At 35.6% G+C, this 109,894-nt stretch overlaps 3 protein-coding genes and 1 pseudogene across 17 annotated transcripts; 3 read left to right on the top strand and 1 right to left on the bottom strand.

Annotated features, from left to right (window-relative positions):
* The first annotated feature begins 11,713 nt into the window (after nucleotides 1–11,713).
* LOC129280570 (uncharacterized) lies at nucleotides 11,714–24,411 on the top strand. Of its 2 annotated transcripts, none has more exons than XM_064112354.1 (3): nucleotides 11,714–12,090; nucleotides 19,207–19,312; nucleotides 20,791–24,411. In XM_064112354.1, the coding sequence occupies exons 2-3, from the start codon at nucleotides 19,260–19,262 to the stop codon at nucleotides 21,785–21,787; spliced, it is 1,050 nt and encodes a 349-aa protein (XP_063968424.1). In that variant the 5' UTR covers nucleotides 11,714–12,090; nucleotides 19,207–19,259; the 3' UTR covers nucleotides 21,788–24,411. The 2 variants fall into 2 exon arrangements, with proteins under 2 accessions (XP_063968424.1, XP_054772547.2); XM_054916572.2 differs by lacking the exon at nucleotides 11,714–12,090 and adding an exon at nucleotides 15,696–16,156.
* Nucleotides 24,412–46,591: 22,180 nt separating this feature from the next.
* LOC129280455 (neurogenic locus notch homolog protein 1-like) lies at nucleotides 46,592–79,505 on the top strand (annotated as a pseudogene).
* An 8-nt stretch (nucleotides 79,506–79,513) lies between these two features.
* On the top strand, nucleotides 79,514–85,183 carry LOC135157303 (uncharacterized). Its single transcript, XM_064112434.1, has 4 exons — nucleotides 79,514–80,122; nucleotides 80,816–81,157; nucleotides 81,467–81,712; nucleotides 82,324–85,183. The coding sequence occupies exons 1-4, from the start codon at nucleotides 79,759–79,761 to the stop codon at nucleotides 82,878–82,880; spliced, it is 1,509 nt and encodes a 502-aa protein (XP_063968504.1). The 5' UTR covers nucleotides 79,514–79,758; the 3' UTR covers nucleotides 82,881–85,183.
* An 819-nt stretch (nucleotides 85,184–86,002) lies between these two features.
* Nucleotides 86,003–106,735, bottom strand: LOC129279866 (ras-related protein Rab-10-like). Of its 14 annotated transcripts, none has more exons than XM_064112441.1 (6): nucleotides 106,623–106,735; nucleotides 100,565–101,093; nucleotides 98,150–98,349; nucleotides 96,769–96,858; nucleotides 95,348–95,449; nucleotides 86,003–93,259 (listed from the first exon to the last, which is right to left on the bottom strand). In XM_064112441.1, the coding sequence occupies exons 2-6, from the start codon at nucleotides 100,758–100,760 to the stop codon at nucleotides 93,173–93,175; spliced, it is 675 nt and encodes a 224-aa protein (XP_063968511.1). In that variant the 5' UTR covers nucleotides 100,761–101,093; nucleotides 106,623–106,735; the 3' UTR covers nucleotides 86,003–93,172. The 14 variants fall into 14 exon arrangements, with proteins under 14 accessions (XP_063968511.1, XP_063968507.1, XP_063968505.1 ...); XM_064112437.1 differs by having other exon boundaries at nucleotides 100,565–101,190; nucleotides 106,623–106,706; XM_064112435.1 differs by having other exon boundaries at nucleotides 100,565–101,848; nucleotides 106,650–106,691.
* Nucleotides 106,736–109,894: the final 3,159 nt, after the last annotated feature.

Genomic DNA, 109,894 nt, shown 5'->3' with positions numbered 1-109,894 from the left:
GCATTTTTGTCAGTTTTTTATATGTAAATTTCAATGGCATAATTTTGTTTGCCAGAATTTTTGCTTAATTGCCAGAGTTTTTTTCAGGCAAAAGCTTTATGCAACAGGCCCCAGTGCAAGCAAAACTATATGGTGTTATTTCGTATGGCATACCATTGATCCGTTAGGAGATGCATTCATTGGAATGACTACTGTATTAATCAGGTAAGAACTCTACAGGCAAGAACGAGAGGAAATCCCTCAAACTCCATTTGATATCATAAACTGATTTATAAGCTTTTAGTTGAAGACTGGGATTAGGGTGTAGGAGAAGTTTGGCACCGAGTCCAGTCAAATTATTTGCTGATTCATCGTCTACATCCATTTACTGTGTTAGAACTTAGATGGTAAGAAATACCCTGCAATATCCCGATCATAACAACTTGGCTATGGAAAGAAACAACAAATATGAACTATAATTTCTTGAGGGAAGGATTATACTCACTGTTGTTAAGTCTACACAACTAATACAGCGCCCTCAACGTTGTCTTCCAATATGAGCCAAACTGAACAGCCTATGTTCCTCACCTCTTAGTCCAGAATAGACCTTGATGCACAGAAATACAATTCGTTGCCTTGGTGTATGGAAATTCTCCCTTCCCCAAAGCTAACATAGAGGGCATATGACTCCTAATCTCTAACCCAGCGTCAATCCCCTCATCTCCCCTTCTCACCAAGTGCTTTGGGAAAGAGGGATGTTCCATACACCAAGGTCTAACCTGGACTACTCGCCTCTATGTCCGTGACTTAGCTCCATCATGATGATGTACCCCAACGACCCGAACTTGATCTTTGCTTGAGCAGGTGTTTCGAGTGAAGGGTTTGCGTACAATATAGGAATCACTTTGTAATATTTTTTTTTAAACTACTTCTTGATACATCGTGCTTTTATTGTTGAACAATCGGATAGTATCGATGACTAAAATAATATCAAACAATTTGTAACATTCATTGACATTCAGGTGCATTTATATCTATGCCTTACATTTCCACGCCAGATGATTCCAAAAGATAAGTTTAGATAAATATAATTTTATGCATTCCCCATTCACTCCCTTCCCATCATGCTTATAGATGAGTATTAATCATGAAAAGGAGCTTTATTGCTCAGTCGTATTATATCCAATATCATTCGGGGTCAAACGAAAGTATGTCCTCAACATACTTGGCATCTAATAAGATGGAGTAATGACTGTCGATAATTTCATTCTAATATTGAATCATACTTTGGCATTCTTTCAAATAGGTTACTGATAACCTTAAAACACGTAGTAGAGTTCCCATTTGTCATTAACACACCAGCTTTTAAAAATAAATTTGCAAACAAATATAGCGGCGGTGGCAGGTTTGGTAGGCAGCGGAAACGGAGTGAGAAGGCTGTTGGATGTGCGGCTGTCCAGCTTTTGTTTTGATATTTTGGGGAAAACTTTGACAGATGATGATGATGTGTTTGATCACAAAAGGAGAGTAAGATCCGGTGTGTATCAAACGATGCTAGGCATATGACGTGAGGGAGGGAGGGTTAATGACGCACCTGGATGGGGTACAATCGTTTACTGGGGTTGATCAATTCTGATTTATGCTTCCCGTACATGCAGACTTCGACAATCGACAACAATTTTTTTCTCTATTTTCATACTGTGTAACCCTTTTAGTTATTTTTAAAAAATATTTGTTCATTTTTTTTACTACCCGTCGTTTCTATTTCTTGTGATTATGTCTAAATTTTTGCTTCATTTCTTAAAACCATTTTTTTTTAGGGTGGAGATGCTTGATATCAAGAGTGAATTATTATAAAGTTTGTTTCGTTTTTTGTTTTTAATACAGGAGTGACGGTTCAGGGGGACATAGGACTAAAAATAAAGATATAGGAATTTTAACGGTGTGTGTGTGTGGAGGGGGGGGGGGTAGAAATACGAGAAGAAAGGAATTAAGAGAGAAATCATCATCACCACCCCATCATCATCGGCACAAAAACCTTCATCATCCCAATAATCGTCATCAGTATCTTCATTATCAAGGGTGGAAATCTGTCCAAAGGTAGGGGGACCAGGGGCTGGAAAATATGACAAGCAAAAAAAAAAAAAAAAGGTTATCACCCAATAAGTAAGGTTCGTAATACATGTTTTATTTCAATTTCCTTCTTTCCATCATAAAAGACCGAAAATAGTAGGGGGACATTTGATATTGTGTCCCCCTACTATTTTGGGTAGGGGGACACGTCCCCCTGCCCCCCTGGGATTTCCGCCCATGATCATTATCAACATCATCTTCATTGCCATCATCATAATGAAAAATGAAAATCCATATTTTATTGTTCGAAATAGATATCAGAAAGGAAATACTCCGAAAATTTGTTTTGCCCAATTGATCGTGGGCCAGGCATCCGCTGTGCAGCGCCAGATGGACGAGGCTCTATCCCTTTAATTGTTGAACGCCAAACAGGGTAGCAGCAACTCCCTTTTTTTTAACGTCTTTTGGTCTGACGCGGCCGGGGTTTGAACCCCCGACCTTCCAGTTGTGAGACGTACGCTCTACCAACTGAGCCAACACACCGGTCATACCATGATGATAATTATCATGGCCATCATCATCATCATCATCATCATGGTCATCATCATCATCATCATCTCCATCATCATCATCCTCATTGCCATTATCAGCAGCAGCATCACCATCATCATCATAATCATAAGCATCATCATCGTCAGTGTTATCGTATTCGTTTAATTCATTTAATATTATCTTCCTCACCATCTTCTATTCTTAGTTTTCTTCATCTTTTTTTCACCACGATGACTTTGCTCACAAATCAGACAGTGTACTTTATATACATTTCGTCCCGGAATATCATTTCCTGAATCATTGTAGAAATAAAGGGAGACAGTTCGACTGTGCATTAAAAAAATATTACGCCAAAAAAGTTCATGTTTATATTGGAAGAAGGAACTTCATAAGCTGTAAACGTATGTAGGCTTTATTTTCCTTGATAGTGTATTTTTACATCTTGTGTCGACGGGATAAGTGAAGGAGAGGTTCCGTAAAGGTGTTTTGTTTAATCTCTTAATTTGTGAACGACACAAATGTAGTTCTATATAGTTCTATGAATTGCCAAATAGCATACCCTAACTTTTTCGAGACTTTTAATAAAATTTGGCTTTATTCCTAACTTATCTCAGCTCCTTTTTGACAAAAATAAACTAAGCATTAAAAATATGTTACAAAGATGAAAAGCGACTCTGCACCTGCACATTCATGTAAGGCTTAATCATGATGGAAAATCTTTTTTCACTCGCTATGACGTTATCATTAAAGTTGTTATAAGGTCGCTCTCTACCCCCCCCCCCTTCGTAAAGTCAGTGGAATGAATATATTCGGGTTTGTCGCTCAGGTAATCTAGGAATAAACCACATTTAAACAGAATGAACCATGTGCTTAATACGGTACTTCATTTCATCACCACATCATTGAAATGACAGAGCAACTGACTTATTGCTGGTTTTTATGACGCACTGTCATGCCATTCGATTATCACTAAGAATAGATAGTAATTTGATGCCATATAAGGGGATGTGAGGACAATATTGGAGTAGATAAATTACGGGGTGAAAACAAACGAAAAATAAAGCCCTCGTGCATAGTACAGTCTACCGTTGTTACATTATAATACAACTTGTACAATTTGTTATATGTTCAGTTAATTGGTCGAATTGTTCAAGCCAGGGAATATCATGCAAATTGTGATGTTGAAATATCCAATGCAGCGGTTTAACTCCAGCGTGCCTCTTTCCGATTATTATTAATATTATTATTAATACTTATTTATTTATTCATTTTTTTTTTTTTTGGGGGGGGGGGGTGAGGGGCAGGTCTCCCAAAGAGTCCTCACCAAAGCCTGTCATCTATAATTTTATTTCCCGTATATAGCTTTTGACATTGTAGATAAAGGCAACTCAGAAGCGTCCAGTGATTCTTTAAACCTGAAAAATAACACTCTGTTCAAGTTTATGATGTTTGTTTTATTATATAAAGTAATCAATAAGGTGCTATGTAAACTACCTGATTTCTTTTTTTTCTATGCAGTCTTGTAACATGAAATAAATATCTTGGAGAGTGGACTCTTCATATGATATCTAATATCTAAGAGTCAGCGAACAGATTGAAACAGTTTGTCGACCCTGATCAGTTTCAGGTAGATGCACGTGGATGGATCGAAAATGATTATATTAAAGACTTAGCATCCGAATTACCTTAAAGGGGAATCCAACCCAAATAAAAACTTGTTTTTATAAGGAAAAGTACAATCAGACAAGTTGATAGGTTAAAGTTTGAACAATATTGGACAAACAACAAGAAAGTTATGAATTTTTAAAAGTTGTAAATATTGGTAATCACTTTACCCATGGAGACTTCAAATTGGCCACATATGGGATGTCATAGTGATGTAAGGCAAGGACTACTCTTCCATATACTCCAATACATATTTTGGCTAAAATGTCATTTTTCCCAAAAGTTTTATTTCAAATTATATTTTTCTTTCATGAGGACATAAAACAATATACTACCTGGGTTATATTTAGATTACTGCCCCAGGAGAATGGGTACTTAGGAGAAAACCACAAATCCCTGATAATAAAGTACATGGCCTATGGGAAAGTTGTCCTTGCCCCTTGTCATAATTTACTTACCCAGTTGCCAATTTGAAATCTACATAGTATTAGTGATCTCAATTTTAAAGCAGCTATAACTTTCTTCTTGCTTGTCCGATTTCTTTCAAACTTCCACCATTCTGTTTAATTTATTTTTCTCCTTCCCAACACATCATTTTATGGCCAAGGCTGGATTCCCCTTTAAGGCATCCCCCATTTCACCAGGGGATTTAACAACCACCATATTCCTCCAACGGATTCTCACCTACGTCAAATATCTAGTCCCAACGGACGAATTAAAGAATTTCACCAATCTGTTAAGTTGTATTTGAAAATAAGTTAGGTGGTAAGGGGTCGGATCACATGACGTCACGTGTCATCTTTGTAATAAATGGTGGAAATGAAAATCGGATCTGGGCCAGCCCAATTAATCCATCAAATATCATTTTAATGGGGTTTTTTTCACCAAAAAGTACAGGTCAGGACCCCGTCTTATAAAGAGTTACGATTGATCCGATCAATCACAACCATGGACGGCCAGCAATGTCAACATGTATTATGCATGTTTGTTCAAAATATTTTCTAGCTATGATGTATATTCATGCATTAATTGTTTTCTTTAAAAAAATCACTGTGCTTCTCTTTGTTTACAAAGGACATTGTGCAAATTTGTGCAAATTATGACACTGATGGATTTCCATAGAGTTACGATTAATTGAATCAATCGTAACTCTTTGTAAGACGGGGGCCTGATATACTTGTCTTCAGGATCGAATCATTTCCATACCTGCCTTTTGGAGGAGGATGATTGAGAGAGGGGGGGGGATATGCATGGTAGTCTTCATTGGCAGCAGCTCCGGATCGGTTTGAGGCATGGATCTATAATGGTACAGGGGTATTCGGAGGGTTGGGGGGGGGGGGATAATCCGAAATTCTTTTAATCACGTCTACTTTATGCCACTTTGAAAATAACAAATAATGTCTGATAAGGATGAATATAAACGATATTGCCATTTGTTTTGCCTGCGAATGAAAATCACCTCGGATGTGCAAGAACTGAAGAAGCTCAAAATGTATCATCAACATGACTCCGAGGGAAATATGTTAGGCGATTGGGAGGGGGGGGGGTGGTGGTGAAAAATAAAGAAATTTAAAATAAAAATTAGAGTAGAATGAAAAAATAATAATCAAGATTTTGCTATATAGTCACACCAACGAAAATGACTCGTGGGGTCAGTAACACAAAGCTTAGCAATGATCGTAAAACTTTTTCTACGATTTATTCCATAGTGAAAATTAAGCATACGATTAATCGCTAACCTTTGAACCCTGACCAAATGTATTACGTTCCGGGATAACGTAACTTCCAATCACATATCGATCGGTTTGGAGTCAGTTCGGCTACTGTGGCATCAGAGATTTGATTTAACTGGGTAGGTATCTATCTACCTTGATATTCTCTTGTTCCTCTTGGTTTCACCTAACGGTTTTCATTCTATTTCCTGTTGAATCATGACATACCTGGTATATATAAACAGCCCTCCCCAGGTATATATAAACAGCTATCTCCCAGGACTACGGGGGAAGCCTGAATCATAACCTCTTTTTACGTAACCACCCACTATTCGCCATATCGATCAAACCAGATAAGAACAGGTAGGGCGATATGCGTGTTCTTCGAAGTATAGATCTTAACAAAAACACCATCTTTTCTAGTATTACTCGCATAATTCACGTTTAAAAGAACCATTTTTTGATATAAACAAATGAAATGAGTTTCTAAAAAAAGAGTAAGGATTGCAGATGCGCTATGGCTCAGTGGATAAGTCTCCAAATGTTGAACAGAAAGGTCTGGGGTTCAAATCCCATCGCGGCACTCGCGTCCTTTGGTAAAGCGTTTATCTACATTTGTCACTGTTCAGTCTTCACCCTGGTGTAGTAAATGGGTAGCCGGTAGGAAGGAATTCCTTGAAATCCCGAGCACATAATTAGACGTGTTTAACCCGTGGCAACAATAGGCAACGATTAGAATAATTGTATTAAGCACTAAATGAATATAGCATATTATAATAAAAAAACAACAAAGACTGCTATTACTCTTTAGTTAATTTGAAATGTTAGCTGATAATCGAGTACGCCCTATAACTCACATCATTGAGCCTTTATCAGAACTATCAATTGGCTTTAACCCACGATGGATAAACCACATTAAACCAATCACTACCTCTACGGGGTAGTTAAAGTAATGAGTATATTAGAATAGAGGATGTGGTACGGCCAAACCCATTCGTATAGACCAAGAGATAACAAATCACGCCCTGTAACACGGTCAAGTCCGAAGTTATTAAGATGTGATGAATAGTATCACTTAATCGACGTAAAAAAGACGTTCATTAATCTAAAAATAAATCAAAGGTTTTTGCTATTCATTTTACAAACGACAAAGGAACTACCAATGTTTTGACGAGTATGTTTCTCATTGTCGCAAAAACGCAATGCTGCGATTTTTTAGTGAACATCGTGTTGATATTTAATAACTAAAAAATTATTCGACATACCCAATTCAAAGTATGAAAATGAAATCACTTTGTTAACTTCCCTTTAGTAAAGGACTGTGATAGAAAAGTTTAGAATTAGAAGAAGTTACTTGATATATATTAGCCTTTGAACTTGATCAGTAAAGACATCGTTCTTAATGGCTCTGTTTGACACGCTTCATAATTTTAAATTTTCCTTTAGGTTTATTAATTACAATTAAAAAATTTGAGAAAAATTTCCAAGCTCATGTATGAAGTTAAAAGAAAAAATACCGCGAGAATGTACAGCAGCTGCTTTCAAAAATTGTTAAAAATGTATTTATTTGTGAATTCATTATATATTGTTGTTTTTTAATGAATGTTATGTAATTTCTTTTACATCTGATATATTCACTCTAAAAACACTGGTAAAATTTTACCCAATATTGGCTAGAAAGGAACATGCATGTTTGCCGAGTATTTTTTTTTACCCCATATTGGGCTTAATGCATGTTTTAATTTTTACAAAATATTCGGTATCCTTTTACCCAACCAACAAGCATGTTCCCATTTTACCCAATATTGGGTTAACCTTTTTTAAGGAATCTTCCGCAAGGTTTAATATCGCTAATGGGGTGTACGGTACACCATGTGGAGTATTATAGAAGAAGAAAAAGAAAAAGAAATGGATAGGCGAGAAAGTGGAAATATGAGAGTAGAGTAATCTTTCTTGAATGTAGTCCTGAAAAGGACTGTAAACCAGTAGAGATTGATGAGTTGAAACAGCTTGAGTAGTAGGATGGATGAGGAGGTGCTGGCTTGAGTCGGCGAGTAGAGATGATGAGCAGAAGCAGTAAAAAGACTCGACGTTTTAATATATGTATCGAAGGTTTAACATGTAATATATTACTAGTTAAAATGATCGGTGCATTTTCATTTTAGGGCTTGGGTTACTCTCAATTATTTTTTTTTTGAAAATGAGCATCTCCGATGTGTCTCCCTCATCACACCCGGCCCACTTCCAATCAGTAATAAAGCTGACATCGTATATGATTCACCTCGTATAGTATTAATCAAACTAATAACATACACCTTTCTATTGCGTGGAACCAAGGAGCTGTGTTGGAAGCTCCTTGGTGGAACGAATTAAAACGGCTTTCCTTTTACTAATAATGAGCATACGCTGCGGATATTGTAGACCGTTAACACATGAGGGCTTGTCTCCTCTACCACATATCTAATTGGGCAATTGCTATTATTTATGACATCCTCTTGTAGCGGGAAGAGAGCTAATGTCATTTATTAATCGGTTTCACAGTCCAGTATACGATAAAAGCAAATATATGCATCTAGAACGATGCAAAACTGTTGTATGAATGGATATTATGAACAACGATGGAATAATGAGATTATCGTGAATTATCAAAGCATATTTGTATAAAATCAATAACCCCGCTCTCAGAAATTGAATCCAGAAAGGAAAATAGATACCAGTAAGCCAGTGTCACCTTTCATTCAAGTTTGATACGATCTTGAAGTAGGACGTTACTGTAACAATCATATATGTTTATATTTGATATCTATTAACACTAGAAATATTTTCAAATGAAAAAAAAATGATAATCCCTTTTTTTCTCGGGTATTAAAAAATCTGTAAAGGTAGAAATTTCGTCATTAATACTCGCACTGAAAACTTTGATAATGTTATCATGTTCGATGATTCAAGTGAGTCGAGTATTGGGCAAAGTTTGCACATTTTGAATCACGCATGCGTCAGAGCCCCCTTCATCCTTTAAAACAAATTCTATGGGATTTCCCCGAGAATGAGAGTAAAGAAGACCAGAATAGGGCGTCTTGTGGGAACTATATATGTGTCATGTGATCGATGACCTTCAATCTGACTTAACAGTCTTCATGTTTAGTCCCCCAGAGGCACATTGAAATGTTAGATACTTCTATTCTTCTCTGGGGGTATTTGTTTGAAAGTCTAGTAACATACTCCAAACACCCCGCCTATACATGCATCGTACGCCCCTGCCACGGGGCGAGACACCTCATTTTTGGTTATTTGAAACCCCAGATATCTGAAGCAAAATGTCAAACCCATTTACATGAATTAATCCAATAACGGTACAAACACACAGACAAGAACTATCTTGACTCTTGTCGGTAGTAGAAGTGCAACTTTCCCCTAAAAGAAGTGAAAAATATTGAATAAACAACTTAAAAGTTAATAAATAATAATAACGTTTTATCTACCCAGGGTAGCCACTTCAGTTAGGAAACTGCTCTACCAGCGGGCCCTTCATAACGATATGTTATTATTACCCTTCTTCAATCTAAATGCTGAGCACCTAGCAGGAAGGCAGAAGGTCCCAGTTTTATAAGTCTTTGGTATGACTCGGCTGAGGATCGAACCCACGACCTCCAAATCACTGCCGTTGATGAGGAAGACGCTCTACCACTAAGCCCCCATGAGCTTATTGATGTTATGATAATGAGTTATAAAGTAGCATGTTCTTATGCAAACGTTTTTAAAATAACAATAGAATTAAAAAATAATAAACGCGGTTCGAGAAGTAATCGACAGTTGTCGAACAGGATAAATAACTTCATTTTTAGACAGGGCCTATGAAATATATACATGTATATACTCATACCCTCAAGTACCATTTGCATGATCTGCCGAACTGCTGGCGTATCCGAACTGCAGGAAGAATGGAAGGGTGTGGGTGAGGGGGGTAACGATGCATTTCAAGTATTTAAAATGGGTACAATGTGGATCACATAGAAGAACTCTTTTCCGAATATTGAAAAAAAGCACGTCGATCAGATTTGGTGGGTTGGTACACGGGTATAATTATTGCAACTAGAATATAAAGAGTGAATGGAAATGATCTATAATTGCGATAAGGTGTACGTGATCATGGTAATATCCTCAGTCACATAACGGACAAACCCATTCCCCTTCTTTTTATCATAAGATTTATCCACCGCACCTACTCCATCCATCACATACACCCTCCACCCACACACAGCTAGCTACCCCAACCTTCACCCACTAGCACCCATCCCTGAACCCTTAAACACACCCCACCCGCGTACACACACCATACAATCCTCTTTTCCACCCCACCTACCAGCACAATCCTCTGCACCCACACCCGTCATACACATCCGCACACACAGAGTCAAATACCCTCACCAATCTGTACCCCTCCTGCATCAACGCCCACACCCACACTTACCCTAGGACCCATCCTATTCACCCATACGCACCCACACACACCAGCCCCCCTCCAACACATGCACGCATACCCCTCACGCACGCACACACCCTCACACACTTATCCCTCACATACACACACTTACCCCCACACACACCATCCTATCGGCTCTATGCCAAACCATACAGGACAAGGGCAATTGACCACAATAATACCGGGATATGGCCTGGCCTGCATACCCTTGGTAAACTATTAATAGTTCACGGTTAGCTGAGTACATGTTTGCTTGGCCATGATATCTTCATAAGATAGTTGCCAGAGACGATCACAATGGGTGTCAGTGAACTGCTTCATTTCGGAGAAAGTAATATTATATTTGATTAGGGTAGTCTTTAAAGGTGTATATGGTATACCTAGAATGCAATGAATTTACAGCGGATTTCTATGAAAGAAAGGGACCTTATCTTCATTATTCCCACTAAACAGGACTTGCAAACCGCCAGGGTACTGGTTTGAGGTCATGCATAAATGGGGATGGAATCTTAATCTTAATCAACATTAATATTCCTGTCAGCATTATTTGAGGTGCATCTTCTATCGTGATTTCACCAAATATTTTCACTTAGATTTTGCAATTACCTAAAACTAGTTTGTCATTGCTTAAATCACGAAAAGGCAACGTAAATGCTCACAGTCATTTCTAATATCTCATTACTTTACAAGTGTAATACTATTTTTAAAATTGTAATAATCTCAGTTATTACTTTACCGTCAACTGGGCAAAATAAAAGTTATTAGTTTAATCATGGAGCTTAATAACTCCATGGTTTAATAATTAGCTAATCTGTTAAAATGGTTTTATTGATAAATATGTCTCCCATCATTCACCCGCCACAATCAAAAGGACTTGTTTGATTGACAACTCTCCTGCTCATACTTATATATATTTCGGGTCTAATACGTAACGTGTTGCATTGCCATTTAGACCTTTTGCAATGTTTCAGGTCCTCGATAACTATTTTTTTTAGTGCAATAAGTATAACTTTGAATATAATAATTTGAATGAAATAATGTGTATGGTGTACGTGCTAAAAATGTGTACTAACGACACCTTCATCCATACTATCACAAGGCTCAGAATATCCTTATAAAAGGAGGTTAAATATTCTGATGATGTCGGTGCGATTAGGCGTGACAACAAGAATATGATACTTCCTAGCCTCGATCTCTTCTTAAGACGATTTAAAACTTTCTTTGTGAGTGATAACTATCCCAGGTCTGCATTCAAGTCATGTGCTATTATTATCATGACCAAAAATTCAACACAGTATGACGTCTGTGGGACTATCTTCTGGTAAAGCAGTGTTGACAGTCAGGATGTCTTTATCGTAGTCCAACGCTGCCATGCCATCAGCTTTAGGGAGATAATTACGCTGGAAAGTACGGAGAAGATTAATTAAGAATACCGAGCCCACTTCCTTTTTGCTTTGGGATGGCATAGTCAAGTATAGGACTGATGTAACAATGTCATGAAACATTTCATAACGTGATTATCACGGTCAGTATGAAGACGATCTCCTTTTAAGCATGACCAGTGATCTGTTCGTCTGGGGATTAACAATACTTCTTTAGTCGAAGACAAACTTTATGCACAGCATGGTAAGTTCATCATTAATCTTCCTTTCTCTTAAACCACCCAATATCAATAATTGATTTCTATGTTAACGGTTGTTTTCACAAAGACCATTTCTTTGATTAATGTTTACATGGTTGAGACGTTATTAGTCTCAGTCTCCAATTCGTCATAGGTCGATCAGATCTAAATTCTTAATGCAAAAGGGGTTGAGGATCATATTCCCGAAATTAAAGCGACTTAAGTAGCTGAAGGAGAAAAAAAATACATGAAAATTATGATAAATTCGTCGTCAATCGAAAAAGTCAATTATCATGAATTTCCACATTTTCTTTGATACTGGTTGTTTTTTTCAACAGTCATTTTCTTTCTTTCTAGACCGGGCAGATGCAGACCTATAGGATATATATATATTCTTTTGATGGGGTACATATTACCCACACTTTAATAAATTAATTCTAGAAGCGTGCATACTTTTGATATAGTCATCCTCTAAATAGCGGATCAAGTTGTTACATGACAACGAATTCCCGTTGTCGAAGGAAAGATCATTAATCCCAGAATAATTTGTTAATGAAAACAGAGTAGGGTTTCTCTGTAGCGACACACCCCGAGTTTACAAACAGGATATTTGGTATTGAAGTAAAGCTTAAGACAAACAACCAATTAAGACGTAATTATGGGCATAGAGAGGGATTTGTCTTCTTAACGTTGGGGCGTACGTTGTACCTGTCGTATATCGATTTGTCCCCTGACACAAAACAGAACCCAAATTAGCATGATTAGAGATCCGGTTGCTTCTTTGTTGTCTATAAGCCTTTTAATATCGTTCAACAAAATATTAGCTTCTTACCTTGCTTGAAGTTTGAATAATTTTAGTGATTGGTCATTATGGACGGGAGTCGACATCCTCAGGAAAGATTTCTTGAATTGGTGTTAAAAGTATAATTTGAATAAAAATCATAAGTCTTTCACCAATGAAAAAACAATCGATCCTGATCAAACAGATAAAAGTGCTAGACGAAATTGAGGACACTTAAGGAGAGTCGATAAACGGGGAAAATATATTTCTTGTTTACTCTATCAAAAAATCAATTAGTTTCCAAAGTATAGATCCTTTCCGTCCCATAAAAAGGCCAAAATATTGGCCCGTATAATAATAGAAAACGGATAATGAAAATTAATATAGAGTATCAAATTTGAATAAAAAGAGAGGAAATATAGATCGAGAAAAATGAAAATATATACGGGTGATATAAAGATAATGAATATATATACAGTACTCGGATACACGTGTAGCTCTATCTATGAATGGATAGATAGATAGATAAATAGATAGATAAATATATATTAGATAGATATACAGATAGATAACTAGTTTGATATTCCATGTCTCAATTTTAGCATCAAGTTCTACTACGTGTTATTCCAAAATAGGAACGCAGACCAATCGTAAGGTGTGCGATGGCCTTAACGGATGGAATTTAAAAGAATATTTAAGAAAAAGAGATGAAAAGTGTAGTGGGAGGAATTGAGAGAAATGCGGGAGGATGGGGAGACACTACACCATGTACACTCTAAAAACATTGAGTAACATTTTACCCAATGTTGAGTAGAAAGGGAGGATGCATGTTTGCTGGGTATTTTTTAACCCCATATTGGGCTATTTTAACGCAACATTGGGTCAAATTTACAAAATATTTTTACTCAATCAACATGCATGTTCCCATTTTACCCAATATTGGGTAAACCTTATTTTTTAGAGTGTAAGAAGGGTTAAGACAAATGTAATTTTCCCCCATATTGTTGTAAAATGGGAACCCCTCTACTCTTCACATTGAGTCATCGTTCTTGAGGCCTCCCCATCATGACAGGTGGAAAGATCTTCAGATTTGACATTTTTACCAAATCTCTCTTTCATGATCAAAAGAGTGAATAAACGATTCAAGAACATGCTGGGAATCGGCGCTGTGAGCTTAGAGATTATGAAATCTGATCCGAACTATTTAACATGGGTTATGACATTGCTCTGGTGATTATCTCCTTAATGATCTCAATCATGTTAGATGTCATTGCCATTTGATTTGGGGGCAAACCCTATCGCCAAATGAAATGTCAAGTGAGTTGGATATCATAATTTGAATGAGTTAAATCTGAACTCCATACGCAGAGTATGTGTCTAAATGGAATCCTGATAGCGTGTTCATCTGGATGAAAATATATATCTAAAAATATAATGCATCTGCACCCTTGATTGTGGTCCTTGAATATTCATTTGATATCAAATAATGAGGAGACTTTATCATCATCTAACTGGGGATCGTCATAAGACACAAAGTCATATATCTCAAATATTCAAATAATAAAGTTTCAATGAAAATGAAAGGTTTTGGTTTCCAGGTTGGAGCTACCTGCTCGTAGATCCAATACTAGTATGCTGACCCATGAGATCGTCTACTTCCGGTTCACATGTAAATCCTTATTTTTGCATGTACATTATCGTGATTATGCTTGAATAATACTACACCATGTATTGGCCCTCAGAGGTGAGGGCATCAATTATTTTAAGGAGTCCGAAAGTTTTCAAAATCATTTTGGAAAATGATTATACAGGAGCAGCGGAACGGTCTTGAAACAAGGGCACTTACCAAAAACGATAGATGATCATTTTTAAAATATTGTCTTGTAATAAAAAAGGTGGTGCACCCCAGCTCCCGGTCCGCGGCTCCTGTTATCACGGATATATTAATATCTCCAAACATCACATAACTAAATTCAATGGTACTGAAATATCGCATTTCATCAGTTCATCTCGGCCATTATGCTAAGTTCATGTATTGTAAATTAAAGCTGTAAAGATTATTCTGTTAATCAGGCATGTTTGACTTCACATGGGTCAAAGGAGAAATACGTATTTATCATAGACATTATTATTTAGTTTCCAAACAAACTTATTTGATTTGCAGACGTATACTGATTCTCTTACCGGGATAAATATGGTGTATAATGAAATTCGTCAAATGATATTTACTCAAAATAATGGGGTACAGATAAAGGGCTTAGAGGTCATGCCCCCCCCCTAAAAAAAATCACGACCAAGAAAAAAAAATAGAAAGAAAGTGTAAAATCTGACATCATTTTCTGAATATTATGCCAAAATCTAACACAAAATCAGATTTTCATTTCCATAAAAAATTATTTTTGTCTCTCTCGCTTCGTTCGCTCACAGCTTTATAGAAACATTGCCCTATACGGTATGTCTGCCCCCATATATTTAGCTCATTACACTTTTGACGGAAGCCCACAATCTGCCTGAACGTGGTTGAGAATTTTCTAGTACATGGACATTTAAATGAGAAGTCTGATTTAAATCACTTCACATATTTTCGAATCCAAGGTATTATTAGGTACTAGACACATTCCAAGAAATACATTTTCACACGTTTAAATCCCGGAAAATCACTCTGAAACTTTAGGTATTAATCTTCGCCATATAACTTGTCTTGAGAGTACTGCATCCACAAGACGTGACAGAATGATATGACTTTTGCTTTGCGCGTGCGCACAACTATCTTGACCTATGTAGACTGACTTTTGAAGTATATCAGGGGCAGTGTTCGAAGGAAGAAGCAGAGTTTGTTTCTGATTTCATACTGAGTCACATCGCCGGTCAGACTGCGTTCATCGTGGCGGCCTTTTACTAGTCAAATATTTCTCAGCAGTTGTATTCTTTGGTAGCAGACGTGGATATTTATGTTCTCTCCTGAATATTGACAATAAACAATTATTGAAAGATTGATGAGACAATACCGAGTTTCAAATGAAAGTGAACTTCTCTTTCCATCTTCATGTATGAAGTGAGCTTGTTTATCAGTCATCTGTCACATGAAACGAGGAACAATTATTGGAAGATTAATAGATAAGCTTTTGATGTTGCGTATAGTGTTTGATCATCGCCACGTATACCAGTGTATACCATGGAGTCACAAAAAGGACTTAACAGAGCTAGAAATTTCGACCAACAAGCTAACCTGAGACCTGATTTCCAAGACGCATCATTTATGGCTCATCATAACCTGGCAAAATCAGCAAGTAAGATGCCAATGATATTCTGTCTATTTGGAGCTAAACAAGGATATCCTCGTGCATTTTTATTTTATTTCTCTCTATTGCATGCCATACATATATCTTTACATCAGTGACATCGTTTGGAATTTTCTGGTTAGCCTGTTTTAAATAATATTGATTTCTTAGGTGAACTTTGATTAGAAATAAAGTATACGTGCAGTTTTCTTTTTCAAGTGCAAATAATATCTCACCAATGATTATTTCATTGTTAGATAAGACCTCAGTATATTACGTTTTCTAAATATTCTTGCTACAATAAGACAAAAAAATATATTCTAAGCAAGATTTTTAGCATAACTATGAATAGAAATGGCTTTACAAAAAATAATAGTTATTACAGAATGTTGTTGATCTACAATCGCATGCCATCAAAATTGTTTGAAATAACAGATATGCTGTCAAGAGAATATAAGTAATATATATATTTATATATATACATGTATATATATTAATGTGTTTGAATTTAATCTGCTAAGATTTAAAGCGATTAAGAATCGCATTTGGTCTGTCATAATGATGTTGTAGGTAAAATGATTATCAACTTTACAAAGAAATAAGTGAAAATCCCAGCTATCTTCAGCTTCTTAAGATTTGAACCAGAGATATTGGCATCAGCGTACTTGTTACTTAGCGATTCTGAACAGCCATAAGGACTAGAAGTAGGCTTAATTGCTAGGAAGACAGACTATAGATACGATTTAAGTGTATCAATTATCATGTTTTAAGTTTGACTTTATTTTACTGTCAGTAAAACAAAAATAAATAAATTTTCATAAATGTATCCAACTGAGCAAGGAATTACTATATATGACACTTATACTATTTCATTGTATGTAACACATAAATGCCCTTTTATTAATTTGCAAGATAAAATGCAGCATTTCATGAAATGGCTCTTGCATAGACATCTTGTTTCCAGAAGCTATTTCAAACATGATAATAAAAATAGCAACATAAGCATTCGGTAGCCGGGCTACAGACCTGTAGTTATCATAAGTAGTCAAAATATGGCTGAGGAGACATTTCGGGTGTCTATTTTAAGGATTGTAAATGTCAGGATAATCCAAGAGTTAGTCCTGACGCAATTCCCGTTCTCGACTTGGAATTCTGGGGTGTCGTTTTCTTTAGGAAATAAGGTGGCAAAAAGGATACAGGAAATATTTACTGATCCTGCCAATTCTAAAGCAAAACATCATCATCTTACTTAATCTAGATTTAGCGGCTTCACACACTGCATGTCGTTAATTAAGATTTAGTTTTGAAGGAAGACGTTTTTCATGAATCTCTTGATAAGACGAGATTAATGCCATGGTCGGGTGTGGTTATCCTGCGGTAGACTCCAAAACATTCAACCCCTGCACACATGGAGCAACTTGGCAAACTTAACATGCCTAATGTAGTAATTCCTTCCACATACTAAGGCTAAGGATGTTTAGCCACATAGGTGGCTCCGGGGTTTGAAGTCTTAACATATTTATGAACAGGGCTGTGTCTTGGATGTCTCAAAATGGTGTGGGTAATTGTGCAGAATTAAACATCTCCGGTTTGGCATATTTTGCCGTTGACAAGAATTCGTAGGGACATTACCTACCCCCTTCCCGTTGGCTTCTATTAGTATACCACACGCGATGCCATCAGGACGGGAAGTACGTAGCTTATAATACCCCTCTTCGATGTTCACACTGACTTTGCTTTCTAAGAAATAAGCGATTAATCACTTGAGAAGGAAATCAATCTTAGCCAAGGTGTGTTGAGTTTCATGGAAGAGATGAACCTACTTTATGCAACGTAACACCTCAGCCATTAATTAGCAGTTGATTGGAATGACATAGGTGCCTAGTTTTAAAAGCTTTACGTAATGACTTTGGAAAACGTCAGTAATAAGAATGGCCCTGACCGTTAACACATGTATCAAAAGGAAATATTTCTGTTCCGATTTTCATAGCCGGATCTGGATTTTTTTTTAGCAAGGGGAAGGGGGGGGGGGGCTGCGATTGAACCGATGCGGATTGGGGATGTGTTATTGCATTTTTCATCATAAAATGTCGCTTTTTAATTTGCACCCTAGATATTGTTGTACGATTAGCGATATAGAAATGGACACTCTGGTAAATGCGATGACATTCATGTATTTCCAGAAAAGAAATTTAACTGCCTGGTAGAAAATAGAGTGTCATATTCCCCCTTCCACTCCGCTATATCTGGACCTGATTTATGACACTCCCTTTTTTTTTTATTCCAACGCGTTTAAACCCTCGTTCTATATACTAGTTTGTAGAACGATGTTTTAAAATGTATAGAAACTGATACATTTGAATTTAAATATTTATCTACGCTGATTGTAGGAAGTGAATATTCCTGTTTTTCTTATCGATTGATTAACTTAATACACTTCTAATGTTTTAAATCGACATCAATTAGGCCTACAGATACACCGATTTGAGTGGATTGAACACACCACTTGTTGCGGTGTAAATCTTGTCAATAACTTATAAAAATATTGCCAACTCTTTAGTTATCAGTTTAACTACTGTAGTGTAACCACGTAAAATATTTATTTTGATTTGTCTATGTGTTTATTTGTTTGCAAAATATACTAATTGTGCCAGCTGACATAGTTTAGTTACAAGTGTAATTTTCCTTAACAGTGTTGTTTATATTTAGGACTTTGTTACTCTCACGTCACTCCCATATTGTGCATACATTTTATCCATTCATATGATTGGTAAACCCTATTAAAAAAGAAAACATATTCGAAATCATAATAACCAAAATTAATGATTAAAGCTCTCCGTTTCGTTAAGGTTAAAGATAAACCATATTTAGATACAAAACATCAGATAAATATAAGCTATAAAATAAGCATTGGGACAATCTTCATTCAATCATAGTTATTTCAACTTGGTGCAAAGTTGATCAGACAAGATTGCTGAAAATTCAAAATAATTATGTACATGTTAAGTTCAAACGCGTTTAAAAAATAACACGTTCCTGTATACTTTTTTTTGTTTCAGGGCGCCCTCAGCCATCTTTTATAGTTCAGACCAGTCTTTACGTGTTTGTTGCCATGGTGATAATGGCATGTGCCCTGATTCATCTTTTCATCTATCGACGGAGAAGGTAGGAGTATTTTTAATTAAATCACAACCCCTCATCCCTTAAGACCTTTTCAACTTACCCCTTAATTTCACCCGAATTCTTTTAACATGCAAAAAAAGGGAAAGTTTTCTTCCTGAAAAAGAAAATATTTAAAGAAACTAAATCATATAACTATTTAATCTTCAATTATTTAAGCATGGTTGTTTCAATTGTTAAACAGATACCGACTACTATAAAGTTCATGAAGTAAATAGCGTTGTATAAACGATTTAAACAGCATTTTTACTGTGTAAAGCTCTCGGTTGATGATTAGTAGTAACTGAAATGCCAAGTTGAAACTGAACCAACAAGAAAATGTCACGTTTATTTGAATTTTAATTTTAATACATGATATATTAGTACATAATATTTTAAATATATTTTCCTTATCGTAGAAATTCTGCACGTGCATAACCATCTTATGTAAAGCTTAATGGAGCTGTTTCTATAAAATAGAATCTATTCTAACCATACGTAGCAGCTTTTTCAGAATAGTTAGTGATTTCCTAACAGGCAGGACACCAAGATATATCTTAATACTTTACGAGACAGACTGTCAGCTACTCTTGATCATCGTCTCATTTTTGATCAGAGCAATCTTTCCGTCACTGATCAAAGTCTTCAGCCCGCATTTCCGCTTCAAGATTTATTTGACATTTATAGAATCTTGGAACTCGAATTTTCTTGGCATTGGTCGCGAATATTAGGGCCTTTTATAAAAGGGTCGTGTTTGGCTCAACTTGGCGACTGGATGTTGATGACAGCTTCCAACAGTTACGAAATGTTTTGAAAGAAAATGCAGTTATTTATGGCCTGATATGTCAAAATACGACCTTCATAATTTGTATTCCAATACTAAAATTTAGAGACACCCCGTTCAAATACAATAAAACTACATTAATCAAGAGGGGAAAACGGAAAAAGAAAAAAGAAAAAAACTTGTAAGCCCTGAATGTTCGTTGATATATATATATATATATTTATATATATATATATATATATATATATATATATATATATATATATATATATATATATATATATAGGTCCATAACCTTATCGAGATAAGTGTTAAGATTTTTTATTCAAGGGAAAAAAAGAAAATAAGAGAAAAGATGAATAAATAAAGAGAGAAAGAAGAAGATTATGAATAAGAGTGGACTGGATCCTGTAAGTCTATATCACCAGTATTCACGATTATTCACTTGATAAAATTTAACTTCTCGCTGAGGTTATCTTGCCCTGTATCAAATACCCTGACGCCGTCCCTTGTTTACATCTTTACCTAGTATATTTTTTTGGTAAATCAAGTCTTTGAATTAGTTCATCTAGATAATATTTGTCACCGAGGCAGTGAAGTATTTACTATATTAGTCCGATGGCCAAGAAGTATAATTTTGATATTTTCTAAAGTTTATCTTTAATTACATTATTCTTCTCCATATTCTCATCCATTACAGGAAAGCTAAGAAGAAGAAGCAGCACACCTATGAGAACACAAATCCGGGGAAATCAGGCCGATCTTTTCTGATCGATTCAAAGCTTTTCGAGAAGAAAGCTAAGACGACATCCAAAGTAACCAACCCCGAAGTACACTACAAAGAACCTGCCAAAGCCTTGTGTTACAGTATTGTAGATATCACTGACAATGTATCAACCAAGGAACACTTCGCCCAGCATCTTACACAGTCAACGACAGTGCCGATGAGGCAACATTTGAACCATCTACGGAAGTCTGAACCTGATTTGAGGAAGTCTGGTGATTATTACGAGAGCATCCAGATCCCTCCGCAGCAATCCCAAGACAATCGGAAAGGATTTGCCTCGAATGCAAAGAGCAAGGCCAGCGAAGCCACGGCGAAGTTAAAAAAGTTTGGCGCGAACAAGAAGACAAAGCTACAGAGGACATTTCAGTCATTGACGAACCTTTGTGTGACAAATCTAGACAGTTGTGAGGATCTTTCAAAGGGGAAGGATACATCGAAATGCGATTACAATCGATTAATGACGCCCCCATCACAGTTGGGGCGATCGGTTGGAAACATCTATGACACACTCAGCAGACAAAATCCTTGGAAACTAGCCTCAAGAGGGCATGATAGGTACGAAGATATTGAAGTTCAAATTCTAAAAGACGAAAAACTCTCTACAAAGAACGAGAAGAAGGGTTACCAATCAATATCCATTCCTAAATACTGTCCAGAGAAAGGGCAGTATAAAGAAGGACCGTTTCCACTGACGGGACTAGCTGGATCGAAAACTCCAAAATGGCGCTGTAATCGATTCTGGAGACAAAGTAAATCGTCTGAATACGACCATGTTGAGTTAAAACTTCCAATGTGTACCAAATCTAGTCGTAAGCCATCGGTGGCACCCAAACGGTTTAGTCCGATCTATTTCACCCTGGACCCTTCGTTGAAGCCATCCTCTAAGAGAACTCACTTTAACAATATATAAGTGAAACGATACTTTCTCCGCTATTTATTATCATTCCTCTTTTACTCAACATATCAAAAATGGTTTGAACTTGACTTTAAACTTTTTCTTTTTTCTTAACCACGTTGGTATTATGTTTATCAACGATTAATGTGAATATTGTTAAGCAAACAACTCCAGACATCAAAATCTCGAAAGCCAAACCGTCAACGGTCTTTGGAATAATGGTCTACAGAGAAGCTAAATTGTTGCGGTCTGTCTAACACCATCATAATATAATGTTAATTATGATAATGCATTTTAATTACCACTTTGTCTAAAACCAAAACCTTCTTAGGTGTTCATCTATCATGTGTTAAATTGATCCAATAGACACTTCTGATATTTGGTTTTGATCCACGTTGCGTAATGGCCATGTGTTCTATTAGTAGATTTTCTTATAAGTGTTGTAGATCAAGTGGGTAGAAGACAAAATAATTACTGCATTATTCGAAAGTCATGCATAATGCGATCGGTGGCAATAAGACTAGGGGGTGTAAGACATTATGAGATATGCTTGATTTAAAATTGATTGTAACTTTTTGTACGCCATAAACTTACAGTTACACTTAATCATAAAATTAGTCGTATCTTTTAAGTCGAAGGGGTCCAGATCAAAACATTGTGCAGTTGTGTGCGGGAATGACTGATTGAATCCGATGACCGGGGTAGTAATATATCTGTAAAGCGCTTAGACACGTCGTTCCGATCTATCGAGCGCTATATAAAAGTGGAATATAATTATTAAAACGTCTATCATAAAATACCTCGTTAAATATTGAACATGCTCAATGATGTTTGATCATGCTGGCTGGGACAGAACCGGAATTAGACGAGGACTAATGGATTTAGACCAGTCGGTCATATAAATGACTAATCATTATATAGAATATTGGGACAATGAGAGCCCTTGACAGCCAACAGATAGGAAATGTGTTGACTCATTACTAGTTACCTTGGTCAGGTAAACCGTTACCCTGCCAAAATATTTTATTGTCTTCCTATTACATGCCATTAACAATAGATCTTTATGACGATCAAATATAATTTCTATGATAAAATAGTTAAAATTACATCCACATGTTCCCTGTCCTAAACCCACATACCCTACACACACAAGCACAGGCCCGAATATCCCCGCTCATTAGCGTCCAATAAAATGATGTGCAGTAAGTATATATATATATTTTTTTTTGTTTATTTATGGATTTACGTATTTATTATTGAGTTGATTCGTTTATTCATATATTTATTATTCATTTATTTGCTTATTTATTAATGTTTTTTAGGGGATTACCTATATTTTTTACTTTGGAAGAGGGTGCTTACTTATCAATTATTGAACAATTTGTCTTCATGCATCCAATACAGATTTTTTTCAAACTTGGCATATAAAGCCATTACAGACCAAGCATATAACATTACTTTGGAGAAAGCCGGGACGTGGAATTAAAGGCAAACCCTCTGCGTTGCCTTAATTTCCAATATGAAAAGCTCATTGCCCCCACAAATCGTCCGTGTTTTATTTCTAAATTATAATTTACAAACACAACTTAAAATTGCGATGTCAAACAACAAACTGGGAGTGACACTATCTACAAGTGACAATCTAGAAACAAACGTGATCTGTATTCTATATAGAAACGTCAATATGAAGAGATGAGATTAAGGTATATAGGGTGTCTTTTTAAGGTAAGGTGAGCGCTGATCTCCATAGCACGGCGTCTCCGGTACAGACATACTGAACGGACATGGACCCCGGGTTCAATGGCTTCAAAAACTTTCACTTATAAAGAACCTTCTAGAGTCTGGAGAGTGTATTTGGGACTCGAGGTTGCCATAGTAATAGGACATTGTAATCTTGTCACTTCGTGTTCATATTTAATCAGCACAAGTTTTTTTTTCCGTGTAATATATATCATGATAACAACGGATTTTAAATTGCTGTAGCAAAAATGAGAGTCTAATAATGATTCTTGCTTTTATCTCAGGATGAAAAACTAACATTTCAAAAAGAAATGCAAACTTGTCAATAGATTTAATTTAACATACATGAATGAATAGAACGTGTTTTTTTTTTATTTGCGTGAATAATCTTTGAAGGAAATTATTATTGTCAAGGTCAATGTTATCATGATAATATTACCACCATGACTGCATAATATATGCGGCTCATAAGATATGAAATGTAATGTAATTACATACAAACGGAAATTCAACTATTGCTGGGCAAAATATATGGAAAGAAATGTTATTCTTATGAAAATAATTTTGATATTTAAGGTAAGTATAGTTCAATGATGTCTTATATAATTTAAGGCGGAAGGACGAGAAAAGACGCACTGGTTGTGGATTTGAACAAAATAATTGTATTTTTTGTTTAACATGAAAAGTACTTTAAAAATACACTTATTCTATATGATCATGATGATGTATCAACGCATGCAAGAACGTAAAAGACATCAACAAACTATAGTCTTGATGAACAACTTACTAGGAGCATGTGACTTGATCTTGATGTTGAGAATTATTATCCTATCCAAATATTGTTGAATACTATACATTGTATCATTATTGTGTGAATAAACATTACAAGAACAAACAAATGCCGAGCATATTTATTTACCAATCCTTGACTTATCTTTGATTATGAGAACATGGAGAACGAGAAAGGTGACGAAGAGAATAGAGAGTATGTCGCTTTCAGAAAAGTGTATATGAATGAAAGTCTTAATGCAAAAGAGATATCTCTGCCTTGAGAGTAAGCACATAAAAGAGACGGTAAATGATCGAGAGAGGGGAATCTATTTTTTCCCAACAGAACCTGAAAGAAATAGGCGAGTATGTGAGAAGAGGAGAGCAAGAAAGTGGGAGATGAAGTGAAGTAAGAGAGAGGAAGGATATATAAAGAGAAAGGGAAAGGACAGAGGAGAGAAGTAATAGAAGACGGGGGGAGAGTGAGAAGATGAAAATGAAAACGATAATTAGGAGAGAGACATGTGCAATTGTAATATAGTAAATATTGAGAAGATAAACCCCCGGATTACCACGGTAACAAACATAAAGATACACATAGGCCTATATGCGAAGTAAGAGACATCTTTTTGTCCCAATATACAAGTAGATAATGAAATAAAATAGGAAATTTGTTGACAGAGATGGGGAAGGCATGTGATATTTTAAAGTGAACAATAAATAAGAGAAAATAGAGAAAGAGAGGGAATAAACGAAGTAAAATAAACATTACAGAGGCAAAAGATGCATTTTGAAATTAGTTCCATCGGAGTTAAAATTCCAAAGAAGATGGCGGGGGATTAATTTTGACTTGTCTAATCCCAAATTGCAATTTTCTGAAGGAAAGCTCAACCACAAAATCCAATTTATCATTGTCAAGAAAATGATGAGAGCGATTTTTAATTATTAATAGAAAATTAAGGTACGTGTTTTTATGGCATGTTCCGGTTGTGTACCTTTATTATCATTATTAATTATACTTCAGGAACATGAGGAAACTCACCCTACCAGCCTGCAAGGAATATAGGCAAAGATAAATTAGTTACAGGAAATGAACGGTCTTTCCTGGGTTATGACATTGGGCTATTGCCAATGACCCAATACTCAGAATGACGTTGGATTTCTGGTCTACGTATCAGCAGAAATTCATTAACATCATTAAATATTGATGTCTTCATCAAATACACAGTCTCGATCCCAAGCGTAATGTTAGGGTTGATTTTGTTCGCTTTTGTCATGACACAGAATCCACCTAGCTTTCATCATGGTGAAGTAGCTGATATATGGTGCCTGACAAGACACATACAAGTCCGAGGATCGATTTCCTGTCACGTCGCATTTATTTGCACTGCTTTTTCTTCAAAACACATTCAATTAAAAGGGGGTTCGTGTTTGGAGGGGATATTCAACTAAGACTTCGCCCATCTTTCTTATAACATGTATACGACACGTATAATGCATTACAGAGAAAATGAATGCTGAGATAACATCCCAGACCCCCCCCCCCAAAAAAAAAAGGACGAAATAAAAGCCATATTACGCTGGTACCACTTTGCATGAATATCGAGATAACACCTTACATTTTTGTAGAAAATATGGAAATGAGCAGTATGTGCATGAAGTTAATCATATTTGGAAAATATTCCACATCGTTTAATGGCATTGTGGTGTAACTCTACATTCTTTTGTTTTGCAGTGGCGTAATGAGCAATTTTTTTTTTATGGGGGGGCGAGACACGGCGTATCGGACAAAATTTATAAAAAGCAGCGAGCGAACAAAATTTTTAAATTTTTAATGGAAAAATCCAATCTTGTGATAGAGTGTGAAATGATATGCAGAAAATAATATCATATTTCACCTTTCTCTCTTTACTTTTATTTCCATTTTCTCTTTTTTCTCTTGGTCGTGAAAAGCCCTCCCCCCATCTGTACGCCACTGTTGTGTTTACAGTAAAATAGAGAGATATGGATGAGGTCTGATGATCCTGTTTATAGCTTGATAATAATATGCTGTAACGCGCTTTGAGCCATTCTGGGAAAGTAAAAAGTGGCTATTATTATTTATTATTATTGATCATATTGATGTCACCCATAATTTCTACATTCCTTCTTCTTTCCTTTAAATGATACTACGACCATGACAACATGAAGGTATCGCTTGGTTGTGCCATGCAAATCATATGCATGTGTTGTTTTGCACTTTTTTAATGGTAGTTAATTTCAAAAGTAATTTTAGTTTGCATCACTCATGTTAATAAATGAGCACCTATCCGCTTCAAGTCTCGAGAAGTGGTCCTAGATGTACTAAGATCCCGAGGAAAGACCCATAAAACAGTTAAACCTTAATAATTTCCCGATTATGTCATGACTCATGTTGTCTAATGTAATAACGATTTCAATATTTTTACCCCTCGCAATGCCTGCCAGATTTTTTTTTGTCATGCTTATTTCAATTTTGAGTAACTTATTTGAAAGAATATGACTGGTACCCTGATTTGTCAAGCTTTCGAAGAAAATAAGGGTCACTTTCTCTCAAACATATCTCATCGTTCACAATTTTACAAGAATGTTGCTAAGCTTGCAGAACTTTGTCGTACGATGTCTTAACGGGCCTCGAAGTTTAAAATTGCTATATCATTTCTCCTAACATTACAAAATTATGCAGTAATAAAAAGAAAGGGAATTCACTTAATAAACATTCGAAAGAGTAATAACCAGGGTTTGACCTGATCTAGGTGGGTTTTTCCCTATCATTATTAGCGCGGGAAATTAAGTCGGATTAACTCTTCAAAATATCTGTCAAGTGGTTTGGCTTCATATCGATACCTTCAACGATAATGAAGGAATCCTGCAACACGCCTTTCAAGGTAAACAGGATATAGCTTTTTTATGAGAGAGAGATGGAGAGAGAGAGAGAGATAGATAGGGAGAGAGAAGAGGAGAGAGAGAGGGGGAGAGAGGGAGATATGGAAGAACAGAGAGGGAGGGGAGGGGAGAGAGAGAGAGGTAAAGCTGGTGAGGATTGGCGTGGATTGACATTATGTATCTATTCCCAATTTACCTGAATAGGGTTAATTAAAATTTTAAGTAGTCATGCTATCATGTGTGTCAGTTGGTTATATCGTTCATTTTCATAATTGGAAGAACTAGGCTAGGTCGAAGTAAAGAAACATATTTGAAATTTTTGTTAAGGATAACGTAGTTTGTACTCACCATTCTGCATTACATCTACATTAATCCCCTCCTCTTCCTACTACTGCTACTACTACTACTACTACTACTACTACTACTGCTACTGCTACTGCTACTTCTACTTTTACTAGTACTACTACTACTAATACTTCACTACTTTAACCGCTACCAGCACCCCCAATAACTATTTTCACTACTTAAAACACACCGGGGACGTGCTCTATAATCATAGGACTCCACACACGTTCCTCCATGGAGACACGGATTGCTATCCCATTCATCTATCAGGGTATTGAGGGTGTGATCAAGTATAATTTTGCAAAATATATGTATCTATAACTTTTATCAATAACTGTGATTTCAATTTAAAAGCTGTCTTCGTGTATGTGTACATTCATTGTATCCACAGTCCACCCTCGAAAGTCTCCGCACGAAACTCTCCATGGCCACACGGATTACGAGCTCACGTGTGATGATATTGATTGTTTTATCAACGTAAACTTGTCTATAGTTGTAAACTTGTACCACCACCAAAAACAACAACACCATCTCTACCTGCTGCACTACCTGTGAAACCACGAGGTCATCTACATACCATTGCATAATGAATCCACAATTATCAGCAGTGTCCACACAGGACCCTCCATGAACACACGGCTTGATATTACACTCTACACTTACACCTTTTCAACATGTATTCGTCAACTACTACTACTACCACCACTACTACTACTACTACTACTACTACTACTACTACTACTACTACTACTACTACTACCACTACTACTACTACTACTACTAGGGCCTGCTACTTCTACTACTACTACGACTACTAATACTACTACTACTACTACTACTACTACTACTACTACTACTACTACTACTACTACCACTACTACTACTGCTGCTGCTGCTCCTACTACTAGGGCCTACTACTACTACTAGTACTACTACTACTACTACTACTATTATTACTACTACTAGCATACTGCAAAAATATCTGTCATGAATCCCTGGGCCTTAAAACCAAAACAAGCCAAGAGCTCACCTTTCTGCCCCATTCCTGCGTGTTTAAATATAAAATGCATAACAAAAATGTTTTGCAGAGAATATACCATATACAGTGGCTCAATGGTAGAGAGTTGCCTCATGAACGGAAGGACATGGGTTCGATCCCTGCCAAGTCATACCAAATTATTTTATTAATAGGACCTTCTATCTTCTAGCCTTGGTGCTCAGTATTTAGATTGGAGAAGGTATAATAAGGCCCGCTGGACGAACAGTTTTGAATGAAGAGGCTATTATTTGTTTTACTTCAAATTTTATTTGCCTGAACCTCCATCCCTTCCTAGATATCAGGGTGCCTTAATATTTTCAGATACTGGAAGAAACATATAATATTCCATTTGAGATACATAGTTTAATTCAAGAATTTTTTTATAAAGGAATAGTACATTTTATAATGAATACAGACATTCATTTCTAATATTTGTATTTGAAATGTGCCCAAACCATCTCTGCCCCACCTCTCTCATTCATTCATGCATCGAGGTCTATCAGACAGCCATTGGTCATGGAAGTGGTAGTGTGAGGGTCATGAAGTATTAGACCCTCTTAGGATCACATGTAACCAAAAATAGAGGTGCTAAATGCCGGTGATAATCAGTAAGGTGTCATACTCACCTTAGCTTAAAGAGATGATCGACTTCATCTCCGTAAAATGAATAACTTCCTTTAAACCCTTATACACCTGTCCTCGCGATCGCAAACTAAATAAAGATGAAAGAACCTGCTAGCATCGTGATGGCAACGTTCAAAATAGCCCCTTACTTTCAATGACCCCCCCCCCCCATTTTCCCTCTCGATGTCGCCCCCTCTGTTTTTTTTACTCTTTATCTTTCTCATTCCCTTCTTATTCTCTCCCTCTTTCTTCTCTCTTTGTCTTACTAATCACCTTTCCAGTGGTAACTTGCCACTTGGTCTACACATGCTTGGCCAACTTTCCGTTTGGTCTAATCCTATTTGGTGTACTACTAAGTAATTGCAGTTTTCCTAGTTTCTGGTTAGGCTATAGGCCTACTCTTCACGTCTAATATCCACATGGTCTAACAACAGCACGTGGTCGATATTATTAGATGGACTGTTTATGAATCTTTTTTTATTTGACAAAGTGCAAAATGACAAGCAATCGAAGTGAAAATTGGACCATCTGAATATTTAAACTAATAAGAGTTACGCCAAGTGAGTATAAGATCAAGCTGGTGGTAGACAAAGTTGAAGGTAGAATGTTTGTAATAGGCTATGGTGGTCTTAAACGTGCTGATAATTAGACCTAGTCCTAGTCTTCGAGTGGACACAAACCACTTCAATGCATTTTCAGTGTCCTTATGTTTCTGTCTCCCACTTTCATGCCTTTCTAAAATTGAATATTTTCATTTTCATTTTGATAGGCTTGTTTGATGATAAAATCATTCTTCATTCAGAAAGACTTAGATCTAAACATGAAGCGTGAGGAAAGCACGTGTTTGCGAATAATAACACTAATCCAGTCTCCTCCGTCCTTCACTGGATGTTAATACTAATTCTTTGAAGGATGAAACGACTATAAAACCGATAAATGCGATGGAAGTAATTTCAAAATGTATATAAAGAGTACACGTGATATGAAACATATTTTATGAAATATATTAAAATATATCTTGACAAGGACACACGTGGCTTCTAAAAAGGTGAGATGCTTAAAATATGTTAAAATTTGAACTCGTACATCAATCAAACTCATGTTCGGTAGCTCCAGGTAGCACGAGAGGCGAAAACAACAAATTTTTCAAACAAATACGCATAATGTGTGAAAACTGCAGTAAATTATTACTATCTTTAAGTGATATTTTTTTCTAGAGCACAGCATTCATTTGAACACAGTTCAAGAATTATTCAAAAGGTAATTTAGAATATTCGTTTTTCCTCTTCAAAGTAGATCCGCAGCAGCCCCTGCAGCTGCTACCTGAAAAAGAAATGCAAATCAAAGACGGTAATTGTGATTTCCCAAATTAAGATGACCGTCATCAGGTGCTGTTGGAAGTGTGTGTGACCTTAACATTGAATTGTGAGGGTTTAACGAGGAAACCATAAACATGTTCCCTTTAAGAATCCATCCTGAGGTTAACCGTTCGTCTTGTTTGCACACACTTCTTCTGGAGACACTCTGTACTAATTCGAAGCGCCTTTAACAACTTCCCCTACACTCTTTGACCCCGGGAGGGGCAGGAGGATGTGGGGAGTGGTCGGGGTAAGGGGAAAGAGGAATACCGATGAAGGATAGAGAGGGAAGATGGGATGGGGTGGGCAACATCGAAAGGATAAAGAGAATCATTATGAATGAAAACAAAATGCTAAAATCATAAGAAAACCCCCACCCCCCAATACACACACACAACAGGAATTGCAAATAAACACAATAAATAATTAAATAGATGAAATAAATAGATAAAAAGATAACGGAGATTAACGATGTTAAATGAAAAATGAATCTATATAACTTAAAAAATTGAAGGAATGATACGATAAAAAAAACCCTCAGAAATATGATAATGAGGGGCTTGATTAGATTGGAAGAGACGAACGGAGTAAGAGAGAGGGGGGGGGGGTAGTCATAGAAAGATGGTGAGAAGGGATGATGATAATAATGATGCCGATACTGGAAAATATATGTAAAGTAAGAAAGTAATAAGAATGCGATGCTAAAAACAATAAACAAGACCCTTTTAGTTGTGTTTTGATTGCTTTCACCCAAGCTTTGCACTAACATGACTAATGACATAAATGTGTTTATTTACAAAATTTGTTGCCTCTAATTGACCTTATAAAATGACAAAATAAAGACATTCTGCAAGCGTTCCGGATAAGGATTCTTACGTACTTTCTACAGAGAGGTTGTACTTTACTTAAGGTGCCCACGTGCTCTCTAATGAGCGTTAATGAAATACGGAAATAGACCGGTCAGTGTCAATTTAACTAAACTTTTCACCACACGGAAAGGACTCTTTACTTGGAATGCTACGCTTCACACGCGAATAGATGAATCTTAATTGAGAACGGTCGCGCGAATATACTGATACCTATCTCACACGGAATGCTGGGATTGAGGATAGGCTCAAGCGTCAGAGATATTATTGACTGAATTAAAAGCTTCCAGGATGTCTTTTCTTGTTTCTTCAAATCAAAATTGGATTTGATCTCTGCATTAATTACTTGGAATGATGCGGCGGAAAGTTCAAGTTATATATTTCTTCTGGAACGCAAAGAGGAAAGAGTAAAAACACTCCTCGACCGTGTGATATTTCCGAGATCTAATCCAAGAAAGCTATCCTCATCAATTATCCCAGTGAAAACGCTTTGTTCAACCTGGTTAACTATATAAACGGATGCATAAATACAAAGTTTTGAAATATAAACAGAAATGTTCAATTTGTCATATTTACTTTTTGACAAATTGGACATTGCTGGTTATACTTCAAAATATTTGCTTAAGATCCATTTCTGAACTTAATCAATCAGTTCATAATCAGAGTAAACCAGGTTGTAAAATCAGATATTTAGGTTGTTATAGGTTTAATTTTACTAGAAAAATATGAACATTTCAAACCTTTTTTTTCAAACGTTTTTGTTTCAATCTCATTCTCGTAGGTAACAAACGGCAAATGAGATAAACGAATATAACCAGTTTTAAGAAGTGCCAATAAGGGTTTTGAGCCGCATTGGAAGTGGTGATGATGGGGGGGGGGGGGGGGTGGGGTCTTGTTATTATTTTTAGTAACCGTGAAAAGAGAGTGGGAGGGTGATCCTTCTAATCAAACATTTAATAACAAAGTAGTTCTTAGATACATGGCTTGAAAACAGTCTTGGCAAGTACCAACAACACTGAAAATAGCGAAGGGGCTGGATGCCGATTATTTGTCAGAAGATATCTCGATATATCATATTGATCATTCATTTATTTTTCGAATTAAGCTCTGAAATTGTTGTCGTGACAACATCATAATATCGTCAAAGATCATTACTTAAATTGGATGTTCTTATCTTATGTATCTGTATACGCTGGATTCTCCAAAATACTATGATTACAATATTTAGTAACGTGAATGAAGAGAAAAAGACAAAAAAGTGAGCTGTGCATAAATTTACTGCGAAAATATCTGTAATGTTTCATTGTCAAAGCGGGAACAGTGAGGGAGAGGGCACATAACCTTATACAAAGGGTTGTCATATCGATGATAAATTACTCCAGGAAGAACGGAAGAATTGAGTTGCATCTGGAGGGTGTAAGTCAAATTAGTATCTCGGATGTGAAATTAATTCTAACCGTAAGCCAAAGGTAGTGAAAGGTGTCTTTACAAAGGTTTCCAAAAGGTGTTCTACTGGTCATTAACCGTACGAGCTTTTGTAGGCCAGGTAGATGACGCCCTCCTAACTCTATCTTGATTGTTTCATTTTATAGTTTAGTTTCTCTTGAATTTTGTCGTAATATTCGACTGAAAAATACAACGCACAAAAATAAAAATATATATTAGGTTAACACCATAACATCCCTTGTCGGGATATGAGATTAACAATTGCAGATATATATTTCTTTCTATTCTTAGTAACAGTATTCTGCGTTTAATTTCTTGTTTGGTTTGCTCTGACAAAAGAGTACCCGCAAGTATGACAAGAAAGAAAGACGAAAGTAAGGGATGTTTTTTTTATGCCTCAGTCAGGAATCATAATACTTGAAATAAAACCTCTCAACATAAATGAGTCTTGACATATATGCATTCATTTTCACTTGCAGAATTTATCTCAAATATTATTCAAGTTTACCTTGAATTCTAAATTTCAATTAAGAATATGAACATGAAAATGACGAAGTGATGAAGCATGCAGATAGGAAACGTTAGATTCTTGGTCGCAGATTGTAACAAGCATTTATCGGGGATCTGGGCATCAATTATCATTTCTATGCAAAATGTTTGTATCTTTCGAAAACATTATTTATCAATGAAGTTCTGATAAGAAAGAGTATTGGCATTGATGATGAAAATCTATTTCAAAATACATGTGGACAAGAACGTTTCAATAGCTATTCACCGACAGAAATTGCGCTTCTGAAAATTATTTCCCCGTGACTAAGAACAAGATGAAATTTTGGTCATTAGGGTTCTTTCGACACTAGGATACGATACGTGGAAATAGTTTCCAAAGTACTCTGAAAGCGTGATTTCTAAATCAAGGCTGATTTTTTAAACCAATTATTATCATCATTGATGAACATGATCCATAACGAGCATGGGATTTTCTCACCCTTACTGGTCACGTGTCACCTTAAATTTGTGAATCTATGACGTCACGTTGACATGGTGTTGAAATAGCGAGACATCGCGAAAGGATGTTTCGTATTGAGTCTCAATTGGGCATGCGCTGTGTATCCGCCGTGTATCATAGCCGACGCACGCTCGTATTACATTTCATGATCTGTTCTTATGTTTGCCCTTATGAAGAACTGAAAGGCACGAAATTGAAATGTCAAATTGAAAGAAAAAAAAAGAGTGATATAAATTGGAAGCCTGTGTCTGATGACAGGTTCAGTGTACGACAGTTCTTTCTGTCTGTAACTGATATCATATAGAAGCTCAGATGCCCCGAGAGAAAGCTTAGGGAGGGGCCAATGCGTCACCCTCTGCACCCCACTCCTAACATCGAAATGAGCTGCATGCATGCCCTTAGATGAATAAAAAGGATACTTTTCCTTCAGAAACATTATACCAAGATTAGAATGATAGATTGTGCTCTGTATTGGCCCTTGAGCATGATATACAAACAGAAAGTGGGTGCGGCCATAGAGATTTTTGTAACACGTATGTCACTGTATCCTGTATTGAGTTCTTATTTCTTCAAATGAGTCAAGGTGAGCATGGTGAGAAGGTATAACGATGAAGGGTCTACACTCCAATATACCATAACTACAGTGCTTACTGACCGTATCTGAGCGCAGGGGGCTATTTCGCCAGTACCATGTACTGCCACCCTAGAATATTTTCTAAACAAAATGTCAAAATCTATAATAAAAGAAAAAAATGTGCATAAACAGGTAATTGTGTAGCTCACTCGCGTCGCTCACTCGCATCTTGTTAGAACTTTTGCTCCATCCGCCATATCTGGCCCCTCATAATTATTGGCTAATTACACCACTAATGGCAATTGAACTGTAAAAAAAATGTTGGCATCAATATCAACGCTGATATCTTACATCATATACATCTATGTATATTTTTGTCATGTTTGTAGTGAATATTGGCGATGATGCGGATTATGTAATGGTGAACAATGAAGTTAATTTTTGGCGTAAGGCATGGTATATATTGGCGTCGATATTTCATCGTGAAAATTTGAGGGTTACCATTTAGGAAACATCTCGGCTTTCAGGGACATCGTACATTCTATCTTTATACAGTAGATATATACAGTAGATATATGCTAAATGGTCATAATATTCATATTACAGGTATGGAGAATAATCCCTCCACACAGATCGGTGGTCAAACCTATGAGACACCTGTTCGTCTTCTTATATCTCTTATTAATAAAAATTGTTCTTACCTACCTCGGCTGTGATTCAGGACGTAACAATAGTGACGGGCAAATTACTACATCCGATCAAGAAAATTCCCCCTAAAAGTTCAAACAGTCAAACTTTATTGTCAAGCGACTTCTCACTGCATTGTAGCGAGGGTTTAAACGGATCCCCCTGAGTCCCCCTCTCTCCGCATCTGTCCCTACTTCTACCCCCTTTTCTTCTGTACCACCGTTCAGACAACCCACCCTTTTCCTTTCCCCCAGAAAAATCTAATTTATAGATGTTTCCTCTCTAATTTGAGTTTCGTAAAGTTTCTGAAAAAAACGACGCCAAATTATAAAAGAAAAGAGTGCAGTTTTATTGTCAATATCCATAAATAGAGAAATATTAAAGCAAGATTGTTAACCCTAAATAAACTGTTTATTTCGACGCCTAAGAAGATTGGGGGCTGATTAAGCCCCCCCCCCCTATGATCCCGGCCGTCGATCGCGCGACTGCAACGAAAATTGGCACGCCCGTTACCCATGTCATAATCTACAAATCTATAAGATCGAATTCTGCGAAAAATATATTCGCTCCAATTAACAAAATAATGCCCCTAATATTCTAAATTGTTGTTCACAGACTCTTTAAGGGAATCTCATCAAATGTATTATAAAAAAAATTCAACATCACATTTTTTAATGTATTTTATTGTTTTCTAAATTTCTTATGTACTACCGTGTTTTTTTACTTTTTTTTATATTGTTTTTTTAATGGAAATTGTCGGGGACTTTATTTTGACTATAAATGAGATGAAACTAATTGATTTCAATCTGTAAAAGGAGAAATAATGATACATTTATGAATTATGGCTAAAACTCTATTTGCATAGGTTTTGTACACGATTTCACGTTTTTTAAAAGCAATTTTGGGTCTGCATGCATTTACCAAATGTTGGGTAATTTCGGAACCGCGTACCTGGGTGTCGCAATTTTGGTCTCAAAAGTTGCGCAAGACTTGAGAGTAAAATTTTGCGCGGCGGATTTATCGCAAAAAATGTCGAGAGGGATTCACCCCCAGTCTTTATAGGGTATACCTGTTGTTCTAAGTTTATCAGTATTATAAAAAATATCCAACATGATTCCTTCAAATAAAAATAATGACTATGATGAGAAAGACAAAGACGATAAGAAAACTCTTTTCACTCATTATTTTTATATTCATATTTTGTTTTATAATCCGGTGATTTCATACATGCAGGGAATTGGGATACATAAAAGACACACTTGCACTTTTGTTTACTATATTTCCTGAATAGACTGTAATAATATCACCCATTTGATCAAATTCAAATTAACTATTCAGATCATAAATTCAAACTTGTAGTTTGAATCGTTTAATTAAAAGGCCGAAAGATATAGTTCACGTGTAGCAACGAGAGTATCGACGGGCTTCATTAATTAGACTGATTGACCTCACTCATGACTATCATGGTAACCATGGCGATATAAGGTCATTCTTTATCTCACTGATCTTATGATACCACGTGATCAGTCTTGGATTAGGCATACAAAGGTCAGAGATGAGTCATTCAGACAACTCGAACAACTAAAGAGACTCATTTCTCTCTTTTTTATTATTTTTTTTATTCATAACGCTTTCATGTTGTTACTTTTAACATTTCACGTTACATTTTGTCATTTTATCATGTTTCATTCAGCAGGAAATGTATAAAAGTGCTTTGGATAAAAGCAATTTCAGGAGAAGCGTCTCCCTCCCCTTACATGCCATAGAGGAATATTTGATTAAAAAAACAATAAAATATGAATATATAAACATACGTAAGGGCAACAAAAGCATAAAATTGCATTTTGTGCACCTGTTTTCACTTAGGGTGCAATACTACACCCCAAAGTGGGCTGTCAATGTCTCACTTTATTTCTTAACTTGACTTCAAACACCTTTCAAACGCTATGTGTTATTTGTCATTATTTTGTATTTAAATATAATATTTTTTTTTCTTGCAATGAATGTCTTCCTGCAGGACCTCTCCGCAAGAAGGCATAAAATCAGTGCATTGCCATTAAATGAATAATTACCTTGTCTTTACGGCTATCATTATTTTGTTGTTAACTGTGCATGGTTTATTATTTCCGTACTTCCAACATTTTGTTTATTCCATTTCACAAGCCTGACAAGTAATTTATCATAATAATAATAATAATATAGGGTATTTATATTGCGCACATATCCACCTTGTTGGGTGCTCAAGGCGCTCCTATATTACCCGGCTAAGCTAGGCGTTCATAGCGCACACAGCTTTTTAAGGAATTACTTCCTACCGGTACCCATTTACCTCACCTGGGTTGAGTGCAGCACATTGTGGATCAGTTTCTTGCCGAAGGAAATTACGCCATGGCTGGGATTCGAACCCACGACCCTCTGTTTCAAAGTCCGAAGACTAATCCACTGGGCCACAACGCTCCACATATACAATGCCACCAGTCCTCCACAGTCTGTGGAAGTAAACTTTATTTTCCCTAAGTCATTGTACAAACTTTCTCTACTGTTTATTAGAAAACTGAAACTATTTTTAATTGAGTGATTCATTGTTGGCATGGTTAGCTCCACTAAAATAGCCGTCTCTATTTACGAATTGTTAAGAGGATAATCTTCAAACAGACATAGTCTAGTCAAAAAGGAAATGATTGAGGTATTCTTACAGTTGACTGGTGACGATTGTTTCATATCTATCCGCAGGACATTTATAGAATGAATATTTGAAACGGAAATGATAAATGATAAAGGTGAACGAAATCATTTTGTTGAGCAAGGAACCAATGAGGAAATAAACCTTTTATCAAAATTATAGAAAATTTGCAGAATATACATTTGAAGCGGAAAAAATCATACGGTGAATGATTTTTTTTAGCCTGCAGATAACCAATGAGGAAATAGGCATTTTATCAATAATACCTGCGGCGTACCCGTATGTGGATGTGTGTGGGTGGGGGGAGGGGTGAATATTACTTTTGTAGCATAAATATTCAAAGCCGAAATAATAACACAAAATAAATAATTGTTTAGCAACTAATGTACGACGAGAGATATCTTTGCCAATAATAACTCTAGCGAGGGGGAGAGGGGCAGAGGGCATAAACTTTTGTTTAAAATTCTATAAACGGAAGTAATAAAATCGTGATTATTTTGCCACTCATCTGTGAGAAAATATATATTTGACAATAACCATGAAAGGTTGGGAAGATTGTCAAGAACTTAATGTTTTCATCAAGGCTGTTCACCATGAGTCAACCGATTTGCCTTGCAAGAAACTTATTTTAATTCAATAAAAACATGAAAATCTATGATTTTTATTAATAATGACTAACGAAGTGCCAATAGGCATGATATGAGGGTCATAACGAATCATACAAACCTAGTTTTAGCTCCAGTGTTCAAAATCGTTTTTTTTTTCATTAGAGGATTGGGTTTTAAATAGAAAATTGCAGTGACATATTAATATGAGTTCTAAATAGAATCAACTGCTCCTATTAATGTAGTATGTTAATATGATTACAGTACTTTCAATGGGAATGAAAGTCTGGGGACCGATGTGTCCATATCACACTTGAGCATTCCATAGTTGAATGCTGATTTATAATCTTAAGCCCAATCACAAGGCGCGTTATTAATCACGAGAGAGTAGGGGAATTCCCCCAAATGTTTAGATTCGTTATCAATATGATCTACTCCGTATACCGAGCCCATGCATTGCATACATCAAATATTTTGGAGAATCGAAACAACTTTCACGACACCGTCTTCACGATCTCAGCTTAATTTCCTCCATAAATTTCCTCAGCATCTCAAACCAATCTTGTTAACCGATCCGCGACTACATTTCCTTGTACCCTAAAAACAAAAGTAACTCGGTTATACTTAAAGGACAAGTTCATTCCAACAAAAAGTTGATTTGAATAAAAAGAGAACAATCCAACAAGCATAACACAGAAAATTTCATTAAAATCGGATGTAAAATAAGAAAGTTATGCCATTTTAAATTTTTGCTAAATTTCACAAAACGGTTATATGCACATCCTTGTTGGTATGCAAATGAGGAAACTTGTGATGTCATCCACTCACTTTTTCTTTTCTATTTTATTATATGAAATATTCAAATTTTCTCTTCATTGTCAAGTGAAACAACGATTAATTCCTCCCTAAACATATGGAATTAGCATTGTTTAATATTATATGGTTTAGTCAAGTTGGTTATGTACATCATGAAATATTGTATAATTCAAATAATAAAAAACAAAAGAAATAGTGAGTGAAGGACATCATCGACTGTCTCATTTTCATGCCACTGATTGTGCATATCACTGTTTTGTGGAAAATAAGCGAAACTTTAAAATGTCATGATTTTCTTATTATACATCAGATTTTTGATGAAATTTTCAAAATTATGCTAGTTTGATTTTTTTCTCTATATATTCAAATCAACATTTTTTGTGGGGGGGGGGGGGGTGGACTTCACCTTTAAGTACTAGAGTCACACCAACAAAACTAATTCAAGACCGATCAATGTTATTTCGAATGGCATTTCATCTGTCGGTTTGGTATCTTTGCGCGACGGTTGCATCAGTAAGTCAAATATTTTTAAGGGGCACAACATGGCGGCCAAGGAAAATTTCTTTAAAGTGTTGATACCATGTAAAAACGCTATTTAAAATTTCAAGCAGGTTGTTGAAGCCCTAATATCGATTGTGTAAAGTTTGAGACAAGTTGTATAACAAGATGTTGAAAAAGTTTACAGAATTTCAGTTTTGTTTTCAACAATTGTGTAAAAGTTTATACAACTTTTTGTAAGAGTGACGGGTTTAAACAGCATGATATATTTTTTTTACTGTGTAGGGGCAGAGCAAATATTTGACCTTTTTAAAAATGAATCATGTATCACCCTTTTCTTTCCATTTCTTCTTCTTGTATATATATATATTTTTTTTTTTGGGGGGGGGGGGCTAAGACCCCAATCTGTGGGCTAGTGCATGGGTGGCATTATAGAAAAGTCATCTCAATAGTGAGAAAGTCGGTCTCGCCGATGTGACGGTAACATGGCAGTACGAAAGGGGCTACCCAGGCAAGGGGCAGAAAGTATTTTTAAAAAATCCCCTTCGATCTGAGTTTGGAGTCAATTCGTCATGCTGTAAGACAATAGTTTTAGACTCGTCTGGTAAGCACACGCGGATGTGGGTGCCTGGAACTGGGGGTATGCTACCTGGGGGGCAAGGGCACTTCGTGAGTGATGTTTCCGTGCAAGAATGAGATCATCCAAGGTTCACTTGATCCCAACAACAGATTAAAACAAAAGTTAAGGACATGAGACATATCCAGAGTGGTTATCTAGTTCAACAATATTCAACGCATTCCTCTTGGTATAAACCTATGTTTACTTGAGATGCAAATTGCCCATAAAAGAGACAATAGATTATCCATTTCAATCAATTAAGTTATCATTTAAATTGAATATGTTTGTGTACTTGTAGTGATATGTAATATAGACGGCAATGTGTCATTACACACTTCCACATTATTCAAGTAAAGGGATTTAAATTCGATATAAAAAGGGAACTTTGAAGAATAAGAAATTATTGTGTCCACCTTGACTTATTAAAACAGACTTGAAATCTACCATTATTTTCATTATGAATGGCTAATTTAACAACGGTGCTACTAATATCAAGAAAGGAGTTGCTCGTACAAGACATCATCTATGACATGTATGATTTTTGTGTCACAAGAAAAAGGATAAAGACAATGGCCCGTATTCTGAATTCAGGTTTAACTTAGACCATGGTCTAACTCTGTGCTACAATATTATTATAGGAAGCCAAAAGTGTCAAAATTTTCATTAAGTTGTATGTTTCTTATATTTACTGTGCTCTTTCCTGATTCTTCAATGGTGAAGACAATAATCTATTTATACTTTCTAGACAATTATGAATGATTTGAAAGCCAAATTAGCTGAAATATGATATCTCTACTGTTAGTGATTTATGCAACAATTAGCTATCCATACTTCAAACACAACTTTAAACCTGAGTTTAAGTTAAACCCGACTTCAGAATACGGGCCCTTGAATGTATAAAAGGGGAAAAATTAAAGAAGAAAGGAAGTGAATGGAAAATGGATCATGTCATACAATATTAAACACCCTGTCTATTCTAGCAAAATTTCTCTATGGGGGAGGGTGGGCAATCGTTCCCCTCCCTTTCTATGAAATTTCTCGGGCACCGCCACTGCAATATGGATGGAAAGATTATCAACCAATTTTCTCACCAGCCTCAATCGTCCAATAGCGAATAAACTGAAAAAAAATTATTTAATGATTATTTGATTGAAAATCACATGTATTTCCTTCAAACAGATACAAAATAATATTTGACATAGTAACGAATACAGAATATATTTCGACACAATTTTGAAGGAGGCGAAACTCGGAAAGCAGAGCTTGAGTTGGGGTCGCCAGATACAAATAATTAACAAGTTATGTACTGTAATGATAATGTAATAATAATTAAGAAAGTTAAGAGTAGAAGAGAAACATACAGTAGATGGAGAAGAGGGAGAAGAAATGTAGGCATTAGAAGATAAGTTAATTTGAATAACAGAGCTAGTAAACTGGTCGCAATTACGTAACATTGGTTCATGTATAAAGAGCTTGACTGACATTTGTCTAGCATAGCAACAGGTAAGGCATGTGCATTGACCTTCACAAGATTAATATCAGGACAATACATGGCGATTTCTTGATATTTCTGAGGATTGCCATTTGCCACCCATGCTCGGGACATTTTAGGGTTTTGATAATTTGTAAGAGATAGGTGAATTATCTGAAAGGCAAAGTATTTTTTAATTATTATTACTGTTTATACTCTTAGCTTGTTAAAGTGAAAGAAGAGCTTCTTTGCTCGGAACCAAGTTTGGACCTTCTTGGATCTTAATTAAAATACTATTGTTCAGATTAGCCGTAATATTACTGCCGGTAAATGATCATAATTTGCATGTTGACAGGCATTACTTAAATATGGAAATTGGATAAAGTGGCACTCACGAGGTATACTCAACAAGATTAAACTCTGAACTGATTAAACCGATGAGAATGCAGTTAGGAAGATAGCACAAGCAGGAAAGAGTCATCGTGAAAACCAATTATTATTAAAATCGGTGCTTTCATCGAGCCCAGAGACGTATGCTGCGAATTGTCAAAACCTTTCGCGTTTAATTGGAGCTGTGTGGTGCGTACGTGGTATTAATTGCATTTCAGGAGTTTATTACAAGGCTCTTTACGGCTGAGTAATGATGCTTGACTATATCATCACACCTGCAATAATTTAGTAACTCATCTCCTCGAGTATACCATTCATCGACAGGTTATAACCCTGAATGCATATACAGCCATTACACCCTGCCATGCAGGCATCAGTGACGATGTTTCATATTAAATCTCAATTTCAGCTTATTCAAATGATAAAAAATATAATTTTTTGAAATGTAATACAATATAATACAACAAATGGACAACGTTTCAAAGTCAAGGCTTGTGACAGGAGCAAGAAGATACCGATAAAAAAGTGTTGTTCGTTTTTTCCCCATTTTACAGTACATTTAGAAATGTCTATTTTTCATAATGATTCAATTTGATTCGTCAAGTTCATCAACGTTCTTATACGTCCTGGCTTGCGTTCATCTGGTGCTGATGTCACTCTGTCAGGGACGGATCCAGCTTTTGCCAATGGGGGGGGGGGGGGGAATTTTCATCCACATTTTCCCCGATCGCCTATGAATATTTATAAGAGAAATATGGCGCAAGATAAAACGCTGTGGATAATCATCATCATCATTCTATTATTTATATATTCAAACAGGAGGCGTGACAGCTTAGTCGGTGTAGAACCCGGTTTAGAGCGGAGAGTTCGGATTATTTCGGTGACTTGGGTTTGATTCCCACTTGATGCGCTAGTGCCCTTTGGTAGGTAGCCTCTTGTCGAGGCCCTGTCGGCTGCTTTCCGAGCGAACATGGCAAAGCAAGGGAGAGAGCGAAGCAGAGCTCGCGCCAGGCCTAATTCGCTTCGCGAATTAGGGAATCACTCGCTTCGCTCGGGAAGCAGCCGCCAGGGCCTCGACAAGAGGCTATTTGGTAGGGCATTTTATCCTCATTCGGTGAGGAACTTTTTGTTATCATTTGTTTACAATTTCTCATGATTTATTTACTCTCTCCTGCAGGGCTCACCTGTTCAGTTTTGAAAAAAGAAATGCTTAAACTGTCAGTCATCAGGTGTCCGACCACCGTAACCACATTCATTATTCATATCTGTTGTTAATGGGGTATCCAAAAAAAAAAAAAAAAAAAAAAACTGACTCGAAAATCAATTATTCATTTATTAAAATATCTTTATACAGGATAACAAGCTCGGATTGACTATTTTTCAGCATGGTCCTGTTAACATAAAATAACAATATATACAGAAAAGTTAAAAGTGTAACTTAGGTTCTATACAAGTAATTAATGAATTCGATATTAAAATCAGAATTATCACTAATACAAAAAAAAACGTTCAAAGATAACATATTCAATTTTTGAGGAATTGATGAAATGAGAATAGTTATCCTGTAGACAACACAATAACAGTAAAATATAAACTAAGGTGTATGATATCATTGATATAGTAAATAATTCAACAAAATTTATGAAGGAAATTAGGAATCTAATTATCAATAAAATCAATAAAAGGTTGATGATGTTTTTATTCTATAAAATAAATTCATAGAGCCTCTATCATCAACAGGATAAGATCTGGCGATAGTTTGAAAGGTATAAAACATAAATCATTTTACAGTTTTAAAGAAAAATACAAGAGCTAAAGGCCATTAAACATAAAACATTGTATAGCTTGATTAAAAGGGGAAAGTATTAAAAGCAAAGAAACATAAAGCATGTTTTATAGCCAGAATGGCATCAAATAAGTAAAATGATAAAACAGTAAAAAAAAAAATTGCTCACTGACCAATTAACTAATCAATCAAGCAAGCTATTATACGGTCTAGTCATCAAGCAGTAAAATGGTGTTTCCTTCGAGTTGAGTCACATTTTTGTGAACAAAGCCAACAAATGAAGAAAAAAAAAACATAAGAGAAAAAACAAGAAAAAGAAAGGAAAATGGGAGCGGCAGGGGAGGGGGGGGGGTGGTCATAACAGTACTATAACGTAGAGTATGTTGATCACCGCATAAAATTTCGAATGTCAGGGGATGTTTCCTTTTTTGTTGTTGAGGGAAGGGGTCGTTAAAGAGAATAGAGATCGTGTGCTTAAATTCCATAGATCACTTTCGCTTGTCTTGTATGAGCGATTCATTGTTTTTTCCAATGTTTATTTATCAAAATAATTTTGTTGATTTATTATTTTTTTTTACATATTTTTACATGCTTGTAATAATAATAATAATGAAAATATTAATATTAATAATAATAATAATGATAATGATACTAATAATAAAATGGTCCATTCATATAGCGCAGCTACTGTAATTGCATATACTCTACTGAGCTTACCCCTGCTGTAGCTGAGCCGCCATATACTAGGCGCTAAACAAAGAATAAATCCTACCGGGTATACCCATTCACCCCACCTGAGTCAAGTACAGCACAATGTGGGTTTAAACATTTTTTTTTTCTAGTAGTTTAATCAATGATGGCACTGCATTTAATCATGTAACTTCCTTTTTTTTAATCTGCACTTATACTGGAGTGGCTGGGGTGGATGTCACCTTTTAAAAAGATTAAAATAGAAATTGAGCACTAAAGGGGAACCCTCCAAATTACTACCAAATATAATGATAGGGGACTGTAAAAGATTGTTGTTCAATAGTTATTCGTTTTTTAGGGGGCGAGCATTATTATTATTTTTTTTCAGGTGATTTTCACGATAATGATGATGGCGCTCTCCAGCTTTGCAAGTTATTGGAGTTGTTCCATGTACACGGTTTAATTATTGCCCATTTTCAGATAAGTCTACATGTTTAAAGTCCAATGTACTGATGGCGCTTTATATATTTCAATTATATTACCTGGGATTTCCTACTGCATTCGTACGGGAGTCGGGCGGGATGTTTTTTTTTTAAATATAAATATAGAATAGAAATGGAAGATGAAATATAATGCTCATGGGAATGCAATTTGTCGATGGAATAAATCGAGATCTTATTCCGCATGTTCGGCGATAAAATAAATCCATACACTAATATCAGGGCAGTACGAAGCAGAAGATATATATCATTAATATTTTATGGAGCCTATCTTATCAGTTGCACACATCGCTCCCAATGATGCTCATAGAATGCTTCTTTATTGATGTGCAGTTTAAAGATCTGTCGGCAAAATGGCCTGGTCTAGTCCAGAACAACATTAAGTGCCATGCCGGGAAATCGAACCCCTGGCGTTTATAACTTGAAGTCTGGTAGTCTTGTAGTCTGAATGTGCAGCCTACTCATGCCTTGTGTACTGAAGGCCCTCTGAAACAGCAAGTTTTGCATGTGCTAGTCTTTGCATGGAGACACACTTGCTGATCAAAGTTTCAATCAGGGTCTGTGCCTGCAGACTACCTGTATCGTATGGAATTTCCTTTGCCAAAAAGACATCCTATGAATGCTACTCTCCAGAGGCAACAATAACAACAGCAACAACAGTATAAAACTTGAAAAAAAAAAAGCTCCATTGGATCTTGAAGAATTAGCACCAAAAAAGAATCTTAAGGGTGGACCGAAGCTCCGACGTGCCTAAAGGGCAATAGATTTAATTTCTTTCCACTGTATTTATTGTGTGCAAGTTTGTGATGAACTTGCTAGGTTGGCGTAAAACCCATAATGATTAAACTACTTAACCCTTTACGCGCCAACGTCGCCATTCAGCACCAATAAACATTAACTACATACCGATGTTATTCCTCTAGCATTTAACAAGTTAAACTCCTTCCCTCTTTTCGCTGCTCTTTAATGACATAAATTATTTATTTGTTTATTTTGCTTCTTGATCACTCGTACATAACATGCCTAACGAATTGAGAATGAAAAAAATATGTAAAAAATAATAGTTTTATATTAAATTATTCAGTGATGACTAAAGATCTTCGAGTTTACACAGAGCAACTAATAGTTCAATATATATACGAAATCATTCACCGTGTCATAACGATGATCGATTAGACATTTTAAGAAATTAGTTTGACAATTGAAATCGAAGGATGCGGTTCCGCACTGGTGATAATTAGCAGGCGTTCTCAACCAAGCCCTCATTTCGAGTCCATTTCGTAAATTAATATTTCATCCCTACCAAAGCAGAAGACTGCAGCAGTTAATGCACTGCGTGGATACAAGTAGGACTGTAGGATCAGATAACTTCAGTATTAGCTGGTTAACAGGGAGATTAAAATGGCAACATCGCAACACCTCATTCTATCATCTATACTTGTTTCCATGGTTACACTAGGACGTACACAAAGTAAGTATTTTTTTTTCTTAAGATGAATTGCAAGTTTGGGAGGGTACAACTGATTTTATTCAGATGTTTTATAGTCTTTCTCCAATATTCTTCTTTGATATCATCGATATGGTCACTTGGTATTGATGAGTATTAGGGGACGACCTAATGTGTTGTATGACTAACGATACCATTCAACTGAATCTTTCAAAATCCGTTGCTTTATTAAACATGCGATGACGACGATGATGACGAGATGAATGTGATGACTGAACATGGGAATGAAAACGACAATGCTGGTGGTAATAAGCATTTTAAAGATGTACGATAATGAGAAGAATGATGATGTAATACTAATATCAAGGCACAAGTACGGCTAAGACTTGGTTGTTTTGTTATATGGTGATGATGACGATGATATTGGATGATGAGAACGGCATCGATGACGATTTCAGTAATGGGGGATGGTGATGTTTATCATGATGCCGTTGCTACTGCTGCTGATGATCGCTATGATATTGAAGCTGTGCGGTACCGATGATAGTTACGATAAAATGGTCAAAGTGGTTGTGGTTATGGTGGTGGTGGTGATGGGGGTAATGGTGGTTGTTGTGTTGATGACGGTAATGGTGATGATGATGATGATGATGATGATGATGAAGATGATAAAGATAATGATGGTCATTGTAATTGTGGTGGTGGGGAGGATGATGGTCATGGAGGTTGTAAAGGGTTTGTGATATTGATGGTGATGATGATGATTATGGTCATTGTAGTTTTTGTCGCTGTCGTGGTGATGTTGATGATAATGACGGTGATGATGGTCGTGGTGGTTGTGGTTCTGGTGGTAGTGATGGTGATATTGATGATGATGGACTTGGCATAAAAATATAATGCCCGTATTTACTTTATCAATATTAAATGGTTCATAGACAGTCATTGAACTAAAATTGACTTGTATACTTCTTCTCCATGTTATTTTATTAGTCATGTTAGTAGGATCGTATAAAAAGATATATCGTAAAATATATTATACGAATATTTTTTATATGTATATTTCAATTCATGATTATTTGTTTAGAAATGATTTCATTCATATTCGTAATTTCTAAAAATGCCCAGTAATGTGCTAGTGTTCGCCATTTTTGTGAGCGCTAATGTGTAGATATGTGTCGGCATGCGGCCTCGGCTCGTGTCCGGGGCACGGCAAAGTATTAACATCGAATTGCATCGCCAACCAGGAACAAAATCTCCCCGTCTTTACCTTTAATAATTAATTGATTCATTTGACATGGCCGTATAAATGTCTTTTTCTTTCTGAGAATAATTTTTTCAATAGTCTATCCGTGGGAGAAACTCACGTAACACCATTTTACGAGAATTAATGTATACCCATATCAACTTATGATGAGCATTTAACTATTAGATAGGCCTATTCGAATCACCATTTCTGAAGTGAGATGGGTAGGCCTACATGATGAAAAAAAAGGCGTGAAACATAACAATAGCTGGGTATGGTTTATCAGCAATTCAGCCTTGGCTTTAATCATGATGATCATGATAATCATGTCAAGTAATCACAAAACACAGAGAACAAAACTATCAAGTATACATTAATAATCGTGTGTAGGTGCGTTTACATTAATGACGACAACAATTTGCATTGAATATTAAAGGTTTTATGCATTTCAAAAGTCATTACATGTCTTACACTTTTAAAATGATATATCACCTGACTAACTTTAAATAACAGTTAGAAATTGCTATAAAAACGAAAGCATCCAAACATTATAATCAAGTTATTCAAATATCTCCTCATGACCCACTTTCTCCAAATACTTAAATATTAAAATGTATTCCCATCACGTTTTCTTCTTTTTTTGATAGTGAAACGTACTTTTATATTGTTTATATACTAAATGCTTAATAATGGATTTATATTCGGCAATGTATTATATTTTCATCAGCATTGTAAGTGCCTTATGCGATTTTAGTTCTATGTAAATACCAATGCTACAACAAAGGAGTCTGCAAGATAGCTTCACCTGTCATATGTTCACCTGTTCCATTCACACATGTTATTATGTAAAGAAGTGGGTTTTTATTTACTTTTAGCAGGTTTAGGAAAGTGATTTGCAAAAGTGGCAGTATCCACCTGACCGCCTCCCTTAAGTCCTTTTTATACCAAAATTCCTGCAACTAACATTAGAATGGTTCAGAACAAAGCACTGCTACAACAAAAGAAGTTCATTACGATTCGTGTAAATGGAACAATGTAAATGGCAAGAGAGAACATTCCTAGAGGAGAATACACTGAAAGAACTGAACGAACCTTTAATGTTAGTTTGTCTTTATGACTACTCAACTTATCTCTTAACACAGTATGTCCTACGCCACCATGCGATCCAAACCCTTGTTTAAATGGCGGGGTCTGTAGGCGGTCTGCAGGATGTCAGTACACATGCTCGTGTTTACCAGGCTTCTCAGGTACAAGCTGTGGGGATGGTAAGTGAAGCCTTTGATTGCCTCAACCAATGAGAGATTATTGGCCCAGCTTGGCATTATCCTGGTTTAAGTCACCACTCCATTCACTGCCGTTTATTTCGTCAGCAGCGGAGACTTCTTTCCTCTCATATTGACTTTGTACACAACGAGCGCACACACACTGACGCACACGAGAAGAGAGGTGACTTATTTCAGGATAAGGCCACTCATTCAATGAACAAGGTTATGATATAACCTTGTTCTCAGTTATATATCCATGTGTGGCAAAATAAGGATGGCAATGTTTGGCTTATTTTCTCTTTTTCTTTGGGACAAATGCTTGATTTTTTTACACTGACAGTTTCCATTACACCTATTCGTCATACAACTTGGCCCTTAAGTAAATTTGATTCTTTAAATTATTTTTTTCTTAATCAAAAATAGAGATTAAAAAATGAAAATTTTCTTGCCATATTATTTTCCACCAATAGAGGGCGTACACAAAAATATGCCCAAAATTCAAGTTTTTGAGCGCTCTAGTGAATACAAACATTATTCCCAAGTTACTAATGAATAATAAATTCCAACTGTACGGAAATTAGTAATTTTGGTCACAAAAGTGATATTTTAATCATTTTTTTAAGTGTGTGCTCTGTACAGCATTGGCATGCCATAGTCCAACATGTAGATTCCCCACAGGCAGGGTGGTTGCAGTGAACAAGTGGATAAGGCCAGATCATTTTTTAATTTCATAATTGTATTTCCACATTCGTACATGAAGGATGTCAAAGATATCACAACAGTATGAACAATATGATGGACATGTTCAGGTGAATCGAGATTGAGTACTAAGTTAAGACGCAAATAAGACGCACTTTAAGGCAAGAAGGACAAGTCATCACTTTTGTCAAGTCGCTGGCCTCAAGTAAACGTCGCTAGAGCAAGAAGATTCTAGATCCTTGGTCCATGTATCAAAATTATCTATTCTTGTCCCCCAAAATCAAATTGAAAATATTAAGGATATTGTTGTTTTATGCTACCTTTTTCACATCCACTTTCACTTTCGATTAACATTGCCATGATTACCAAACACTGGTCAAAGCTATTTCATGTTGCTTTAAAACTATTCCACTCATGCACCTGTTCTACATCCTACAGGACTCCGTATTGATTTCTTTCATCATATTTGTCTATGTCTAGTCGTGATGACAAGGCAAAAACAGATATGATTAAATATCATCACGGAGTCCTCTACGCTACCTGTTCTAGAGAGGTATTACTAATTTACAAGTTTGACAAGTGATTCACCAATCATTAAATATCTGATAGCTGCTATGACCGATGCCCCAAAATTTATTCTCTTTGGAAAATATTTGCTGACATATTTGTTTTAAATGATTTTTTTTTCAATCCACAGGGGATGTCTGCTTGAGCACGCCTTGTCAGAATGGCGGTGAATGTTTCTCATTTACCAATCCCAATTTATATGTATGTATCTGTACGGGGAGCTGGAAAGGCGCTAATTGTGACATCGGTAAGTTTCAGCATGGTTAAAAAAAATTATTCTATAAATTGTCACTCGGATTGGTTGGGTGTAATGATCACTCTAGAAGACCTGGGGAGTGTTTCATCAACATTTTCATCCGACAAGTTGCCAGATCTGACATCTTTCTCTGATGTTGATTGGCTGAGAGGTACTGTTACTTTGGTAACTGTCGGATAAAATGGGACTTGTCGGATAAAACGTCCGACAAGTCCTTTCATGAAACGCCCCCCCAGGAGGAGCAACATTAGATGAAGTAACAGTAGAAACGAGAGGCAGGGGCAGTTGTGAGTACCCCCCCCCCCAAAAAAAAAAATGCAGTTGGAGAAAGCGGGCAACGATGGTAGTGGTGATGTTGATGAAGATGTTGATAAAGGTAGTAATAGTCACACAGGGGTCGTCAATATGGAATGCTAACCTCGCAATAGTGTAAGTGATTGAGTGGCAAATAGAGTGATCGTAGTGGTGGTGGTGGTGGTAGTCGCAGTCGTATTAGTATCAGAAATCCTGGATACACCCGTTTTTATTAACATATTTATGCTGTACATTTAGAAACTTCAATATTATTGGTCCCTTAGGTGAATGTGATAGTGACCCTTGTCTCAACGGAGGAACTTGTGTGGAGACTGATGATGGCGCGTTCAATGGATGTTCATGCCCACAAGGATTCTTAGGAGAGTATTGTTCAATAGGTAGGTATTCTTAAACTAGAATATGCTATAGTCACACCGAAGCAATCACCTTCCCGAACTGACAGGTGATATGCCCTTTTTTGATAACGCAATAAACTGTCATAGTTAATATTACCTCTGTCATGTCCGTGCAAAAAGTTTTTTTTAATATGAAATTACCCTGTCCTGTCATTCTATTAATTGTAAACTCTTCTGTCATGTTTGATGGTATGTTTTGTTCCCTCTTGTCCTATCATTTAACGTTCCCCTTATCCGACCCAATTGATCATCACCTCATTACAATGATGCCTCCCCTATTTTCATGTAATTAATAAATGAGTTTGATAATGGGATTATTTATTTCTATTTCACCAGTTAATCGCTGCAATCCAGACCCTTGCAACGGAGTTGGAAATTGTGAGAATTTCATCAACACCTTTATATGTACCTGTTTTCTTGGTTGGGATGGAAGGCTGTGTGATATACGTAAGTACGATTCAGTTGTTTGAAAAAAAAAGTGGTTGGGTGTTTCATGTGGGGGTTTTCCTTTCATTGTCAAAGGAAACTTATTGTTATAAGCTAGTGAAATATTTTGATTCAATAGGCTGAGGGCTCCCTTGTCATTGAGAATTGCCAAGTTGCTGCAATGATGCGTTACATTGTTTATTAGCTCCGAGAATATATTTTTGTCCAGCATATATAGCGTTTAACTCAAAGCATGTCCTTCACACAGCTTGACGCATATATGATGTAAGCTCAAACTGACGTCGTTTAATATGATTAACATGCAAGTAGACACAGTACGTACACCGCGATTCACACGCAATGTATTAACATAACATTCTACTACGCGGTTCGTGCTCAATTTAATAATTTTTGTAACAAAGAATGTCTATCTATTGTTATTCAGCAGGCGAAAATCGATTTGGTGTCTATCCCCTCGTCACCCCCTCCAATCTGCGCGCACCTGCACTCTTACATTAAGCATGTTAAGAGGGCCTAACACAGTCAAGCTAAGCTTATAGTGGCAACCTTTGCAACCTTTTTAAATCGTGATGGTATAGAAAATAAAACCTTATTCACATTTTTATTAAATATTTTGTTACGTATATGTACTTTGGTTGTTATTTTGTATTTCAAAAGTTGCAGAAACAATAAATGAAAATTGCATGAAATTAACGAGACACAGTCAATCATCGTTTAATTCTCCTTTTTATGTTGACTATTTGCTCCATTTTCGTTTTATCTCTTTCTTTTCCTTCTAGCAAATCCATGCGAAACCAATCCGTGCTCACAGAATGGAGATTGTCATAATAATGGTACTCAGTTTTACTGTCAGTGTGACTCCGGATGGATCGGTCGCTTATGTGACATAGGTATATGGCTCATGGTTTGTGAGCATTTTTTTAAGATCTCGCGGAATGTAAACTTTAGATTACAAAAATAGTGACCATGGTGATGGGACTCACACGATTTTTAAAAAGATGATTTTTAGAGGAAGTTCATTAATGACTAATAAATGTTATTGTCTTGGTCTAAGTTTGAGCAGTGACTCTAGGTTTCATAACGAAGAATTGATACAGTCGTAAATCTTGACGTACGGTGCTGATTCCATTTACGGTCATCTCCGTGCTGAAATGGGAAAACGTTATTTATTCTTACGTTGTCAGCTAAATGACACCCTCTTCTTATTCCACTCGCCCTAGCATGCCTGGTAAGAATGTTATTTAGTTGTTTGATCCAAAACGTCAATTTAATTCCATAAGTTCGTACGTACTCATTTGGAATCAGCTTGAAATACAACGAATATATCACAGAAATCGCCTTGTTAACATTGTTTCATGAATCTATTAAATTGTGTAATTCTTGCTATTCACAGTTGACCCATGTTTCCATAATCCCTGTCTAAACGGAGGAACATGTACAACCTTTCCAGATTCTGTCACCAACGGCACAGCCCTGTTTAACTGTACTTGTCATTCCGGATTTTTTGGAGAAACTTGTGAACAAGGTAAGAATCCTGTTCTTCACTTGTTTCTTTTTAAAAGATAAATTATATTTATAATCAATCTTTTAAACTCAATCTAAAGTCTCAGACGGTCCCTTAATACCATTTACTCAGTGTTATATCATTTTTTGTTTTCTTTCTGGCATTCAGTTGATCCCTGTTTCTTCAACCCTTGTCTAAATGGAGGAACGTGTACAACCTTTCCTGATTCTATCATCAATGGCACAGCCCTATTCAACTGTTCTTGCCATTCTGAATTCTTTGGAGAAATCTGTGAAATAGGTAGGATTTCCATCCTTAATTTAGACATGTAAGATACAGTATTAATCTATTCGAGGTTTTCAACTGAAACTAAAGTCTAAGACACTTCATGAATAATAATAATATTTACTCAATAACATATCCAAATTGTTTTCTTTCTGACATACAGTTGATCCATGTTTTTTCGATCCGTGTCTAAATGGAGGAACGTGTACAACCTTTCCTGATTCTATCATCAATGGCACAGCTCTTTTCAACTGTTCTTGTCATTCTGAATTCATTGGGGAAACCTGTGAAAGAGGTAAGAACCGGGACAGGGCTGGCCAATGCCTGGATGGTAGAAGGGTGAGAGTGTAGGAAACATCTATATATCTTTGAGTTGTATCTGACCGAGGAGGAAAAAAAGGGGGAAGGGAAAAGGTGAAAAACAACATAATGAACTGTTTTATAAAGATATGGCTGAAATAAAGAATTTTATGTTATTTCCATATTCATTTTTATAAGAATGATGTATATGTAGTCCATGATAACCTTACACATCTGTAATAACTTTTCTTCTTGCCACATTTATTGGAATGAAAATGAAATGTATTTTTTTCTTCAATTCTACATGTATCTGTTTCTGACTTCACAGTCGATCAATGTTTCTTCAATCCGTGTCTAAACGGAGGAACATGTAAAACATTTCCTGATTCTATCATCAATAGCACAGCCCTGTTCAACTGTTCTTGCCATTCTGAATTCTTTGGAAATACATGCGAAATAGGTAAGAACATAAGCGGGGTCATAGGGCTAGGGGGAAAAGATCATATGATTTTTCACGATAAGTATATGAGAAAATGAGGAGGGACTAATTAAGGACGAAAGAATAAAATGAATAGTGGAAACAAAGTGCCGAGTCATAGAATCAAGTAATTGGTCCATATCATTAAAAGAAAATTACGTTGCCTTTAATATGACTTCCGTTTAATCCCTATTCCATCCGCCCTGGTAGGGAATTCATTTCTTGAAGATTTGTCTCAGTTGTTTGAGCAAAAACGTCTTTTTTTGTAAAGTTCATACACAAACATTTTGAATCAGCTTGAAGTCCAATATATATATATGTTTATTATAAATCCTGACGAAATTATATTTTTCTCACGTTCTTAATTAGGTTTCTTAGATCCATTAATTTGTTTATTTCTTTTAACAGTTGATCCATGTTTCGTCAATCCGTGTCTCAATGAAGGATCATGTACAACTTTTCCTGATTCTGTCACCAACGGCACAGCTCTATTCAACTGTTCTTGTCATTCCGAATTCTTTGGAGAAACTTGTGAAATAGGTAGGAATCCTATTCTCCACTTGTTTCTTTTTAAAAGATATATTATATGTATATTCGATTTTAAAACTCATACTAAAGTCTAAGACGTTCTCTTAATACGATTTACTCATGTTATATCATATGTTTTTTTTTCTTTCTTTCCGGCATGCAGTTGATCCCTGTTTCTTCGATCCGTGTCTAAATGAAGGAACATGTACAACCTTTCTTGATTCAATCATCAATGGCACAGCTCTATTCAACTGTTCTTGCCATTCTGAATTCTTTGGAGAAGCCTGTCAAATAGGTAGGATTCCTATTTCTTGTTTTTGTAATTTAAAAGGATACAATATGTGTATATTCGAGTTTTTAAACTTAAACTAACGTCTAAGATACTTAATTTATTGATAACATTTTCTCAAAATTATATCCAACTTTTGTTTTCTCGCCGACAGTTGATCCGTGTTTCTTCAATCCATGTCTAAACGAAGGAAAATGTACAATATTTCCTGATTCTACCATAAACGGCACAGCTTTATTTAACTGTTCTTGTCATTCTGAATTCTTTGGAGAAACTTGTGAAATAGGTAAGAAAAGGTGGCGTGATCGTGGCCTATTTTGTAGAGTAAGGATGGTGGAGTGGGATGTATTACGTATAACTACATGTATTTGAGTTAATCAATACGAGAAATAAAATACAGCGAGAGATGGAGGAATAAAGGTTAAGTAAACATGTTTTATTATTTAATCAGAGGGTAAAATAAAAAACTAACTACTTCTATCTACTTTTCCGAGGTCTCTTGCCCTTTCAGGTCACCCTTATACCTTCCCTGATAGGAAGTTATACATGTTATATTTATCTCTTTACACATTTTCGTGAATCGATTTGTGCCCAAAAAGTAAATTGAGGCCTTCTTGCAACATTTTTTCGGATTGAGCTAGAATGAAAATTCAAATTTTCAATTCTTAATTTCTATGTTTTTAACTTCACAGTTGATCCATGTTACTTCAATCCGTGTCTTAATGGGGGAACATGTACGACCTTTCCGGATTCTATAATCAATGGTACAGCTCTATTCAACTGTTTTTGTCATGCTGAATTCTTTGGAGAAACTTGTGAAATAGGTGGGAATCCCATTATTTACTCTAGTTATTTTGAAAAAGAAACAGTATCTATTTGAGTTATTCAACTTAAATTAAAGACACTTCCTTAATAGCATTTACTCAATAATAATCCAATTTGTTTTCTTTCTGACAGTTGATCCATGTTTCTTCAATCCGTGCCTAAATGAAGGGACATGTACAACATTTCCCGATTCTATTATCAATTACACAGCTCTATTCAACTGTTCTTGTCATTCTGAGTTCTTCGGAAAAACATGTGAAAGAGGTACGGAACCGCCCATTAATTATTTAATTACCTTTTAAGCCGTTACCTTTCGAATCTTAATTTCATATAGAGTTATCGATTACATTCCTTTCTAATTTTACCACTGATTTTGTTTACAATCTTTTCCAGTTCTACATGAATTTTTCCCGAGCTATTGATACTGTTTTTACCCTGCATTACACGACTTTCCCTTCCGATAGCTTGATATTGCTTCAAATATCATTCGTTTTTGCAGTCGATCCATGTTTCTTCAAACCGTGTATAAACGAAGGAAAATGTACAACCTTTCCAGATTCTACAATCAATGGTACAGCTCTATTCAACTGTACCTGTCATTCTGAATTCTTTGGAGGAACTTGTGAAAAAGGTAAAAACTGATCTTCCTGCCTTAAGTTCTTTTATATTTTGAGACATATTTCTGATAAAATACTAATACTAAATTCTTTTCACCCATTACATTTTATTCACAGTTGACCCCTGTTTCTTCAGTCCATGTCTTAATGAAGGAACGTGTACGACCTTTCCTGATTCTATCATCAACGGCACAGCTCTGTTCAACTGTTCTTGTCATTCTGAATTCTTCGGGATCATATGATTTTTCACAATAAGTATATGAGAAACTGAGGAGGGACTAAAGGACGAAAGAACAAAATGAATAGTGGAAACAAAGTGCCGAGTCATAGAATCAAGTAATTGGTCCATATCATTAAAAGAAAATGACGTTGCCTTTAATATGACTTCCGTTTAATCCCTATTCCATCCGCCCTGGGAGGGAATTCATTTCTTGAAGATTTGTCTTAGTTGTTTGAGCAAAAAAGGTCATTTTTTTGTAAAGTTCATACACAATCGTTTTCAATCAGCTTGAAATCCAATATATATATGTATATTATAAATCCTGACGAAATTATATTTTTCTCACGTTCTTAATTAGGTTTCTTAGATCCATTAATTTGTTTATTTCTTTTAACAGTTGATCCATGTTTCTTCAATCCGTGTCTAAATGAAGGATCATGTACAACTTTTCCTGATTCTGTTACCAACGGCACAGCTCTATTCAACTGTTCTTGTCATTCTGAATTCTTTGGAGAAACCTGTCAAATAGGTAGGATTCCTATTGTTTTTTGTAATTTTAAAGGATACAATATGTGTATATTCGAGTTTTTAAACTTAAACTAACGTCTAAGATGTTTAATTTATTGATAACATTTACTCAAAATTATATCCAACTTTTGTTTTCTCGCCGACAGTTGATCCGTGTTTCTTCAATCCATGTCTAAACGAAGGAAAATGTACAATATTTCCTGATTCTACCATCAACGGCACAGCTTTATTTAACTGTTCTTGTCATTCTGAATTCTTTGGAGGAACTTGTGAAAAAGGTAAGAACTGATCTTCCTGCCTTAAGTTCTTTTATATTTTGAGACATATTTCTGATAAAATACTAATACTAAATTCATTTCACCCATTACATTTTATTCACAGTTGACCCCTGTTTCTTCAGTCCATGTCTTAATGAAGGAACGTGTACGACCTTTCCTGATTCTATCATCAACGGCACAGCTCTGTTCAACTGTTCTTGTCATTCTGAATTCTTCGGGGAGAAGTGTGGATTAGGTACTTTACATTCTACCTTACCTGTTCATCACTTTCTCAAACCTGATTTGTTGAGGTTGTAAATTCACTCTCCCTTTTTGTTATTTTTAAAAAATTTGTTCGATACACTTTCATTCACTTCCACAAATAAGTTTCAGAACCCTTGATAAAGAAAACTGTTCAAAAGTGTTTAATACTGTCATACATTTTCCCTTTACTTCAAAATTGTTTTCTTAATATTCCTTTCTGCCGTTTCTTCAATCCGCGTCTAAGCGAAGGAACATGTACAACCTTTTCTGATTCTATTAACAACGACACAGCTCTATTCAACTGTTCTTGTTATTCTGAAATCATTAGAGAGGTTTGTGAAATATGGAAAAATTTCTCTTTTTGCCTGACTAGCCAAAACATACTTTCAGATTAACCTGTTACTCCCAAACCTTCTAAGTTCTTATTGTTAACATCAAATCCATTTCCCGTTTTATGTATTCACAGTTGATCCATGTTTCTTCGATCCATGTCTAAACAAAGGAACGTGTACAACCTTTCACGATTCTATCGCCAGTGACACAGTTCTATTCAACTGTACTTGTCATTCTGAATTCTTTGGAGATGCATGTAAAACAGGTGTATTTTAGCGATACTTAATGTTTGGAAATTATTCCGTGTGTTCTTACTTTTGAAGTGCTTTATTATTTTGGTCTTTCCGTTAACTTTTGAAGTAAATTAAAACTATCACTTACCATTAATTTAATCAAATAGCCTTGTCTTTACGATATGTAGTTGATCCCTTTTTATTCGTGTCTGACGGAAGGAATATACAAATATGATAAATATACGACCTTTCCTGAATCTCTCATCAAAGAAACATCTTTGTTCAACTTCATTTCATTCTTAACCTCTTTGTATTCACAGTTGATCCCTGTTTCTTCAATCCGTGTCTAAATGAAGGAATATGTACAACCTTTCCTGATTCTATCATCAATGACACAGCTCTATTTCACTGTTCTTGTCATTCTGAATTCTTTGGAGAAACCTGTGAAATAGGTATGGAGCCTCTTCTTTTATTACCTTTATACATATTACTTTTAATCATTATGTTACTATTAAGTCTGATTCTACATAAGGCTGAGGTTGACGATTCTTTCTACATTTTACAATCCTCTCCAGTTTTTACCCTGGGTCGCAAGACCTTTCCGTTCGATATATTGATATTGTTTAAATTCTTGTTTGCAGTTGATCCGTGTTTCTTCAATCCGTGTGTAAACGAAGGAACATGTACAACCTTTCCTGATTATATCGTCAATGACACAGCGTTATTCAACTGTACTTGTCATTCTGAATTCTTTGGAGATGCATGTGAAACAGGTACCAGTTTTTTCCCTCTTTATAGTTTATAAATCAGTACGTGTGCCTTTCATTATTTTGAAGTAAAGCATATGTTGGTCTTTTCATAGACCTTTTAAGTAAATTAAAACTATTTTTCATCATACCCTTTTCTTTATGATATGCACCTGATCACTTAATTCAATCCGTGTCTGACCGAAGGATTGTAAATGTTATTAACGACCTTTTCGTGATTCTTCCGTTAATGACACATCTCTATTCACCGTCAGTTCATTAGTAATCCTTTTGTATTAACAGTTGATCCATGTTTCTTCGATCCGTGTCTAAACGAAGGAACATGTACAACCTTTTCTGATTCTATCGTAAACGGCACGGCTCTATTCAACTGTTCTTGTCATTCTGAATTCATTGGAGACAAATGTAAAACAGGTATGGAATATCCAATTAAATCTGTACCATAAATTACGTTATAACCATTTGCATTAATTATCTTTTTAAAGTAAGATTTTTTAGAGTTCCTGTTCACAGTCCTTTATTCTTTTTTCATGTTTTTTCTCTTCACTCTTCCAGTTCTAGGTATATGTTCTCGAAGTATTATTACAATTCGGTACAGTTTACAATGTTCACCTGCGTGATTTTTCCTTTCGATAGCTTGATATTGCTTCATATATTTTGTTTTACAGTTGATTCATGTTTCTTCGATCCGTGTCTAAATGGCGGAACATGTACAACCTTTCCCGATTCTGTCATCAATGACACTGCCCTGTTCAACTGTTCTTGCCATTCTGAATTCTTTGGAGAAACCTGTGAAATAGGTATGGAGCCTCTTCTTTTATTACCTTTATACATATTACTTTTAATCATTATGTTACTATTAAGTCTGATTCTACATAAGGCTGAGGTTGACGATTCTTTCTACATTTTACAATCCTCTCCAGTTTTTACCCTGGGTCGCAAGACCTTTCCGTTCGATATATTGATATTGTTGATATAGGAGGGCGCTTTTGAGGTGTTACGACGCCTCTCTTCTCTCCTTCGTTCAATTTGAACTTAAATCTTTGGAAATCGACTTTTGCTATTATTATTTTTCTCTCATATTGAAGGACTTTTACAAAGGAATATCATAGGACATTTACATCGTGAGTATAATTTGGATTATTGTCCCGTTTCCGAGATGTTTGCGGAGAAAGCTACGCCACTCCCTTCATTTCTTCCACAAGGTCCCAAACCCGTATTTCTACGTTCAACCGACATCCGTAACGTAGACAAGAAACCACTTTCGGGAGAGGAACTTTACAAGAGTATCGTAAAGGTCGTTGACCCTGAGAATATCTCAGGTATTCAAGAAATTCGACACCTATGGAGAATTTACCTAATCTCATCCGAGGATAGAGTTTCATTGATTTCAAACGGCCTTGATCTACGTGGTTCTTTTGTTGCTATCCATGACGTCAATCCTTTTACAAAGGCGAGGGATGAGCATCTTACCAGGGTTGTAGTGAAAGATATCCCCCTTTCTTTAAGTGATGACGTCATCAGAGGAGAGATCTTGGCACGAAAGCAAGAAATAAAAGGAGATATTCATCGGCAGAGGTTGCGGGTCAACGGTCAGCTGACCAATTGTTTGAATGGCGATAGGGTCATCTTCATCACCCCTCCAACCCACCCACTCCCAAGAAAGATGAGCTTCGGTAACCTGTTCACCGGTAGAGTTTACCATGATGGCCAACCACAGCAATTCAGCAGGGGTCAGGTGAAATGCTCGAGATGCTTAGAAGTTGGTCACCATGCATCCACCTGTATTAGTGAAGTAAAGTGCCTAAGGTGCAGCAAGTTTGGGCACATGAAAAGTGCTTGCCCTGGCAACGAAAGTGCTGATGTGTTACGTAATATCGCGGCATCTAGTGATACCATGGATACAGCGTACGCTCCCGACCCTGAAGCGACCACTCAACACAAAGAGTCTTCTTCGAGTCATCAAGAAGCGAAACGTCAAACGAGCCTCGCGGATTTCCTGACGAAACCACAGCAAAGTGATCGTAGTGGCGCGAGTACATCTTCACTTCCTCCTCGTAAAGCTGCAAATCGTCAGACATCGTACGCGTCAGACGGAGCGATCTCCAACAACCGAGAGCAGCGACTACAGAGAAGGCAGTTGAATAAGGACGTAGAAGCACAAGTGAGCAGCAGCGAAAGCGAAGTTGACTCACCTTCAACATCATCATCATCTGAAGTTCCAAAGGCTGTTTCGAAAGGTAAAAAACCCGCAAAAAGAAGGCGAAAAGGATCAAATAAAATCAAATAAACTTCGAATACGTTCCTAGACAAAGTTGATATTATTCTCTACTTTTAATGATCGGTGCTTCAGTGCACTTTATATCCTTGAATGTGAGAGGGCTTCGGGATCATCTGAAGCGAAGTAAGATTTTTCTTTGGTTAAATCAACAGAAAAGTGATATCGTGTTTTTACAAGAAACGTACTGGACAAGTGATCTAGAACCTAAAATTAGAAATGAATGGAAAGGCCAATGTTATTTTAATCATGGAACGAACCATTCGAAAGGGGTTGCAGTTCTGATTAAAAATAAGCTTCATATTGAAAACATATGTAGCAAAGCTAAAGGAGATGGTAGAATACTAAATTTGTCTTTCACATGTCAAGGTGAATGTTTTAATTGTATTAACATTTATGCACCCACCAAACGATCTGATAAATGTTCATTTTATAAAAATTTTATGAGTTGGATTAAAAACGTTGTAAATCCAAATGAGAAAATGATTTTTGGTGGAGATTGGAATTATGCTCAAAACAAAAAATTAGACACACAAGGAATTTTATATACATATGGTGCAGATGATTATATCTCAAAGCTAAAAAAACAATACTTATTGTTAGATATCTGGAGAAAGTTATATCCAGCATGTAAGCAATATACATGGAGGCAAAATTCCCTCAATTTATTTTCTCGTTTGGATTATTGGCTTATTTCAAGAGACCTTAGCCAATATGTTTTCTCTACGGATATCAGACCATGTCTCAATTGTGACCACAATGCTATTTCATTGAAATTAAAACTTTTTAACGACGTGCGAGGAAGGGGTTACTGGAAATTTAATAGTGACCTACTTAAAGATGATATATATAGGTTGAATATCGGAAATGTAATACATAAATGTAAATTGAAATATGAGAACCTTGATGCTCAAGGAAAGTGGGAAATGTGTAAAGTTAGAATAAAAGAATATACAATTAAATATGCTATAGATGTACAACGAAAAAAGAGAGAAAAACTTGTTCAATTGGAAAAGCAATATTTTTTATTGAACAAAGAAATGGACAGTAGTCCTAATGATAGAAATGTCGAATAAATCAATAAAATAAGGAAAGATATCGATGATTTGTATAATTATAAATGTAAAGGAGCTTACATAAGATCGAGAGAGAAGTGGATGGAGGAAGGTGAAAAATCAACAAAGTACTTTCTTGGCCTTGAAAAAAGAAACGGAAAAAAGAAAGAAGTTGATTGCCTAGAACACAACGGTAAAACCATCACTGATAAGGTGAAAATATTACAGAGATTACGTAAATATTATGATGATTTATATAAAAACCTTAATTCTATTAGTGATTTGGAGTACGAAAAATATTTATTTCATACAAATATACAAATCCTAAATGATAATGAAGCATCGAGTTGCGAAGGTGATATAACCGAAAAGGAATGTTCTGAGGCTCTGTCAAGAATGCAGAATAATAAATCACCGGGTAGCGACGGCCTCACAGTCGAGTTTTATAAATGCTTTTGGAGCAAGCTAAAAAAAATGTTAATGAACAGTTTAAATGAAGGACATAGAAAGCAGCAATTGTCTCCAAGTCAAAACATGGCCATGTTGGCGTTATTGTTTAAAAAAGGAAATAAAAACATCATTCATAACTGGAGACCAATATCAATCCTAAATGTGGATTACAAAATTCTTGCACAAGTTCTTGCCAAACGACTACAAAATGTAATAACGAGCATTGTATCTCCCGATCAAAGTGGTTTTATTAGAGAAAGGTCTTCAGCCGAAAATATACGTCTAGTGCAAGATATAATTGATTATTATCAGGGCATAAAAGCCCCGGGCATATTTATGTTTCTGGATTTTGAAAAAGCCTATGACAACATAAGTCATAATTTTCTATTTTACCTTTTAAAAAGATTAAATTTTGGAAATGCATTCATTCGGTGGATTCAATCGATGTATAAAAACGCAAAAGGCCGTGTGCTAAATCATGGCTGGATCTCTGAATCTTTTCAAATTAAAAGAGGTGTAAGGCAGGGGTGCCCCCTCTCATCACTACTTTTTATTATTGTTGCAGAAGTTTTGGCGACGAAAATTAAACAGAATCATAAAATTGAAGGTCTCAGTTTACCGATTTCGCAGTTGAATGATGATCAAGTAGAAGTAAAAATATCCCAATTTGCAGATGATACAACTATATTTATGAAAAATAAAAATTCTCTTTCTAATTTGATGGAAGAATTAATACTATTTGGTTCAAATGCTGGGCCAGGGATTAATTTGCAAAAAACCAAGCTGCTGAAGCTTAATATTGATATTGTCCCCGGACAAATAGAATGTACTGAAGAACCGATAAAATATTTAGGTATATATGTTGGGAAAAATGAGAAAGATGTTGAAGATTATAATTGGCAAAATAAACTAGATAAGATACAAAATATTATTAGAGTATGGAAACTAAGAAATCTAACATTTTTCGGAAAAATTATTATCATCAAAACTTTGTTGGTGTCTCAAATTGTGTATCCTGCAAAAGTGATTAGAGTTCCCCAGAAAGTAATCAAATCTCTAAATAAAATGTTATATACTTTTATTTGGAATTCTTCAAAAGAAAAGGTTAAAAGAAATGTTTGTATAAATAAAACAAACGAAGGTGGTCTTGGTATGGTCCACTTGGAATCGAAAATTGAATCGCTTAAGATTTCGTGGATAAGCAAGTTGTTAGAGCAAGGCGAACGTAGTTGGAAATTTCTTTTTAATTATTGGTTATCAAAGATTGGTGAAATTCCTTTATGTTTTGAATACAATATATCAACAAAAGATATGAATTTTCTTTGTACAAAAGCAAATATACCTAGTTTTTACCATGATTTTTTTTGTAGCTGGTCTAAGTTAAGATATATTGGTATATTTGGAGTAAAAAACATTGAAAATGAAATCATTTGGAATAACAGCAATATTACTTTTAATAAACGTATGTTGGTATATAAGAAATGGAAGCATGCAGGTATAATTAGGGTTAAAGATGTTATAAGAAATCGTCAGTGGTTAGCACCAAATATTTTAAATAAATCTGTCTATTCTTCTCAGCTTTTATTTGATTTAGAATATGCTAAATTAAAAAAGTCTTTCCCTGTTTATTGGTTGAATAAGTTGTTTAAGGAAAATTATCCACTCGAATAAAAAAAAAGTGAACGAATCTTAATTTCATTAAAAAGTGGAGAACAAATAACTCTAGATTATTTACCAACAAGAAAGATATATTCTTTATTATGTTCGGAGGTATCGGAAGAACCAGGCATTGTTTCTTTTTGGTCTAATCTTTTTTTATTACCAGTTTCCTTTAGTTGGAACCATGTATTTTATTTTAAGTTGCATTTAATTGTGGATAATAGAATTAGACAATTTAGTTTTAAATTTTTGAACAAGATTTTACCCTCAAGAGACAATTTATTTAAGTGGCATGTAGTAGAAAACAACTCATGTAACATTTGCGGAGAAGTTGATACCACTTTTCATTTCATACTGTATTGTAAATATGTTCGATTTTTTTGGAAAATTATAGAAAGGTTGGTATTTTATATTTTCAAGATTACTATTTCTATAGATGAAAAAACATTAATCATAGGTTATGATCTGCAAAGTTCCAGCAATGTTATGTGTAATTTATTTTGTGTCATTGCTCAATTTGTTATTTATCGAAATTACATAAAAAGCATATTCAAAGGAAAAAGATATGATGCGAATTCTTTATGGATTGAATTCAAGCTTACTATGATTATTTATTTAGAAAGTTTATGTAAACAAAAAAGCAAGTTCGGAATTTTGAAAAAATGTGATATTCAAAAAATTATTGCATTATTGAAGTGAATTGATTTTTTTTTAATTGTTTGTATATATATGTACATGTTATTGTGAATAAATACCTCGATTAAGAGGATAAAAGAAAAAAAAAATCTTGATATTGTTTAAATTCTTGTTTGCAGTTGATCCGTGTTTCTTCAATCCGTGTGTAAACGAAGGAACATGTACAACCTTTCCTGATTATATCGTCAATGACACAGCGTTATTCAACTGTACTTGTCATTCTGAATTCTTTGGAGATGTATGTGAAACAGGTACCAATTTTTTTCCCTCTTTATTGTTTATAAATCAGTACGTGTGCCTTTCATTATTTTGAAGTAAGCATATGTTGGTCTTTTCATAGACCTTTTAAGTAAATTAAAACTATTTTTCATCATACCCTTTACTTTATGATATGCACCTGATCACTTAATTAGTAAACCTTTTGTATTAACAGTTGATCCATGTTTCTTCGATCCGTGTCTAAACGAAGGAACATGTACAACCTTTCCTGATTCTATCGTTAACGGCACGGCTCTATTCAACTGTTCTTGTCATTCTGAATTCATTGGAGACAAATGTAAAACAGGTACGGAACATCCCATTAAATCTGTACCATCAATTACGTTATAACCATTTGCATTAATAATCTTTTTAAAGTAAGATTTTTTAGAGTTCCTGTTCACAGTCCTCGATTCTTTTTTCATGTTTTTTCTCTTCACTCTTTTCCAATTCTAGGTATATGTTCTCGAAGTATTATTACAATTCGGTACATTTTACAATGTTCACCTGCGTGATTTTTCCCTTCGATAGCTTGAAATTGCTTTATATATTTTGTTTCACAGTTGATCCATGTTTCTTCGATCCGTGTCTAAATAACGGAACATGTACAACCTTTCCCGATTCTGTCATCAATGACACTGCCCTGTTCAACTGTTCTTGCCATTCTGAATTCTTTGGAGAAACTTGTGAAATCGATATGGAGCCTCTTCTTTTATTACCTTTATACATATTACTTTTAATCATTATTTAACTATTAAGTCTGATTTTACATAAGGCTGAGGTTGACAATTCTTTCTACATTTTGCAATCCTCTCCAGTTTTTACCCTGCGTCGCAAGACCTTTTCGTTCGATATCTTGATATTGTTTAAATTATTGTTTGCAGTTGATCCGTGTTTCTTCAATCCGTGTGTAAACGAAGGAACATGTACAACCTTTCCTGATTATATCGTCAATGACACAGCGTTATTCAACTGTACTTGTCATTCTGAATTCTTTGGAGATGCATGTGAAACAGGTACCATATTTTTTCCCTCTTTATTGTTTATAAATCAGTACGTGTGCCTTTTATTAATTTCAAGTAAAGCATAAGTTGGTCTTTTTATAGACCTTTTAAGTAAATTAAAACTATTTTTCATCATACCCTTTTCTTTATGATATGCACCTGATCACTTAATTCAATCCGTGTCTGACCGAAGGATTGTAAATGTTATTAAAGGAGAATGAAACCCTTGAAACCAGCTGAATCCATATCAAAGAGAAAAATCAAAGAAACATATTGTTGAAAGTTTGAGGAAGATTGAATGAATAATAAGAAAGTTATGAGCATTTGAATATTGAGATCACTAGTGCCATGTAGATCCTCCCATCGGCAATGCGACCAAGATCTGTGATATCACACACGTACAACTCCCTCATTACTTTAGTACTTATTTCACGTATATTCTCACTTTTATAGAGTCTATCACAAGGTGAGGTGTTCTCTTTATGAGATGACAAGTACAGAGGTTTCACAACATTATATCATTGATGAATCGTTTGTCATATGATTAGAATGAGCAAAAAGATATGTTTTGGGGTATATTTTCAGTGTCCAAATGGGAGAGTTGTACGTGTGTGACATCACAGATCTTGGTCGCATTGCCGATGGGAGGATCTCCATAGCATTAGTGATCTCGACATTCAAATGCTCATAACTCTTTTATTGCTAGTCCTATTTTACTCAAAGTTTTGTTGATCTTATTCTTTGATTTTTCTGCTTTCACAAAAGCTAACTTGCTCCAAGAGTTTCATTCTCCTTTAACGACCTTTTCATGATTCTTCCATTAATGACACATCTTTATTCACCGTCAGTTCATTAGTAAACGTTTTGTATTAACAGTTGATCCATGTTTCTTCGATCCGTGTCTAAACGAAGGAACATGTACAACCTTTTTTGATTCTTTCGTTAACGGCACGGCTCTATTCAACTGTTCTTGTCAGTCTGAATTCATTGGAGACACATGTAAAACAGGTACGGAACGTCCAATTAAATCTGTACCATAAATAACGTTATAACCATTTCCATTAATCACATTTTTAAAGTAAGATTTTCTAGAGTTCCTGTTCACAGTCCTTCATTCTTTTTTCATGTTTTTCTCTTCACTCTTTTCCAGTTCTTGGTATATGTTCACCTGCGTGATTTTTCCTTTCGATAGCTTGATATTGCTTCATATATTTTGTTTTACAGTTGATCCATGTTTCTTCGATCCGTGTCTAAATGAAGGAACATGTACAACCTTTCCCGATTCTGTCATCAATGACACTGCCCTGTTCAACTGTTCTTGCCATTCTGAATTCTTTGGGGTCACTTGTGAAATTGGTAAAAATTGCACTTTCTGCCTAAATATTGCCAAGATATACTTAAGGCTAATCTAAACCTCCAATTGTTCTTACTATCAGACTATCTTTATATTACATTCATTCCCTTTTCCTTTGATTCACAGTTGATCCATGTTTCTTCAACCCTTGTCTTAACGGAGGAACATGTACAACCTTTCCTGATTCTATCATCAATGGCAAGGCTCTTTTCAACTGTACTTGTCATTCGGAATTCTTTGGGGAGACGTGTGGCATAGGTTCGGATTTTCTTTTCTTTCTGTATTGTTTCGAAATAAATTCCTGTGTTTTTCTCATATCTCTTTCTTTTTCAGGCTATTCCATTCTTTCTCTTTGCACTTTTCAAGTAAGTTAAAACCGTTGATTATCATCAAATCATGTGAATTATATCATTCCTTCAAAATAATGTGTTAGTCCATGTGTTTTTTTTCTCGAATCAGTATCTAAGCGAAATAACCTGTGCAACTGTCATGATTCTATGATTAACGGCACAGATCTATTCAACGTCATTTCATTTTTAAACTCTGTACATTCACAGCTGATCCATGTTTCTTCAATCCGTGCCTAAATGAAGGAACATGTACAACCTTTCTTGATTCTATCGTCAATGACACAGCTTTATTCAACTGCACTTGTCATTCTGAATTCTTTGGAGATATTTGTGAAATGGGTAAGAATTTCGCTTTCTGCCTTAATTAACAAAATGCACTTAAGGTTGATCTAAACTTCAAAAGTGTCAAGCTTCTTACTACCAGACTATGCAAATATTAAATCCCTTCCCCGTTTCCTTTGATTCACAGTTGATCCGTGTTTCTTCAGCCCATGTCTAAACGAAGGAACGTGCACAACCTTTCCTGATTCTATCACCAATGGCACAGCTTTATTCGACTGTTCTTGTCATTCTGAATTCTTCGGAGAAACCTGTGAAATAGGTAAGAAACTTTTCTTTACCTGATTGTTTTGAAGCAGACGTGTACTTTTCAGAATTCCAACACTTTCTAGTGAATTCAACATTATAACACAATTTCAGTCCGTTACACATATTTCAGTCTGATTTGATTTTCTTTGTTTTCCTTTCACATATGCAAATGGGACATGTACAACTTTTCCTGTTTGTACCATAAATGACCTAGCTCTTTTGATCTTCATTTCTTTTAAAATCTTTGTATTGACAGTTGACCCAAGTTATTTCGGTCCGTGTCTAAATTAAAAAAATATGTACCGTATTTATTTATACTTTTAATAATGTCACGTCTATATTCAATTGTTCTTGTCATTCTGAATTCTTTTGTCTTAGTGGCCAAAACCTTTGAGAATTATCTTTAACTTTCGCAATGTCCAAGTTCTTTCTTTGCTAACATCAAATCAATTTCTTTCATCTCTATATTCACAGTCGATCCCTGTTTCTTCAAACCGTGCCTTAATGAAGGAACATGTACAACCTTTCCTGATTCTATCGTCAATGACACAGCTTTATTCAACTGCACTTGTCATTCTGAATTCTTTGGAGATACTTGTGAAATAGGTTAGACATTTTCTTTAACTTCCAAGTTTTTAAGCTGATATATATCTTTTGCAGGATTCCAAGATTTTCAAGTGAATTTAAAATTTTAAAGCAGCTTTAGTCCTTTACAAAGGGTTCAGTTTGACTTCCTTTTCTCTTTTATTTTGCAGTCGATCCGTGTTTCTTCAATCCATGTCTAAATGGAGGAACATGTACAACCTTTCCTGATGCTATCATCAATGGCACAGCTCTATTCAACTGTACTTGTCATTCGGAATTCTTGGGGGAGACGTGTGGAATAGGTACGAATTCTTTTCCCTTTTTGTATTGTTTTCAAATCAATTCCTGTGTTTTTCTCATATCTCTTTCTTTTTCAGGTCAATCCATTCTTTCTCTTTGCACTTTCAAGTAAGTAAAAACTGGTGATTATCATCAATTCATGTGAATTATATCATTTTTTCAAAATAATGTGTTAGTCCATGTTTTTTTTTTCTCGAATCAGTATCTAAGCGAAATAACCTGTGCAACTGTCGTGATTCTATGGTTAACGGCACAGCTCTATTCAACGTCATTTCATTTTTAAACTTTCTACATTCACAGTTGATCCATGTTTCTTCGACCCGTGCCTAAATGAAGGAACATGTACAACCTTTCCTGATTATATCATCAATGAAACAGCCCTGTTTAGCTGTTCTTGTCATTCAGAATTCTTTGGAGAAACTTGTGAAAAGGGTAAGCATTGCGATTTCTGCCTAAATATTGCCAATATATACTTGCCTAATCTAAAATTCCAAAAGTTCTTACTATCAGACTATCCTTATATCAAATTCATTTTCCATCTCCTTTGATTCACAGTTGATCCATGTTTCTTCAATCCGTGCCTAAATGAAGGAACATGTACAACCTTTCTTGATTCTATCGTCAATGACACAGCTTTATTCAACTGTTCTTGTCATTCTGAATTCTTTGGAGATATTTGTGAAATGGGTAAGAATTTTGCTTCCTGCCTTAATTAACAAAATGTACCTAAGGTTGATCTAAACTTCAAAAGTTTCAAGCTTCTTACTACCAGACTATGCAAATATTAAATCCATTCCCCGTTCCCTTTGATTCACAGTTGATCCGTGTTTCTTCAGCCCTTGTCTAAACGAAGGAACGTGCACAACCTTTCCTGATTCTATCACCAATGGCACAGCTTTATTTTACTGTTCTTGTCATTCTGAATTCTTCGGAGAAAACTGTGAAATAGGTAAGAAACTTTTCTTTACCTGATTGTTTTGAAGCAGACGTGTACTTTTCAGGATTCCAACACCTTCTAGTGAATTCAACATTATAACACAATTTCAGTCCGTTACACATATTTCAGTCTGATTTGATTTTCTTTGTTTTCCTTTCACATATGCAAATGGGACATTTAAAACTTTTCCTGATGGTACCATAAATGACCTAGCTCTTTTGATCTTCATTTCTTTTAAAATCTTTGTATTGACAGTTGACCCAAGTTATTTCGGTCCGTGTCTAAATTAAAAAATTATGTACCGCATTTGTTTATACTTTTAATAATGTCATGTATTTATTCAATTGTTCTTGTCATTCTGAATTACTTTGTCTTAGTAGCCAAAACCTTTGAGAATTATCTTAACTTTTGCAATGTCCAAGTTCTTTCTTTGTTAACATCAAATCAATTTCTTTCATCTCTATATTCACAGTCGATCCCTGTTTCTTCAAACCGTGCCTTAATGAAGGAACATGTACAACCTTTCCTGATTCTATCGTCAATGACACAGCTTTATTCAACTGCACTTGTCATTCTGAATTCTTTGGAGATATTTGTGAAATGGGTAAGAATTTCGCTTTCTGCCTTAATTAACAAAATGTACTTAAGGTTGATCTAAACTTCAAAAGTGTCAAGCTTCTTACTACCAGACTATGCAAATATTAAATCCCTTCCCCGTTTCCTTTGATTCACAGTTGATCCGTGTTTCTTCAGCCCATGTCTAAACGAAGGAACGTGCACAACCTTTCCTGATTCTATCACCAATGGCACAGCTTTATTCGACTGTTCTTGTCATTCTGAATTCTTCGGAGAAACCTGTGAAATAGGTAAGAAACTTTTCTTTACCTGATTGTTTTGAAGCAGACGTGTACTTTTCAGAATTCCAACACTTTCTAGTGAATTCAACATTATAACACAATTTCAGTCCGTTACACATATTTCAGTCTGATTTGATTTTCTTTGTTTTCCTTTCACATATGCAAATGGGACATGTACAACTTTTCCTGTTTGTACCATAAATGACCTAGCTCTTTTCATCTTCATTTCTTTTAAAATCTTTGTATTGACAGTTGACCCAAGTTATTTCGGTCCGTGTCTAAATTAAAAAAATATGTACCGTATTTATTTATACTTTTAATAATGTCACGTCTATATTCAATTGTTCTTGTCATTCTGAATTCTTTTGTCTTAGTGGCCAAAACCTTTGAGAATTATCTTAACTTTTGCAATGTCCAAGTTCTTTCTTTGCTAACATCATATCAATTTCTTTCATCTCTATATTCAGGTATATATATTCTTTGAACATTTTCTTTACAATATTTATGTTTTTCTTATTTCTTTTTAAAGTTGATCCCTGTTTCTTCAATCCGTGTCTAAACGAAGGAACATGTACAACCTTTCCTAATTCTATTATCAATGACACAGCTCTATTCAACTGTTCATGTCCTACAGGATTCTTCGGGGAGACGTGTGATAGAGGTAATAACACACGAGCACTTTTTTCTTCCCCTTATCCATCTCATTCTTCTTTTCTCCTCCTCTTCCTTCTTCTTCGTTTTCTTCTTTTTTTAACTACTTCTGCTGCTACTACTACTACCACCACCACCACCACTACTACCACCACTACTACTACTACCAATACTACTAATACTACTACTACTATTACTATTACTACTACGACGACGACGACGATTACTACTTCTAATACCACTACTACCACTACTACCACCACCACTACTAATACTAATACTACTACTACTACACTAGTACTATCCTTATTATTACTACTACTTCTACTAGGTACTAGACTACTTATTATTCTGCTGCTAGTAGCATAGGTCTACATTTCGGGAATATGTAATAGTGTATAATGAGTGTAATCTAATTCGTCTCCAATTTTCTTCAGCACTTCCATGTTTTAGCAATCCATGTCTGAACAAAGGAACTTGCGAACCAAACGGAACGGGGTTTACATGTAAATGCGGAGATTCGCACGATGGAGAGCTATGTGCTAATGGTAAAGAATTATTCTGAATAATAACATGAGCCCATCAACCACGTGTATATTCTGACAATAAGCGACTCTTTATATAACTTTCTTTTTTTGCCTTCCGATTTGATAGAATTCTCAATATTATACCTTGTTTGATATTTCTTATAAATTCAAATAGATTTGTTTATTAATCCTTCCTTAATCATAAAACAAATCAATTGTAAATTAATAAGTCCACTCTGCACGATAAATTCTACTTTTTTAATGAACGTCGTTTTGGGGATGTCAGGTTTCCAAGCGTATTATTGCTTATAACATCAGTCCTTTTGAATTGTACAAAGTTGGAAGAACCATCATTGATAGCTCATTTTACCTTGTTGTCTCAATTTGAAATCTATATTTTGTATAAATGTTATATTTTGACAAAATTTGAACTAATTATGAATGGAAGAAATTTTGTAAAAAAAAATAATTTTGTAGTCAAACTGGATTAGAGAATGATGACAGTGATTAATTTTATGAGTAGATTTAGGAGTTAAGTGGTTGCTTTTGAAGTTCCTATGGCGTTTTGACTTTCCAAAAAAAAAAACATTTTCCATCTCTGTGATGGATCTTCAATTTTTTTTCTTAATTTATCTCTAGGTAAAGGTCCTTGCAGAAGCAATCCATGCGTACATGGGACATGTATAATCAGCTATGATTATGGCACTGAACAATATAAATGTGAATGCGATGAAGGTTTCCAAAGTATCCAGTGCGATGAGCCGAGTATGATCATATAAACTTCCTCAATTTTGTCAATTTTTTTTATCCTTAGTTCCTACTATGTATTATCAATGTAACATTATATTATATAAATTTATTTCTTGTTATGCATGGTGAAAAAAAAAGATGTGAAAAGAAGCTTCATTAATAAGTTACAAATGCCTTGAAATTAGTCGCATTTTCTTACACCTCAAGGTATTTTCCTTTGTATTTATCCTAATATATCAATGTCCTGGAAGTATATAATGACAGAAATGTAAGAAAGTGTAGATCTTTGCCATTTTTGTAGAAACCTCAAAGGTAAAAGAGTAGAGACATTTCTATTCAGTCTCAATTCATCTAGCATGTCTAGGGTGCTGTGGGGGTATGGTTATTTTAGTGAGTAAACAGATTATATAAGTAAATAGATTTATTTTAGATATGTAAAAAGTAACTTATATCTTTGTATTTTTGAAGTTCCAGAGTCAAAGCACCCGTGTGATGAAAAACAGCCCTACCGCTGTCAACATGGTGCCGAATGCCATCGAAATGGGACGGACTATTACTGCGCATGTCCAGAATTATATACCGGCAAGAACTGTGAAACCCGTAAGTAGATAGCACCGGTCGGCCTTCCATACATTAAATAAAGGCCTAATCCTTCCGCCAGTCAAAATAAAGTTCCAAACTTGGTGATATTTCTTCCCAATTTGGAAAAAAGAAGGTTTAGTAGTTACCCTCCATGGATTCAGTGTTATATGCACAATCATATTCATACACTTTGTTAATCAGCAATATCAAAATAATAAAAAACTGAGAATGGGTCGGATCGAATGAATATCTTTTGCCTTCCCATTGTTATTAGGCCCAGAGATCGTAAGTTGCGCATATTAAAGTTTTGGGTAAATTTCTATTCTTATATATTTCCACCCAGATATATTCTTCATCTACATACATTCTGTAGGCTTAGTTTCCTTTTGTGGTAGTGATCAGGGCCTTTAAAATGTAGTGACTTTCTTTTTTTTTAGGTTTGTTAGGCTTGTTTGACTTTCCTCTTTTTATTCAAACCAACTTTTTGTTGGGGTGGACCTGTCGCTTAATCATTACACTCTCGTTTATGAAAGATAGCAATATCCATGCCTCCTTAGTTCCTTATAACCCAATTGTTATTATTGTACAAACTAATAATTTACTATAAAGATAGAGTACACAGATTAATAGTATTACATGTTTATTTTCGTATTTTTGTGGCACAGCTACCGCATGCTTTGAGGGCTTATGTCGTCATGGCGGCACATGTCATGTTGCTGGTGATAATTATACCTGTTCGTGTACAAACCATTGGATGGGAAGAAACTGCACAGAAAGTATGTTTATTTTTAAGATTTAAGATTTATTGATTTATTTCATTTCTTTTCTTTCCAATTTTCACACAAAAATACATAAGTACAAATACATAAATACAATAACAAACAAAAATGAACAAGAGTAAGAACCTTACATTTGCAAAAATTTGATAATATAAATTATACGAACAAAATACGATACTTATATCATCATTTTATAAAACTAAACATTCTTGAAAGTATGAGTATTCGTGTGTAAGTTAAAAAAAATGTTATTAATCCCTGTAATAATATTGTATCATAATCATTACTAAAAATAAATGCTAAAATTAAGAATAACGTGAAATATTTTAAAAAGAAATGAAGGGTTTCAAATACCACTTTCTGAATGCACATTTTTCCTTCTTAAAAATCGTAGAATTGATATGCACCTACCCTACTAGACAAATAAAAAACAATTTAGAGTTAATGTAACTACGGAAAGAAATTTTTGACGATGGTATCACTTGACACATTTCCAAAATGACTTCGAATGATCAGTGAGGGCACCAGAATTTTTTTTAAGGGAGTAAATGGAGGACGAAGAAAATTAGAATTGGTAGCAGGGCATGGGCAAGGAAAAAAATCGTAGTGAGCGTGGGGGGGGGGGGGGAAGGCATGGTAGGGGTGAAAAGGTTGTAATCGGGTCAGTTTTTGTCTCGCCTGCATAGCAGAGCGAGACTATAGGCGCCGCTTTTCCGACGGCGACGGCGGCGGCGGCGGCGGCGTCAACATCAAATCTTAACCTAAGGTTAAGTTTTTGAAATGACATCATAACTTAGAAAGTATATGGACCTAGTTCATGAAACTTGGACATAAGGTTAATCAAGTATTACTGAACATCCTGCCTGAGTTTCAGGTCACATGACTAAGGTCAAAGGTCATTTAGGGTCAATGAACTTAGACCATGTTGGGTAAATTATTTTCAAAATCTTAACCGAAGGTTAAGTTTTTGAAATGACATCATAACTTGGAAAGTATATGGACCTAGTTCATGAAACTTGGGCATAAGGTTAATCAAGTATTAGTAAACATCCTGCTAGAGTTTCAGGTCACATGACCATGGTCAAAGGTCATTAAAGGTCAATGAACTTTGGCCGTGTTGGGGGTATTTGTTTAATTACCATCCTAACTCTGAAAGTTTATGGATCTAGTTCATAAAACTTGGGATATAAGAGTAATCAAGCATCACTGAACATCCCCTGTGAGTTTCAGGTCACAAAACCAAGTCAAAGGTCAGTGAAGGTCAATAAACTTAGGCCATGTTGGGGTAATTGTTGAAGTGCCATCATAACTTTGAAAGTTTATGGATAGAGTGAATGAAATGTGGACATGGGTGTAGTTGACAGTCTTAAGTCTCCGTTCAAATGTCATTTATGGTCAATGAACGTGGTATTATGTCATTATATGAATGATGTTTTTGTGAATGATTATTTTATAGTAGATTTCAAAGTTAGCACTGCTGCTATTTTAAATTGCGTAATGCAGGCGAGACTGCCAGAGGCGTTCCACTTGTTGGTGATCGGTGTTGCTATCATAACCCGCGCGCATGATAGCTTGAAATCCCTCCTCGCAATGATTATATTCACTAATATATGTACATCCTTTTGCTCGTCAATTTTCTTTTTTTTACTCATCTGCTCAGAAAGCCCATGTTATGATGAACCGTGTTACAATGATGGGATCTGCAGTCATGAAAATGGAGAAGCTTCATGTGCTTGCGGTGAAGAATGGACAGGACTTAGATGTGTGACACGTAAGGATTGTATTCTTTTGGGGTTTCCAAAGACACAGGCCCAGTACTGGTATCATTTTTTCTCCTTTTTGCCAAGCTGTAAGAAAAGCGAAATTACACTGAAGGGGTTAAAGAGGTTTCAAGATAATACCAAGTATTAAGAAATTATATCTAACATAGATGATAGATTGTTGCAGTTCTTCACATAGGAAATATAATTCTTATTACATCTGGACAAAAACTCCATTCTAGTAAGTGTAGTGGAGGATATGGAGTTCCTTTCCTTAAAGAATACCAATATGACCAATTTGAATTTCCCATGGGTATTTTTTTGCAGGAGTTTATGCATTTATTATATAATTGAAAAAAATATACAAGACGTGAATATGATATGGCATAATGAAACACAATGCAATGTGACAGTTTTATAAAAGATCGGATATAACACAATTAAGACATACTTAAAATATTGCTAGTACAAAGTATAGTAATCAAGTAAAACAAACAAATGCAGAGACTAGCTATAAAAGCAGAATGCTTGAATCATCGCAGCCAGAAAATTGAATGTCTAATATTTTCCCCATTTTTGTTCAATCTAGCTCCTATTTGGTCATCTGATTTCCTAGAATAACCTTCTATTTGGCTAGCTGAGATAAATAATCACTCGAACATGGTTCCGGGTGCACATAGAAGGTTTCTCAATTGTTTTTCACGATTTTTCTTTCTACAGAAAGTCCCTGAACTTACAGATTTAAAAATTATTTCTTAGACATTATTATATTAAAGCTTTTACTATTTTATCATATTTTACTTTTCCTATACAAAGTAGTAAGGATTTACATTCCAAACATTACCAAATACAGAGATTAAGAAACGATGTCATTACTGATTTCTTGTTTAATTCATACATTACTTCACCTAATTCATACATTAGTTCACCTAATGGAAACTACCCTTTAATATTAGGCCAATCATTTTATAATAACACTTCTCTTACAGTACGCCTGAAATTCTGAAATATATTATGTATTACGGTATTAGTTACCCCATCAGAGTTCTGCTTTGAAAATAAATCTTATTTCACATGTAAAACTTCACAAACATGCCAAGTATAAACGCGACTGGATAAACGCTCTGTTTGCAGCTCTGTACTGCAGGTCTTCCCCCTGTCTAAATGGAGGATCATGTGAGGAGTGTAACGTGGGCTTCTGCTGCGTGTGTCCTGAAGGCTTCAGTGGAACGAGATGTGAAATGGGTATAACTTAAAAGAGGATAATTTCATTTTTACAATAACATTAAAAGAACAGACATTTATTATATAATCATGATGCAAGTAATATTTATTTGGTATTCTTAACACTTTGACTTCTAAATATGTTATCTGTTATTTTCAAATGTAAAGTTGTATTATGTATATATTATCACTCCTGTTTTTGTACTCGTGTATTTTAAATATGTTCGTACTCTCTTACCCCGAGAGGGGGTCGATGGAATAAATAAAATTTTACATGTTTGGTTTTTAGATAAGGTTAGAAAGTCATGACAATGATATGATAACAAAAGTAATTTCGATCATTTCAACATTGTTTCCTGTTTTATCGGTATAATAGAGTATTTGAAGAAAATTTGAGGAATCTAATTAAACTATGCTTGAATATCCAATTAAACATTTAATGAAATATTTAAGAAATGTAGATTGATTATAATACTAAAGTTAGACAAGTGTTTTATTTTCTTATCTTGGATAATTGACTATGAAGGAAAATAATAAGATAAAAAAGAACACGTGAACTTCAGATCTTAAAAAATTTTAATGGTGATTTCAAATAACCATGATAGAATTCGTAATTTAATACTTGGGTGTAATCTTCTTGTCTTTGACATCTTAACACTCATACTTAGCATGCCTCTCCTTGCGACCCAAGATAGGGAAGTCCCAGAAGTATTATTATCATCGCTATTATCAGCTACTCGCTTGATATTTGTTTATAATGATTAGAACCCTCGCATATAATTTGTGAATGGAATCATTGCCATGATTCAGTATCATCTTAACAATAATGATTATCAGTCTACGTGCACATACTGAAGTATTATATTTGACAAAAATAGCAAACTAGAGATTGCTTGAAATCATTGCAGGGCAGGTGTAGTCCCTGATCCAGCCCCCCTGCCCTTATCTCGGAGCAACAAAAAACACCATTTATGAATCTGAATCTTATTAGTCATTCCCAAAATTTATTCAACCTTGGTAATTGCTATTCTAATTGCTGAGCTCAGTTATTATGCAGTTGTATCTTTATATTTCATCCAATTTCAACAACAGAATGGTCGTTGAATGATACATACTCCAACATGTCCTCGCAAGCAAATGTTACTTGGACGCCCATGACTCCCACTACGTTCTCGTCAAATTCAAAATTACCTGACATTGTTCGTACCTTTTCATCATCATCATCATCATCACCATCATCACCATCATCATCACCATCATCATCACCATCATCATCATCACCATCATCACCATCATCATCACCATCAGTATTGTATTATACGTCAATCCCACAATCTTTGACATTTTTATCAGTTCGTCATGTATCCATCCGTGATTCGTTTAGTGTTTCATTTTACCCATCGTATTTGTCTATCACAGGAACGCCATTACCAACAGCCCATCCACCTCCATCCACACCTCATCTCATAATCTCACCATCTTTGCCCCCTTCACATCATTTTGCTTCTATTTCTTCTTCTTCTCCTCCTTCTTTACCTTCTTCTTTTTCTTCACCTTCTTCTCCCTTTTCTTCCTTTTCTTCTCCTTCTTTTTCTTTTTCTCCTCCTTATTCTTCACCTTCTTCATCTCCTCCTTCTTATTCTTCTTCTCCTCCTCCTTATTCTTCTTTTTCTTCTTCTCCTCCTTCTTATTCTTCTTTTTCTCCTCCTTTTTATTCTTCTTCTCCTCCTCCTTCTTCTTCGACCGACCCCTTTCTTTCATCCGATCGTTCTCCTGTATTCGAAAGTGCTACATCCTCTTATCACATCAGAGAGGACACCGCACCACACCCACCCTGGCCTTTGGCATCTGTTACCAATTCCATGTCATCTCATGACAGAACTCCATCTCACGTTCATACACATCAGACATATACCAACTTCGGGACCAACTTACTTATATCATCATCTCCCTTTCCACCTCACCCATCATTATCTCATCCATATCCACATTCCCAGTCAAGTTATTCCCATCTCACCTCACATCCCTCATCTTCCCCTTCTCCATCTTCGTTTTCATCCTCCACGTTGCTCCCCTCTTCGCCCCCTCCAATCTATTCATATTTCCCACCATTCCATTTGTCTACATCTTCGTTCGTTTTACCTTCCTCATCTTCCTACGCTTCTCCTGTGTCCATGACGTCATCAAGTGAATCAACCGAGTCGACACAATCAACACCACAAATCGGTACGTCATGTATGTTGAGCATAGTGTTCAGAGTTGTATTGAATAAGTCTACTTTACTCACTTAGCCATGTTAATTTTTAAGATGCCCTATAAACAGATTTTAGTGGTCAGTAACATTTTCAAATAAGGGAAACAAAAAAGATCCTTGACGTACGTATTTATTTCATAATTTATTTCTTAGGGGGAAAGCCCTTTCAGCAGAGCCGATTTCCAAAAGAGTCCACACGTGAAAAATCTACCTCCTATGTTTTGCGGAATCCTACATAAAGGATCATTCGTTATAAATTTTGATTGTCCACCCAAAATACCAATAAGTTAATTTCTCCTTTCGGCATCGGCAAATATTGGGAGTGTCGGATGGTAACAAATTCATGATATTCCTTCGACATATTCGACCCCGCCTGCCCCTCTCCTCCAAAAACCTACATCTTATGAGCAGATAATTTCAACAATGATTGGACCAGAAATCGTAGCGATATGCCCTGTACCAGAGCCAGATTTTGTCCTTTCAATTGTTTGACGATCATCATGGAATGAACAAATACATGTATATACCAAAGCTGAGCATCTTAGAATATTATCCTTTCTAAACAGTTCCCATTAAGCAATTGGGAGATCTACAACTATATACCTGACCAAAGTAGACCGTGTGATTAGCTTGATCTTGTTTTCATTATACCAAATGCATAACAGATTGTGGAGGCGAGATCTATCTGGTATCAAACGACCTTGAGAAGATCGAGTCACCCAACTACCCAAGCACCTATCCACCGAATCTCCATTGCTCATGGTTCATCCATGGAACTCAAGGATCTACCATTAGAGGGACATTCATCAACTTCCATTTACACTCCCCATCTTCATCAATTACTGTCTATGATGATGTTGGTGGCGATGATGTAGCTCTTGTTCTGTCTGCTACTGGGTCAGCGCTACCGCCATCATTTTCATCATCCAACTCAATCCAAATAGTTTTTATTACTGGTCCAGTTCCTCAACAGAGTGGCGGATTTTCACTCGTCCTAGAGCTCATAGGTATGTAGGCTCCAATGCATACTATGGAAAGGTGGCTTGGGACCGTAACATTGTTTCAATATACTCACCTTTTTACTACTTTAATATAAGAGCAAAATGAAATCGCATTTGCAATTTCTTTTTTTTTCAAATTTCACTGGGAACTACTACAGTTAAGGAACAACGTCACAATTAAAAACTTGTTTTACAAGTTATAATATCAGTTTGGGGCAACAACGTTGCATTCATTTCTCACTTTTTGTACAGATGGTTTTTATTAATAGCTAGTTGATAAAGAAAGAAACAATGATCATTCTTTGTTATACACAGAGACCGATACTGAGAACTCGACCGATATCGGATCGCTTCAGGTAGAGACATGGATCATCGTCCTCATCAATGCCATGATCGTTCTTCTTATCATCCTGACGATCGTTTGCTTTATATTTCATCGACGACCACCATGTCGAGGATCCAATGTTGCCGACTACCATGCATGGCAGCTTAGAAGTACCAGACCACCCGTCAATGGCCCAGCTCTACCTATGACGAGCTCTGCATGCTCTGGGAATGAAAGTAAGCGCGAACCGGGAATCAAATGTGCAGATTCGTCACCAATATCTTCAGGTGTTAATCTAGCATGTCTATGAAGGATTAATGATGAATAAATGTATTTGGAATGAAAAACAAAATATAAAACAAAAAACCCAGAAATTATGAATTGAATAATATCCCAGAAAAAAAATCAACACTAAAACTATTAAATGTTTTACATCTCATTACCATTATTTTTCTAACAGTAAAATGAACAAACTTGAATAAACTTGGATCACTGACAATTCTTACATTGACTTTAACACAGTATCCAGGAAACTTTATTGTACACCTTGTAAACTGTCTTGCAAATGTTTAGTGTCTAAATGTGAGCCCAAAGTCCCCATATTTCAGTAAAATATATTGGTTCCAATTTGTCAATTTCTATTAGTCTATCCCAACTTCATCTATAATCTTGATAATGCAATTGAAAAGGTTTGTGGAAATGTCTGTGAAAACCTTTTGGGGCTTGTCATATTCATAAACAAAGCTCCTGTTCGTAAAGTCGTGTGCACCTGCTTGGCGGGAAGCTTTTTGAAACGGCTCTTTTTGACAAATCGGTACTAAACCATTTTGTTGTAACTTTTTTGCAGAGTCTGACATTGAACAAGCTTTGGGCATTGCTACTCGAGGTCGTCCAGATGATATCGATGGTAGTCCATGGTTACCATCAAGAAGAATATTCCGCCACATCGACTGGAAAATCGGCAATTCACCCAATCATTCTTATAACATAGCTCGTGCACTTAATCCAAACAATGATGATGACGACATCGATGACATGGTCATGGAAACCGTGTTCGACACACGGAATGCGTACCATCCCGATTTCCATCTCGACGCCAACGAAGACGCAGACGGTGTAGAAAATGGGAGAATTGATGGGGTCAGCGAAACCCGGAATGATGACGATAATGAAAGTGATGATAGAGATGATGTCATCGCCCATGACGTATATCATGTCAATGAAGACGATGTTGATGAAACAAATGGGGACGATGTTGATGAGAATGCCGAGAATGACGACGACGAAGATGATGATACTAGTATCGGTCTTGATGAGTTTATGATTGACATGTTAAGAAAGAAAAACAAAGGAAATGAAATTGGCTGCACCTTCACAGAACCCAAAGATGACATTTCCCAGTGAGGAGGCATGTTGATCGCCTTCATTCGATCGCCTAAAGACAGTATTTATTTTGTAGGAAACGAAGAAAGAGAGAGAGGAGCAAATGAGGATGCATCGTACATCCCAATATTTAGTATGAATTCTTATTCATGACTTTGAATTTAAAATAATCCATGTTATCAGGTCATGGGTGGGAATAGCACATTGAGAACTCTACAAAGTGGATATGGTACTTTTCAGGTCACAATATTATCATGGATTAAGGCACGAACTAAATATTACATTGTACACCTCAGCTGGCAGAAGTAATCCATCTGTTCGTTAAGCTTGTTCATTTATGAGATATCTCATCTAAAGTTTGAAATCCTAATTAATATTGATATATTGATGATATCCATACAGGATAATTGGATTAAGTCAAATGCCTCCGCCCACCATAGGTGGTGGTGTCGGGGCGTTTTGTTTTTGAGCCGTTCGTTCGTTTGGTCCGTCTGTCCCGTTCTCTGGGGAACTTCAAACTTCGTTCAATTACGTTTAAGCACACATGTTTGGGTATATCAGGTCGCATTTTGAAGAAAACAAAGATGCGGAGATGCAAAAATGATCAAGAACATTTCAGTTTTTTAAAGGCTGAAAATCGTTTTTTTTTTTGGTAAGAAAATTAGTATTTCAACAGAAATACCATAGGGCAACACATTCACTGAAACTTTAGAAATCAGTAATTTGCATGGAACTACCAGTATTCTTTATCATTTTTCAGTAATAATTACTGAAAATCAGTACTACTTGGCAGCTCTGCTACTGTAACCGGGTTCCGTTTCACTTTTTGTAATAACAAATTGACAATTTATATAATCGATTAAGCATCAGCCAATCAGAAAGAAGGATTTCAGTAGCTTTTCACTCTTTATTGCAATTTTGTTATCATAACAAGTTTTATGAAACGGTCCCGATCGTGATGCTTTTTATGACATTATTAATGGTCATAGCGTGTGTTATTATTTCCACTTACCCATGTCAGTAGACCGCTTTGCCAAGGCAATACAAATCGTGGACGTTTCATTCAGAGAAACCTAGTAACGAGGTATTCCTTTAATCCTTATCAAATACTTGGAATCTGGTTTGCATACATTAAAGGGGTACTCCAGGCTGACGATAACCTGACTTGAACAGATACAGAAAAATCAGACAAACAAAACACTGAAAATTTGATCAAAATCGGACAAGGAATAACAAAGTTATAAGATTTCAAAGATTTGCATTATTTCGGTGAAACAGTTCTATGCACGTCTTCATGAATATTCAATGAGCAATACTCAATGAGCAAACATATGTCATATCCTCACTTCCATTTTGAAAAATATTGCTGAACTTCAAAATTCAATAACCTTATTATTTATCAGATTTCGATGAAATTTTCAGCATTTCGCTTAGTGAATTTTACTCTTTATATAGATATAATCATTTTCAGCCTAGAGTACCCCTCAAATGTTGCAATGTCTGACAAGCTTAAATTGATGCTCCAGGCTGAAGATATTTATATTTCAATAAATATAGTAAAATTAACAGAGCAAAGTGCTGAAAATTTGATCAAACTTGGATAACAAATGAAGTTATTAAATTTTATTCCGGTGAAACAGTTCTAGGCATGTCTTCATGAATATTCATTAGTCGAGCTGATAACTCGTTCTTTTGTATTTCATTATATGAAATTAGGTTTATTAACAAAATATTACCAGAACTAAAACAATCGGATTGACAACCAAGGGTGTGAGTGGTCACATATAAAAAGATCTGAAAAAAGCTGAAGAGTGTTGAAAAAGTCTGAAATAGAAAGAGCTCCCATACTTTTTGTACAGAGGAAAGCCAAAAATAAGCTGAAATTAAGCTTAAAAATCAAAAACAAAAAAAATCTGAAATCAGATAAAAATCTTAACTCTCACACCCCTGGACAACTGACCAAGTGCATTAGTTATTAATTGCTGCACCTTATTTCATCATAATGGAGACACATCATTTACACATGTTTGAAAAAAATAAACAATTATGATTTCATGTAATATAACAATGTGGGGATGTGATATCATCAGCCCGTCTAGTGAATATTCATGACGAAAGGCATATAACTGTTTTGAAAACTCTTGCTGAACTTTACAATTCATAACTTTATTTGTTATCAAATTTTTATTTTTAAAAAACATTTTTGCTTGGTGAATTTGACTCTATTTATATAGATATACCTATTTTTCAGCCTGGAGTACCCCTTTAATTGTAGCTATGTCAGGCAAACTTAAGTCTTGCATTTTAGATCATTAAAAATGTGCATAAAAAGTAATGTTTGTAAAGATGTATCCTGTTCTGTGTAGAAAGGTCAATTGTCTAATCCTAGTTCATCTACAGCCAGTTTAATCATTTGGTCTAATTGCCGCTTAGCCCATTTTATCTAATTTCCATTTAGGCTATACCCATTTGGTCTAATATCTCCTTGGTCAACACCAAATTTCACATGACAGAGTGTAAAAAAAAAAACCCAACTAAGTAGATAAAGTGGAAATTATGTCATCTGTGCATTAGAACAAGTGACAGGGTTTATTTTTATTTGGTCCAACGCCGATTTGTTCAACTGCCAAGTCGTCTACTACCATTTGGTCTACCATCAGTTCGTCCAACATCCACTTGGTCTAATTGCCATTCTGTCTAATAACCAGTTGGTCCAATAGCCAGTCCATCTAAATAGACTAAGTGTTATTTGGGCAAAATGAATGAAAACAAAATGAACATTAGACCAACTGGTTATGAGATGAAATGGTCAAAGACGAACTGGTGATTAGACGAAGTGATGATTGGAAAAATGGTTATTGGACCAAATAGTTGTTAGGCAAAATGTTGGCCGGAATGGCATTAGACTTGATGAAGGAAGACCATGTGGTGAGTGGACGAGTTGGCAGTGGACGAGTTGGCAGTGGACGAATTGGCAATTCACCAGTTACAGTACCAGACTGAGTTTTAACAGGTTGGACAAATTGGATATTATACCAAATTGTTATTACATAAAGAAAATACAAACCATTATTTATTCTTAATTGGTCAGGAAGAATATAAATCATTGAGACATTCAAACATCACAATATTCCACACATTAGTTTTATAATTTCAGCATTATTTTTCTCTTTAATATAACCAATGTACAAGTGTATAATGCTTACAATTTGTTTGTGTACCTCCATAAACATAGAATTCCATTATTCCACAAGTAAAGGGCACTCCCTCAGATTTCTAACCATTTCACTCCATTCAATACAATGCCATCTAAATACATCTACAATCAATGCAAAGTGGCTTCATGAAATTTTATCAAATATGTTCTCCTCTAAAAACACAACTACATTTTTGTTACTCTACATATGGTTTTAGCTGTGTGGATGCATTTAAGGAAAACGTAAAGGTATTAGATGCATATTTGAAGATATAAAGATTTACACAAGATTAAAAAGGAACCATTCCACAGGCCACTGAAACTAGAACTATCACTGAATAATATAATAATAACATTTGTAGGGCGCTTTATACTGGTGTTTATAATAACTGAATAATAATAAATGGAGGATCAATACCCCCGCCGTAATCATGGCAACATTATTTCCGACACACGCAAAATACATATCGTGCACATCTTTACCTCAACCAATGTGTATGCCAAATTTCATAAGAATTGGTTAAAAACTCGGGAAGAACTTCAAACAGCAAGATTTTTACCTATTTTGGGGCATAATATATTGTTACCATGGCAACGCAATATCAAACCCATGCGAAAATTTGTGTTGCACATCTTTACCCCAAGACCAATGTGTGTTCCGAATTACATGAGAATTTGTTAAAAATTCAGGAAGTAGTTCGATGCACAAAATGTGCAACGGACCGACTGACCGTACACTGATTCCTATACACCAGTGGCGGGGTATAATGAAATGAACAGTAATTAACAATGACCACATTTAGAATAGACATTAAAAAAAAAAACACTGCAATCAAACCAGGCGGTCTCTTACAAACATACAAGGCCCCGTCATCACAACTATGGACGGCCAGTAACATCAACATCTCGTACGCATGATTTTTTTCTAACTCTGATGTATATTCATGCATTCATTCTTTTCTTGAAAATTCATTGTGCCTCTCTTTGCTTAGAAAGGACATTGTTCAAATTCCCTGTAGAATAAATTATGACACTGATGGATTTCCAAAGAGTTACGATTGATTGGATCAATCGTAACTCTTTGTAAGACGGGGTCCTGTAGTCACAGAACTCGGTAATGAACAGGGAAAGTATGGATTTTTGTTATTTGATAAATATTTCCAGGGACTGGTATATAAAGCAAATACCAACCCTCATCAGAGATCAAGAAATTTAGTTTCAATTTACTCCAAGTCACATTTTGTTATAAAAGAGTGACAAACGACCTTGGCAATAACAAGCAAACAATTAACTCAACACCTTCAAATCAATAAAAAATATTATGATGAAGAAGAGAGACATTACTGTTCCCTAACTGTCACATAAATTTTCAATAAAAATACAAAATTACTTTATCTGGAAGGCTAATCCACAGTTACTACCACTTCAAAAACACACAAATATTTGCCCCATCATTTCCTATGCATTGTCTTATGACCATTTTGTATGTAGCAACATACAATCAACAGAAGAAAATACATACGTATTGGCATTAAATGCAAGTTAATCATTTGGAGCAAATTCACAATAACGATTGCAATCTTTAGCCTGTGGAATGGCTCTTTTTTCCCCTTCATATTCAAAATTATTTTTAGATACTAATAATGGTACATCATGACAAACAAGCATTTAAATCATCCATTTTCTCTCACTCTCTCTCTACCCCCCCCCCTCACTCTCGCTTTCTCTCTTTTTTTCTCTCTCTCTCTTTATCCCTCTCTCTCTCTCTCACCCATTACACATTTTGTACAAGTTCTCAATTTCATTGTCTAAACTAAACACCTACAACACCTACTGCAATTTGTGTTGAATTTTCTCTTTTTTTTCTGAAGACACTATAATCAGATGACCCCAGCTTTGGGGGTATTAATCAGATGCGTGGCAAATTGTAGCATTTTTTTTCTATACACTCTGTACAATAAAATTAAAGTGTACATATAACCTGATGTGGTTATTAAAAAAGGAAAACATTGGTGCATTCATAAATGCACATATAACAAGCTACATTGAATTTCATTGTATGTTAGTCACCTTAAAAGTTCCAGTATCAGTGCGGTGCCATAGTACAAAAAAGACTACAAAATACAGCGATATTGACATATCGTTAAACGGCTTAAAACATCTTTCATACCTAAATATATGGCTATCTTATGCATTAATTTCTACTTGAATTTGTGTTTGGATCATTTTTAATCTTAACCTGCATGAGTATATGCAATCAACAATAGGCTTGTCTTAATGGTTGATTTGAATTATCGCATGCCATAGTTACAGAATGCAATACAACTTCTCAACCAAACGGATCTGATGTTGCTGTATCAGAGAAACCTCATGCAATCCTTGGAATAAAGACTATCAACCTTCCGGTAAACCTCAACCTTGCTCATGCGATACAGGACATTATAAATATCTGTTCATGTTCACCAACCAATTTCTAACCAAAATATTATGCATATAATTTTCAAATACAATCCACTTTGATTTATTAGCCTGACAGCCTCCTTCTCGTTCAGACAGGATATACCGCTCTTAGCAGAGTGTAATAGAAGTGAACTTAAAAGAGCATTTATGGAGCTGAAGGGAAATCAATTTTTTCCATATCAGGGATAAAATTATCTTGCACCCATCTATTAAAAAGCTATGTCCTTTTTTGTATTTTCTGTTGACCAATCATTTTGCACAGCTCTAAGCAATGAAGAGGTCATATGACAACATGATCTGATTTGTACATAATCCACCTCAAAAAAATCAACCAATGACCTGCTGTTATTCCCTGTAGCCAATACCACAATGAATTCCTGTAAATTACAAGTATTAAAGAACGATCTTGATTGGTCCCTGGTCAGTATTTTTAACAGAGTGCGCATGCAACAGCGATCTTGATTGGCCATTCGCATTTAGCTTCTGACAGCAAACTTTTGTTACAGAACTCTGTACTGACCGCACAGAAACGTTGTTAGCGCTAACAATTCCCTACCAGAGGCCCTGTTACAACCTGTAATGTGGCAGCGATGCCTCATGTTAAAACGATGCATTACTTACACATTGAAATAAATGTTTTGACTTCACAATCCAAAAGATGCGACTGGGCTTACTGTCAGCACTCTGTTAGGCTAACAACGTTTCTGTGCGGCCGGCACTGGTCTTTTGCATTTCTTGTGTCCTTAAATTCACATTTTAAAATATCCGTATTTTGGGGCAGATTGCAGTTTTCTCAAATGTGAACAAGGCTAGCAGTCATTCTATATGTACGCGTACAAAAAAAGAAATGGTCCCATTTGGGTTAACAAACTTTGCAAAAAACATGTACTCTTGTACAAAATCATATGTACTGTACTTATGCACCATTTATAATATTAATTATCAGTAGTCAACCCAATATGTAATATACACATATACCTACATACCTACATGCATTCTGTTACTTTGAGGAATAGTAATAATTGGAACATAACTAAAGTAATACAATACATACATATATATTATAACAATAGTTAACTTTAACTTAATAATAATTTTATAAATCATTCCATATATAGGCAAAGAGAAGGTATTTTGTACATAAAATACAGCTCTTTTAAGTTTTTTTTTTGGTCTAAATGTTTAGTTCCAGATTGGTATCTACCTAACACATAAAGACTGCCTTTTGACTAATGATATTCAACTCATATAAAAGAACAATAACAAATAATAGTTTCCATGAACAGGAAATGGGGGGGGGGTCAAAAGGTCACTGCATTGGAGTTTGAGATTCAACTGAGCCAAATAAATGTTAGAAAATTCTTTACGAAAGTAAGATAAATGTAGATGGCACAGTCAATACAATAGTGTGTCCATGACAGCTAAACGATGGTGAAATCAAGTTTACCATAATATGAATCTCAAACTTGAAACCATATGAAAACAGATAAAGCTGATTTCATTCCATCATATCTTTCAGAAATGATAGATGATAATCAGGAATCATATTTGTACTCGCATACAATTATTTCTTTCAATGATTCATGGAATTGATGTCAAAAGCCACTGCAATCAATGGGAATCAATGTGATAAAAGGCCCTGTTATCACAAGAGCTACAATCAATAACTACAAATGATTGTATGTGCATGTACATGGAATACCTTTGTATCACAGATACAATCAATTATAGAATTGATTGTAAGGTTTGTATGTAAAAATAGGCCCAGAGCAGAAGTATTACGTGTTCCTTATATTTGTATTATACACTATAGTATTTTACATTTCAATCAATGGACATTACTCCTTACTTAAAGTGCAATAAATTGGACTTACTTCTAAAATGGTGGATGTTTTTACATATGTGTGAATCTGAAGTTGAAATGGGGAAGTTCGCATCAAAATTATATCCGTGCAAGGGGAAGACTGTCAACACTCTAAAATCATGAGATGCAATGCGCTAAGCTTGGAATTTCTTCTTGTGACAATCATTGCAACAAATTTGACTACTACTCATTACACGATACAAACGTTCGCTAAACAAATCATCATCCCTACAGAAAGCGTATGTCTAATCCTAATTCTATATCTAGGGCTTTGCATTAAACCACAAGTACACTTTTATTTAATCCGCCAAACTGTTCACAAGCTCAATAAGACACAAAATGATAGTATTATTATATCATTATATCTTTCATCAATTTCTTCATCATTCATTAAAAAAAATCTGCTTGCCTGTATCACCAACGATACAAAACCTTAAACGACTTTCCCAATATTACCAAGAACTATGTTCAAATAATACAAAGATAAACTAATGCACAGTATAAAATCACTCATGCAAATGAAATAAAGCTAACAATAAATAGACAGAAATTACGGCAAACGACGCAAAAGGGAAATAAATTGCCACATATCTGTACACATATCGACTTTCTGATCATCAATCTGATATAATGCGGGATTCTCTAATAAGCCCTGTTAAAATCAATGTGATTGCATCACAGGAATAACAAATACAATACACCACTTTCCACTTGGTCCATATGTAAACTGCTCTTGCATTTTTTTTCTTCATCATTCCAACAGACCAGCTTCTTCCTCCTTCAAATGCATTAGGCAGATCTTGTACACCTATCTTTAGTTTTTCATTCACAATGGACGTTAATAATGCAAATTTCTGCATGTGGGCAATTCCATAGTTTGGTGGACATGAGCTCAATGTGTCTTTGTATATATAGCCCATCTGAACCGTAACGTGAGTAACCACTTTATCTGCACCCCTAGTAAAAACCATGTGTTCTTTATTTTTTTAATTATATACAAATTTGTCTCCTAATATACTTCTTTGAAATGGATATAATCAACTTTCATAAAAGCGTTGCATGAGGACACTTCACTTATGTCCACTTTTCATTTTATGCATGTCCAAATCATGTAACATGAGGGACGGAGTGGTATATCAGCACATTCATTCCCTACGATATCAAAGCAGTAATAGAATGTAGTAAGTATTCTCACCAACCCCTTTTTATTTCCTCAAAGTTTCAAATTAATTTCTGTTAAATTTTGGTAGCAAAATTACTAATCAGCATGTTCTATGGGAGAAATCATTACTTCATCAAATCTTCCTTAAAAACAGATTTGCTTAAAATTATAAATATTGCCAAAAGATACATGAAATTATGTATTAAAAATATTACGTTTTCAGGCGTAGTGCTAACCAGTATTTCCTTTGTTTTAAATGCATATACTGGATATATTTTGCATATATTTGTTATTGAAAGCTTTTGAAGGAGAAACAATTGTCCATGATGACAATGTTGGACCACCAAGAAGATCAAAAATTGATTTGTATCATATTGAATTAAATTGTATACTGCACTTTGGTCTATCAAACAACCAAGATCACTAAATCCTTAAATAACATGAAACTATGTCAAGGGTTTCAGCAAGCTATTCCTTCGTAAATTTCAACATACTTGCATTTGACTTACAGCATATGGCTATTTTATTTAGTCAACAATCACACTTTCAGCTGCTCGTTTGCCTAATATCAGTGGGGAGCGCCATCATAAACAAATCATCATCGACTCATCACAATCATTCTTGTGATGTCATACTTTACATGATTCGATATCGATTTTCATTGAAAGCGAAGAGAACAGAAATTAAAATGAGCAATGATATGTGTGTGCTTAATAGTGTGCATTGCCTAATTATTTCAAGTGATTTTTGAAATTTTCATGACATACATATTTTTCTCCATTAGGGTCTATAGACGACCTACATCATGAAATGAAATGAAAGTATATCTGCTCCATTATAAGAATTTTCTCAACACAAATTCTTCAATGGGACTTACTGTTGATAATGAAAATCAAGTTCTTTAATATGAATGGTTAAAAATATCCTCCTTCGGTAAGGTGACTGTATTAGATATTTCTTGTCAGTCATGTATTAATATGATTATAAGGTGAACATAGGTAATCAAAACCTACAACACATAGCTGGCATCAATACCCTAAAGCCCGTATTCTGAAGTCAGGTTTAAATTAGACCGTGGTCTAACTCTGTGCTAAAATTATGGGAAGCCAAAAGTGTCAAAATTTTTATTAAGTTGTAGGTTTCTTATGTTTACTGTGCTCTTTCCTAATACATCGATGGTGAAGACAATCATCTATTTATACTTCCTAGACAATTATGAATGATTTGAGAGCAAAATGAGCTGAAATATGATACCTCTGCTGTTAGTGATTTATGTAACAATTGGCTATCCATACTTAAACCACAACTTTAAACCCGACTTCAGAATACGGGCCTAAATGTTTATTAAATTTTCAAACAAGGGACGTTTGTAGAGAAATAACTAACCGGTGCCATACACGCCATGTAGAATGAGGTGAACATTCTCTATTGACAACGGAAGAAATAAAAACCCAAAACAATGATAGAATAAGAATATTTGTTATTATATTACAAAGAAATCATCACCGCTGATTCAATAAAAAGTTCTTTGACACGTGGTGTACTAGGGTTTTGTTATCCACGATGCGATGACACATTCATTGAAGCTGGATGAAGGGGGTTCTGGGGTTTGTTTGCTTCTCCAGGAGCTCTTAAGGACAGCATTTAGATCCTGAACTTCCTCCTTCTTTCATATCTGGTTTGACCACACCGGGTGAACCTGTATCCCTTTGGGGGTACTGGACAATGAGAAAAGTTAAAAGAAATAAACTTTGGTTAGATATCAGTCTTTAATTTTAATACGGTTAAGAGGACTTTAATTTTGAGAATGTTAGGACAAGACCACTTTTCTATCTATGTTTCTATTTTCTATATCCTGTCTACTGCAGCAAATTGAAGAAAAGATGAATAAAAAAAAGGGCCATAACAAATAGATCTCTAAGAGGGTGTTGCAAGAATTTTTTTGCAATCAGTTGCAAATATTCTGTTGCAATTTTACAACCGATAGATCAATGTTAGTTTAAGCAAATTAGGTTACACTGCTTGTTTCAAGAAGCAGATTAGCAATCAATCAGAACTTCGCAATTACTTTCATGACAAATGATTGATTTAGGGACCAAAAATTGACTTGCAATTGATCACAAGTTTCTTGCAACACTCAATAAGACTTTAATATGAGAATGGCATTGGGGCCAATCAAAAGGAATTCCATGGCCAGGGCCTTAAATGGCCATGGATTCATTTACATGTAAGCATGTATTATTCAAGGCAAGGTCATTGTTTACAATGTCTTCTGTAAAAAAGAGACCACCATATTATGCCTGATTGTCGCCATGGAGGAAATGCTTTAAAATTCTGCAGGCACAGACCCTGATTGAAACTCTGATCATCAAGTGGACCTTCACACAAGGATAGCTCAGATACAACTTGTTATTGGAGGAGCTTCCTGGATGCATGTCATTGTTGTCTCTTTAAGCAAGTCGTTCTCTCTTTAAACAAGCGATTGTGTGAGTTCACCCTCTTGCTGCAGGCTGCAGAATTCCTCAGTAAGCTGATGACACAGACATTATTGCGCTATTTTCGAATCAGGTTAATAACAACTATTTTTCACAAGTAGACAAATTCATTTGATGGTGCAACGACCACTGTTTAACACTAAATACAACTAAAACCAAGGAAATGCTTGACTTCCATCGAAATGGTGCAGAACACCAGAATGTGATCATCCATAATCACGTGATCGAACAAGCCAGCAGCTACAAGTACTTGGGGACAGTAAGAGAAGACAAATTGTCATAGAGGGAGAACGCGCAGTTGGTTTACGGGAAGGCTAGCAAGAGGTTGTACTTTCTCTGCGAGTTGAAATCCTTCCATGTAGACAACACGATATTGACTCTGTTCCATAATTCAGTCATTTAAGTTGTCCTTCTTTTCATTGTGTTATTGTCTATTTGGAAATCTCTCAAAAAAAGACAAGCTGAAACTGGAAAGGCCCTGTAAAATAGCGCAAAGAATAATAGGGGTAAATTTGGCCTCCCCATTGTACTGATCAAATCACAGGAAAAATCAGCTCAATCATGAAAGAAGCTTCACATCCACTCAATCATTACTTCTCATTCAATCGTTTTGGCATAAGACTTCGTCCCACTCCAACCCACCTTTCCCATTTTAGAAATTCCAGACTCTATCCACAAATTCAATTCGCAAGCTCAATGATAATTAAGCTTCTGTTTCCAGCGTAATGACGATACTGATGCACTGATATCCCGGAAAATATCATAATAATAATAATAATAATCATCATATAATAATAATAATAATAGTAGTAGTAATGATAAGTATTCTGGACGACTCAAACTTTTGTAAATGTTTTATCATATCTGCCTGATACATTTATACCAGAGTAATTTATTTGCTTCTTTGTTTTGTATTGTTCATGCACGTTATTATCTTACTGTAATTATACCAACATTAAATCTTAATTCTTATAGACTGTATATTCAGACGACTTGACGCAAGTGAGGGGTTATCCCACCAGACTAGACTAGGTATGCTTGTTAACCTTGGACATGGAAGATCCTGACTGACCCACACAGGGATTGCTTATGCCCTCTGTGACAATAAAAAACAACCAACCCCCTCCCCCATATAATAAATATTTCTAACATGGGACTCATTCCATTAAGACTTTAAACTATGGTAATTTTGCTATTATTGGTGGCCGTTGAGCCCTGTTACCAAGGTACATGTAGTTGCCATGATGGCAAAGTTACCATAGTTGTAACTATTTTATGAAATTGGCCCCTGTCCCTTAAACACTGCTTTACCTTTTTTAGAATATCTGCTGCCAGTGTCATGAAAGCCTGTTCGACGTTGATGTTAGCCTTAGCACTTGTTTCTAGGAATTTGATTCCATTCTCCTTCGCAATCTGTATAATCAAGAAATAAATGATGATCAAGACATGGTTTTACCTCTATATGTAGTGTAAAGTACACATTTCAACAATGCTATACAGAACAACATTACTTTTAGGAATGCAAAATTTACCATTTCATGTAATTTCCATAAATATAGTCACAACACTTGATAAAATATAAACTGATTTGTTTTCAAACATTACTTATACTAGCATGAATTATTTGTCAAAAAATGAAATAAAACCTGCATGTTATCAAAGAAAAAAAAACTCTCCTCCAGAGTTAACCTGAATTTATCAATGAAGGTGATTTTAAACCAAGCTACCAAGTATGTGTGCTGTATTGCTTTAACCATGACAATATTGAGCTGAAAAATCAGTACTCATATTTTGTACCTTTTCATCATAGTGTTTGGCTTCATAATACATACATGTACCTACATATTATTGTATACCATTTTTGTTTTTAAAACTATGTGTACATTGTCCAATGTGTATCTTGGAGACTAAATGATAGCATAAAAAATGCAATATCATACCATGATGCCCATTCGATCATGAACAGCTCCAATCTACCCTACATGTACAAAGTACAGGCATACATGTATGCATCATGGTTTATATAAAATGTAAATAATGGACAAGCCCTGTCAAGTCACAAATCAGAGGCCATTTCTTTGAATATCATTAAAAACAATACAATCACAGGTTTATACTATGGAGATGTTTTTAGGTTTTCGATTGGTCATGCATGAATACACATGTACATGGAATTTTAAAGTGAGCAGAAGAAAAAAAAAACACAGAAGAATTTCCATTAAAATTCTAAATGCATATTCCCTCCCCATATTTCCAGTCATCCATAACAATTCTGGCATTCTTTGTGAACATATAATTATAATTTAATATAAAATATCATTCAAGTGTAAAAACACCAGGTGATAAGTAAACTCTTAAAAAACAGGGCAGAGGTCTCTCTCTCTCTAAAGAAGTTCTTTTGTACATGTACAATCAGAAAGAGTGGAACACAAGGTGAGCCAGGCCTCAGTTGCAACCCTCATCACCCATTTATAACATGGGTGATGAGGGTTGCAACTGGTGGAAGGAGTGACAAGTGTGTCCCTCTATGGGCTTTAGAAATGGCAGATTCCCTCTAAGAGGGGAATGCACCCACCCCTCCTCCTCCTCTTCCCTCCCTCCCCCTCTCCCCCTCCCCTTCCTCCTCCTTCGCCTCCCTCCTCCTCACCCCTACTCCCCCTCTCTCTCCCTCCTACTTCCCCTGATCCTCTCCCTCCCCCTCCTCCCTCTCCCCTTCTTCTCTTCCTACTTACCGTCTCTCCCCTATCCTTGTTGATCATTCTCTTGTCATCCATGTCACATTTGTTGCCTAGTAACATCTTCTCTACATCTTCATTTGCATGCTGTCAATGTAAATCAGAGATAAAAAGAAAGGTTATTCACATCTTCTATCTGGAAGACAGTTTTGGTGAAGAGTTGAATAAAAATATGCTAGTTTTACAGAAATAAAGTTAGGTTTCCACTAAATTTTAGGTAAAAAAGGGGGTTAGAATATAAAAGGAAAGATTCAGGGTTGGTCACATATTGTATGGAGAGGTGTTTTGGTTCAAGAGGATAAGTCTCCAGACTATCATAGAAAAGGTTCAGGCTTCAAATCCTGATGCAGGACATGTGTCCTTTGGTGAGGTGTTTAATCTCATTTTCCACTTTCCACCCAGGTGTAGTACTGTAGTTAATGGGTACCATAGGCAACCCTTTTTTGTGCCTAGAAAGAATTCTCTACAGGAATTCAAAGACACCATACAAGACAAGGAGGTTACCATCATTTCTAAACATTCATGGACCTACGTAGGTCCATGCTAAAATACAGCTTTTACTGCGCCGCTATAATTTTTCTCCAAATTTTGCTATACGTTTTAAAGTAATTTGAGCATCAGCTTTCATTGAGCATGGATTATCATACATGTAAATTATGCTGTCCAAAGACATTAGAAGCAATGAAAATACCTAAATTGAGAATTAGACACCGTTCTCATTGTACTTTCTAAAACTAGTTTACTGCAAATCGGTTTAGGATACCAGTTTGGAAGATTGCTTTGTCAGTGTTCCCATTTGATCATTTGCTATGGGAACACTCTCAATTTGAAACGCAGCAGAGGCATTTCACATACAGTGTGTTGAGTAGCACATTCGAAATGTGCAAAGATCGCTTCCCGAAGAACGGTTGTGTCCTCACTTATGCTAAAACCAGTTTAACAAGGCAAAGCGATCTTCAAAACTACATCGCAAGGTGGTTTTCCGAACCAGTTTGGAAGATCGCTTCAAAGACCGCTTCGACTGTTCTCATTACACGTTAAACTAGTTTCCAGTAAACTAGTATTAGGAGGATAGTAAGAACAGTGTCTTATTTTACTTTGGGGACAGCAAACTTAACGTACATGTACAAGCGAGAAAATTTATCGGTCTACCTTAAACTCAAGGAAACTGTCAGACTAGGGGAAAGAGAGATGACTTAATACAATTTAGGCAATTTCTAGAGGCATCACATAACATCTGCTGTTCATAAATCTTGTTCTACTATTGGTGATTTGCAACCAAATGGTTTCCAACTCTCTATGAAAACTGATGCACATACATGTACATGTATGACTTTAACAGCCCATCGACTACATACAACAGTATGTTTATACTCACTTCTTGTATGTTTCTTAGCCACTTGGCTATGTTGTCGAAGGTTTTTTCTTGCGTGATGTCGTAGACTAACATGATCCCCATAGCCCCTCTGTAGTATGATGTGGTAATCGTGTGAAATCGCTCCTGTCCTGCGGTGTCCCATATTTGTAATTTGATCTTCTTACCATTGAGTTCTACTGTTTTAATCTTGAAATCGATACCTGGAAAAGAAAAAAAAAATACAAAAAATTAGAAAATCAGAAAAAAAAATTGTGTAACTGTAAACATCCAAATTTTTGTCTGTGCTGTATATTGCACCTGGTACTTATTGTTACTACTAGGCCTGAAGCAAAAGTTACATTTTATTTTACCAGTGACCATCGGTGATTTTGGACTTGTGAAATAAAGTAATACAAAAGAAATTCATCACATGCCCCACTTAACAGCAACAACATCAATGTGGGCTGAGCAGTGACAGAGCCCGAGACCAACATTCACTGTAAACACTGAGAAAGCCCAATATGTTGCTGATTTGGACACTTTAAAGAGTAAATTGTAATTAGCAAGGCCGGGCCGCAATCGCTTTTCATAAATTTACGGTACTTCCTGGCATCGGAATAGGGTTTATTCCCCCAAAGACTGCACCTCATGAATATTCATGAACATGAATTGTTATTAAAGCTACTGTATATTGCAACAACTCAAGCAGCTCTTCAACATAACGCAGTGGCTAGATTGCGGGTTTGAAATTTTTGAATACATATGGGTAAAACATTTTTTTGAAGATTTTCTCTTTTATCCCCTGAGAGTTGAGGCGAGAATGCGCTTTTGATGACATTCTACACATACATGGATGTACACATAGCAGAGATTAGTAGAACGCGACCGCACCCTTTGTACGTAATCACCTGCACCTGCAGCTTGTAAACAAACAGCAAACATTTCATGATCAATGAAGATTTCATTGAAGACTGGTATATCAAAATAAAAAAATAGTGTTTCATCTTAATACTTCTCATTTGAAAATTCATTGAAGTTCATACACGTACATGGAATTCATGTAGTACATTTTATAAAACAGAATTTCCATTTTACATAGGCCTACAATTGAGTTTGAAATTACATTGTAAATTGCAGGTTTTTAAAGAAACGGAAGAGACCAATAAACGGAAAATCACCGTCACTTTCCCACCTGTACAATTACAAGTTGAAGGTTTCACAATTTGTTTGCCATTTGTCATATTTTCAACTGGCAAAAGATAGTAAAGTTTGGCTACACATATTAAACAAAACAACAGAAATGGCCATGCCATATTGTTAAGTCTAATATTTAAAGAAGGGTGCCTATATTTGCACTGCTGGATAACAATACGATAAGGGAAAATTACTATACACTGATAATTTACTTTGGCAAACAATAGTGTTTTTAAAATTGATGGCCTGTGCAATTAAACCAACATTTACTGTACACTGTACAATTATATCCTTGCATTGTGACCACACTGTTCAAATTTTGGAAGTTTCACAAGTATGAAAAAGAAAAATCTTATATCATAAACAGCATGTACATGTATGCACATGTACGAGTCCGCTGTTCAAGTGAATTTACCTGTACTGTATGTGCACCCACTATCAAAAGTGGAAAACTGCAGTTTCTGTTCCATATTATGTAGGTACATGTACATACTTAAACATACATTGCTAACACCAATTTGTGTGTTTTTATTTTCAGTGCAAATTAATGTAACACCAGTATTTATGAAAAGCAGATAAATACTACATGTAGTACTGTACGATATAAACTACACAGGTCTACAGGTAGGCCTACTGTGGTCTATTGAGTAATTTCCTTGTGTACACATGATTATTGTTCATTCAAATTTGAGGGGTTTATGTAACAGCCAATGATTATAAAAAGAGCAAGGACAGCTTTATAATTCAGTGCATTAACTGAATAGATGCACAGATGCAGAGTGAAATTATGGCGAAATCTATACAAATTTCTGTTGTACATAAATTTTTGTTGTTTACACAAGTACACCACGTAAAAGGAAACCCCTTTCTTCTACTAATCCTGTACATGTAGATGTAGGAAATACTGTAGGCTTTTTTTTAATTGAGTTTTGTTTTTAATTTTGTACATGTTGTTCACCACAGACTTTAATATGTTCAATTTAACAATTGAATTGCTACAGGTGAGTGGGTATAGAAATATACATGTATATATATATTTTTTTAATGTATTGACAATTGCACATTGGTCAGTTTTGTGGTTGTTCTTTTTTGTTTTAATTCTTAAAAGTGGCATATACATGCAAGTATAGCCACCATAATATACTAGGTTAAAACTAGGGGCATTTTGGGGTTATTCCAAACTTGAAAAACCAGGGGCACACTGCATCATTCTCTGTGCAATGTGTGATCATTGTCTCTTACCAATAGTGGTTTGATAGTCTCTATACGGGGACGCCCTCCCGGTCGAGAAGATGGTAATGAGGGCAGTCTTGCCCACAAAGCTGTCACCTATCACCAACACCTTGAAGATGTAGTCGTAAACGTCTCCTGACGGCATCCATGAACGCCGCAACGAGCTCTCGATCACTATCTTATCAAGGTAATTCCCATTTTCCATTTGGTTTGCTTCCTAGCTAACCCAGTAAGGTGAACCACATCATGGTCACACTCACAGCGATAGTTCTTTATCTATTTCACAACCTCCAGTCAGTTTCAAGCTTTATTACTGGACAGGTAATCCTAGCGAACAATAACTTCCTCTGGTGAACTGTGTTCCTCTGTCAATGGGAATCCTCTTATGTCCACGTTAAGTCCATGAATACCTCATGCTTGTTTAGGTAGGGTAGGACCTATATTCCAGTCATTTATAACATAAGGTGGTTGTTATTTCCAATGTGGGTACTTGAGAAGTCCTTCCTTTGAATTCTATTAAACTATGGTCTACCTACAACTAGTCAGTAAAGAAAAATCGGTTGAATAGACTGCCAAGAAAGAGTGAGCAATGTCTGCAACAGCTATCAATTCCGATGCATGGATGAGAGAAACGCCTGAAATGAATGTCGAGTGATCAGAAAAGACCTAAAAAGTTATCATTGAAATATTCTGGGTTGATAACTAACATAAAAAGAAGCATATGGGGCTATTGATAGCGGCTTGTTCAGGGGTATTGAAGGCATCGATGACATGTGGGGAGGATGTAACTCTCTTATTGCACAGTCACGTACAGCTACATCTCAGACTAGTATAGGAAAGTAAGGTTACAGTAGCCTGTATATTGAGCTCCAATGTGTAATTTATTAAGCAATCTCTCCAAACTAGTTGAAATCCGAGAATTTTATTAATGATCGACCACACAAAAATAACTCAACGGGGCGAAAGTTGTCATGCCATTGCCATCCTATTCTCACAATCAGGGATCACATTCAATCAAGGGGGATGGGTTTCAATCCAATGAATGGTCAGCTCAACACAGATGCAAATCAGATCATGAATCCTTTAATAATTCTGACAGGTATGTAGCTTTTGGTGATTGAATCATATGTAGTAGGTCCATGAGAGAATTAACTCTTTGGTCTAGCAACTCCAGTCGGCTCATCGGAATACTAAACACGAAAAAGCCCATGTAAATTGTAAGTGCCTTTATCCAATCCTTGCTCAACAGGTAATGCATGCCTCAGTGAACCACACAACCAACCACTGGGAACCCTGTTTCAAAGAGCAAAAGGTCATGTCATTCAGACCACAAAAAGTAAAGCCCTGGAATTTGAATTCCAAATTTGAGAACAAACAGGGGCTGGAAATTCGTAACAGACTATGCATGGGGCTGTATTGGAGTGTGAAGGCCTACTAAGGGTGTGTAAATGCTTCCATTGCGTAGACAGAATCAGCGCTTTCGAACGTCGTTTCAGAACGCCGATCGTAATCTTGGTTCTGGGAGTGCTGTTTATGCTTAACTTTCAGAGGCGAAATCACGAACTCCAGCTGGCTTCGCATCATAATTTTCGTTGAGCAGGAAAGCGAGGCAAATTGGGCGCGCCCTTTTTCAAAGTTTTTTTTTTCTGAATGTTGTTATGGGGAAGGTACGTCGACTGTTATTTAAACATCGAACAATTTCTGATAAATTAGTCATTGCATGGAGCTACTTGACAAAACCATATAATTTCCACCATAGTGAGGATAATAGTGAGAAAAAATAAAGAATATTAAAGTATACATAATAAAATAATAAAATATCTATTTGATTATGCTTCTGGGGCATCTGGCAATGTCTCCTCATTATGACTCGCGTTCCAGGTTTTTTTTGTAAATCCCCAATATTCATCGTGATGACAATACTAGTGATAGTCCTTAAATCCATTATCACACATGCAAATGTAACAAGGGAGATGAGAGGTAATTCCGTGGAGGTAACATGCGACCATGGAGCAATGCGACTGTATTTGCCCGCGGATTTTCATCTCACCGGAAGCATGTACCAAATGACGTCATTTATTAAAACACGTTTACTATCGTGGTTCTGTTTATACTTCCCCAGAAAGCCTGATTCTGGTCAAACGACGTATACAAACGCACATTTTTGTGAGTTTACGATTGGCGTTTTGAAACGTCGTTCAAATGAAAGTAAGCATGGACGCAACCGTGTTTTGGACTAATCACGTATGAAAATGCTGATTCTGGCCTGAAAAGTGGAAGCATAAACACGGCCTAAATTTCACATGTAAGACTGAGAAACCCCCATTTCCTGGTGGGTGTTTCATAAAAGGTGCTTGTATTAAACTTAAGAGTGACTTTAAGACCGACTGGTAATCCTTTCGTGTGGTAAATGGTACACACAAAAATATTAATTGGCAATGGTTAAGTGCATAAGAAAGGTTCACCAGTTGTTCTTAGAGTTGCTCAATAACTTACAAATAGCTTTATGAAATATCCCTCTGCTTCCCTAATTTCCCCAGAGTAATTATTTAGGAAAACCATACCTTCATAATAATAACTTTCCAGTATTAAGTTGTGCTCTTTTTGCCAAAAAAAAAATGAAAGAAATAAAAGGACATGAGTGTAATGTATACTGTGATTGATTCAGAAAAAGCAATTGTTTGTATTAGGAATGGACACATGCATGTACATGATGCATAATCATTTGTAAGGACACGGAAGAATGTTCAGCCCGACCCCAACTACACTTGTACTGTAACTGTACCAAGGATGGGGGGGGGGGGGGAAGTATCATTGGTACTAAACTGAAGCTTCACGCAAAGTGTGCTTCAACAACATGTATTTCAGTTTTTACTTGTGTGAATGGGTTCTATTATGAAGAGGCAACTCCACATGACACTTGCATCAAGTTCCTATCCAAGACATGACCTTTGACCTAAACCACAGATGAACCCAGAGGGAGGGATAACCCAAACTGGATATGTACAAACAATTTGAATAATATTCGCTGTCAAAATAAAAATCAGGTTTAAAAAGTTCCTGTGGATTTATTTTTATTGTTCAAATAAAAGCCAGAAAATTCCATCCCATCTAGAGGATATTAAATACTGGGGGGAAAACTTTGTTCAAGCAGAAATTCAATTTTGTAATGTAGGTGTGTGTATGTTTAGGCCTATATTTAAATATGTTTTCTTGTTATGCCGCCTTCAATGAACATTGCAGGCCAGCAAGTGTGTTCATAATAAAGGTAACAGTTTCAGTCATGAGTTCACATTGTATAAAGAGGGATTTGTAATGTCTAAAGTGATCAGAAATAAAGTTTAGTTTTGCAAGTTAAATCCACTGGCCCGTATTCTGAAGTCGGGTTTAATTTAAACTCAGGTTTAAAGTTGTGGTTTAAATATGGGAAGCCAAAAGTATCAAAATTTTTATTAAGTTGTATGTTTCTTATGTTTACTGTGCTCTTTCCTGATTCATTGATGGTGAAGACAATCATCTATTTATCCTTCCTACACAATTATAAATGATTTGAGAGCCGAATGAGCTGACGTATGATATCTCTACTGTTAGTGATTATGTAACAATTGGCTGTCCATACTTAAACCACAACTTTAAACCTGAGTTTAAGTTAAACCCGACTTCAGAATACGGGCCACTGTACACAGAAACATGTGCATGGAACAACATAAAACAAGGGGGATGAAGAGCGTCTGTCTGGAGAGCCAAGTCACTTGACTGAATTCCCTCCATGTTGACACGGCCTAGATCATGCAAATTGAATGCCCAATTCATGCTCTAAGGATTCAATACAGACTTTTGTTCTCAAATCTCCTAGAAATGTAGCTACACAATACATGTACAGCATGCAGCTCCAGAAAAGGGGAAGTGACTCCACAATTTTTCTGGAATCTGCCAGAAGCTACACTGTATACAACGTTCAACTTTTGAAATCATAATACATGAAGTTGAGAACTTTGCAATCAAAACGTGATGTAACAATATGACATTGCATTGCCTGTACACACAAGATCCTGTGACCAAACCTCGGGGGGAGGGGGGGGGGGGCAGATATTGGTGGTACAAGGATGTGCCCTTTTTCAGACCTAATTTTTGGTTCTCTAGATCTATACTCAATGACAAAAATTTCATTCGCCCCACTCGCAAGAACCCCGTTACAAAACATCTCAGTTCCCATGCCCTGCCAAAATTGTACAGCGCAGCACTGCATGAGAGTACTGCACACACGGCTTCACAACTCCTTCCAAAGGAGCAGCTCCATGCATGATAGCGCCCGCATATATACATGCACAGCGCTAGCATGCATCGTACCTACAGCACCACGATCCCGTTCTGTATAGACCCCGTTTTTCACATCGCCCAGTATTTAGTTCCCAAGAACCTGCATTTTACCCTTCAGTTCCTTAGACCCCCATTTCAGGGTTTTGTGAGACACACCCCCATCAAAAATATAATTTGAGTGCCCCCCCCCCCCCCCGAGACCAAACCCTTTACTATTTATATGTACATGTACATGTATGCATGCCTCCTCTATACAATAAACCTACAGTGTACATCCAAGACAGAGCACTAGGTTGTGTCCAGAGCTATGAAATGTAAATATGCACAATGACAAGACAAGAATGAGCAAATTAATCTTCATCTGCCCATTCCACTATCCAAACACATTGGCCTATAAAACCATAAAACCATCAAGGGAATACATTTGTTGATCAGGGCTCCTTCTTAGAAAAGGAGTTGCGATTGATCCCATCAACCACGACAATGGAAGGCCAGCAACATCAACCTCTCAAATAATATTTGTTCAAAATATTTTCTAGATATGATGTACATGTATATTTATACATTCACTGTTTTCTTGACAATTCAGTATGCTTTTCTTTCTTTTCAAAGGACATTGTGCAAATTTTCTAAAGAAGAAAATATGGCATTGATGTATTTCCATATACTTGAGGTTGATCGGTTCAATCAAAACTCTTTGTATAAAGACGGGATCCAGATAATACCAACTCGGTGACCAGTCGGATGTAACCAAGCCCATCCCAAGTAAGCAAACATACTTGATAAATTTAAAATTGATCTCACATCACATGTACATCATGTTATGTAGTAGGCCTGTATTCAGCATTATAGGATATACATGTACAGCTCTGTAATTCCAACTTTATACAAGAACTGTAGATGAAAGCATGAATATTAAAAAAAGGTGGAGTTACACATTTTGGAAACTAGGGTCTTTGGCTGCCAGCAGTTAAGGGTGGTGAAGTGAGAAGGAATGGGCAAAAATTAGCCACATGAAGTATAGTGTATAGATGGGATATTCAGGATACAGCACAAATCATTCATTCCTATTCTGAAGGCAATCTGGCCCAATAATCAATTGATCTTTAATGGCCTATGACAAAACATTTTTTAAACTAAAGAGAGGAGTCCACAAAAATTATAAAACCAAGAACAAAACAGATGTCAAGTTCTGCAAGGGTACGGTAAATGGCAATATCTCTTCTTCTGTGCACATGTACCATAGAGCTATCTGTAATAGCTCTATGCATGTACGTACTCCTCCTACATGTACATAATACACATTTAGGGCTACAGAGAGTGGAAAACCCCTCTATAAAATATGTAGGCTTACAAACAAAACAACTCAATCCGAAATTCCACAATAAAGTGAACAAAACACTCCAGTTAACACTTGATTGTTAATTTCCACAAATATTCAAACAGAGATTTTTTTTCCCAAAATGCAATGTACCGTACTGCTACACTATGATTAAAAATCCAAAATGTGTTCTCAAAGAATATGCTGTTTGAAAGCATTGTGGCCTCGATTCCAAACAATGTTTCAACCAACCAACACTCAATCTGCAGTAGTTCAGTTTTAACCATCCAACATGAATTCTAGCTGATTCCGAAAGGTAAAGCTTTGAAACAAGTCTCCTGATATAATTCCTGATAGTACCGAGTATTACTGTGTGTAGGATTTCCTCCTATTGACGTGAATAAATTCAAGAATCAAGAATCATACATGTATATGCGCCTGCGATGACATCACCTCCTTGCACCCACTACATAATGCTCCCAAACAATACTACTTGGGCACATGGGTAGCAGAAATATCACAGGAGATAATACCCAGCTGAAATTCTCTTTCAATAAAGGTTACATAACCCCAGTGTATTCACCAACAAAAGAATCATAAAGTCAAAGAAGTCTGTAGCTCCACACAATAGCCAATATTGATTAAAAACTGCACAATGCTTGTCTTTTCTGCGATATGGATTTTCTTCAGAACAAAAACATTTTATATAGTTGTATTTTACTATTTTGTAGTAATTGTATGTATGTTATCTTTGTAAAGTCACATGGATTGGAAAGGAAGACCTTCGGGTTATAGTTATTTAGTTAATCTTTTTCCTTTCCCGGCATCCATGTGACTCTCCTATTCCTATTGTTTGTATATGTTGTTTATGTAATTGATTATGCCGAATAAATAATAATAATAATAATAATTTTACTTGGTACAGCAAAGGCAATTTTTTTTATTGTAAACAAACAAGGATACAGTGTACACTAAATGCATATAATTGTACAAGTACATGTAGAAAAAATAATTACATTTTGTTCAAAAACCTTTTGAAACATTATTTTTTTTTATTGTTGGGAGCAATATGCAGTGTTCTTATTGCTTTTTTTCGTTTTGATTTTTTGTTTTTGTTTGTTTGCTTGTTGTTGTTTTTTGCGGAAAGGAGGGGGGTGTTCATTTACTGCATACTTGCAATGTACAATATACACAATAACCCAAGGAAGCACTTTGCATCTCCAAAAGTCGATAGCTTGTACTTGCTATGTGTGTGAGGGTGGAGGGGTGCAGGCCTAATGCAATTCATAATAAAGAGGATGAAAAACAAGTATACTGCATTCCAACAGATATTTGAAATTCAATGTACCCTGGATGATATATCTGCTGTGTTTACTTGTACAGATGTAAAAATCAAATTAAAATCTACAGAACAACTTTAATGATCAACACACAAATGGTAATTTGGTGTACATGTATGTACAGTAACAGGTTTTTATTACTTTCTTATCAATCAAAATTACTAGAAAAAGAACAAGATTAGACTGCAAATTAGGGCCTATTTCCTGCAAAGTCAAATACATGTACAGAGTACATTTAAAACCTGCAATTTAACAATGAATTCATGTAATGCATATGTGTTTGCAGACTGGATTCACAGAGGGGCATCAAGGAGCCCTCAGAACTAAACTTGTCTGGCGCCCTCTCTCTCAATATACAAGACAGTTTATTCAGAGACCATGCAGTTTGTCAGCAAGGTTTTGTGTATGAGGAAATCTAGTCTAAACCAGAATCATTGTGCATACTTTCTGTTTTAGTACCTGACTGCCTGGATAGAATATGCTGAACTACAGAAAACCTCAAGTGTGTTTTACATGTACTGTATATCACAATTTGAAGAAAAGGGAAATGGATAAGGGCAATTCCATGAAAAACATTACTTTTCCTCCATTTCATGAGTCTGTTTTAAAGGACATGTCCACCCCAACAAAAAATTGATTTTAATAAAAAGATAAAAATACAACAAGCATAACGCTGAAAATTTCATTAAAATCGATGTACTCTACTACACTGTAAAAAAAAAAGAAAGTTATTACATTTTAAAGTTTCGCTTAATTAAAATAAAAAGTTATATGCACATCCCGGACGGTCTGCAAATGAGGAGACTGATCTTTGATGACGTCATCCACTCGCTATTTCTTTTGTATTTTATACATGAAATGTGAAATATTCAAATTTTCTCCTCATTTTCAAGTGAAACAAAGATTAATTCCTCCCTGGACATGTGGAATTATTTTTGTTTAATACTAAATGGTTCAGTCAAGTTGGTCTTGTATTGTCAAATCTGTTTAAAAAAAGAAATATTGTAAAAGGAAAAGTTATACTGAGTGAGGGACATCATCGTCTGTCTCATTTACATGTACATTTACATGTATGTACATGTCACTGAGTTGTGCATCACTGTTTTGTGAAAAATAAAGTGAAACTTTAAAATGTCATAACTTCTTTATTTTACATCCGATTTTGATGAAAATTTCATTGTTTGATTTTTCTCTGTTTATTCAAATTTCTGGGGTGGTCCGTGGATTTGTCTTGACTTTCAAATAAAAAGTACTCCAGTGACAAATAAACTGATCAATATCTTCATTAAACTTACATGTACATACATGCATGTCTGACATAGGCTTCTTCCTTTAAAAGAAAAAAACACTGTTTTCTTAAACATTCATCTACTTTTTTGAAAAAACCATGCAATCTCTGAATCACATTATTATACATATATATGTACAATACAATACATTTACCAGCACTGTCTTCAGCTTAGGTTGATTAACCACTATGACTTCAGATCACAAATTCAAAATCACTTTGTGACTCTGGGCCACCCTATACATAAAATTTAAGTTTTACTTCCTGATACAATACATATAAGGACATGTACATGTATCTATCATTAATCATCTTTGACTGTGCACTCTGAATTTTATTGTTTTGGTTCAAAGGATAATTGTGTTTACAGCCCTTGTTCAAATTCAACTCCATTATTTAAAATTAGGTCCTTTGTCAGGCAGAGACATTCCATCACTTAACGATACATCATTTTGTATGTACCATACACTCTATAAATTTGAAATAAAAGGCGGGAGAACATCCACTGAACTTCATAAGAACAGCAACAATAACAACAAGAAATAAAACACATACATTGTACAAAAAGGCCCAACAAGTCAACATTTCCTTTAACCATATTCTGGACAACTCAATTTTTTTTTTAATTGGAGGTCTTAATTCATGAATTTGTACACAAACAGTGGTTTCTCACTTGGTGGTTATTTTCTTTTTTACCCGATTGCTATCAAAGCATGAATGCTTGTAACCAAGGAACCAGAGTGGGGAGAGAATACACAGGGCTGGGTGCGATTTAGCCCCCAAAATTGCTCTTTTTACCATGGAAACTACTAAACAAGAGTGTCGCTAAGGCGAGCACATAATACGCCCGCCTGTAATGCAGGTCAAGCAAGAAAAGTGGAAGGTAGCAACTTTACCTTTGACCTTCTGACCTCAAAATCAATAGAATTGCTGGGATCTATGCTAGAAGCCCCTGCTCTACCAACTGAGCTACAATGTAGTATCAAGCTTTAGGAGTCGGCTATACATGTATAAATGGGTGATTTTTGGTTTTACTGTGCCAACAGTTTTTTTGTATTCCTTTTTAATAC

This window comes from Lytechinus pictus, chromosome 17 (genome assembly GCF_037042905.1).
Source record: "Lytechinus pictus isolate F3 Inbred chromosome 17, Lp3.0, whole genome shotgun sequence".
In the NCBI taxonomy this organism is placed as follows: domain Eukaryota; kingdom Metazoa; phylum Echinodermata; class Echinoidea; order Temnopleuroida; family Toxopneustidae; genus Lytechinus; species Lytechinus pictus.
The sequence above is the reverse complement of the archived record's forward strand: the minus strand, read 5'-3'. Positions and strand labels throughout refer to the sequence as shown.

Coding starts and splice junctions, on each gene's coding strand:
- LOC129279866 (XM_064112441.1), bottom strand. CDS start 100,760: ATGGAAAATGGGAATTACCTTGATAAGATAGTGATCGAGAGCTCGTTG. Junction 98,350..100,564: donor AGACTATCAAACCACTATTG/GTAAGAGACAAT, acceptor TTTCTTTTCCAG/GTATCGATTTCAAGATTAAA. Junction 93,260..95,347: donor CAGCAGATATTCTAAAAAAG/GTAAAGCAGTGT, acceptor CTCATTGTCCAG/TACCCCCAAAGGGATACAGG.
- LOC129280570 (XM_054916572.2), top strand. CDS start 16,042: ATGGAGTCACAAAAAGGACTTAACAGAGCTAGAAATTTCGACCAACAA. Junction 16,157..19,206: donor TAACCTGGCAAAATCAGCAA/GTAAGATGCCAA, acceptor TTTTTGTTTCAG/GGCGCCCTCAGCCATCTTTT. Junction 19,313..20,790: donor TTCATCTATCGACGGAGAAG/GTAGGAGTATTT, acceptor CATCCATTACAG/GAAAGCTAAGAAGAAGAAGC.
- LOC135157303 (XM_064112434.1), top strand. CDS start 79,759: ATGTCATCTCATGACAGAACTCCATCTCACGTTCATACACATCAGACA. Junction 81,158..81,466: donor ACTCGTCCTAGAGCTCATAG/GTATGTAGGCTC, acceptor TGTTATACACAG/AGACCGATACTGAGAACTCG. Junction 81,713..82,323: donor TGCATGCTCTGGGAATGAAA/GTAAGCGCGAAC, acceptor ACTTTTTTGCAG/AGTCTGACATTGAACAAGCT.